At 41.8% G+C, this 144,179-nt stretch overlaps 18 long non-coding RNA genes across 18 annotated transcripts; all 18 read right to left on the bottom strand.

The window, feature by feature from the left end:
• Positions 1-55,252: 55,252 nt before the first annotated feature.
• On the bottom strand, positions 55,253-55,721 carry LOC119719515. The gene is made up of 3 exons (XR_005269965.1): positions 55,681-55,721; positions 55,480-55,521; positions 55,253-55,290 (listed from the first exon to the last, which is right to left on the bottom strand). It is a non-coding gene; the product is annotated as an uncharacterized LOC119719515 (long non-coding RNA).
• A 2,093-nt stretch (positions 55,722-57,814) lies between these two features.
• On the bottom strand, positions 57,815-58,288 carry LOC119719509. Its single transcript, XR_005269959.1, has 3 exons — positions 58,248-58,288; positions 58,047-58,088; positions 57,815-57,852 (listed from the first exon to the last, which is right to left on the bottom strand). It is a non-coding gene; the product is annotated as an uncharacterized LOC119719509 (long non-coding RNA).
• An 813-nt stretch (positions 58,289-59,101) lies between these two features.
• LOC119719525 lies at positions 59,102-59,578 on the bottom strand. The gene is made up of 3 exons (XR_005269975.1): positions 59,538-59,578; positions 59,337-59,378; positions 59,102-59,142 (listed from the first exon to the last, which is right to left on the bottom strand). It is a non-coding gene; the product is annotated as an uncharacterized LOC119719525 (long non-coding RNA).
• Positions 59,579-60,373: 795 nt separating this feature from the next.
• On the bottom strand, positions 60,374-60,871 carry LOC119719503. Its single transcript, XR_005269954.1, has 3 exons — positions 60,831-60,871; positions 60,630-60,671; positions 60,374-60,432 (listed from the first exon to the last, which is right to left on the bottom strand). It is a non-coding gene; the product is annotated as an uncharacterized LOC119719503 (long non-coding RNA).
• A 795-nt stretch (positions 60,872-61,666) lies between these two features.
• On the bottom strand, positions 61,667-62,165 carry LOC119719504. Its single transcript, XR_005269955.1, has 3 exons — positions 62,125-62,165; positions 61,924-61,965; positions 61,667-61,725 (listed from the first exon to the last, which is right to left on the bottom strand). It is a non-coding gene; the product is annotated as an uncharacterized LOC119719504 (long non-coding RNA).
• An 811-nt stretch (positions 62,166-62,976) lies between these two features.
• LOC119719526 lies at positions 62,977-63,454 on the bottom strand. Its single transcript, XR_005269976.1, has 3 exons — positions 63,414-63,454; positions 63,213-63,254; positions 62,977-63,017 (listed from the first exon to the last, which is right to left on the bottom strand). It is a non-coding gene; the product is annotated as an uncharacterized LOC119719526 (long non-coding RNA).
• Positions 63,455-65,861: 2,407 nt separating this feature from the next.
• On the bottom strand, positions 65,862-66,330 carry LOC119719512. Its single transcript, XR_005269962.1, has 3 exons — positions 66,290-66,330; positions 66,089-66,130; positions 65,862-65,899 (listed from the first exon to the last, which is right to left on the bottom strand). It is a non-coding gene; the product is annotated as an uncharacterized LOC119719512 (long non-coding RNA).
• An 812-nt stretch (positions 66,331-67,142) lies between these two features.
• Positions 67,143-67,844, bottom strand: LOC119719418. Its single transcript, XR_005269928.1, has 4 exons — positions 67,757-67,844; positions 67,582-67,620; positions 67,381-67,422; positions 67,143-67,183 (listed from the first exon to the last, which is right to left on the bottom strand). It is a non-coding gene; the product is annotated as an uncharacterized LOC119719418 (long non-coding RNA).
• Positions 67,845-68,419: 575 nt separating this feature from the next.
• On the bottom strand, positions 68,420-68,901 carry LOC119719528. The gene is made up of 3 exons (XR_005269978.1): positions 68,861-68,901; positions 68,660-68,701; positions 68,420-68,460 (listed from the first exon to the last, which is right to left on the bottom strand). It is a non-coding gene; the product is annotated as an uncharacterized LOC119719528 (long non-coding RNA).
• An 814-nt stretch (positions 68,902-69,715) lies between these two features.
• On the bottom strand, positions 69,716-70,194 carry LOC119719511. Its single transcript, XR_005269961.1, has 3 exons — positions 70,154-70,194; positions 69,953-69,994; positions 69,716-69,753 (listed from the first exon to the last, which is right to left on the bottom strand). It is a non-coding gene; the product is annotated as an uncharacterized LOC119719511 (long non-coding RNA).
• A 794-nt stretch (positions 70,195-70,988) lies between these two features.
• LOC119719498 lies at positions 70,989-71,482 on the bottom strand. Its single transcript, XR_005269950.1, has 3 exons — positions 71,442-71,482; positions 71,241-71,282; positions 70,989-71,047 (listed from the first exon to the last, which is right to left on the bottom strand). It is a non-coding gene; the product is annotated as an uncharacterized LOC119719498 (long non-coding RNA).
• Positions 71,483-72,295: 813 nt separating this feature from the next.
• LOC119719529 lies at positions 72,296-72,773 on the bottom strand. Its single transcript, XR_005269979.1, has 3 exons — positions 72,733-72,773; positions 72,532-72,573; positions 72,296-72,336 (listed from the first exon to the last, which is right to left on the bottom strand). It is a non-coding gene; the product is annotated as an uncharacterized LOC119719529 (long non-coding RNA).
• A 2,410-nt stretch (positions 72,774-75,183) lies between these two features.
• On the bottom strand, positions 75,184-75,652 carry LOC119719507. The gene is made up of 3 exons (XR_005269957.1): positions 75,612-75,652; positions 75,411-75,452; positions 75,184-75,221 (listed from the first exon to the last, which is right to left on the bottom strand). It is a non-coding gene; the product is annotated as an uncharacterized LOC119719507 (long non-coding RNA).
• Positions 75,653-76,464: 812 nt separating this feature from the next.
• Positions 76,465-77,161, bottom strand: LOC119719417. The gene is made up of 4 exons (XR_005269927.1): positions 77,074-77,161; positions 76,899-76,937; positions 76,704-76,745; positions 76,465-76,505 (listed from the first exon to the last, which is right to left on the bottom strand). It is a non-coding gene; the product is annotated as an uncharacterized LOC119719417 (long non-coding RNA).
• Positions 77,162-77,739: 578 nt separating this feature from the next.
• On the bottom strand, positions 77,740-78,215 carry LOC119719516. The gene is made up of 3 exons (XR_005269966.1): positions 78,175-78,215; positions 77,974-78,015; positions 77,740-77,777 (listed from the first exon to the last, which is right to left on the bottom strand). It is a non-coding gene; the product is annotated as an uncharacterized LOC119719516 (long non-coding RNA).
• Positions 78,216-79,010: 795 nt separating this feature from the next.
• LOC119719499 lies at positions 79,011-79,505 on the bottom strand. The gene is made up of 3 exons (XR_005269951.1): positions 79,465-79,505; positions 79,264-79,305; positions 79,011-79,069 (listed from the first exon to the last, which is right to left on the bottom strand). It is a non-coding gene; the product is annotated as an uncharacterized LOC119719499 (long non-coding RNA).
• A 795-nt stretch (positions 79,506-80,300) lies between these two features.
• LOC119719505 lies at positions 80,301-80,806 on the bottom strand. The gene is made up of 3 exons (XR_005269956.1): positions 80,766-80,806; positions 80,565-80,606; positions 80,301-80,359 (listed from the first exon to the last, which is right to left on the bottom strand). It is a non-coding gene; the product is annotated as an uncharacterized LOC119719505 (long non-coding RNA).
• Positions 80,807-82,917: 2,111 nt separating this feature from the next.
• On the bottom strand, positions 82,918-83,391 carry LOC119719527. Its single transcript, XR_005269977.1, has 3 exons — positions 83,351-83,391; positions 83,150-83,191; positions 82,918-82,958 (listed from the first exon to the last, which is right to left on the bottom strand). It is a non-coding gene; the product is annotated as an uncharacterized LOC119719527 (long non-coding RNA).
• Positions 83,392-144,179: the final 60,788 nt, after the last annotated feature.

Raw genomic sequence — 144,179 nt, 5'->3', positions numbered from 1 at the left:
AAGTACATAGTATTTCTCGAACCTATAATATTGAGAAGGGTTGGGAAGTCTTTTTAAATAAAATAGATCGTGATGAAAAATCGTTGAAGGGTTGAGAATCCTAATTAACACACCTTCCATGCAACCCAGGAAATCAACACGCAGACTTCCGGAGTCGTCCTTGTCAATTGACAAAATCTCCAGTCGAAGTTCTTCAATTCTAGTCACTGGAGTGGGCAAGATCGCAACCACGGGCCTTCTACCATTCAGGGTGGCCTCGACAATCTGGGAGAAGAGAAGCAAGTGCGTTATTTTTTGGCACGCCTTTCAGTTAGACGGGCTTGAGCGATTGAAGTACTTGGGGCACAGGGTGAGAGTTATAGCCACTTATATGTCATTCTAGTTGGACCGGTATGTTAAAGACGGATTTGATTTGACGAAGAGTATTGAATAACTTACGAGTGGTTTGCCCGAGGAATCCAGAACATCAGTGTAAGCATTGGTTGATGGATCCCGAACCGACGGAATAATTCGAACAGTTTGGGATTTGTCGGTATCTCCCTGGAGCTTCAAGGCTTGCACTTGAACCTCAGTGTTAAACTTGACGTCCAGTTTGGGGTTTTGGTCGCGGTTGTCCTCAGGATTGGACTGTAGCTGGAATGTCCAGGGTTTATCAGCGTTGATATCAGTTGACTGATCCTCCGAAGCTGGAGTTGTAGAACGGCTGCTCTCAAGTCCTTGCTCGCCGTCCATTGGCTCCATACAGTATCCTTGAAGGGAAGACATTCAGAATGTGAGAGTGTTGTCAGATTGACTATGGTTGGATTTTGAAACTTGTACTACTCTTGACTGACAAGTGCTGTTAAGTAGAGAATCTAAAAGCCACGTCAGACGCAAAATCAAAGCATCAATGCATACCTGCTGTTGTGGATGTGGAGGTCTGGGTGGTTGTTGTCACAACTGTTTAAAGAGAAAAAGACAAGAACGTGAGTGTATCTCAGGAGAGAATTTCATGCCAGGGACCCTTAGTAAGCACGGACGATGCTATTTAAAACGTCATTACATGCAGTGTCACGTGTGATTTCAACCAATCCTGTGTCGCACAAAGTCCAAATCAATGTTTACCTTTGGTAGTAGTTGCCGCTGGAGTTGTGGTGGTTATTTCTGTAAATGAGAAGAGGAATGGAAATATTTAAGTACATAGTATTTCTCGAACCTATAATATTGAGAAGGGTTGGGAAGTCTTTTTAAATAAAATAGATCGTGATGAAAAATCGTTGAAGGGTTGAGAATCCTAATTAACACACCTTCCATGCAACCCAGGAAATCAACACGCAGACTTCCGGAGTCGTCCTTGTCAATTGACAAAATCTCCAGTCGAAGTTCTTCAATTCTAGTCACTGGAGTGGGCAAGATCGCAACCACGGGCCTTCTACCATTCAGGGTGGCCTCGACAATCTGGGAGAAGAGAAGCAAGTGCGTTATTTTTTGGCACGCCTTTCAGTTAGACGGGCTTGAGCGATTGAAGTACTTGGGGCACAGGGTGAGAGTTATAGCCACTTATATGTCATTCTAGTTGGACCGGTATGTTAAAGACGGATTTGATTTGACGAAGAGTATTGAATAACTTACGAGTGGTTTGCCCGAGGAATCCAGAACATCAGTGTAAGCATTGGTTGATGGATCCCGAACCGACGGAATAATTCGAACAGTTTGGGATTTGTCGGTATCTCCCTGGAGCTTCAAGGCTTGCACTTGAACCTCAGTGTTAAACTTGACGTCCAGTTTGGGGTTTTGGTCGCGGTTGTCCTCAGGATTGGACTGTAGCTGGAATGTCCAGGGTTTATCAGCGTTGATATCAGTTGACTGATCCTCCGAAGCTGGAGTTGTAGAACGGCTGCTCTCAAGTCCTTGCTCGCCGTCCATTGGCTCCATACAGTATCCTTGAAGGGAAGACATTCAGAATGTGAGAGTGTTGTCAGATTGACTATGGTTGGATTTTGAAACTTGTACTACTCTTGACTGACAAGTGCTGTTAAGTAGAGAATCTAAAAGCCACGTCAGACGCAAAATCAAAGCATCAATGCATACCTGCTGTTGTGGATGTGGAGGTCTGGGTGGTTGTTGTCACAACTGTTTAAAGAGAAAAAGACAAGAACGTGAGTGTATCTCAGGAGAGAATTTCATGCCAGGGACCCTTAGTAAGCACGGACGATGCTATTTAAAACGTCATTACATGCAGTGTCACGTGTGATTTCAACCAATCCTGTGTCGCACAAAGTCCAAATCAATGTTTACCTTTGGTAGTAGTTGCCGCTGGAGTTGTGGTGGTTATTTCTGTAAATGAGAAGAGGAATGGAAATATTTAAGTACATAGTATTTCTCGAACCTATAATATTGAGAAGGGTTGGGAAGTCTTTTTAAATAAAATAGATCGTGATGAAAAATCGTTGAAGGGTTGAGAATCCTAATTAACACACCTTCCATGCAACCCAGGAAATCAACACGCAGACTTCCGGAGTCGTCCTTGTCAATTGACAAAATCTCCAGTCGAAGTTCTTCAATTCTAGTCACTGGAGTGGGCAAGATCGCAACCACGGGCCTTCTACCATTCAGGGTGGCCTCGACAATCTGGGAGAAGAGAAGCAAGTGCGTTATTTTTTGGCACGCCTTTCAGTTAGACGGGCTTGAGCGATTGAAGTACTTGGGGCACAGGGTGAGAGTTATAGCCACTTATATGTCATTCTAGTTGGACCGGTATGTTAAAGACGGATTTGATTTGACGAAGAGTATTGAATAACTTACGAGTGGTTTGCCCGAGGAATCCAGAACATCAGTGTAAGCATTGGTTGATGGATCCCGAACCGACGGAATAATTCGAACAGTTTGGGATTTGTCGGTATCTCCCTGGAGCTTCAAGGCTTGCACTTGAACCTCAGTGTTAAACTTGACGTCCAGTTTGGGGTTTTGGTCGCGGTTGTCCTCAGGATTGGACTGTAGCTGGAATGTCCAGGGTTTATCAGCGTTGATATCAGTTGACTGATCCTCCGAAGCTGGAGTTGTAGAACGGCTGCTCTCAAGTCCTTGCTCGCCGTCCATTGGCTCCATACAGTATCCTTGAAGGGAAGACATTCAGAATGTGAGAGTGTTGTCAGATTGACTATGGTTGGATTTTGAAACTTGTACTACTCTTGACTGACAAGTGCTGTTAAGTAGAGAATCTAAAAGCCACGTCAGACGCAAAATCAAAGCATCAATGCATACCTGCTGTTGTGGATGTGGAGGTCTGGGTGGTTGTTGTCACAACTGTTTAAAGAGAAAAAGACAAGAACGTGAGTGTATCTCAGGAGAGAATTTCATGCCAGGGACCCTTAGTAAGCACGGACGATGCTATTTAAAACGTCATTACATGCAGTGTCACGTGTGATTTCAACCAATCCTGTGTCGCACAAAGTCCAAATCAATGTTTACCTTTGGTAGTAGTTGCCGCTGGAGTTGTGGTGGTTATTTCTGTAAATGAGAAGAGGAATGGAAATATTTAAGTACATAGTATTTCTCGAACCTATAATATTGAGAAGGGTTGGGAAGTCTTTTTAAATAAAATAGATCGTGATGAAAAATCGTTGAAGGGTTGAGAATCCTAATTAACACACCTTCCATGCAACCCAGGAAATCAACACGCAGACTTCCGGAGTCGTCCTTGTCAATTGACAAAATCTCCAGTCGAAGTTCTTCAATTCTAGTCACTGGAGTGGGCAAGATCGCAACCACGGGCCTTCTACCATTCAGGGTGGCCTCGACAATCTGGGAGAAGAGAAGCAAGTGCGTTATTTTTTGGCACGCCTTTCAGTTAGACGGGCTTGAGCGATTGAAGTACTTGGGGCACAGGGTGAGAGTTATAGCCACTTATATGTCATTCTAGTTGGACCGGTATGTTAAAGACGGATTTGATTTGACGAAGAGTATTGAATAACTTACGAGTGGTTTGCCCGAGGAATCCAGAACATCAGTGTAAGCATTGGTTGATGGATCCCGAACCGACGGAATAATTCGAACAGTTTGGGATTGGTCGGTATCTCCCTGGAGCTTCAAGGCTTGCACTTGAACCTCAGTGTTAAACTTGACGTCCAGTTTGGGGTTTTGGTCGCGGTTGTCCTCAGGATTGGACTGTAGCTGGAATGTCCAGGGTTTATCAGCGTTGATATCAGTTGACTGATCCTCCGAAGCTGGAGTTGTAGAACGGCTGCTCTCAAGTCCTTGCTCGCCGTCCATTGGCTCCATACAGTATCCTTGAAGGGAAGACATTCAGAATGTGAGAGTGTTGTCAGATTGACTATGGTTGGATTTTGAAACTTGTACTACTCTTGACTGACAAGTGCTGTTAAGTAGAGAATCTAAAAGCCACGTCAGACGCAAAATCAAAGCATCAATGCATACCTGCTGTTGTGGATGTGGAGGTCTGGGTGGTTGTTGTCACAACTGTTTAAAGAGAAAAAGACAAGAACGTGAGTGTATCTCAGGAGAGAATTTCATGCCAGGGACCCTTAGTAAGCACGGACGATGCTATTTAAAACGTCATTACATGCAGTGTCACGTGTGATTTCAACCAATCCTGTGTCGCACAAAGTCCAAATCAATGTTTACCTTTGGTAGTAGTTGCCGCTGGAGTTGTGGTGGTTATTTCTGTAAATGAGAAGAGGAATGGAAATATTTAAGTACATAGTATTTCTCGAACCTATAATATTGAGAAGGGTTGGGAAGTCTTTTTAAATAAAATAGATCGTGATGAAAAATCGTTGAAGGGTTGAGAATCCTAATTAACACACCTTCCATGCAACCCAGGAAATCAACACGCAGACTTCCGGAGTCGTCCTTGTCAATTGACAAAATCTCCAGTCGAAGTTCTTCAATTCTAGTCACTGGAGTGGGCAAGATCGCAACCACGGGCCTTCTACCATTCAGGGTGGCCTCGACAATCTGGGAGAAGAGAAGCAAGTGCGTTATTTTTTGGCACGCCTTTCAGTTAGACGGGCTTGAGCGATTGAAGTACTTGGGGCACAGGGTGAGAGTTATAGCCACTTATATGTCATTCTAGTTGGACCGGTATGTTAAAGACGGATTTGATTTGACGAAGAGTATTGAATAACTTACGAGTGGTTTGCCCGAGGAATCCAGAACATCAGTGTAAGCATTGGTTGATGGATCCCGAACCGACGGAATAATTCGAACAGTTTGGGATTTGTCGGTATCTCCCTGGAGCTTCAAGGCTTGCACTTGAACCTCAGTGTTAAACTTGACGTCCAGTTTGGGGTTTTGGTCGCGGTTGTCCTCAGGATTGGACTGTAGCTGGAATGTCCAGGGTTTATCAGCGTTGATATCAGTTGACTGATCCTCCGAAGCTGGAGTTGTAGAACGGCTGCTCTCAAGTCCTTGCTCGCCGTCCATTGGCTCCATACAGTATCCTTGAAGGGAAGACATTCAGAATGTGAGAGTGTTGTCAGATTGACTATGGTTGGATTTTGAAACTTGTACTACTCTTGACTGACAAGTGCTGTTAAGTAGAGAATCTAAAAGCCACGTCAGACGCAAAATCAAAGCATCAATGCATACCTGCTGTTGTGGATGTGGAGGTCTGGGTGGTTGTTGTCACAACTGTTTAAAGAGAAAAAGACAAGAACGTGAGTGTATCTCAGGAGAGAATTTCATGCCAGGGACCCTTAGTAAGCACGGACGATGCTATTTAAAACGTCATTACATGCAGTGTCACGTGTGATTTCAACCAATCCTGTGTCGCACAAAGTCCAAATCAATGTTTACCTTTGGTAGTAGTTGCCGCTGGAGTTGTGGTGGTTATTTCTGTAAATGAGAAGAGGAATGGAAATATTTAAGTACATAGTATTTCTCGAACCTATAATATTGAGAAGGGTTGGGAAGTCTTTTTAAATAAAATAGATCGTGATGAAAAATCGTTGAAGGGTTGAGAATCCTAATTAACACACCTTCCATGCAACCCAGGAAATCAACACGCAGACTTCCGGAGTCGTCCTTGTCAATTGACAAAATCTCCAGTCGAAGTTCTTCAATTCTAGTCACTGGAGTGGGCAAGATCGCAACCACGGGCCTTCTACCATTCAGGGTGGCCTCGACAATCTGGGAGAAGAGAAGCAAGTGCGTTATTTTTTGGCACGCCTTTCAGTTAGACGGGCTTGAGCGATTGAAGTACTTGGGGCACAGGGTGAGAGTTATAGCCACTTATATGTCATTCTAGTTGGACCGGTATGTTAAAGACGGATTTGATTTGACGAAGAGTATTGAATAACTTACGAGTGGTTTGCCCGAGGAATCCAGAACATCAGTGTAAGCATTGGTTGATGGATCCCGAACCGACGGAATAATTCGAACAGTTTGGGATTTGTCGGTATCTCCCTGGAGCTTCAAGGCTTGCACTTGAACCTCAGTGTTAAACTTGACGTCCAGTTTGGGGTTTTGGTCGCGGTTGTCCTCAGGATTGGACTGTAGCTGGAATGTCCAGGGTTTATCAGCGTTGATATCAGTTGACTGATCCTCCGAAGCTGGAGTTGTAGAACGGCTGCTCTCAAGTCCTTGCTCGCCGTCCATTGGCTCCATACAGTATCCTTGAAGGGAAGACATTCAGAATGTGAGAGTGTTGTCAGATTGACTATGGTTGGATTTTGAAACTTGTACTACTCTTGACTGACAAGTGCTGTTAAGTAGAGAATCTAAAAGCCACGTCAGACGCAAAATCAAAGCATCAATGCATACCTGCTGTTGTGGATGTGGAGGTCTGGGTGGTTGTTGTCACAACTGTTTAAAGAGAAAAAGACAAGAACGTGAGTGTATCTCAGGAGAGAATTTCATGCCAGGGACCCTTAGTAAGCACGGACGATGCTATTTAAAACGTCATTACATGCAGTGTCACGTGTGATTTCAACCAATCCTGTGTCGCACAAAGTCCAAATCAATGTTTACCTTTGGTAGTAGTTGCCGCTGGAGTTGTGGTGGTTATTTCTGTAAATGAGAAGAGGAATGGAAATATTTAAGTACATAGTATTTCTCGAACCTATAATATTGAGAAGGGTTGGGAAGTCTTTTTAAATAAAATAGATCGTGATGAAAAATCGTTGAAGGGTTGAGAATCCTAATTAACACACCTTCCATGCAACCCAGGAAATCAACACGCAGACTTCCGGAGTCGTCCTTGTCAATTGACAAAATCTCCAGTCGAAGTTCTTCAATTCTAGTCACTGGAGTGGGCAAGATCGCAACCACGGGCCTTCTACCATTCAGGGTGGCCTCGACAATCTGGGAGAAGAGAAGCAAGTGCGTTATTTTTTGGCACGCCTTTCAGTTAGACGGGCTTGAGCGATTGAAGTACTTGGGGCACAGGGTGAGAGTTATAGCCACTTATATGTCATTCTAGTTGGACCGGTATGTTAAAGACGGATTTGATTTGACGAAGAGTATTGAATAACTTACGAGTGGTTTGCCCGAGGAATCCAGAACATCAGTGTAAGCATTGGTTGATGGATCCCGAACCGACGGAATAATTCGAACAGTTTGGGATTTGTCGGTATCTCCCTGGAGCTTCAAGGCTTGCACTTGAACCTCAGTGTTAAACTTGACGTCCAGTTTGGGGTTTTGGTCGCGGTTGTCCTCAGGATTGGACTGTAGCTGGAATGTCCAGGGTTTATCAGCGTTGATATCAGTTGACTGATCCTCCGAAGCTGGAGTTGTAGAACGGCTGCTCTCAAGTCCTTGCTCGCCGTCCATTGGCTCCATACAGTATCCTTGAAGGGAAGACATTCAGAATGTGAGAGTGTTGTCAGATTGACTATGGTTGGATTTTGAAACTTGTACTACTCTTGACTGACAAGTGCTGTTAAGTAGAGAATCTAAAAGCCACGTCAGACGCAAAATCAAAGCATCAATGCATACCTGCTGTTGTGGATGTGGAGGTCTGGGTGGTTGTTGTCACAACTGTTTAAAGAGAAAAAGACAAGAACGTGAGTGTATCTCAGGAGAGAATTTCATGCCAGGGACCCTTAGTAAGCACGGACGATGCTATTTAAAACGTCATTACATGCAGTGTCACGTGTGATTTCAACCAATCCTGTGTCGCACAAAGTCCAAATCAATGTTTACCTTTGGTAGTAGTTGCCGCTGGAGTTGTGGTGGTTATTTCTGTAAATGAGAAGAGGAATGGAAATATTTAAGTACATAGTATTTCTCGAACCTATAATATTGAGAAGGGTTGGGAAGTCTTTTTAAATAAAATAGATCGTGATGAAAAATCGTTGAAGGGTTGAGAATCCTAATTAACACACCTTCCATGCAACCCAGGAAATCAACACGCAGACTTCCGGAGTCGTCCTTGTCAATTGACAAAATCTCCAGTCGAAGTTCTTCAATTCTAGTCACTGGAGTGGGCAAGATCGCAACCACGGGCCTTCTACCATTCAGGGTGGCCTCGACAATCTGGGAGAAGAGAAGCAAGTGCGTTATTTTTTGGCACGCCTTTCAGTTAGACGGGCTTGAGCGATTGAAGTACTTGGGGCACAGGGTGAGAGTTATAGCCACTTATATGTCATTCTAGTTGGACCGGTATGTTAAAGACGGATTTGATTTGACGAAGAGTATTGAATAACTTACGAGTGGTTTGCCCGAGGAATCCAGAACATCAGTGTAAGCATTGGTTGATGGATCCCGAACCGACGGAATAATTCGAACAGTTTGGGATTTGTCGGTATCTCCCTGGAGCTTCAAGGCTTGCACTTGAACCTCAGTGTTAAACTTGACGTCCAGTTTGGGGTTTTGGTCGCGGTTGTCCTCAGGATTGGACTGTAGCTGGAATGTCCAGGGTTTATCAGCGTTGATATCAGTTGACTGATCCTCCGAAGCTGGAGTTGTAGAACGGCTGCTCTCAAGTCCTTGCTCGCCGTCCATTGGCTCCATACAGTATCCTTGAAGGGAAGACATTCAGAATGTGAGAGTGTTGTCAGATTGACTATGGTTGGATTTTGAAACTTGTACTACTCTTGACTGACAAGTGCTGTTAAGTAGAGAATCTAAAAGCCACGTCAGACGCAAAATCAAAGCATCAATGCATACCTGCTGTTGTGGATGTGGAGGTCTGGGTGGTTGTTGTCACAACTGTTTAAAGAGAAAAAGACAAGAACGTGAGTGTATCTCAGGAGAGAATTTCATGCCAGGGACCCTTAGTAAGCACGGACGATGCTATTTAAAACGTCATTACATGCAGTGTCACGTGTGATTTCAACCAATCCTGTGTCGCACAAAGTCCAAATCAATGTTTACCTTTGGTAGTAGTTGCCGCTGGAGTTGTGGTGGTTATTTCTGTAAATGAGAAGAGGAATGGAAATATTTAAGTACATAGTATTTCTCGAACCTATAATATTGAGAAGGGTTGGGAAGTCTTTTTAAATAAAATAGATCGTGATGAAAAATCGTTGAAGGGTTGAGAATCCTAATTAACACACCTTCCATGCAACCCAGGAAATCAACACGCAGACTTCCGGAGTCGTCCTTGTCAATTGACAAAATCTCCAGTCGAAGTTCTTCAATTCTAGTCACTGGAGTGGGCAAGATCGCAACCACGGGCCTTCTACCATTCAGGGTGGCCTCGACAATCTGGGAGAAGAGAAGCAAGTGCGTTATTTTTTGGCACGCCTTTCAGTTAGACGGGCTTGAGCGATTGAAGTACTTGGGGCACAGGGTGAGAGTTATAGCCACTTATATGTCATTCTAGTTGGACCGGTATGTTAAAGACGGATTTGATTTGACGAAGAGTATTGAATAACTTACGAGTGGTTTGCCCGAGGAATCCAGAACATCAGTGTAAGCATTGGTTGATGGATCCCGAACCGACGGAATAATTCGAACAGTTTGGGATTGGTCGGTATCTCCCTGGAGCTTCAAGGCTTGCACTTGAACCTCAGTGTTAAACTTGACGTCCAGTTTGGGGTTTTGGTCGCGGTTGTCCTCAGGATTGGACTGTAGCTGGAATGTCCAGGGTTTATCAGCGTTGATATCAGTTGACTGATCCTCCGAAGCTGGAGTTGTAGAACGGCTGCTCTCAAGTCCTTGCTCGCCGTCCATTGGCTCCATACAGTATCCTTGAAGGGAAGACATTCAGAATGTGAGAGTGTTGTCAGATTGACTATGGTTGGATTTTGAAACTTGTACTACTCTTGACTGACAAGTGCTGTTAAGTAGAGAATCTAAAAGCCACGTCAGACGCAAAATCAAAGCATCAATGCATACCTGCTGTTGTGGATGTGGAGGTCTGGGTGGTTGTTGTCACAACTGTTTAAAGAGAAAAAGACAAGAACGTGAGTGTATCTCAGGAGAGAATTTCATGCCAGGGACCCTTAGTAAGCACGGACGATGCTATTTAAAACGTCATTACATGCAGTGTCACGTGTGATTTCAACCAATCCTGTGTCGCACAAAGTCCAAATCAATGTTTACCTTTGGTAGTAGTTGCCGCTGGAGTTGTGGTGGTTATTTCTGTAAATGAGAAGAGGAATGGAAATATTTAAGTACATAGTATTTCTCGAACCTATAATATTGAGAAGGGTTGGGAAGTCTTTTTAAATAAAATAGATCGTGATGAAAAATCGTTGAAGGGTTGAGAATCCTAATTAACACACCTTCCATGCAACCCAGGAAATCAACACGCAGACTTCCGGAGTCGTCCTTGTCAATTGACAAAATCTCCAGTCGAAGTTCTTCAATTCTAGTCACTGGAGTGGGCAAGATCGCAACCACGGGCCTTCTACCATTCAGGGTGGCCTCGACAATCTGGGAGAAGAGAAGCAAGTGCGTTATTTTTTGGCACGCCTTTCAGTTAGACGGGCTTGAGCGATTGAAGTACTTGGGGCACAGGGTGAGAGTTATAGCCACTTATATGTCATTCTAGTTGGACCGGTATGTTAAAGACGGATTTGATTTGACGAAGAGTATTGAATAACTTACGAGTGGTTTGCCCGAGGAATCCAGAACATCAGTGTAAGCATTGGTTGATGGATCCCGAACCGACGGAATAATTCGAACAGTTTGGGATTTGTCGGTATCTCCCTGGAGCTTCAAGGCTTGCACTTGAACCTCAGTGTTAAACTTGACGTCCAGTTTGGGGTTTTGGTCGCGGTTGTCCTCAGGATTGGACTGTAGCTGGAATGTCCAGGGTTTATCAGCGTTGATATCAGTTGACTGATCCTCCGAAGCTGGAGTTGTAGAACGGCTGCTCTCAAGTCCTTGCTCGCCGTCCATTGGCTCCATACAGTATCCTTGAAGGGAAGACATTCAGAATGTGAGAGTGTTGTCAGATTGACTATGGTTGGATTTTGAAACTTGTACTACTCTTGACTGACAAGTGCTGTTAAGTAGAGAATCTAAAAGCCACGTCAGACGCAAAATCAAAGCATCAATGCATACCTGCTGTTGTGGATGTGGAGGTCTGGGTGGTTGTTGTCACAACTGTTTAAAGAGAAAAAGACAAGAACGTGAGTGTATCTCAGGAGAGAATTTCATGCCAGGGACCCTTAGTAAGCACGGACGATGCTATTTAAAACGTCATTACATGCAGTGTCACGTGTGATTTCAACCAATCCTGTGTCGCACAAAGTCCAAATCAATGTTTACCTTTGGTAGTAGTTGCCGCTGGAGTTGTGGTGGTTATTTCTGTAAATGAGAAGAGGAATGGAAATATTTAAGTACATAGTATTTCTCGAACCTATAATATTGAGAAGGGTTGGGAAGTCTTTTTAAATAAAATAGATCGTGATGAAAAATCGTTGAAGGGTTGAGAATCCTAATTAACACACCTTCCATGCAACCCAGGAAATCAACACGCAGACTTCCGGAGTCGTCCTTGTCAATTGACAAAATCTCCAGTCGAAGTTCTTCAATTCTAGTCACTGGAGTGGGCAAGATCGCAACCACGGGCCTTCTACCATTCAGGGTGGCCTCGACAATCTGGGAGAAGAGAAGCAAGTGCGTTATTTTTTGGCACGCCTTTCAGTTAGACGGGCTTGAGCGATTGAAGTACTTGGGGCACAGGGTGAGAGTTATAGCCACTTATATGTCATTCTAGTTGGACCGGTATGTTAAAGACGGATTTGATTTGACGAAGAGTATTGAATAACTTACGAGTGGTTTGCCCGAGGAATCCAGAACATCAGTGTAAGCATTGGTTGATGGATCCCGAACCGACGGAATAATTCGAACAGTTTGGGATTTGTCGGTATCTCCCTGGAGCTTCAAGGCTTGCACTTGAACCTCAGTGTTAAACTTGACGTCCAGTTTGGGGTTTTGGTCGCGGTTGTCCTCAGGATTGGACTGTAGCTGGAATGTCCAGGGTTTATCAGCGTTGATATCAGTTGACTGATCCTCCGAAGCTGGAGTTGTAGAACGGCTGCTCTCAAGTCCTTGCTCGCCGTCCATTGGCTCCATACAGTATCCTTGAAGGGAAGACATTCAGAATGTGAGAGTGTTGTCAGATTGACTATGGTTGGATTTTGAAACTTGTACTACTCTTGACTGACAAGTGCTGTTAAGTAGAGAATCTAAAAGCCACGTCAGACGCAAAATCAAAGCATCAATGCATACCTGCTGTTGTGGATGTGGAGGTCTGGGTGGTTGTTGTCACAACTGTTTAAAGAGAAAAAGACAAGAACGTGAGTGTATCTCAGGAGAGAATTTCATGCCAGGGACCCTTAGTAAGCACGGACGATGCTATTTAAAACGTCATTACATGCAGTGTCACGTGTGATTTCAACCAATCCTGTGTCGCACAAAGTCCAAATCAATGTTTACCTTTGGTAGTAGTTGCCGCTGGAGTTGTGGTGGTTATTTCTGTAAATGAGAAGAGGAATGGAAATATTTAAGTACATAGTATTTCTCGAACCTATAATATTGAGAAGGGTTGGGAAGTCTTTTTAAATAAAATAGATCGTGATGAAAAATCGTTGAAGGGTTGAGAATCCTAATTAACACACCTTCCATGCAACCCAGGAAATCAACACGCAGACTTCCGGAGTCGTCCTTGTCAATTGACAAAATCTCCAGTCGAAGTTCTTCAATTCTAGTCACTGGAGTGGGCAAGATCGCAACCACGGGCCTTCTACCATTCAGGGTGGCCTCGACAATCTGGGAGAAGAGAAGCAAGTGCGTTATTTTTTGGCACGCCTTTCAGTTAGACGGGCTTGAGCGATTGAAGTACTTGGGGCACAGGGTGAGAGTTATAGCCACTTATATGTCATTCTAGTTGGACCGGTATGTTAAAGACGGATTTGATTTGACGAAGAGTATTGAATAACTTACGAGTGGTTTGCCCGAGGAATCCAGAACATCAGTGTAAGCATTGGTTGATGGATCCCGAACCGACGGAATAATTCGAACAGTTTGGGATTGTCGGTATCTCCCTGGAGCTTCAAGGCTTGCACTTGAACCTCAGTGTTAAACTTGACGTCCAGTTTGGGGTTTTGGTCGCGGTTGTCCTCAGGATTGGACTGTAGCTGGAATGTCCAGGGTTTATCAGCGTTGATATCAGTTGACTGATCCTCCGAAGCTGGAGTTGTAGAACGGCTGCTCTCAAGTCCTTGCTCGCCGTCCATTGGCTCCATACAGTATCCTTGAAGGGAAGACATTCAGAATGTGAGAGTGTTGTCAGATTGACTATGGTTGGATTTTGAAACTTGTACTACTCTTGACTGACAAGTGCTGTTAAGTAGAGAATCTAAAAGCCACGTCAGACGCAAAATCAAAGCATCAATGCATACCTGCTGTTGTGGATGTGGAGGTCTGGGTGGTTGTTGTCACAACTGTTTAAAGAGAAAAAGACAAGAACGTGAGTGTATCTCAGGAGAGAATTTCATGCCAGGGACCCTTAGTAAGCACGGACGATGCTATTTAAAACGTCATTACATGCAGTGTCACGTGTGATTTCAACCAATCCTGTGTCGCACAAAGTCCAAATCAATGTTTACCTTTGGTAGTAGTTGCCGCTGGAGTTGTGGTGGTTATTTCTGTAAATGAGAAGAGGAATGGAAATATTTAAGTACATAGTATTTCTCGAACCTATAATATTGAGAAGGGTTGGGAAGTCTTTTTAAATAAAATAGATCGTGATGAAAAATCGTTGAAGGGTTGAGAATCCTAATTAACACACCTTCCATGCAACCCAGGAAATCAACACGCAGACTTCCGGAGTCGTCCTTGTCAATTGACAAAATCTCCAGTCGAAGTTCTTCAATTCTAGTCACTGGAGTGGGCAAGATCGCAACCACGGGCCTTCTACCATTCAGGGTGGCCTCGACAATCTGGGAGAAGAGAAGCAAGTGCGTTATTTTTTGGCACGCCTTTCAGTTAGACGGGCTTGAGCGATTGAAGTACTTGGGGCACAGGGTGAGAGTTATAGCCACTTATATGTCATTCTAGTTGGACCGGTATGTTAAAGACGGATTTGATTTGACGAAGAGTATTGAATAACTTACGAGTGGTTTGCCCGAGGAATCCAGAACATCAGTGTAAGCATTGGTTGATGGATCCCGAACCGACGGAATAATTCGAACAGTTTGGGATTTGTCGGTATCTCCCTGGAGCTTCAAGGCTTGCACTTGAACCTCAGTGTTAAACTTGACGTCCAGTTTGGGGTTTTGGTCGCGGTTGTCCTCAGGATTGGACTGTAGCTGGAATGTCCAGGGTTTATCAGCGTTGATATCAGTTGACTGATCCTCCGAAGCTGGAGTTGTAGAACGGCTGCTCTCAAGTCCTTGCTCGCCGTCCATTGGCTCCATACAGTATCCTTGAAGGGAAGACATTCAGAATGTGAGAGTGTTGTCAGATTGACTATGGTTGGATTTTGAAACTTGTACTACTCTTGACTGACAAGTGCTGTTAAGTAGAGAATCTAAAAGCCACGTCAGACGCAAAATCAAAGCATCAATGCATACCTGCTGTTGTGGATGTGGAGGTCTGGGTGGTTGTTGTCACAACTGTTTAAAGAGAAAAAGACAAGAACGTGAGTGTATCTCAGGAGAGAATTTCATGCCAGGGACCCTTAGTAAGCACGGACGATGCTATTTAAAACGTCATTACATGCAGTGTCACGTGTGATTTCAACCAATCCTGTGTCGCACAAAGTCCAAATCAATGTTTACCTTTGGTAGTAGTTGCCGCTGGAGTTGTGGTGGTTATTTCTGTAAATGAGAAGAGGAATGGAAATATTTAAGTACATAGTATTTCTCGAACCTATAATATTGAGAAGGGTTGGGAAGTCTTTTTAAATAAAATAGATCGTGATGAAAAATCGTTGAAGGGTTGAGAATCCTAATTAACACACCTTCCATGCAACCCAGGAAATCAACACGCAGACTTCCGGAGTCGTCCTTGTCAATTGACAAAATCTCCAGTCGAAGTTCTTCAATTCTAGTCACTGGAGTGGGCAAGATCGCAACCACGGGCCTTCTACCATTCAGGGTGGCCTCGACAATCTGGGAGAAGAGAAGCAAGTGCGTTATTTTTTGGCACGCCTTTCAGTTAGACGGGCTTGAGCGATTGAAGTACTTGGGGCACAGGGTGAGAGTTATAGCCACTTATATGTCATTCTAGTTGGACCGGTATGTTAAAGACGGATTTGATTTGACGAAGAGTATTGAATAACTTACGAGTGGTTTGCCCGAGGAATCCAGAACATCAGTGTAAGCATTGGTTGATGGATCCCGAACCGACGGAATAATTCGAACAGTTTGGGATTTGTCGGTATCTCCCTGGAGCTTCAAGGCTTGCACTTGAACCTCAGTGTTAAACTTGACGTCCAGTTTGGGGTTTTGGTCGCGGTTGTCCTCAGGATTGGACTGTAGCTGGAATGTCCAGGGTTTATCAGCGTTGATATCAGTTGACTGATCCTCCGAAGCTGGAGTTGTAGAACGGCTGCTCTCAAGTCCTTGCTCGCCGTCCATTGGCTCCATACAGTATCCTTGAAGGGAAGACATTCAGAATGTGAGAGTGTTGTCAGATTGACTATGGTTGGATTTTGAAACTTGTACTACTCTTGACTGACAAGTGCTGTTAAGTAGAGAATCTAAAAGCCACGTCAGACGCAAAATCAAAGCATCAATGCATACCTGCTGTTGTGGATGTGGAGGTCTGGGTGGTTGTTGTCACAACTGTTTAAAGAGAAAAAGACAAGAACGTGAGTGTATCTCAGGAGAGAATTTCATGCCAGGGACCCTTAGTAAGCACGGACGATGCTATTTAAAACGTCATTACATGCAGTGTCACGTGTGATTTCAACCAATCCTGTGTCGCACAAAGTCCAAATCAATGTTTACCTTTGGTAGTAGTTGCCGCTGGAGTTGTGGTGGTTATTTCTGTAAATGAGAAGAGGAATGGAAATATTTAAGTACATAGTATTTCTCGAACCTATAATATTGAGAAGGGTTGGGAAGTCTTTTTAAATAAAATAGATCGTGATGAAAAATCGTTGAAGGGTTGAGAATCCTAATTAACACACCTTCCATGCAACCCAGGAAATCAACACGCAGACTTCCGGAGTCGTCCTTGTCAATTGACAAAATCTCCAGTCGAAGTTCTTCAATTCTAGTCACTGGAGTGGGCAAGATCGCAACCACGGGCCTTCTACCATTCAGGGTGGCCTCGACAATCTGGGAGAAGAGAAGCAAGTGCGTTATTTTTTGGCACGCCTTTCAGTTAGACGGGCTTGAGCGATTGAAGTACTTGGGGCACAGGGTGAGAGTTATAGCCACTTATATGTCATTCTAGTTGGACCGGTATGTTAAAGACGGATTTGATTTGACGAAGAGTATTGAATAACTTACGAGTGGTTTGCCCGAGGAATCCAGAACATCAGTGTAAGCATTGGTTGATGGATCCCGAACCGACGGAATAATTCGAACAGTTTGGGATTTGTCGGTATCTCCCTGGAGCTTCAAGGCTTGCACTTGAACCTCAGTGTTAAACTTGACGTCCAGTTTGGGGTTTTGGTCGCGGTTGTCCTCAGGATTGGACTGTAGCTGGAATGTCCAGGGTTTATCAGCGTTGATATCAGTTGACTGATCCTCCGAAGCTGGAGTTGTAGAACGGCTGCTCTCAAGTCCTTGCTCGCCGTCCATTGGCTCCATACAGTATCCTTGAAGGGAAGACATTCAGAATGTGAGAGTGTTGTCAGATTGACTATGGTTGGATTTTGAAACTTGTACTACTCTTGACTGACAAGTGCTGTTAAGTAGAGAATCTAAAAGCCACGTCAGACGCAAAATCAAAGCATCAATGCATACCTGCTGTTGTGGATGTGGAGGTCTGGGTGGTTGTTGTCACAACTGTTTAAAGAGAAAAAGACAAGAACGTGAGTGTATCTCAGGAGAGAATTTCATGCCAGGGACCCTTAGTAAGCACGGACGATGCTATTTAAAACGTCATTACATGCAGTGTCACGTGTGATTTCAACCAATCCTGTGTCGCACAAAGTCCAAATCAATGTTTACCTTTGGTAGTAGTTGCCGCTGGAGTTGTGGTGGTTATTTCTGTAAATGAGAAGAGGAATGGAAATATTTAAGTACATAGTATTTCTCGAACCTATAATATTGAGAAGGGTTGGGAAGTCTTTTTAAATAAAATAGATCGTGATGAAAAATCGTTGAAGGGTTGAGAATCCTAATTAACACACCTTCCATGCAACCCAGGAAATCAACACGCAGACTTCCGGAGTCGTCCTTGTCAATTGACAAAATCTCCAGTCGAAGTTCTTCAATTCTAGTCACTGGAGTGGGCAAGATCGCAACCACGGGCCTTCTACCATTCAGGGTGGCCTCGACAATCTGGGAGAAGAGAAGCAAGTGCGTTATTTTTTGGCACGCCTTTCAGTTAGACGGGCTTGAGCGATTGAAGTACTTGGGGCACAGGGTGAGAGTTATAGCCACTTATATGTCATTCTAGTTGGACCGGTATGTTAAAGACGGATTTGATTTGACGAAGAGTATTGAATAACTTACGAGTGGTTTGCCCGAGGAATCCAGAACATCAGTGTAAGCATTGGTTGATGGATCCCGAACCGACGGAATAATTCGAACAGTTTGGGATTTGTCGGTATCTCCCTGGAGCTTCAAGGCTTGCACTTGAACCTCAGTGTTAAACTTGACGTCCAGTTTGGGGTTTTGGTCGCGGTTGTCCTCAGGATTGGACTGTAGCTGGAATGTCCAGGGTTTATCAGCGTTGATATCAGTTGACTGATCCTCCGAAGCTGGAGTTGTAGAACGGCTGCTCTCAAGTCCTTGCTCGCCGTCCATTGGCTCCATACAGTATCCTTGAAGGGAAGACATTCAGAATGTGAGAGTGTTGTCAGATTGACTATGGTTGGATTTTGAAACTTGTACTACTCTTGACTGACAAGTGCTGTTAAGTAGAGAATCTAAAAGCCACGTCAGACGCAAAATCAAAGCATCAATGCATACCTGCTGTTGTGGATGTGGAGGTCTGGGTGGTTGTTGTCACAACTGTTTAAAGAGAAAAAGACAAGAACGTGAGTGTATCTCAGGAGAGAATTTCATGCCAGGGACCCTTAGTAAGCACGGACGATGCTATTTAAAACGTCATTACATGCAGTGTCACGTGTGATTTCAACCAATCCTGTGTCGCACAAAGTCCAAATCAATGTTTACCTTTGGTAGTAGTTGCCGCTGGAGTTGTGGTGGTTATTTCTGTAAATGAGAAGAGGAATGGAAATATTTAAGTACATAGTATTTCTCGAACCTATAATATTGAGAAGGGTTGGGAAGTCTTTTTAAATAAAATAGATCGTGATGAAAAATCGTTGAAGGGTTGAGAATCCTAATTAACACACCTTCCATGCAACCCAGGAAATCAACACGCAGACTTCCGGAGTCGTCCTTGTCAATTGACAAAATCTCCAGTCGAAGTTCTTCAATTCTAGTCACTGGAGTGGGCAAGATCGCAACCACGGGCCTTCTACCATTCAGGGTGGCCTCGACAATCTGGGAGAAGAGAAGCAAGTGCGTTATTTTTTGGCACGCCTTTCAGTTAGACGGGCTTGAGCGATTGAAGTACTTGGGGCACAGGGTGAGAGTTATAGCCACTTATATGTCATTCTAGTTGGACCGGTATGTTAAAGACGGATTTGATTTGACGAAGAGTATTGAATAACTTACGAGTGGTTTGCCCGAGGAATCCAGAACATCAGTGTAAGCATTGGTTGATGGATCCCGAACCGACGGAATAATTCGAACAGTTTGGGATTTGTCGGTATCTCCCTGGAGCTTCAAGGCTTGCACTTGAACCTCAGTGTTAAACTTGACGTCCAGTTTGGGGTTTTGGTCGCGGTTGTCCTCAGGATTGGACTGTAGCTGGAATGTCCAGGGTTTATCAGCGTTGATATCAGTTGACTGATCCTCCGAAGCTGGAGTTGTAGAACGGCTGCTCTCAAGTCCTTGCTCGCCGTCCATTGGCTCCATACAGTATCCTTGAAGGAAGACATTCAGAATGTGAGAGTGTTGTCAGATTGACTATGGTTGGATTTTGAAACTTGTACTACTCTTGACTGACAAGTGCTGTTAAGTAGAGAATCTAAAAGCCACGTCAGACGCAAAATCAAAGCATCAATGCATACCTGCTGTTGTGGATGTGGAGGTCTGGGTGGTTGTTGTCACAACTGTTTAAAGAGAAAAAGACAAGAACGTGAGTGTATCTCAGGAGAGAATTTCATGCCAGGGACCCTTAGTAAGCACGGACGATGCTATTTAAAACGTCATTACATGCAGTGTCACGTGTGATTTCAACCAATCCTGTGTCGCACAAAGTCCAAATCAATGTTTACCTTTGGTAGTAGTTGCCGCTGGAGTTGTGGTGGTTATTTCTGTAAATGAGAAGAGGAATGGAAATATTTAAGTACATAGTATTTCTCGAACCTATAATATTGAGAAGGGTTGGGAAGTCTTTTTAAATAAAATAGATCGTGATGAAAAATCGTTGAAGGGTTGAGAATCCTAATTAACACACCTTCCATGCAACCCAGGAAATCAACACGCAGACTTCCGGAGTCGTCCTTGTCAATTGACAAAATCTCCAGTCGAAGTTCTTCAATTCTAGTCACTGGAGTGGGCAAGATCGCAACCACGGGCCTTCTACCATTCAGGGTGGCCTCGACAATCTGGGAGAAGAGAAGCAAGTGCGTTATTTTTTGGCACGCCTTTCAGTTAGACGGGCTTGAGCGATTGAAGTACTTGGGGCACAGGGTGAGAGTTATAGCCACTTATATGTCATTCTAGTTGGACCGGTATGTTAAAGACGGATTTGATTTGACGAAGAGTATTGAATAACTTACGAGTGGTTTGCCCGAGGAATCCAGAACATCAGTGTAAGCATTGGTTGATGGATCCCGAACCGACGGAATAATTCGAACAGTTTGGGATTTGTCGGTATCTCCCTGGAGCTTCAAGGCTTGCACTTGAACCTCAGTGTTAAACTTGACGTCCAGTTTGGGGTTTTGGTCGCGGTTGTCCTCAGGATTGGACTGTAGCTGGAATGTCCAGGGTTTATCAGCGTTGATATCAGTTGACTGATCCTCCGAAGCTGGAGTTGTAGAACGGCTGCTCTCAAGTCCTTGCTCGCCGTCCATTGGCTCCATACAGTATCCTTGAAGGGAAGACATTCAGAATGTGAGAGTGTTGTCAGATTGACTATGGTTGGATTTTGAAACTTGTACTACTCTTGACTGACAAGTGCTGTTAAGTAGAGAATCTAAAAGCCACGTCAGACGCAAAATCAAAGCATCAATGCATACCTGCTGTTGTGGATGTGGAGGTCTGGGTGGTTGTTGTCACAACTGTTTAAAGAGAAAAAGACAAGAACGTGAGTGTATCTCAGGAGAGAATTTCATGCCAGGGACCCTTAGTAAGCACGGACGATGCTATTTAAAACGTCATTACATGCAGTGTCACGTGTGATTTCAACCAATCCTGTGTCGCACAAAGTCCAAATCAATGTTTACCTTTGGTAGTAGTTGCCGCTGGAGTTGTGGTGGTTATTTCTGTAAATGAGAAGAGGAATGGAAATATTTAAGTACATAGTATTTCTCGAACCTATAATATTGAGAAGGGTTGGGAAGTCTTTTTAAATAAAATAGATCGTGATGAAAAATCGTTGAAGGGTTGAGAATCCTAATTAACACACCTTCCATGCAACCCAGGAAATCAACACGCAGACTTCCGGAGTCGTCCTTGTCAATTGACAAAATCTCCAGTCGAAGTTCTTCAATTCTAGTCACTGGAGTGGGCAAGATCGCAACCACGGGCCTTCTACCATTCAGGGTGGCCTCGACAATCTGGGAGAAGAGAAGCAAGTGCGTTATTTTTTGGCACGCCTTTCAGTTAGACGGGCTTGAGCGATTGAAGTACTTGGGGCACAGGGTGAGAGTTATAGCCACTTATATGTCATTCTAGTTGGACCGGTATGTTAAAGACGGATTTGATTTGACGAAGAGTATTGAATAACTTACGAGTGGTTTGCCCGAGGAATCCAGAACATCAGTGTAAGCATTGGTTGATGGATCCCGAACCGACGGAATAATTCGAACAGTTTGGGATTGGTCGGTATCTCCCTGGAGCTTCAAGGCTTGCACTTGAACCTCAGTGTTAAACTTGACGTCCAGTTTGGGGTTTTGGTCGCGGTTGTCCTCAGGATTGGACTGTAGCTGGAATGTCCAGGGTTTATCAGCGTTGATATCAGTTGACTGATCCTCCGAAGCTGGAGTTGTAGAACGGCTGCTCTCAAGTCCTTGCTCGCCGTCCATTGGCTCCATACAGTATCCTTGAAGGGAAGACATTCAGAATGTGAGAGTGTTGTCAGATTGACTATGGTTGGATTTTGAAACTTGTACTACTCTTGACTGACAAGTGCTGTTAAGTAGAGAATCTAAAAGCCACGTCAGACGCAAAATCAAAGCATCAATGCATACCTGCTGTTGTGGATGTGGAGGTCTGGGTGGTTGTTGTCACAACTGTTTAAAGAGAAAAAGACAAGAACGTGAGTGTATCTCAGGAGAGAATTTCATGCCAGGGACCCTTAGTAAGCACGGACGATGCTATTTAAAACGTCATTACATGCAGTGTCACGTGTGATTTCAACCAATCCTGTGTCGCACAAAGTCCAAATCAATGTTTACCTTTGGTAGTAGTTGCCGCTGGAGTTGTGGTGGTTATTTCTGTAAATGAGAAGAGGAATGGAAATATTTAAGTACATAGTATTTCTCGAACCTATAATATTGAGAAGGGTTGGGAAGTCTTTTTAAATAAAATAGATCGTGATGAAAAATCGTTGAAGGGTTGAGAATCCTAATTAACACACCTTCCATGCAACCCAGGAAATCAACACGCAGACTTCCGGAGTCGTCCTTGTCAATTGACAAAATCTCCAGTCGAAGTTCTTCAATTCTAGTCACTGGAGTGGGCAAGATCGCAACCACGGGCCTTCTACCATTCAGGGTGGCCTCGACAATCTGGGAGAAGAGAAGCAAGTGCGTTATTTTTTGGCACGCCTTTCAGTTAGACGGGCTTGAGCGATTGAAGTACTTGGGGCACAGGGTGAGAGTTATAGCCACTTATATGTCATTCTAGTTGGACCGGTATGTTAAAGACGGATTTGATTTGACGAAGAGTATTGAATAACTTACGAGTGGTTTGCCCGAGGAATCCAGAACATCAGTGTAAGCATTGGTTGATGGATCCCGAACCGACGGAATAATTCGAACAGTTTGGGATTGGTCGGTATCTCCCTGGAGCTTCAAGGCTTGCACTTGAACCTCAGTGTTAAACTTGACGTCCAGTTTGGGGTTTTGGTCGCGGTTGTCCTCAGGATTGGACTGTAGCTGGAATGTCCAGGGTTTATCAGCGTTGATATCAGTTGACTGATCCTCCGAAGCTGGAGTTGTAGAACGGCTGCTCTCAAGTCCTTGCTCGCCGTCCATTGGCTCCATACAGTATCCTTGAAGGAAAGACATTCAGAATGTGAGAGTGTTGTCAGATTGACTATGGTTGGATTTTGAAACTTGTACTACTCTTGACTGACAAGTGCTGTTAAGTAGAGAATCTAAAAGCCACGTCAGACGCAAAATCAAAGCATCAATGCATACCTGCTGTTGTGGATGTGGAGGTCTGGGTGGTTGTTGTCACAACTGTTTAAAGAGAAAAAGACAAGAACGTGAGTGTATCTCAGGAGAGAATTTCATGCCAGGGACCCTTAGTAAGCACGGACGATGCTATTTAAAACGTCATTACATGCAGTGTCACGTGTGATTTCAACCAATCCTGTGTCGCACAAAGTCCAAATCAATGTTTACCTTTGGTAGTAGTTGCCGCTGGAGTTGTGGTGGTTATTTCTGTAAATGAGAAGAGGAATGGAAATATTTAAGTACATAGTATTTCTCGAACCTATAATATTGAGAAGGGTTGGGAAGTCTTTTTAAATAAAATAGATCGTGATGAAAAATCGTTGAAGGGTTGAGAATCCTAATTAACACACCTTCCATGCAACCCAGGAAATCAACACGCAGACTTCCGGAGTCGTCCTTGTCAATTGACAAAATCTCCAGTCGAAGTTCTTCAATTCTAGTCACTGGAGTGGGCAAGATCGCAACCACGGGCCTTCTACCATTCAGGGTGGCCTCGACAATCTGGGAGAAGAGAAGCAAGTGCGTTATTTTTTGGCACGCCTTTCAGTTAGACGGGCTTGAGCGATTGAAGTACTTGGGGCACAGGGTGAGAGTTATAGCCACTTATATGTCATTCTAGTTGGACCGGTATGTTAAAGACGGATTTGATTTGACGAAGAGTATTGAATAACTTACGAGTGGTTTGCCCGAGGAATCCAGAACATCAGTGTAAGCATTGGTTGATGGATCCCGAACCGACGGAATAATTCGAACAGTTTGGGATTGGTCGGTATCTCCCTGGAGCTTCAAGGCTTGCACTTGAACCTCAGTGTTAAACTTGACGTCCAGTTTGGGGTTTTGGTCGCGGTTGTCCTCAGGATTGGACTGTAGCTGGAATGTCCAGGGTTTATCAGCGTTGATATCAGTTGACTGATCCTCCGAAGCTGGAGTTGTAGAACGGCTGCTCTCAAGTCCTTGCTCGCCGTCCATTGGCTCCATACAGTATCCTTGAAGGAAAGACATTCAGAATGTGAGAGTGTTGTCAGATTGACTATGGTTGGATTTTGAAACTTGTACTACTCTTGACTGACAAGTGCTGTTAAGTAGAGAATCTAAAAGCCACGTCAGACGCAAAATCAAAGCATCAATGCATACCTGCTGTTGTGGATGTGGAGGTCTGGGTGGTTGTTGTCACAACTGTTTAAAGAGAAAAAGACAAGAACGTGAGTGTATCTCAGGAGAGAATTTCATGCCAGGGACCCTTAGTAAGCACGGACGATGCTATTTAAAACGTCATTACATGCAGTGTCACGTGTGATTTCAACCAATCCTGTGTCGCACAAAGTCCAAATCAATGTTTACCTTTGGTAGTAGTTGCCGCTGGAGTTGTGGTGGTTATTTCTGTAAATGAGAAGAGGAATGGAAATATTTAAGTACATAGTATTTCTCGAACCTATAATATTGAGAAGGGTTGGGAAGTCTTTTTAAATAAAATAGATCGTGATGAAAAATCGTTGAAGGGTTGAGAATCCTAATTAACACACCTTCCATGCAACCCAGGAAATCAACACGCAGACTTCCGGAGTCGTCCTTGTCAATTGACAAAATCTCCAGTCGAAGTTCTTCAATTCTAGTCACTGGAGTGGGCAAGATCGCAACCACGGGCCTTCTACCATTCAGGGTGGCCTCGACAATCTGGGAGAAGAGAAGCAAGTGCGTTATTTTTTGGCACGCCTTTCAGTTAGACGGGCTTGAGCGATTGAAGTACTTGGGGCACAGGGTGAGAGTTATAGCCACTTATATGTCATTCTAGTTGGACCGGTATGTTAAAGACGGATTTGATTTGACGAAGAGTATTGAATAACTTACGAGTGGTTTGCCCGAGGAATCCAGAACATCAGTGTAAGCATTGGTTGATGGATCCCGAACCGACGGAATAATTCGAACAGTTTGGGATTGGTCGGTATCTCCCTGGAGCTTCAAGGCTTGCACTTGAACCTCAGTGTTAAACTTGACGTCCAGTTTGGGGTTTTGGTCGCGGTTGTCCTCAGGATTGGACTGTAGCTGGAATGTCCAGGGTTTATCAGCGTTGATATCAGTTGACTGATCCTCCGAAGCTGGAGTTGTAGAACGGCTGCTCTCAAGTCCTTGCTCGCCGTCCATTGGCTCCATACAGTATCCTTGAAGGAAAGACATTCAGAATGTGAGAGTGTTGTCAGATTGACTATGGTTGGATTTTGAAACTTGTACTACTCTTGACTGACAAGTGCTGTTAAGTAGAGAATCTAAAAGCCACGTCAGACGCAAAATCAAAGCATCAATGCATACCTGCTGTTGTGGATGTGGAGGTCTGGGTGGTTGTTGTCACAACTGTTTAAAGAGAAAAAGACAAGAACGTGAGTGTATCTCACAAGAACGTGAGTGTATCTCAGTTGAATAGAGGGCGCTGTTTTGCTGCTGCACACTTGGGGGGTTGCTCCACAAATGCTCAAGTATTGTGCTGTTTTCATGGTGATTATCATCTCAATCTGTCCATCAAAGTGAAGTGCATGGTGTAGCCCATCTAGTAGACAATTCTGGATAACGGATACTTACTCCAAAAAGAGACATTTACAGGATCTGTTTTTCTCCTTGGATATCCAGAACCCTAGTCCACAGTGCTTTATTGTCTGCTCCAGTGATTCAATACAATAGGGCCTGTGGCTAAGTCTATGGATCTACAGCCACTTGTACAGAAGAGACAACAATGCCTCTATTCACAGGGACCCACTATCAATAGAACAGACTATGCATGCACAAGCCAAATGCATGTACACTGTGTACATGCACATGTACTGTACTCAAGATTACAACTCATTGCTCTGAGATCCTGTGCAAGTAAAATATTGCCCCAGGCCAGTTTAATGCTGCAAGAAACTTGGCATCCTCCGGTCCAGAGTAGACGAGCGGGTTCCACTTTCAGAGATGTAAGGCTGTTGTGGAACAGAAAAGTAAGATCACACATTTTCCTTCCACAATAAATACCCAGGATCACGATAGTACATCTGCACGCAGTAATGGTGATCCTTCTACCGAAGTCCTTCCTTACCCTCTGCATCACTACTCTATCCTTGTGCAGGTGCAACCAGGAAGTGCTCGACCATCATCACGCCGTTGCATGTGACCATTGCAGTGCCTGGTTTCACTTGCTTGCATGGGAATATCAGTAAACGTTACAGGAACCTATTGAAGACAGTAATTGCCATGGCAATGCGGATGTGACTCCCAAAACGTTTCATCATCTGCGCCAACTTCTGTTTCCATTGTCAATTCTTCCAACTTGTTTGACACACTACAGACTCCAGATCGTTCTGGGACCGTCTACTCCACAAATTCACCTGTCCCTCATTGTAATGATAGACCAATTCATACTTCAACGCCATCTAAATCCAGCCAAGCAGAAACATGGAGAAGAAAAGTTACTTGGTCTGCAAATTAACTGCAATGGGCTCAAGTGGAAAACAGCAAACTAAAGTTCGGAGCTGCAGTAACACAACACCAGCCAGACATCATTTTTGGTTGGAATCCAAGCTGGATGATAGCATTCCTACCTACTCGGTGTTCTCTGGAAATACGAGGTATACAGAAAGGACCGTTCAGCTCATGGTGGGGGTGTCTTTCTAGCAGTCAGAAATGACATCATTGTTCTTGAAAGGCCGGAATTCGATTCCGACTCAGAAGTGATTTGGGCATCAGTACAATTTGCTAATGGTTGTGTTTACATCGGTAGCTTCTATCGTCCACCGAATGCCACAAATATTTTTGGGATCGTGTACAAGACAGCCTCAGTAAGATCCTCTCCAAGCACAAAACCTCCCAACATTATCTTGGCTGTGATTGGAATTTCCCAGATATTGACTGGAAAATATGGAGACAACAAAAACATGCAGACTCAAGCACAGCACAACAGGTTCCTCCCTTCCTCAACGAAATGGCCTAGTCCAACTAACAAGGGCATAACTAGGCCAAGATCAGGATCCATACTCGACCTTGTCCTAACTTCAAATCCTGAGATAGTTGACAATGTGGAGTGAAGCCTGGTATAAGTGACCATGACATTGTCCTCTTTGAATAAACATGACACCAAAGTCACAGAAAAGCCCCGGGCACAATCTATAAGTATGATAAAGCAGATCAACACTTAGTCAAGAAGAAACTGGCAGATGCATCAAGGGAATACTTCTCTGGGTCCCAGACGACTCACCAATAGAGGACAACTGAAATTCTTCATTCAAACCATCACCGATGCCATGACGCTTATTCCCCATTTTACGGACAAAGGGAAACCTAGCCCCCTACATCACCCAGAAAATCATCAAACAGATGAATAAACGAGACAGGTTGTACAAGAAACAAGAAAAAACATGACCCAGAAACATGGGCCAGGTACAAATCCAAGCGAAATGAAGTTCAGAGGATGCAGAAAAATGCACATAACATCTACATGAACAACGTCATAGGAAGCAGCCTCAAGACAGATGGAAAGAAGTTCTGGTCTTCATAAGGTCCAGAAGAGGGAATCCCTTGGAATCCCCACTCTCAGGGTGGCTGATAAAACCTATGCTACAGATATGGAGAAGGCTACAGGCCTTAACGATCAGTTCGCCTCTGTCTTCACCCATGAGAGTGACTCTGATGATCTCCCAGACAAAGTCCGTCATCCTATATCCCAATAGAGGATCTAACATTTAGGCAAAGTGGAGTGTTGAAACAGCTCAAACAGCTAAAACCAACAAGGCTAGTGTCCTGATGAATCCCGGCTCGTATGCTCCGGACTACTACGCTGATGAAATTGCACCCATTCTAACTCACATCTTCCAGCAGTCTTACTCTACTGTGAGCTACCATCTGATTGGCGTAAGGCTCGTGTTGTAGGTATCTACAAGAAGGGCAGCAGAGTGATCAGCAAATTATCGCCCTCTGTTTCCTTGACAGCATATGTTGTAAAATCATGGAGCACATAGTCCTGAGCACATGGCTAAGTACCTTGCTGCAAATAACTCATCATCGACAACCAACATGGTTTCCGGGAGAATTGTCGTGCGAACACAACTCATACAAGCCGTTGATGACTGGGCCTTTAATATCAACAACAAACATCAGACGGAGTCTTGTTTCTAGACTTTACAAGGCCTTTGACAGAGTGGCTCATCGCAAGTTGTTTGCACAAGCTTGAATACTACGGCATCATAGGCAGAACCAAAGCATGGATCCAAGGTTTCTTGAGTGGTAGGACGCAGCAGTTGCAGTCATGTTACCCTGTCTGCAACCTGCAGATGTCATATCTGGAGTCCCCCAAGGCTCTGTACTTGCCCAGCCCTGTTTCTTTTGTACATCAATGACATCAGTGAAGGTGTTCTGTCACAATGAGCCTTTTTGCTGATGATAGTGCATTACAGGTGCACAAGTCTCGTAGAGATCTTGAGACTCTCCAAGCGATCTCCAGGCGGTCTTTGAATGGGCTCAGAGATGGGACATGAGTTTCAACACATCACAAAATGTTGCCACCTCTGCATCACCCTGAAGAAGAAAAAGCTTGAACACACCTTTACAATCTCTGACCAGGCATCCCGCATGAGAGAAATGCAAATACCTTGGAGTCACCATCGCTGATAACCTTAGCTGGAACACTCAGCAGAAGCAGTCAGAGCCAAGGCTTCAAGATCGCTTGGGCTGATCAGACGCACCCTTGGAAATGCAGCAGGGAGGTCAAGGAGACAGCATATACCTCTAGTAAGACACAACTTGAATTTCACAAGTGCATGGAACCCATACACAATCCGCAACATCAGATGTTGAGAGTGTCCAAACGCCAATCGGCACGTTTTGTCAGGAAGACTACCACCGGGAACGATCGAGTGTGTCTGACATGCTGACATCACTGGGATGGGACACCCTACATGACAGACGTCCCTCCATCAGGTTGACTCCTCTACAAAATTCAACATGGCCAAGTAAATATAACTACTCCGCCGAACATTGTCCATAACACACGATCAAGCCGACACAGCCAGACCATCACATACCTCATCTACAGGCAACCACTCACCCTCACCAGAGTTGACTGCTACCTCTATAGCCCTTTCCCAAGAGCTGTTCGGATTTGGAACAGGCTACCAGAGGCTGCGGTTACTGCGACCACTTTGAAAGAGTTCCAGACAGAAGCTCTCCCAACTATAGAGGGATGGAGCTAAGTTGTATCTCTCAGGACAAATTGACAATACCACCATCCGATAAGCACCCTAATAGCACACACAAGAGCACACATGGAATTGTCCCACCCTCTCCAGACAGCAGCAATGCTTTTAGGAGAGTACTCTAATGCAAGATGCAAGAGAATTTCATGCCAGGGACCCTTAGTAAGCACGGACGATGCTATTTAAAACGTCATTACATGCAGTGTCACGTGTGACTTCAACCAATCCTGTGTCGCACAAAGTCCAAATCAATGTTTACCTTTGGTAGTAGTTGCCGCTGGAGTTGTGGTGGTTATTTCTGTAAATGAGAAGAGGAATGGAAATATTTAAGTACATAGTATTTCTCGAACCTATAATATTGAGAAGGGTTGGGAAGTCTTTTTAAATAAAATAGATCGTGATGAAAAATCGTTGAAGGGTTGAGAATCCTAATTAACACACCTTCCATGCAACCCAGGAAATCAACACGCAGACTTCCGGAGTCGTCCTTGTCAATTGACAAAATCTCCAGTCGAAGTTCTTCAATTCTAGTCACTGGAGTGGGCAAGATCGCAACCACGGGCCTTCTACCATTCAGGGTGGCCTCGACAATCTGGGAGAAGAGAAGCAAGTGCGTTATTTTTTGGCACGCCTTTCAGTTAGACGGGCTTGAGCGATTGAAGTACTTGGGGCACAGGGTGAGAGTTATAGCCACTTATATGTCATTCTAGTTGGACCGGTATGTTAAAGACGGATTTGATATGACGAAGAGTATTGAATAACTTACGAGTGGTTTGCCCGAGGAATCCAGAACATCAGTGTAAGCATTGGTTGATGGATCCCGAACCGACGGAATAATTCGAACAGTTTGGGATTTGTCGGTATCTCCCTGGAGCTTCAAGGCTTGCACTTGAACCTCAGTGTTAAACTTGACGTCCAGTTTGGGGTTTTGGTCGCGGTTGTCCTCAGGATTGGACTGTAGCTGGAATGTCCAGGGTTTATCAGCGTTGATATCAGTTGACTGATCCTCCGAAGCTGGAGTTGTAGAACGGCTGCTCTCAAGTCCTTGCTCGCCGTCCATTGGCTCCATACAGTATCCTTGAAGGGAAGACATTCAGAATGTGAGAGTGTTGTCAGATTGACTATGGTTGGATTTTGAAACTTGTACTACTCTTGACTGACAAGTGCTGTAAGTAGAGAATCTAAAAGCCACGTCAGACGCAAAATCAAAGCATCAATGCATACCTGCTGTTGTGGATGTGGAGGTCTGGGTGGTTGTTGTCACAACTGTTTAAAGAGAAAAAGACAAGAACGTGAGTGTATCTCAGGAGAGAATTTCATGCCAGGGACCCTTAGTAAGCACGGACGATGCTATTTAAAACGTCATTACATGCAGTGTCACGTGATTTCAACCAATCCTGTGTCGCACAAAGTCCAAATCAATGTTTACCTTTGGTAGTAGTTGCCGCTGGAGTTGTGGTGGTTATTTCTGTAAATGAGAAGAGGAATGGAAATATTTAAGTACATAGTATTTCTCGAACCTATAATATTGAGAAGGGTTGGGAAGTCTTTTTAAATAAAATAGATCGTGATGAAAAATCGTTGAAGGGTTGAGAATCCTAATTAACACACCTTCCATGCAACCCAGGAAATCAACACGCAGACTTCCGGAGTCGTCCTTGTCAATTGACAAAATCTCCAGTCGAAGTTCTTCAATTCTAGTCACTGGAGTGGGCAAGATCGCAACCACGGGCCTTCTACCATTCAGGGTGGCCTCGACAATCTGGGAGAAGAGAAGCAAGTGCGTTATTTTTTGGCACGCCTTTCAGTTAGACGGGCTTGAGCGATTGAAGTACTTGGGGCACAGGGTGAGAGTTATAGCCACTTATATGTCATTCTAGTTGGACCGGTATGTTAAAGACGGATTTGATTTGACGAAGAGTATTGAATAACTTACGAGTGGTTTGCCCGAGGAATCCAGAACATCAGTGTAAGCATTGGTTGATGGATCCCGAACCGACGGAATAATTCGAACAGTTTGGGATTGGTCGGTATCTCCCTGGAGCTTCAAGGCTTGCACTTGAACCTCAGTGTTAAACTTGACGTCCAGTTTGGGGTTTTGGTCGCGGTTGTCCTCAGGATTGGACTGTAGCTGGAATGTCCAGGGTTTATCAGCGTTGATATCAGTTGACTGATCCTCCGAAGCTGGAGTTGTAGAACGGCTGCTCTCAAGTCCTTGCTCGCCGTCCATTGGCTCCATACAGTATCCTTGAAGGGAAGACATTCAGAATGTGAGAGTGTTGTCAGATTGACTATGGTTGGATTTTGAAACTTGTACTACTCTTGACTGACAAGTGCTGTTAAGTAGAGAATCTAAAAGCCACGTCAGACGCAAAATCAAAGCATCAATGCATACCTGCTGTTGTGGATGTGGAGGTCTGGGTGTTGTTGTCACAACTGTTTAAAGAGAAAAAGACAAGAACGTGAGTGTATCTCAGGAGAGAATTTCATGCCAGGGACCCTTAGTAAGCACGGACGATGCTATTTAAAACGTCATTACATGCAGTGTCACGTGTGATTTCAACCAATCCTGTGTCGCACAAAGTCCAAATCAATGTTTACCTTTGGTAGTAGTTGCCGCTGGAGTTGTGGTGGTTATTTCTGTAAATGAGAAGAGGAATGGAAATATTTAAGTACATAGTATTTCTCGAACCTATAATATTGAGAAGGGTTGGGAAGTCTTTTTCAAATAAAATAGATCGTGATGAAAAATCGTTGAAGGGTTGAGAATCCTAATTAACACACCTTCCATGCAACCCAGGAAATCAACACGCAGACTTCCGGAGTCGTCCTTGTCAATTGACAAAATCTCCAGTCGAAGTTCTTCAATTCTAGTCACTGGAGTGGGCAAGATCGCAACCACGGGCCTTCTACCATTCAGGGTGGCCTCGACAATCTGGGAGAAGAGAAGCAAGTGCGTTATTTTTTTGGCACGCCTTTCAGTTAGACGGGCTTGAGCGATTGAAGTACTTGGGGCACAGGGTGAGAGTTATAGCCACTTATATGTCATTCTAGTTGGACCGGTATGTTAAAGACGGATTTGATTTGACGAAGAGTATTGAATAACTTACGAGTGGTTTGCCCGAGGAATCCAGAACATCAGTGTAAGCATTGGTTGATGGATCCCGAACCGACGGAATAATTCGAACAGTTTGGATTTGTCGGTATCTCCCTGGAGCTTCAAGGCTTGCACTTGAACCTCAGTGTTAAACTTGACGTCCAGTTTGGGTTTTGGTCGCGGTTGTCCTCAGGATTGGACTGTAGCTGGAATGTCCAGGGTTTATCAGCGTTGATATCAGTTGACTGATCCTCCGAAGCTGGAGTTGTAGAACGGCTGCTCTCAAGTCCTTGCTCGCCGTCCATTGGCTCCATACAGTATCCTTGAAGGGAAGACATTCAGAATGTGAGAGTGTTGTCAGATTGACTATGGTTGGATTTTGAAACTTGTACTACTCTTGACTGACAAGTGCTGTTAAGTAGAGAATCTAAAAGCCACGTCAGACGCAAAATCAAAGCATCAATGCATACCTGCTGTTGTGGATGTGGAGGTCTGGTGTGTTGTTGTCACAACTGTTTAAAGAGAAAAAGACAAGAACGTGAGTGTATCTCAGGAGAGAATTTCATGCCAGGGACCCTTAGTAAGCACGGACGATGCTATTTAAAACGTCATTACATGCAGTGTCACGTGTGATTTCAACCAATCCTGTGTCGCACAAAGTCCAAATCAATGTTTACCTTTGGTAGTAGTTGCCGCTGGAGTTGTGGTGGTTATTTCTGTAAATGAGAAGAGGAATGGAAATATTTAAGTACATAGTATTTCTCGAACCTATAATATTGAGAAGGGTTGGGAAGTCTTTTTAAATAAAATAGATCGTGATGAAAAATCGTTGAAGGGTTGAGAATCCTAATTAACACCCTTCCATGCAACCCAGGAAATCAACACGCAGACTTCCGGAGTCGTCCTTGTCAATTGACAAAATCTCCAGTCGAAGTTCTTCAATTCTAGTCACTGGAGTGGGCAAGATCGCAACCACGGGCGTTCTACCATTCAGGGTGGCCTCGACAATCTTGGAGAAGAGAAGCAAGTGCGTTATTTTTTGGCACGCCTTTCAGTTAGACGGGCTTGAGCGATTGAAGTACTTGGGGCACAGGGTGAGAGTTATAGCCACTTATATGTCATTCTAAATGGACCGGTATGTTAAAGACGGATTTGATTTGACGAAGAGTATTGAATAACTTACGAGTGGTTTGCCCGAGGAATCCAGAACATCAGTGTAAGCATTGGTTGATGGATCCCGAACCGACGGAATAATTCGAACAGTTTGGGATTTGTCGGTATCTCCCTGGAGCTTCAAGGCTTGCACTTGAACCTCAGTGTTAAACTTGACGTCCAGTTTGGGGTTTTGGTCGCGGTTGTCCTCAGGATTGGACTGTAGCTGGAATGTCCAGGGTTTATCAGCGTTGATATCAGTTGACTGATCCTCCGAAGCTGGAGTTGTAGAACGGCTGCTCTCAAGTCCTTGCTCGCCGTCCATTGGCTCCATACAGTATCCTTGAAGGAAAGACATTCAGAATGTGAGAGTGTTGTCAGATTGACTATGGTTGGATTTTGAAACTTGTACTACTCTTGACTGACAAGTGCTGTTAAGTAGAGAATCTAAAAGCCACGTCAGACGCAAAATCAAAGCATCAATGCATACCTGCTGTTGTGGATGTGGAGGTCTGGGTGGTTGTTGTCACAACTGTTTAAAGAGAAAAAGACAAGAACGTGAGTGTATCTCAGGAGAGAATTTCATGCCAGGGACCCTTAGTAAGCACGGACGATGCTATTTAAAACGTCATTACATGCAGTGTCACGTGTGATTTCAACCAATCCTGTGTCGCACAAAGTCCAAATCAATGTTTACCTTTGGTAGTAGTTGCCGCTGGAGTTGTGGTGGTTATTTCTGTAAATGAGAAGAGGAATGGAAATATTTAAGTACATAGTATTTCTCGAACCTATAATATTGAGAAGGGTTGGGAAGTCTTTTTAAATAAAATAGATCGTGATGAAAAATCGTTGAAGGGTTGAGAATCCTAATTAACACACCTTCCATGCAACCCAGGAAATCAACACGCAGACTTCCGGAGTCGTCCTTGTCAATTGACAAAATCTCCAGTCGAAGTTCTTCAATTCTAGTCACTGGAGTGGGCAAGATCGCAACCACGGGCCTTCTACCATTCAGGGTGGCCTCGACAATCTGGGAGAAGAGAAGCAAGTGCGTTATTTTTTGGCACGCCTTTCAGTTAGACGGGCTTGAGCGATTGAAGTACTTGGGGCACAGGGGTGAGAGTTATAGCCACTTATATGTCATTCTAGTTGGACCGGTATGTTAAAGACGGATTTGATTTGACGAAGAGTATTGAATAACTTACGAGTGGTTTGCCCGAGGAATCCAGAACATCAGTGAAGCATTGGTTGATGGATCCCGAACCGACGGAATAATTCGAACAGTTTGGGATTGGTCGGTATCTCCCTGGAGCTTCAAGGCTTGCACTTGAACCTCAGTGTTAAACTTGACGTCCAGTTTGGGGTTTTGGTCGCGGTTGTCCTCAGGATTGGACTGTAGCTGGAATGTCCAGGGTTTATCAGCGTTGATATCAGTTGACTGATCCTCCGAAGCTGGAGTTGTAGAACGACTGCTCTCAAGTCCTTGCTCGCCGTCCATTGGCTCCATACAGTATCCTTGAAGGGAAGACATTCAGAATGTGAGAGTGTTGTCAGATTGACTATGGTTGGATTTTGAAACTTGTACTACTCTTGACTGACAAGTGCTGTTAAGTAGAGAATCTAAAAGCCACGTCAGACGCAAAATCAAAGCATCAATGCATACCTGCTGTTGTGGATGTGGAGATCTGGGTGGTTGTTGTCACAACTGTTTAAAGAGAAAAAGACAAGAACGTGAGTGTATCTCAGGAGAGAATTTCATGCCAGGGACCCTTAGTAAGCACGGACGATGCTATTTAAAACGTCATTACATGCAGTGTCACGTGTGATTTCAACCAATCCTGTGTCGCACAAAGTCCAAATCAATGTTTACCTTTGGTAGTAGTTGCCGCTGGAGTTGTGGTGGTTATTTCTGTAAATGAGAAGAGGAATGGAAATATTTAAGTACATAGTATTTCTCGAACCTATAATATTGAGAAGGGTTGGGAAGTCTTTTTAAATAAAATAGATCGTGATGAAAAATCGTTGAAGGGTTGAGAATCCTAATTAACACACCTTCCATGCAACCCAGGAAATCAACACGCAGACTTCCGGAGTCGTCCTTGTCAATTGACAAAATCTCCAGTCGAAGTTCTTCAATTCTAGTCACTGGAGTGGGCAAGATCGCAACCACGGGCCTTCTACCATTCAGGGTGGCCTCGACAATCTGGGAGAAGAGAAGCAAGTGCGTTATTTTTTGGCACGCCTTACAGTTAGACGGGCTTGAGCGATTGAAGTACTTGGGGCACAGGGTGAGAGTTATAGCCACTTATATGTCATTCTAGTTGGACCGGTATGTTAAAGACGGATTTGATTTGACGAAGAGTATTGAATAACTTACGAGTGGTTTGCCCGAGGAATCCAGAACATCAGTGTAAGCATTGGTTGATGGATCCCGAACCGACGGAATAATTCGAACAGTTTGGGATTTGTCGGTATCTCCCTGGAGCTTCAAGGCTTGCACTTGAACCTCAGTGTTAAACTTGACGTCCAGTTTGGGGTTTTGGTCGCGGTTGTCCTCAGGATTGGACTGTAGCTGGAATGTCCAGGGTTTATCAGCGTTGATATCAGTTGACTGATCCTCCGAAGCTGGAGTTGTAGAACGGCTGCTCTCAAGTCCTTGCTCGCCGTCCATTGGCTCCATACAGTATCCTTGAAGGAAAGACATTCAGAATGTGAGAGTGTTGTCAGATTGACTATGGTTGGATTTTGAAACTTGTACTACTCTTGACTGACAAATGCTGTTAAGTAGAGAATCTAAAAGCCACGTCAGACGCAAAGTCAAAGCATCAATGCATACCTGCTGTTGTGGATGTGGAGGTTGGGTGGTTGTTGTCACAACTGTTTAAAGAGAAAAAGACAAGAACGTGAGTGTATCTCAGGAGAGAATTTCATGCCATGGGACCCTTAGTAAGCACGGACGATGCTATTTAAAACGTCATTACATGCAGTGTCACGTGTGATTTCAACCAATCCTGTGTCGCACAAAGTCCAAATCAATGTTTACCTTTGGTAGTAGTTGCCGCTGGAGTTGTGGTGGTTATTTCTGTAAATGAGAAGAGGAATGGAAATATTTAAGTACATAGTATTTCTCGAACCTATAATATTGAGAAGGGTTGGGAAGTCTTTTTAAATAAAATAGATCGTGATGAAAAATCGTTGAAGGGTTGAGAATCCTAATTAACACACCTTCCATGCAACCCAGGAAATCAACACGCAGACTTCCGGAGTCGTCCTTGTCAATTGACAAAATCTCCAGTCGAAGTTCTTCAATTCTAGTCACTGGAGTGGGCAAGATCGCAACCACGGGCCTTCTACCATTCAGGGTGGCCTCGACAATCTGGGAGAAGAGAAGCAAGTGCGTTATTTTTTGGCACGCCTTTCAGTTAGACGGGCTTGAGCGATTGAAGTACTTGGGGCACAGGGTGAGAGTTATAGCCACTTATATGTCATTCTAATGGACCGGTATGTTAAAGACGGATTTGATTTGACGAAGAGTATTGAATAACTTACGAGTGGTTTGCCCGAGGAATCCAGAACATCAGTGTAAGCATTGGTTGATGGATCCCGAACCGACGGAATAATTCGAACAGTTTGGGATTTGTCGGTATCTCCCTGGAGCTTCAAGGCTTGCACTTGAACCTCAGTGTTAAACTTGACGTCCAGTTTGGGGTTTTGGTCGCGGTTGTCCTCAGGATTGGACTGTAGCTGGAATGTCCAGGGTTTATCAGCGTTGATATCAGTTGACTGATCCTCCGAAGCTGGAGTTGTAGAACGGCTGCTCTCAAGTCCTTGCTCGCCGTCCATTGGCTCCATACAGTATCCTTGAAGGAAAGACATTCAGAATGTGAGAGTGTTGTCAGATTGACTATGGTTGGATTTTGAAACTTGTACTACTCTTGACTGACAAATGCTGTTAAGTAGAGAATCTAAAAGCCACGTCAGACGCAAAGTCAAAGCATCAATGCATACCTGCTGTTGTGGATGTGGAGGTCTGGGTGGTTGTTGTCACAACTGTTTAAAGAGAAAAAGACAAGAACGTGAGTGTATCTCAGGAGAGAATTTCATGCCAGGGACCCTTAGTAAGCACGGACGATGCTATTTAAAACGTCATTACATGCAGTGTCACGTGTGATTTCAACCAATCCTGTGTCGCACAAAGTCCAAATCAATGTTTACCTTTGGTAGTAGTTGCCGCTGGAGTTGTGGTGGTTATTTCTGTAAATGAGAAGAGGAATGGAAATATTTAAGTACATAGTATTTCTCGAACCTATAATATTGAGAAGGGTTGGGAAGTCTTTTTAAATAAAATAGATCGTGATGAAAAATCGTTGAAGGGTTGAGAATCCTAATTAACACACCTTCCATGCAACCCAGGAAATCAACACGCAGACTTCCGGAGTCGTCCTTGTCAATTGACAAAATCTCCAGTCGAAGTTCTTCAATTCTAGTCACTGGAGTGGGCAAGATCGCAACCACGGGCCTTCTACCATTCAGGGTGGCCTCGACAATCTGGGAGAAGAGAAGCAAGTGCGTTATTTTTTGGCACGCCTTTCAGTTAGACGGGCTTGAGCGATTGAAGTACTTGGGGCACTGGGTGAGAGTTATAGCCACTTATATGTCATTCTAGTTGGACCGGTATGTTAAAGACGGATTTGATTTGACGAAGAGTATTGAATAACTTACGAGTGGTTTGCCCGAGGAATCCAGAACATCAGTGTAAGCATTGGTTGATGGATCCCGAACCGACGGAATAATTCGAACAGTTTGGGATTGGTCGGTATCTCCCTGGAGCTTCAAGGCTTGCACTTGAACCTCAGTGTTAAACTTGACGTCCAGTTTGGGGTTTTGGTCGCGGTTGTCCTCAGGATTGGACTGTAGCTGGAATGTCCAGGGTTTATCAGCGTTGATATCAGTTGACTGATCCTCCGAAGCTGGAGTTGTAGAACGACTGCTCTCAAGTCCTTGCTCGCCGTCCATTGGCTCCATACAGTATCCTTGAAGGGAAGACATTCAGAATGTGAGAGTGTTGTCAGATTGACTATGGTTGGATTTTGAAACTTGTACTACTCTTGACTGACAAGTGCTGTTAAGTAGAGAATTAAAAGCCACGTCAGACGCAAAATCAAAGCATCAATGCATACCTGCTGTTGTGGATGTGGAGGTCTGGGTGGTTGTTGTCACAACTGTTTAAAGAGAAAAAGACAAGAACGTGAGTGTATCTCAGGAGAGAATTTCATGCCAGGGACCCTTAGTAAGCACGGACGATGCTATTTAAAACGTCATTACATGCAGTGTCACGTGTGATTTCAACCAATCCTGTGTCGCACAAAGTCCAAATCAATGTTTACCTTTGGTAGTAGTTGCCGCTGGAGTTGTGGTGGTTATTTCTGTAAATGAGAAGAGGAATGGAAATATTTAAGTACATAGTATTTCTCGAACCTATAATATTGAGAAGGGTTGGGAAGTCTTTTTAAATAAAATAGATCGTGATGAAAAATCGTTCAAGGGTTGAGAATCCTAATTAACACACCTTCCATGCAACCCAGGAAATCAACACGCAGACTTCCGGAGTCGTCCTTGTCAATTGACAAAATCTCCAGTCGAAGTTCTTCAATTCTAGTCACTGGAGTGGGCAAGATCGCAACCACGGGCGTTCTACCATTCAGGGTGGCCTCGACAATCTTGGAGAAGAGAAGCAAGTGCGTTATTTTTTGGCACGCCTTTCAGTTAGACGGGCTTGAGCGATTGAAGTACTTGGGGCACAGGGTGAGAGTTAAAGCCACTTATATGTCATTCTAAATGGACCGGTATGTTAAAGACGGATTTGATTTGACGAAGAGTATTGAATAACTTACGAGTGGTTTGCCCGAGGAATCCAGAACATCAGTGTAAGCATTGGTTGATGGATCCCGAACCGACGGAATAATTCGAACAGTTTGGGATTTGTCGGTATCTCCCTGGAGCTTCAAGGCTTGCACTTGAACCTCAGTGTTAAACTTGACGTCCAGTTTGGGGTTTTGGTCGCGGTTGTCCTCAGGATTGGACTGTAGCTGGAATGTCCAGGGTTTATCAGCGTTGATATCAGTTGACTGATCCTCCGAAGCTGGAGTTGTAGAACGGCTGCTCTCAAGTCCTTGCTCGCCGTCCATTGGCTCCATACAGTATCCTTGAAGGGAAGACATTCAGAATGTGAGAGTGTTGTCAGATTGACTATGGTTGGATTTTGAAACTTGTACTACTCTTGACTGACAAGTGCTGTTAAGTAGAGAATCTAAAAGCCACGTCAGACGCAAAATCAAAGCATCAATGCATACCTGCTGTTGTGGATGTGGAGGTCTGGGTGGTTGTTGTCACAACTGTTTAAAGAGAAAAAGACAAGAACGTGAGTGTATCTCAGGAGAGAATTTCATGCCAGGGACCCTTAGTAAGCACGGACGATGCTATTTAAAACGTCATTACATGCAGTGTCACGTGTGATTTCAACCAATCCTGTGTCGCACAAAGTCCAAATCAATGTTTACCTTTGGTAGTAGTTGCCGCTGGAGTTGTGGTGGTTATTTCTGTAAATGAGAAGAGGAATGGAAATATTTAAGTACATAGTATTTCTCGAACCTATAATATTGAGAAGGGTTGGGAAGTCTTTTTAAATAAAATAGATCGTGATGAAAATCGTTCAAGGGTTGAGAATCCTAATTAACACACCTTCCATGCAACCCAGGAAATCAACACGCAGACTTCCTGAGTCGTCCTTGTCAATTGACAAAATCTCCAGTCGAAGTTCTTCAATTCTAGTCACTGGAGTGGGCAAGATCGCAACCACGGGCGTTCTACCATTCAGGGTGGCCTCGACAATCTTGGAGAAGAGAAGCAAGTGCGTTATTTTTTGGCACGCCTTTCAGTTAGACGGGCTTGAGCGATTGAAGTACTTGGGGCACAGGGTGAGAGTTAAAGCCACTTATATGTCATTCTAAATGGACCGGTATGTTAAAGACGGATTTGATTTGACGAAGAGTATTGAATAACTTACGAGTGGTTTGCCCGAGGAATCCAGAACATCAGTGTAAGCATTGGTTGATGGATCCCGAACCGACGGAATAATTCGAACAGTTTGGGATTTGTCGGTATCTCCCTGGAGCTTCAAGGCTTGCACTTGAACCTCAGTGTTAAACTTGACGTCCAGTTTGGGGTTTTGGTCGCGGTTGTCCTCAGGATTGGACTGTAGCTGGAATGTCCAGGGTTTATCAGCGTTGATATCAGTTGACTGATCCTCCGAAGCTGGAGTTGTAGAACGGCTGCTCTCAAGTCCTTGCTCGCCGTCCATTGGCTCCATACAGTATCCTTGAAGGGAAGACATTCAGAATGTGAGAGTGTTGTCAGATTGACTATGGTTGGATTTTGAAACTTGTACTACTCTTGACTGACAAGTGCTGTTAAGTAGAGAATCTAAAAGCCACGTCAGACGCAAAATCAAAGCATCAATGCATACCTGCTGTTGTGGATGTGGAGGTCTGGGTGGTTGTTGTCACAACTGTTTAAAGAGAAAAAGACAAGAACGTGAGTGTATCTCAGGAGAGAATTTCATGCCAGGGACCCTTAGTAAGCACGGACGATGCTATTTAAAACGTCATTACATGCAGTGTCACGTGTGATTTCAACCAATCCTGTGTCGCACAAAGTCCAAATCAATGTTTACCTTTGGTAGTAGTTGCCGCTGGAGTTGTGGTGGTTATTTCTGTAAATGAGAAGAGGAATGGAAATATTTAAGTACATAGTATTTCTCGAACCTATAATATTGAGAAGGGTTGGGAAGTCTTTTTAAATAAAATAGATCGTGATGAAAAATCGTTGAAGGGTTGAGAATCCTAATTAACACACCTTCCATGCAACCCAGGAAATCAACACGCAGACTTCCGGAGTCGTCCTTGTCAATTGACAAAATCTCCAGTCGAAGTTCTTCAATTCTAGTCACTGGAGTGGGCAAGATCGCAACCACGGGCCTTCTACCATTCAGGGTGGCCTCGACAATCTGGGAGAAGAGAAGCAAGTGCGTTATTTTTTGGCACGCCTTTCAGTTAGACGGGCTTGAGCGATTGAAGTACTTGGGGCACAGGGTGAGAGTTATAGCCACTTATATGTCATTCTAGTTGGACCGGTATGTTAAAGACGGATTTGATTTGACGAAGAGTATTGAATAACTTACGAGTGGTTTGCCCGAGGAATCCAGAACATCAGTGTAAGCATTGGTTGATGGATCCCGAACCGACGGAATAATTCGAACAGTTTGGGATTTGTCGGTATCTCCCTGGAGCTTCAAGGCTTGCACTTGAACCTCAGTGTTAAACTTGACGTCCAGTTTGGGGTTTTGGTCGCGGTTGTCCTCAGGATTGGACTGTAGCTGGAATGTCCAGGGTTTATCAGCGTTGATATCAGTTGACTGATCCTCCGAAGCTGGAGTTGTAGAACGGCTGCTCTCAAGTCCTTGCTCGCCGTCCATTGGCTCCATACAGTATCCTTGAAGGAAAGACATTCAGAATGTGAGAGTGTTGTCAGATTGACTATGGTTGGATTTTGAAACTTGTACTACTCTTGACTGACAAGTGCTGTTAAGTAGAGAATCTAAAAGCCACGTCAGACGCAAAGTTAAAGCATCAATGCATACCTGCTGTTGTGGATGTGGAGGTCTGGGTGGTTGTTGTCACAACTGTTTAAAGAGAAAAAGACAAGAACGTGAGTGTATCTCAGGAGAGAATTTCATGCCAGGGACCCTTAGTAAGCACGGACGATGCTATTTAAAACGTCATTACATGCAGTGTCACGTGTGATTTCAACCAATCCTGTGTCGCACAAAGTCCAAATCAATGTTTACCTTTGGTAGTAGTTGCCGCTGGAGTTGTGGTGGTTATTTCTGTAAATGAGAAGAGGAATGGAAATATTTAAGTACATAGTATTTCTCGAACCTATAATATTGAGAAGGGTTGGGAAGTCTTTTTAAATAAAATAGATCGTGATGAAAAATCGTTGAAGGGTTGAGAATCCTAATTAACACACCTTCCATGCAACCCAGGAAATCAACACGCAGACTTCCGGAGTCGTCCTTGTCAATTGACAAAATCTCCAGTCGAAGTTCTTCAATTCTAGTCACTGGAGTGGGCAAGATCGCAACCACGGGCCTTCTACCATTCAGGGTGGCCTCGACAATCTGGGAGAAGAGAAGCAAGTGCGTTATTTTTTGGCACGCCTTTCAGTTAGACGGGCTTGAGCGATTGAAGTACTTGGGGCACAGGGTGAGAGTTATAGCCACTTATATGTCATTCTAGTTGGACCGGTATGTTAAAGACGGATTTGATTTGACGAAGAGTATTGAATAACTTACGAGTGGTTTGCCCGAGGAATCCAGAACATCAGTGTAAGCATTGGTTGATGGATCCCGAACCGACGGAATAATTCGAACAGTTTGGGATTGGTCGGTATCTCCCTGGAGCTTCAAGGCTTGCACTTGAACCTCAGTGTTAAACTTGACGTCCAGTTTGGGGTTTTGGTCGCGGTTGTCCTCAGGATTGGACTGTAGCTGGAATGTCCAGGGTTTATCAGCGTTGATATCAGTTGACTGATCCTCCGAAGCTGGAGTTGTAGAACGGCTGCTCTCAAGTCCTTGCTCGCCGTCCATTGGCTCCATACAGTATCCTTGAAGGAAAGACATTCAGAATGTGAGAGTGTTGTCAGATTGACTATGGTTGGATTTTGAAACTTGTACTACTCTTGACTGACAAGTGCTGTTAAGTAGAGAATCTAAAAGCCACGTCAGACGCAAAGTCAAAGCATCAATGCATACCTGCTGTTGTGGATGTGGAGGTCTGGGTGGTTGTTGTCACAACTGTTTAAAGAGAAAAAGACAAGAACGTGAGTGTATCTCAGGAGAGAATTTCATGCCAGGGACCCTTAGTAAGCACGGACGATGCTATTTAAAACGTCATTACATGCAGTGTCACGTGTGATTTCAACCAATCCTGTGTCGCACAAAGTCCAAATCAATGTTTACCTTTGGTAGTAGTTGCCGCTGGGGTTGTGGTGGTTATTTCTGTAAATGAGAAGAGGAATGGAAATATTTAAGTACATAGTATTTCATAGTATAGGAGGTCTGGGTGGTTGTTGGCACAACTGTTTAGAGAGTAAATCATAAGGAGGTCAGCTCAAGTGTTTGTTGGAAGTAGAATTGTCGGATGCAATATATTATTGTTAAGTATTAATGCGTATTTTATGTTCTCCTCATTCCACGGGCTATTTTTATTATTCAAGATTTAAATAACGGAAAAGCTTAATTGTTTACATTGAGTTGTTGTTGTTTCACCGCCAGGACGACCTGAGTTAACGACGACAATACACATATATATATATAAACATTTTACGATATGATACAAAAGATGTATTGAGGGTAATGAATAAATTATTTTGCGATCATCAATGGTTATCTTTTTTCTTTCTTTCTAACTGGTAAAAAATAGAATGACTGAACATTTTGTTTATTGTTGCTGCTGCTGTAACCAAGGAATTGATACGATCGTAGTTAAATGTTCATTAAAAGAGATACCAAAAGTACAGAAACAAAAGCATTGAAGCAAACCTGTAAGTAACGTGAGGTTACTTATGGAATTTTCTTTTCATCTTACTACCAGCATCGATGTATCTGATTGAAGTTAACGACCACTGTGCACCGAGTAGATGCCAAAGTTATAGAATCGAATAACGCTTTTGGACTATTTAGAGGTTATTTTAGGGAGCATCCAATTTCAAATATTATCGAAACATATAAATGATAAAATTAAAACAGTGCTCACCAGTTAGTAATACCCGAGCTTTCCATGCGTTCAACCTTCATCAGGGGATACGCCACGAAAACTCGGGTTTTACTATACAAGGACATTTCATTATTTCTCACCAGGGGTATTATATAATATATACATATGTATAATATGAAACATACATCTCATGACTGATAATACACCAGCAGAAATGTCTTCAATCCTCAAAATGTAATACATACCGGGTCGCGTTGGCCGTGTTGTTGTTTCAATATCAGACCCTCCAGGACGACCTGAGTTAACGAGGAAAATACATTTATATCAACCTTTAGGTTTATCACATTATGACACAACACATATATTAAGTAAAATACATCAATTAATCTGTAATGCATTATTCATTATTCTTCATTCATCAACTGTTATTGGATTCTTCGTTTCACACGAGGTTAATAATGGAATGACTGAAAATTTACGTGTAGTTGTTGCTGCTGGAGTAGTGGTTGAAGCTTCTGCTTGGATAGAAAAAAGAAAAACAGATTCAAAATGGGAATATGAATCTGTTTGCACATCTCAAGTCGAAATATACATGCAGTAAATCTAGTAATAATATCATAAATCAGTAAAGAAAGTAGCCCATCTTCACGTACCTTCTCTGCAACCCAGGAAATCAACGCGCAAACTTCCCTCGTCACTGTCTCCAATGGACAAGATCTCAAGTCGCAGTTGTTTGATCCCGGTCACCGGAGAGGGCAAGATAAGAGTTACAGGTCTTTGAACATTAAGAGTAACCTCTTGAATCTGTGAGTTAAAAAACAAGAATCTCTGAATTCCAATGACTTTCGAACAATTTTATTTCCACTTCAGCTTGAATTCAAATTTACCGATTCATTTCGAGAAATCCCTACCAAAAAGAAATTGCTGCACTAACCAATGGCTTGCCAGAGGAGTCCAGTACATCACTGAAAGATTGAGTGTTGCTATCAAATACCGTCAGGATGATTCTAACTTCTGGACTTTCATTTGTATTTCCCTGCAGCTTCAAGGCATGTACTTCAACCTTTGTGTTGAATTGGACGTTCAATTTGGGGTTTTGGTCGCGGTTGTCCTCAGGATTGGACTGTAGCTCGAATGTCCAAGGTTTGTCAGCGTTGATATCAGTTGACTGATCTTTAGATGCTGGAGTTGTAGAACGGCTACTCTCAAGTCCTTGCTCGCCGTCCAATGGCTCCATACAGTATCCTTGAAAAAAAATTCAGAATATCAAAATGTTGTTAAATTTAAAATGGGTTGGATTTTGAAAATGAAACCTGATCAATGAAATGCTATTCTAATGGACAATGTAAAAACCATCTAACCAAATGTATCGGGGAAACACAAATAAAACTCCAAAACAAACAACTCATACCTGCTGTGGTGGATGTGGAGGTCTGGGTAGTTGTTGTCACAACTGTTTAAAGAGAGAAAGACAACATAATGAGTGTTTTCAGCAGACAGTGCCGTACATAGACTGTTTATCAGCATAGAGAATGCAATCTACAAATCACTACTCTTTTTCTTGCAATATTTTGCGACAACGAAAATGGTTACCTTTAGTCGTCGTTGCGGCCGGAGTTGTGGTCGTTATTTCTGTAAAAGATAAAATAAAAAACCGAATTGGAAAAAGAAATCATTCAATTTTGTTTAAAATGCGGATAGAGAATTGATCTAATCTTTAGTATCAGGACGTACCTTCCATGCAACCCAGGAAATCAACACGCAAACTTCCGGAGTCCTCTGTGTCAATTGACAAAATCTCCAGTCGAAGTTCTTCGATTCTAGTCACTGGAGTAGGCAAGATTGCAGTCACAGGCCTTTTACCATTCAGGGTGGCCTCGACAATCTGGGCAAGAAAACACACATTTCATTTAGTTACAGAGGTTTGCAAGATTTGGGTATTTAGGACATGAATCGAGAGGTATATACCCATTTTTTTTTTAAATTCTAGGTTATCGTAGTGCAAAAAGGAGCCAGACTATTTTTCCTTCCAGCCCCGCTTTGGTTACATTGATTTTAATGGAAGCAATGAAATGGGTGCAACATGATAATGGTCTTTTGATTGATGAAGCTTATGGAAAAACTTACGAGTGGTTTGCCCGAGGAATCCAGCACATCAGTGTAAATTTGGGTTGATCGATCCCGGACCAACGGAATTATTCGGACCGTTTGGGATTGGTCGCTGTCTCCCTGGAGCTTCAAGGCGTGCACTTGGACTTCGGTGTTAAACTTGACGTCCAGTTTGGGGTTTTGGTCAGGGTTGTCCTCAGGATTGGACTGTAGCTCGAATGTCCAAGGTTTATCAGCGTTGATATCAGTTGACTGATCTTCAGACGCTGGAGTTGTAGAACGGCTACTCTCAAGTCCTTGCTCGCCGTCCATTGGTTCCATACAGTATCCTTGAAAGAAAGACATTCAGAATATCAGAATGTTGTTGGAATTGAAATGAGTTAGAGTTGGGAAATAAACCGCGGTCAATCAAGTACTTTGAATAGAGAATGCAAAAGCCATCTCACCAAAAGTATCGGGAAAATGCAAATTACCCCCCCCCCCCCGAAACCCCCCCCCCCCAACAACAACAACAACGCATACCTGCTGTGGTGGATGTAGAGGTCTGGGTAGTTGTTGTCACAACTGTTTAAGGAGAGAAAAATACAACATTGTGAGTGTTTTCAGGGTACAATTTCGCGCCAGTGACTGTTGATCTGTACAGAGAATGCCATCTAAAAATCTTGACATGCACTACTCTTTTTCGCGCAAGATTTGTTTTGCCGGAAAACGAAAGATGTTTACCTTTAGTCGTCGTTGCAGCCGGAGTTGTGGTCGTTATTTCTGTAAAAGACAAGAAGAGGAACGGATTAGAAAATGATATTATTCAATTGTCTTTAAAATATCCTAGCTAGAATATTTCATTGAGAAGCCTTGCGGTTACAGAAAAAATGCCAATGGAGAATCGATCTGAGCTTGAGTATCAAGACGTACCTTCCATGCAACCCAGGAAATCAACACGCAAACTTCCGGAGTCCTCTGTGTCAAGTGACACAATCTCCAGTCGAAGTTCTTCGATTCCAGTCACTGGAGTAGGCAAGATTGCAGTCATAGGCCTTCTACCATTCAGGGTGGCCTCGACAATCTGGGCAAGAAAACACAAATTTCATTTAGTTATAGAGGTTTGCAAGATTTGGGTATTTAGGACATGAATCGAGAGGTATATATCCATTTTTTTTTAAATTCTAGGTTGTCCTTGTGCAAAAGGAACCAGACTATTTTTCCTTCCAGCCCCGCTTTGGTTACATTGATTTTAATGGAAGCAATGAAATGGGTGCAACATGATAATGGTCTTTTGATTGATGAAGCTTATGGAAAAACTTACGAGTGGTTTGCCCGAGGAATCCAGTACATCAGTGTAAATTTGGGTTGATCGATCCCGGACCAACGGAACTATTCGGACCGTTTGGGATTGGTCGCTGTCTCCCTGGAGCTTCAAGGCGTGCACTTGGACTTCGGTGTTAAACTTGACGTCCAGTTTGGGGTTTTGGTCGCGGTTGTCCTCAGGATTGGACTGTAGCTCGAATGTCCAAGGTTTATCAGCGTTGATATCAGTTGACTGATCTTCAGACGCTGGAGTTGTAGAACGGCTACTCTCAAGTCCTTGCTCGCCGTCCATTGGTTCCATACAGTATCCTTGAAAGAAGGACATTCAGAATATCAGAATGTTGTTGGAATTGAAATGAGTTGGAGTTTGGAAATAAACCGCGGTCAATCAAGTACTTTGAATAGAGAATGCAAAAGCCATCTCACCAAAAGTATCGGGAAAATGCAAATCATCCCCCCCCCCGAAAAAAACACCACCAACAACAACAACAACAACGCATACCTGCTGTGGTGGATGTAGAGGTCTGGGTAGTTGTTGTCACAACTGTTTAAGGAGAGAAAAAAAACAACATTGTGAGTATTTTCAGGGTACAATTTCGCGCCAGTGACTGTTGATCTGTACAGAGAATGCCATCTAAAAATCTTGACATGCACTACTCTTTTTCGTGGAATATTTGTTTTGCCGGAAAACGAAGGATGTTTACCTTTAGTCGTCGTTGCAGCCGGAGTTGTGGTCGTTATTTCTGTAAAAGACAAGAAGAAGAACGGATTAGAAAATGATATTATTTAATTGTCTTTAAAATATCCCACCTAGAATATTTCATTGAGACGCCTTTGCGGTAACAGAAAAAATGCCGATGGAGAATCGATCTGAGCTTGAGTATCAAGACGTACCTTCCATGCAACCCAGGAAATCAACACGCAAACTTCCGGAGTCCTCTGTGTCAATTGACAAAATCTCCAGTCGAAGTTCTTCGATTCTAGTCACTGGAGTAGGCAAGATTGCAGTCACAGGCCTTCTACCATTCAGGGTGGCCTCGACAATCTGGGCAAGAAAACACAAATTTCATTTAGTTACAGAGGTTTGCAAGATTTGGATATTGAGGATAGAATCGAGAGATATATACCCATTTTTTTTTAAATTCTAGGTTGTCCTAGTGCAAAAAGGAACCAGACTATTTTTCCTTCCAGGCCCGCTTTGGTTACATTGATTTTAATGGAAGCAATGAAATGGGTGCAACATGATAATGGTCTTTTGATTGATGAAGCTTATGGAAAAACTTACGAGTGGTTTGCCCGAGGAATCCAGCACATCAGTGTAAATTTGGGTTGATCGATCCCGGACCAACGGAATTATTCGGACCGTTTGGGATTGGTCGCTGTCTCCCTGGAGCTTCAAGGCGTGCACTTGAACTTCGGTGTTAAACTTGACTTCCAGTTTGGGGTTTTGGTCGCGGTTGTCCTCAGGATTGGACTGTAGCTCGAATGTCCAAGGTTTATCAGCGTTGATATCAGTTGACTGATCTTCAGACGCTGGAGTTGTAGAACGGCTACTCTCAAGTCCTTGCTCGCCGTCCATTGGTTCCATACAGTATCCTTGAAAGAAGGACATTCAGAATATCAGAATGTTGTTGGAATTGAAATGAGTTGGAGTTTGGAAATAAACCGCGGTCAATCAAGTACTTTGAATAGAGAATGCAAAAGCCATCTCACCAAAAGTATCGGGAAAATGCAAATCATCCCCCCCCCCCGAAAAAAACACCACCAACAACAACAACAACAACGCATACCTGCTGTGGTGGATGTAGAGGTCTGGGTAGTTGTTGTCACAACTGTTTAAGGAGAGAAAAAAAACAACATTGTGAGTATTTTCAGGGTACAATTTCGCGCCAGTGACTGTTGATCTGTACAGAGAATGCCATCTAAAAATCTTGACATGCACTACTCTTTTTCGTGGAATATTTGTTTTGCCGGAAAACGAAGGATGTTTACCTTTAGTCGTCGTTGCAGCCGGAGTTGTGGTCGTTATTTCTGTAAAAGACAAGAAGAAGAACGGATTAGAAAATGATATTATTTAATTGTCTTTAAAATATCCCACCTAGAATATTTCATTGAGACGCCTTTGCGGTAACAGAAAAAATGCCGATGGAGAATCGATCTGAGCTTGAGTATCAAGACGTACCTTCCATGCAACCCAGGAAATCAACACGCAAACTTCCGGAGTCCTCTGTGTCAATTGACAAAATCTCCAGTCGAAGTTCTTCGATTCTAGTCACTGGAGTAGGCAAGATTGCAGTCACAGGCCTTCTACCATTCAGGGTGGCCTCGACAATCTGGGCAAGAAAACACAAATTTCATTTAGTTACAGAGGTTTGCAAGATTTGGATATTGAGGATAGAATCGAGAGATATATACCCATTTTTTTTTTAAATTCTAGGTTGTCCTAGTGCAAAAAGGAACCAGACTATTTTTCCTTCCAGGCCCGCTTTGGTTACATTGATTTTAATGGAAGCAATGAAATGGGTGCAACATGATAATGGTCTTTTGATTGATGAAGCTTATGGAAAAACTTACGAGTGGTTTGCCCGAGGAATCCAGCACATCAGTGTAAATTTGGGTTGATCGATCCCGGACCAACGGAATTATTCGGACCGTTTGGGATTGGTCGCTGTCTCCCTGGAGCTTCAAGGCGTGCACTTGAACTTCGGTGTTAAACTTGACTTCCAGTTTGGGGTTTTGGTCGCGGTTGTCCTCAGGATTGGACTGTAGCTCGAATATCCAAGGTTTATCAGCGTTGATATCAGTTGACTGATCTTCAGACGCTGGAGTTGTAGAACGGCTACTCTCAAGTCCTTGCTCGCCGTCCATTGCCTCCATACAGTATCCTTGAAAGAAAGACATTCAGAATATCAGAATGTTGTTGGAATTGAAATGAGTTGGAGTTTGGAAATAAACCGCGGTCAATCAAGTACTTTGAGCAGAGAATACAAAAGCCATCTCACCAAAAGTATCGGGAAATGCAAATACCCCCCACCCGAAAAAGAACCCCAACCCCAACAACAACAACAACAACGCATACCTGCTGTGGTGGATGTAGAGGTCTGGGTAGTTGTTGTCACAACTGTTTAAGGAGAGAAAAATACAACATTGTGAGTGTTTTGCCAAAGTTATAGAATCGAATAACGCTTTTGGACTATTTAGAGGTTATTTTAGGGAGCATCCAATTTCTAATATTATCTAAACATATAAATGATAAAATTAAAACAGTGCTCACCAGTTAGTAATACCTGAGCTTTCCATGCGTTCACCTTCATCAGGGGATACGCCACGAAAACTCGGGTTTTACTATACAAGGACATTTCATTATTTCTCACCAGGGGTATTATATAATATATACATATGTATAATATGAAACATACATCTCATGACTGATAATACACCAGCAGAAATGTCTTAAATCCTCAAAATTTAATACATACCTGGTCGCGTTGGCCGTGTTGTTGTTTTAATATCAGACCCTCCAGGACGACCTGAGTTAACGAAGAAAATACATTTATATCAACCTTTAGGTTTATCACATTATGACACGACACATATATTAAGTAAAATCCATAAATTAATCTGTAATGCATTATTCATTATTCTTCATTCATCAACTGTTATTGGATTCTTCGCTTCACACGAGGTTAATAATGGAATGACTGAACATTTGCGTGTAGTTGTTGCTGCTGGAGTAGTGGTTGAAGCTTCTGCTTGGATAGAAAAAAGAAAAGCAGATTCAAAATGGGAATATGAATCTGTTTGCACATCTCAAGTCGAAATATACATGCAGTAAATCTAGTAATAATATCATAAATCAGTAAAAAATGTAGCCCATCTTCACATACCTTCTCTGCAACCCAGGAAATCAACGCGCAAACTTCCCTCGTCACTGTCTCCAATGGACAAGATCTCAAGTCGCAGTTGTTTGATCCCGGTCACCGGAGAGGGCAAGATAAGAGTTACAGGCCTTTGACCATTAAGAGTCACCTCTTGAATCTGTCAGTTAAAAAAACAAGAATCTCTGAATTCCAATGACTTTCGAACAATTTTTTTCCACTTCAGCTTGAATTCAAATTTACCAATTCATTTCGAGAAATCTCTACCAAAAAAGAAATTGCTGCACTAACCAATGGCTTGCCAGAGGAGTCCAGTACATCACTGAAAGATTGAGTGTTGCTATAAAATACCGTCAGGATGATTCTAACTTCTGGACTTTCATTTGTATTTCCCTGCAGCTTCAAGGCATGTACTTCAACCTTTGTGTTGAATTGGACGTTCAATTTGGGGTTTTGGTCGCGGTTGTCCTCAGGATTGGACTGTAGCTCGAATGTCCAAGGTTTGTCAGCGTTGATATCAGTTGACTGATCTTCAGACGCTGGAGTTGTAGAACGGCTACTCTCAAGTCCTTGCTCGCCGTCCATTGCCTCCATACAGTATCCTTGAAAGAAAGACATTCAGAATATCAGAATGGTGTTGGAATTGAAATTAGTTGGAGTTGGGAAATAAACCGCGGTCAATCAAGTACTTTGAATAGAGAATGCAAAAGCCATCTCACCAAAAGTATCGGGAAAATGCAAATTACCCCCCACCCGAAAAAAACCCCAACAACAACAACAACAACGCATACCTGCTGTGGTGGATGTAGAGGTCTGGGTAGTTGTTGTCACAACTGTTTAAGGAGAGAAAAATACAACATTGTGAGTGTTTTCAGGGTACAATTTCGCGCCAGTGACTGTTGATCTGTACAGAGAATGCCATCTAAAAATCTTGACATGCACTACTCTTTTTTGTGCAATATTTGTTTTGCCGGAAAACGAAGGATGTTTACCTTTAGTCGTCGTTGCAGCCGGAGTTGTGGTCGTTATTTCTGTAAAAGACAAGAAGAGGAACGGATTAGAAAATGATATTATTCAATTGTCTTTAAAATATGCTAGCTAGAATATTTCATTGAGACGCCTTTGCGGTTACAGAAAAAATGCCGATGGAGAATCGATCTGAGCTTGAGTATCAAGACGTACCTTCCATGCAACCCAGGAAATCAACACGCAAACTTCCGGAGTCCTCTGTGTCAATTGACAGAATCTCCAGTCGAAGTTCTTCGATTCTAGTCACTGGAGTAGGCAAGATTGCAGTCACAGGCCTTCTACCATTCAGGGTGGCCTCGACAATCTGGGCAAGAAAACACAAATTTCATTTAGTTACAGAGGTTTGCAAGATTTGGATATTGAGGACAGAATCGAGAGATATATACCCATTTTTTTTTTAAATTCTAGGTTGTCCTAGTGCAAAAAGGAACCAGACTATTTTTCCTTCCAGGCCCGCTTTGGTTACATTGATTTTAATGGAAGCAATGAAATGGGTGCAACATGATAATGGTCTTTTGATTGATGAAGCTTATGGAAAAACTTACGAGTGGTTTGCCCGAGGAATCCAGCACATCAGTGTAAATTTGGGTTGATCGATCCCGGACCAACGGAATTATTCGGACCGTTTGGGATTGGTCGCTGTCTCCCTGGAGCTTCAAGGCGTGCACTTGAACTTCGGTGTTAAACTTGACGTCCAGTTTGGGGTTTTGGTCGCGGTTGTCCTCAGGATTGGACTGTAGCTCGAATATCCAAGGTTTATCAGCGTTGATATCAGTTGACTGATCTTCAGACGCTGGAGTTGTAGAACGGCTACTCTCAAGTCCTTGCTCGCCGTCCATTGCCTCCATACAGTATCCTTGAAAGAAAGACATTCAGAATATCAGAATGTTGTTGGAATTGAAATGAGTTGGAGTTTGGAAATAAACCGCGGTCAATCAAGTACTTTGAGCAGAGAATACAAAAGCCATCTCACCAAAAGTATCGGGAAATGCAAATACCCCCCACCCGAAAAAGAACCCCAACCCCAACAACAACAACAACAACGCATACCTGCTGTGGTGGATGTAGAGGTCTGGGTAGTTGTTGTCACAACTGTTTAAGGAGAGAAAAATACAACATTGTGAGTGTTTTGCCAAAGTTATAGAATCGAATAACGCTTTTGGACTATTTAGAGGTTATTTTAGGGAGCATCCAATTTCTAATATTATCTAAACATATAAATGATAAAATTAAAACAGTGCTCACCAGTTAGTAATACCTGAGCTTTCCATGCGTTCACCTTCATCAGGGGATACGCCACGAAAACTCGGGTTTTACTATACAAGGACATTTCATTATTTCTCACCAGGGTATTATATAATATATACATATGTATAATATGAAACATACATCTCATGACTGATAATACACCAGCAGAAATGTCTTAAATCCTCAAAATTTAATACATACCTGGTCGCGTTGGCCGTGTTGTTGTTTTAATATCAGACCCTCCAGGACGACCTGAGTTAACGAAGAAAATACATTTATATCAACCTTTAGGTTTATCACATTATGACACGACACATATATTAAGTAAAATCCATAAATTAATCTGTAATGCATTATTCATTATTCTTCATTCATCAACTGTTATTGGATTCTTCGCTTCACACGAGGTTAATAATGGAATGACTGAACATTTGCGTGTAGTTGTTGCTGCTGGAGTAGTGGTTGAAGCTTCTGCTTGGATAGAAAAAAGAAAAGCAGATTCAAAATGGGAATATGAATCTGTTTGCACATCTCAAGTCGAAATATACATGCAGTAAATCTAGTAATAATATCATAAATCAGTAAAAAATGTAGCCCATCTTCACATACCTTCTCTGCAACCCAGGAAATCAACGCGCAAACTTCCCTCGTCACTGTCTCCAATGGACAAGATCTCAAGTCGCAGTTGTTTGATCCCGGTCACCGGAGAGGGCAAGATAAGAGTTACAGGCCTTTGACCATTAAGAGTCACCTCTTGAATCTGTCAGTTAAAAAACAAGAATCTCTGAATTCCAATGACTTTCGAACAATTTTTTTCCACTTCAGCTTGAATTCAAATTTACCAATTCATTTCGAGAAATCTCTACCAAAAAAGAAATTGCTGCACTAACCAATGGCTTGCCAGAGGAGTCCAGTACATCACTGAAAGATTGAGAGTTGCTATAAAATACCGTCAGGATGATTCTAACTTCTGGACTTTCATTTGTATTTCCCTGCAGCTTCAAGGCATGTACTTCAACCTTTGTGTTGAATTGGACGTTCAATTTGGGGTTTTGGTCGCGGTTGTCCTCAGGATTGGACTGTAGCTCGAATGTCCAAGGTTTGTCAGCGTTGATATCAGTTGACTGATCTTCAGACGCTGGAGTTGTAGAACGGCTACTCTCAAGTCCTTGCTCGCCGTCCATTGCCTCCATACAGTATCCTTGAAAGAAAGACATTCAGAATATCAGAATGGTGTTGGAATTGAAATTAGTTGGAGTTGGGAAATAAACCGCGGTCAATCAAGTACTTTGAATAGAGAATGCAAAAGCCATCTCACCAAAAGTATCGGGAAAATGCAAATTACCCCCCACCCGAAAAAAACCCCAACAACAACAACAACAACGCATACCTGCTGTGGTGGATGTAGAGGTCTGGGTAGTTGTTGTCACAACTGTTTAAGGAGAGAAAAATACAACATTGTGAGTGTTTTCAGGGTACAATTTCGCGCCAGTGACTGTTGATCTGTACAGAGAATGCCATCTAAAAATCTTGACATGCACTACTCTTTTTTGTGCAATATTTGTTTTGCCGGAAAACGAAGGATGTTTACCTTTAGTCGTCGTTGCAGCCGGAGTTGTGGTCGTTATTTCTGTAAAAGACAAGAAGAGGAACGGATTAGAAAATGATATTATTCAATTGTCTTTAAAATATGCTAGCTAGAATATTTCATTGAGACGCCTTTGCGGTTACAGAAAAAATGCCGATGGAGAATCGATCTGAGCTTGAGTATCAAGACGTACCTTCCATGCAACCCAGGAAATCAACACGCAAACTTCCGGAGTCCTCTGTGTCAATTGATAGAATCTCCAGTCGAAGTTCTTCGATTCTAGTCACTGGAGTAGGCAAGATTGCAGTCACAGGCCTTCTACCATTCAGGGTGGCCTCGACAATCTGGGCAAGAAAACACAAATTTCATTTAGTTACAGAGGTTTGCAAGATTTGGGTATTTAGGACATGAATCGAGAGGTATATACCCAATTTTTTTTTAAATTCTAGGTTATCGTAGTGCAAAAAGGAACCAGACTATTTTTCCTTCCAGCCCCGCTTTGGTTACATTGATTTTAACCGAAGCAATGAAATGGGTGCAACATGATAATGGTCTTTTGATTGATGAAGCTTATGGAAGAACTTACGAGTGGTTTGCCCGAGGAATCCAGCACATCAGTGTAAATTTGGGTTGATCGATCCCGGACCAACGGAATTATTCGGACCGTTTGGGATTGGTCGCTGTCTTCCTGGAGCTTCAAGGCGTGCACTTGGACTTCGGTGTTAAACTTGACGTCCAGTTTGGGGTTTTGGTCGCGGTTGTCCTCAGGATTGGACTGTAGCTCGAATGTCCAAGGTTTATCAGCGTTGATATCAGTTGACTGATCTTCAGACGCTGGAGTTGTAGAACGGCTACTCTCAAGTCCTTGCTCGCCGTCCATTGGCTCCATACAGTATCCTTGAAAGAAAGACATTCAGAATATCAGAATGTTGTTGGAATTGAAATGAGTTGGAGTTTGGAAATAAACCGCGGTCAATCAAGTACTTTGAACAGAGAATGCAAAAGCCATCTCACCAAAAGTATCTGGAAAATGCAAATACCCCCAACCCGAAAAAAACCCCAACAACAACAACAACAACAACAACAACAACGCATACCTGCTGTGGTGGATGTAGAGGTCTGGGTAGTTGTTGTCACAACTGTTTAAGGAGAGAAAAAACAACATTGTGAGTGTTTTCAGGGTACAATTTCGCGCCAGTGACTGTTGATCTGTAAGAGAATGCCATCTAAAAATCTTGACATGCACTACTCTTTTTCGTGCAATATTTGTTTTGCCGGAAAATGAAAGATGTTTACCTTTAGTCGTCGTTGCAGCCGGAGTTGTGGTCGTTATTTCTGTAAAAGACAAGAAGAAGAACGGATTAGAAAATGATATTATTCAATTGTCTTTTAAAATTTCATTTAGAACCCTTTGCGGTTACAGAAAAAATGCCAATGGAGAATCGATCTGAGCTTGAGTATCAAGACGTACCTTCCATGCAACCCAGGAAATCAACACGCAAACTTCCGGAGTCCTCTGTGTCAATTGACAGAATCTCCAGTCGAAGTTCTTCGATTCTAGTCACTGGAGTAGGCAAGATTGCAGTCACAGGCCTTCTACCATTCAGGGTGGCCTCGACAATCTGGGCAAGAAAACACAAATTTCATTTAGTTACAGAGGTTTGCAAGATTTGGGTATTTAGGACATGAATCGAGAGGTATATACCCAATTTTTTTTTAAATTCTAGGTTATCGTAGTGCAAAAAGGAACCAGACTATTTTTCCTTCCAGCCCCGCTTTGGTTACATTGATTTTAATGGAAGCAATGAAATGGGTGCAACATGATAATGGTCTTTTGATTGATGAAGCTTATGGAAAAACTTACGAGTGGTTTGCCCGAGGAATCCAGCACATCAGTGTAAATTTGGGTTGATCGATCCCGGACCAACGAAATTATTCGGACCGTTTGGGATTGGTCGCTGTCTCCCTGGAGCTTCAAGGCGTGCACTTGGACTTCGGTGTTAAACTTGACGTCCAGTTTGGGGTTTTGGTCGCGGTTGTCCTCAGGATTGGACTGTAGCTCGAATGTCCAAGGTTTATCAGCGTTGATATCAGTTGACTGATCTTCAGACGCTGGAGTTGTAGAACGGCTACTCTCAAGTCCTTGCTCGCCGTCCATTGCCTCCATACAGTATCCTTGAAAGAAAGACATTCAGAATATCAGAATGTTGTTGGAATTGAAATTAGTTGGAGTTGGGAAATAAACCGCGGTCAATCAAGTACTTTGAATAGAGAATGCAAAAGCCATCTCACCAAAAGTATCGGGAAAATGCAAATTACCCCCCCCCCCCGAAAAAAAACCCAACAACAACAACAACAACAACGCATACCTGCTGTGGTGGATGTAGAGGTCTGGGTAGTTGTTGTCACAACTGTTTAAGGAGAGAAAAATACAACATTGTGAGTGTTTTCAGGGTACAATTTCGCGCCAGTGACTGTTGATCTGTACAGAGAATGCCATCTAAAAATCTTGACATGCACTACTCTTTTTCGTGCAATATTTGTTTTGCCGGAAAACGAAGGATGTTTACCTTTAGTCGTCGTTGCAGCCGGAGTTGTGGTCGTTATTTCTGTAAAAGACAAGAAGAGGAACGGATTAGAAAATGATATTATTCAATTGTCGTTAAAATATCCTAGCTAGAATATTTCATTGAGACGCCTTTGCGGTTACAGAAAAAATGCCGATGGAGAATCGATCTGAGCTTGAGTATCAAGACGTACCTTCCATGCAACCCAGGAAATCAACACGCAAACTTCCGGAGTCCTCTGTGTCAATTGACAAAATCTCCAGTCGAAGTTCTTCGATTCTAGTCACTGGAGTAGGCAAGATTGCAGTCACAGGCCTTCTACCATTCAGGGTGGCCTCGACAATCTGGGCAAGAAAACACAAATTTCATTTAGTTACAGAGGTTTGCAAGATTTGGGTATTTAGGACATGAATCGAGAGGTATATACCCAATTTTTTTTTTTAAATTCTAGGTTGTCCTAGTGCAAAAAGGAACCAGACTATTTTTCCTTCCAGCCCCGCTTTGGTTACATTGATTTTAATGGAAGCAATGAAATGGGTGCAACATGATAATGGTCTTTTGATTGATGAAGCTTATGGAAAAACTTACGAGTGGTTTGCCCGAGGAATCCAGCACATCAGTGTAAATTTGGGTTGATCGATCCCGGACCAACGAATTATTCGGACCGTTTGGGATTGGTCGCTGTCTCCCTGGAGCTTCAAGGCGTGCACTTGGACTTCGGTGTTAAACTTGACGTCCAGTTTGGGGTTTTGGTCGCGGTTGTCCTCAGGATTGGACTGTAGCTCGAATGTCCAAGGTTTATCAGCGTTGATATCAGTTGACTGATCTTCAGACGCTGGAGTTGTAGAACGGCTACTCTCAAGTCCTTGCTCGCCGTCCATTGGCTCCATACAGTATCCTTGAAAGAAAGACATTTAGAATATCAGAATGTTGCTGGAATTGAAATTAGTTGGAGTTGGGAAATAAACCGCGGTCAATCAAGTACTTTGAATAGAGAATGCAAAAGCCATCTCACCAAAAGTATCGGAAAAATGCAAATTCCCCCCCCCCGAAAAAAACCCCAACAACAACAACAACAACAACAACGCATACCTGCTGTGGTGGATGTAGAGGTCTGGGTAGTTGTTGTCACAACTGTTTAAGGAGAGAAAAATACAACATTGTGAGTGTTTTCAGGGTACAATTTCGCGCCAGTGACTGTTGATCTGTACAGAGAATGCCATCTAAAAATCTTGACATGCACTACTCTTTTTCGTGTAATATTTGTTTTGCCGGAAAACGAAGGATGTTTACCTTTAGTCGTCGTTGCAGCCGGAGTTGTGGTCGTTATTTCTGTAAAAGACAAGAAGAGGAACGGATTAGAAAATGATATTATTCAATTGTCTTTTAAATATCCTAGCTAGAAAATTTCATTTAAAAGCCTTTGCGGTTACAGAAAAAAATGCCAATGGAGAATCGATCTGAGCTTGAGTATCAAGACGTACCTTCCATGCAACCCAGGAAATCAACACGCAAACTTCCGGAGTCCTCTGTGTCAATTGACAAAATCTCCAGTCGAAGTTCTTCGATTCTAGTCACTGGAGTAGGCAAGATTGCAGTCACAGGCCTTCTACCATTCAGGGTGGCCTCGACAATCTGGGCAAGAAAACACAAATTTCATTTAGTTACAGAGGTTTGCAAGATTTGGGTATTTAGGACATGAATCGAGAGGTATTTACCCAATTTATTTTTAAATTCTAGGTGATCCTAGTGCAAAAAGGAACCAGACTATTTTTCCTTCCAGCCCCGCTTTGGTTACATTGATTTTAATGGAAGCAATGAAATGGGTGCAACATGATAATGGTCTTTTGATTGATGAAGCTTATGGAAGAACTTACGAGTGGTTTGCCCGAGGAATCCAGCACATCAGTGTAAATTTGGGTTGATCGATCCCGGACCAACGGAATTATTCGGACCGTTTGGGATTGGTCGCTGTCTCCCTGGAGCTTCAAGGCGTGCACTTGGACTTCGGTGTTAAACTTGACGTCCAGTTTGGGGTTTTGGTCGCGGTTGTCCTCAGGATTGGACTGTAGCTCGAATGTCCAAGGTTTATCAGCGTTGATATCAGTTGACTGATCTTCAGACGCTGGAGTTGAAGAACGGATACTCTCAAGTCCTTGCTCGCCGTCCATTGGCTCCATACAGTATCCTTGAAAGAAAGACATTTAGAATATCAGAATGTTGCTGGAATTGAAATTAGTTGGAGTTGGGAAATAAACCGCGGTCAATCAAGTACTTTGAATAGAGAATGCAAAAGCCATCTCACCAAAAGTATCGGAAAAATGCAAATTCCCCCCCCCCGAAAAAAACCCCAACAACAACAACAACAACAACAACAACGCATACCTGCTGTGGTGGATGTAGAGGTCTGGGTAGTTGTTGTCACAACTGTTTAAGGAGAGAAAAATACAACATTGTGAGTGTTTTCAGGGTACAATTTCACGCCAGTGACTGTTGATCTGTACAGCGAATGCCATCTAAAAATCTTGACATGCACTACTCTTTTTCGTGTAATATTTGTTTTGCCGGAAAACGAAGGATGTTTACCTTTAGTCGTCGTTGCAGCCGGAGTTGTGGTCGTTATTTCTGTAAAAGACAAGAAGAGGAACGGATTAGAAAATGATATTATTCAATTGTCTTTTAAATATCCTAGCTAGAAAATTTCATTTAAAAGCCTTTGCGGTTACAGAAAAAAATGCCAATGGAGAATCGATCTGAGCTTGAGTATCAAGACGTACCTTCCATGCAACCCAGGAAATCAACACGCAAACTTCCGGAGTCCTCTGTGTCAATTGACAAAATCTCCAGTCGAAGTTCTTCGATTCTAGTCACTGGAGTAGGCAAGATTGCAGTCACAGGCCTTCTACCATTCAGGGTGGCCTCGACAATCTGGGCAAGAAAACACAAATTTCATTTAGTTACAGAGGTTTGCAAGATTTGGGTATTTAGGACATGAATCGAGAGGTATATACCCAATTTATTTTTAAATTCTAGGTGATCCTAGTGCAAAAAGGAACCAGACTATTTTTCCTTCCAGCCCCGCTTTGGTTACATTGATTTTAATGGAAGCAATGAAATGGGTGCAACATGATAATGGTCTTTTGATTGATGAAGCTTATGGAAGAACTTACGAGTGGTTTGCCCGAGGAATCCAGCACATCAGTGTAAATTTGGGTTGATCGATCCCGGACCAACGGAATTATTCGGGCCGTTTGGGATTGGTCGCTGTCTCCCTGGAGCTTCAAGGCGTGCACTTGGACTTCGGTGTTAAACTTGACGTCCAGTTTGGGGTTTTGGTCGCGGTTGTCCTCAGGATTGGACTGTAGCTCGAATGTCCAAGGTTTATCAGCGTTGATATCAGTTGACTGATCTTCAGACGCTGGAGTTGAAGAACGGATACTCTCAAGTCCTTGCTCGCCGTCCATTGGCTCCATACAGTATCCTTGAAAGAAAGACATTTAGAATATCAGAATGTTGCTGGAATTGAAATTAGTTGGAGTTGGGAAATAAACCGCGGTCAATCAAGTACTTTGAATAGAGAATGCAAAAGCCATCTCACCAAAAGTATCGGAAAAATGCAAATTCCCCCCCCCCCGAAAAAAAACCCAACAACAACAACAACAACAACAACAACGCATACCTGCTGTGGTGGATGTAGAGGTCTGGGTAGTTGTTGTCACAACTGTTTAAGGAGAGAAAAATACAACATTGTGAGTGTTTTCAGGGTACAATTTCGCGCCAGTGACTGTTGATCTGTACAGCGAATGCCATCTAAAAATCTTGACATGCACTACTCTTTTTCGTGTAATATTTGTTTTGCCGGAAAACGAAGGATGTTTACCTTTAGTCGTCGTTGCAGCCGGAGTTGTGGTCGTTATTTCTGTAAAAGACAAGAAGAGGAACGGATTAGAAAATGATATTATTCAATTGTCTTTTAAATATCCTAGCTAGAAAATTTCATTTAAAAGCCTTTGCGGTTACAGAAAAAATGCCAATGGAGAATCGATCTGAGCTTGAGTATCAAGACGTACCTTCCATGCAACCCAGGAAATCAACACGCAAACTTCCGGAGTCCTCTGTGTCAATTGACAAAATCTCCAGTCGAAGTTCTTCGATTCTAGTCACTGGAGTAGGCAAGATTGCAGTCACAGGCCTTCTACCATTCAGGGTGGCCTCGACAATCTGGGCAAGAAAACACAAATTTCATTTAGTTACAGAGGTTTGCAAGATTTGGGTATTTAGGACATGAATCGAGAGGTATATACCCAATTTTTTTTTAAATTCTAGGTGATCCTAGTGCAAAAAGGAACCAGACTATTTTTCCTTCCAGCCCCGCTTTGGTTACATTGATTTTAATGGAAGCAATGAAATGGGTGCAACATGATAATGGTCTTTTGATTGATGAAGCTTATGGAAAAACTTACGAGTGGTTTGCCCGAGGAATCCAGCACATCAGTGTAAATTTGGGTTGATCGATCCCGGACCAACGGAATTATTCGGACCGTTTGGATTGGTCGCTGTCTCCCTGGAGCTTCAAGGCGTGCACTTGGACTTCGGTGTTAAACTTGACGTCCAGTTTGGGGTTTTGGTCGCGGTTGTCCTCAGGATTGGACTGTAGCTCGAATATCCAAGGTTTATCAGCGTTGATATCAGTTGACTGATCTTCAGACGCTGGAGTTGTAGAACGGCTACTCTCAAGTCCTTGCTCGCCGTCCATTGGCTCCATACAGTATCCTTGAAAGAAAGACATTCAGAATATCAGAATGTTGCTGGAATTGAAATGAGTTGGAGTTTGGAAATAAACCGCGGTCAATCAAGTACTTTGAACAGAGAATGCAAAAGCCATCTCTCCAAAAGTATCGGGAAAATGCAAATACCCCCCACCCGAAAAAGAACCCCAACAACAACAACAACAACAACAACGCATACCTGCTGTGGTGGATGTAGAGGTCTGGGTAGTTGTTGTCACAACTGTTTAAGGAGAGAAAAATACAACATTGTGAGTGTTTTCAGGGTACAATTTCGCGCCAGTGACTGTTGATCTGTACAGAGAATGCCATCTAAAAATCTTGACATGCACTACTCTTTTTCGTGCAATATTTGTTTTGCCGGAAAACGAAAGATGTTTACCTTTAGTCGTCGTTGCAGCCGGAGTTGTGGTCGTTATTTCTGTAAAAGACAAGAAGAAAAACGGATTAGAAAATGATATTATTTAATTGTCTTTAAAATATCCCACCTAGAATATTTCATTGAGACGCCTTTGCGGTAACAGAAAAAATGCCGATGGAGAATCGATCTGAGCTTGAGTATCAAGACGTACCTTCCATGCAACCCAGGAAATCAACACGCAAACTTCCAGAGTCCTCTGTGTCAATTGACAAAATCTCCAGTCGAAGTTCTTCGATTCTAGTCACTGGAGTAGGCAAGATTGCAGTCACAGGCCTTCTACCATTCAGGGTGGCCTCGACAATCTGGGCAAGAAAACACAAATTTCATTTAGTTACAGAGGTTTGCAAGATTTGGATATTTAGGACATGAATCGAGAGATATATACCCATTTTTTTTTTAAATTCTAGGTTGTCCTAGTGCAAAAAGGAACCAGACTATTTTTCCTTCCAGGCCCGCTTTGGTTACATTGATTTTAATGGAAGCAATGAAATGGGTGCAACATGATAATGGTCTTTTGATTGATGAAGCTTATGGAAAAACTTACGAGTGGTTTGCCCGAGGAATCCAGCACATCAGTGTAAATTTGGGTTGATCGATCCCGGACCAACGGAATTATTCGGACCGTTTGGGATTGGTCGCTGTCTCCCTGGAGCTTCAAGGCGTGCACTTGAACTTCGGTGTTAAACTTGACGTCCAGTTTGGGTTTTGGTCGCGGTTGTCCTCAGGATTGGACTGTAGCTCGAATATCCAAGGTTTATCAGCGTTGATATCAGTTGACTGATCTTCAGACGCTGGAGTTGTAGAACGGCTACTCTCAAGTCCTTGCTCGCCGTCCATTGCCTCCATACAGTATCCTTGAAAGAAAGACATTCAGAATATCAGAATGTTGTTGGAATTGAAATGAGTTGGAGTTTGGAAATAAACCGCGGTCAATCAAGTACTTTGAGCAGAGAATACAAAAGCCATCTCACCAAAAGTATCGGGAAATGCAAATTCCCCCCCCCCCGAAAAAACCCCAACAACAACAACAACAACAACAACGCATACCTGCTGTGGTGGATGTAGAGGTCTGGGTAGTTGTTGTCACAACTGTTTAAGGAGAGAAAAATACAACATTGTGAGTGTTTTGCCAAAGTTATAGAATCGAATAACGCTTTTGGACTATTTAGAGGTTATTTTAGGGAGCATCCAATTTCTAATATTATCTAAACATATAAATGATAAAATTAAAACAGTGCTCACCAGTTAGTAATACCCGAGCTTTCCATGCGTTCACCTTCATCAGGGGATACGCCACGAAAACTCGGGTTTTACTATACAAGGACATTTCATTATTTCTCACCAGGGGTATTATATAATATATACATATGTATAATATGAAACATACATCTCATGACTGATAATACACCAGCAGAAATGTCTTCAATCCTCAAAATTTAATACATACCTGGTCGCGTTGGCCGTGTTGTTGTTTTAATATCAGACCCTCCAGGACGACCTGAGTTAACGAAGAAAATACATTTATATCAACCTTTAGGTTTATCACATTATGACACGACACATATATTAAGTAAAATCCATAAATTAATCTGTAATGCATTATTCATTATTCTTCATTCATCAACTGTTATTGGATTCTTCGCTTCACACGAGGTTAAAAATGGAATGACTGAACATTTGCGTGTAGTTGTTGCTGCTGGAGTAGTGGTTGAAGCTTCTGCTTGGATAGAAAAAAGAAAAGCAGATTCAAAATGGGAATATGAATCTGTTTGCACATCTCAAGTCGAAATATACATGCAGTAAATCTAGTAATAATATCATAAATCAGTAAAAAATGTAGCCCATCTTCACATACCTTCTCTGCAACCCAGGAAATCAACGCGCAAACTTCCCTCGTCACTGTCTCCAATGGACAAGATCTCAAGTCGCAGTTGTTTGATCCCGGTCACCGGAGAGGGCAATATAAGAGTTACAGGCCTTTGACCATTAAGAGTCACCTCTTGAATCTGTCAGTTAAAAAACAAGAATCTCTGAATTCCAATGACTTTCGAACAATTTTTTTCCACTTCAGCTTGAATTCAAATTTACCAATTCATTTCGAGAAATAACTACCAAAAAAGAAATTGCTGCACTAACCAATGGCTTGCCAGAGGAGTCCAGTACATCACTGAAAGATTGAGTGTTGCTATCAAATACCGTCAGGATGATTCTAACTTCTGGACTTTCATTTGTATTTCCCTGCAGCTTCAAGGCATGTACTTCAACCTTTGTGTTGAATTGGACGTTCAATTTGGGGTTTTGGTCGCGGTTGTCCTCAGGATTGGACTGTAGCTCGAATGTCCAAGGTTTGTCAGCGTTGATATCAGTTGACTGATCTTCAGACGCTGGAGTTGTAGAACGGCTACTCTCAAGTCCTTGCTCGCCGTCCATTGCCTCCATACAGTATCCTTGAAAGAAAGACATTCAGAATATCAGAATGGTGTTGGAATTGAAATTAGTTGGAGTTGGGAAATAAACCGCGGTCAATCAAGTACTTTGAATAGAGAATGCAAAAGCCATCTCACCAAAAGTATCGGGAAAATGCAAATTACCCCCCACCCGAAAAAAACCCCAACAACAACAACAACAACGCATACCTGCTGTGGTGGATGTAGAGGTCTGGGTAGTTGTTGTCACAACTGTTTAAGGAGAGAAAAATACAACATTGTGAGTGTTTTCAGGGTACAATTTCGCGCCAGTGACTGTTGATCTGTACAGAGAATGCCATCTAAAAATCTTGACATGCACTACTCTTTTTCGTGCAATATTTGTTTTGCCGGAAAACGAAGGATGTTTACCTTTAGTCGTCGTTGCAGCCGGAGTTGTGGTCGTTATTTCTGTAAAAGACAAGAAGAGGAACGGATTAGAAAATGATATTATTCAATTGTCTTTAAAATATGCTAGCTAGAATATTTCATTGAGACGCCTTTGCGGTTACAGAAAAAATGCCGATGGAGAATCGATCTGAGGTTGAGTATCAAGACGTACCTTCCATGCAACCCAGGAAATCAACACGCAAACTTCCGGAGTCCTCTGTGTCAAATGACAGAATCTCCAGTCGAAGTTCTTCGATTCTAGTCACTGGAGTAGGCAAGATTGCAGTCACAGGCCTTCTACCATTCAGGGTGGCCTCGACAATCTGGGCAAGAAAACACAAATTTCATTTAGTTACAGAGGTTTGCAAGATTTGGGTATTTAGGACATGAATCGAGAGGTATATACCCAATTTTTTTTTAAATTCTAGGTTATCGTAGTGCAAAAAGGAACCAGACTATTTTTCCTTCCAGCCCCGCTTTGGTTACATTGATTTTAATGGAAGCAATGAAATGGGTGCAACATGATAATGGTCTTTTGATTGATGAAGCTTATGGAAAAACTTACGAGTGGTTTGCCCGAGGAATCCAGCACATCAGTGTAAATTTGGGTTGATCGATCCCGGACCAACGGAATTATTCGGACCGTTTGGGATTGGTCGCTGTCTCCCTGGAGCTTCAAGGCGTGCACTTGAACTTCGGTGTTAAACTTGACGTCCAGTTTAGGGTTTTGGTCGCGGTTGTCCTCAGGATTGGACTGTAGCTCGAATGTCCAAGGTTTATCAGCGTTGATATCAGTTGACTGAGCTTCAGACGCTGGAGTTGTAGAACGGCTACTCTCAAGTCCTTGCTCGCCGTCCATTGGCTCCATACAGTATCCTTGAAAGAAAGACATTCAGAATATCAGAATGTTGTTGGAATTGAAATGAGTTGGAGTTTGGAAATAAACCGCGGTCAATCAAGTACTTTGAACAGAGAATGCAAAAGCCATCTCTCCAAAAGTATCTGGAAAATGCAAATACCCCCAACCCGAAAAAAACCCCAACAACAACAACAACAACAACAACAACGCATACCTGCTGTGGTGGATGTAGAGGTCTGGGTAGTTGTTGTCACAACTGTTTAAGGAGAGAAAAAAACAACATTGTGAGTAATTCAGGGTACAATTTCGCGCCAGTGACTGTTGATCTGTTTAAGAGAATGCCATCTAAAAATCTTGACATGCACTACTCTTTTTCGTGCAATATTTGTTTTGCCGGAAAATGAAAGATGTTTACCTTTAGTCGTCGTTGCAGCCGGAGTTGTGGTCGTTATTTCTGTAAAAGACAAGAAGAAGAACGGATTAGAAAATGATATTATTCAATTGTCTTTTAAAATTTCATTTAGAACCCTTTGCGGTTACAGAAAAAATGCCAATGGAGAATCGATCTGAGCTTGAGTATCAAGACGTACCTTCCATGCAACCCAGGAAATCAACACGCAAACTTCCAGAGTCCTCTGTGTCAATTGACAGAATCTCCAGTCGAAGTTCTTCGATTCTAGTCACTGGAGTAGGCAAGATTGCAGTCACAGGCCTTCTACCATTCAGGGTGGCCTCGACAATCTGGGCAAGAAAACACAAATTTCATTTAGTTACAGAGGTTTGCAAGATTTGGGTATTTAGGACATGAATCGAGAGGTATATACCCAATTTTTTTTTAAATTCTAGGTTATCGTAGTGCAAAAAGGAACCAGACTATTTTTCCTTCCAGCCCCGCTTTGGTTACATTGATTTTAATGGAAGCAATGAAATGGGTGCAACATGATAATGGTCTTTTGATTGATGAAGCTTATGGAAAAACTTACGAGTGGTTTGCCCGAGGAATCCAGCACATCAGTGTAAATTTGGGTTGATCGATCCCGGACCAACGGAATTATTCGGACCGTTTGGGATTGGTCGCTGTCTCCCTGGAGCTTCAAGGCGTGCACTTGAACTTCGGTGTTAAACTTGACGTCCAGTTTAGGGTTTTGGTCGCGGTTGTCCTCAGGATTGGACTGTAGCTCGAATGTCCAAGGTTTATCAGCGTTGATATCAGTTGACTGATCTTCAGACGCTGGAGTTGTAGAACGGCTACTCTCAAGTCCTTGCTCGCCGTCCATTGGCTCCATACAGTATCCTTGAAAGAAAGACATTTAGAATATCAGAATGTTGCTGGAATTGAAATTAGTTGGAGTTGGGAAATAAACCGCGGTCAATCAAGTACTTTGAATAGAGAATGCAAAAGCCATCTCACCAAAAGTATCGGGAAAATGCAAATTACCCCCCCCCCCGAAAAAAACCCCAACAACAACAACAACAACAACAACAACGCATACCTGCTGTGGTGGATGTAGAGGTCTGGGTAGTTGTTGTCACAACTGTTTAAGGAGAGAAAAATACAACATTGTGAGTGTTTTCAGGGTACAATTTCGCGCCAGTGACTGTTGATCTGTACAGAGAATGCCATCTAAAAATCTTGACATGCACTACTCTTTTTCGTGCAATATTTGTTTTGCCGGAAAACGAAGGATGTTTACCTTTAGTCGTCGTTGCAGCCGGAGTTGTGGTCGTTATTTCTGTAAAAGACAAGAAGAGGAACGGATTAGAAAATGATATTATTCAATTGTCTTTTAAATATCCTAGCTAGAAAATTTCATTTAAAAGCCTTTGCGGTTACAGAAAAAATGCCAATGGAGAATCGATCTGAGCTTGAGTATCAAGACGTACCTTCCATGCAACCCAGGAAATCAACACGCAAACTTCCGGAGTCCTCTGTGTCAATTGACAAAATCTCCAGTCGAAGTTCTTCGATTCTAGTCACTGGAGTAGGCAAGATTGCAGTCACAGGCCTTCTACCATTCAGGGTGGCCTCGACAATCTGGGCAAGAAAACACAAATTTCATTTAGTTACAGAGGTTTGCAAGATTTGGGTATTTAGGACATGAATCGAGAGGTATATACCCAATTTTTTTTAAATTCTAGGTGATCCTAGTGCAAAAAGGAACCAGACTATTTTTCCTTCCAGCCCCGCTTTGGTTACATTGATTTTAATGGAAGCAATGAAATGGGTGCAACATGATAATGGTCTTTTGATTGATGAAGCTTATGGAAGAACTTACGAGTGGTTTGCCCGAGGAATCCAGCACATCAGTGTAAATTTGGGTTGATCGATCCCGGACCAACGGAATTATTCGGACCGTTTGGGATTGGTCGCTGTCTCCCTGGAGCTTCAAGGCGTGCACTTGGACTTCGGTGTTAAACTTGACGTCCAGTTTGGGGTTTTGGTCGCGGTTGTCCTCAGGATTGGACTGTAGCTCGAATGTCCAAGGTTTATCAGCGTTGATATCAGTTGACTGATCTTCAGACGCTGGAGTTGTAGAACGGCTACTCTCAAGTCCTTGCTCGCCGTCCATTGCCTCCATACAGTATCCTTGAAAGAAAGACATTTAGAATATCAGAATGTTGCTGGAATTGAAATTAGTTGGAGTTGGGAAATAAACCGCGGTCAATCAAGTACTTTGAATAGAGAATGCAAAAGCCATCTCACCAAAAGTATCGGGAAAATGCAAATTACTCCCCCCCCCCCCGAAAAAACCCCCAACAACAACAACAACAACAACAACGCATACCTGCTGTGGTGGATGTAGAGGTCTGGGTAGTTGTTGTCACAACTGTTTAAGGAGAGAAAAATACAACATTGTGAGTGTTTTCAGGGTACAATTTCGCGCCAGTGACTGTTGATCTGTACAGCGAATGCCATCTAAAAATCTTGACATGCACTACTCTTTTTCGTGTAATATTTGTTTTGCCGGAAAACGAAGGATGTTTACCTTTAGTCGTCGTTGCAGCCGGAGTTGTGGTCGTTATTTCTGTAAAAGACAAGAAGAGGAACGGATTAGAAAATGATATTATTCAATTGTCTTTTAAATATCCTAGCTAGAAAATTTCATTTAAAAGCCTTTGCGGTTACAGAAAAAAATGCCAATGGAGAATCGATCTGAGCTTGAGTATCAAGACGTACCTTCCATGCAACCCAGGAAATCAACACGCAAACTTCCGGAGTCCTCTGTGTCAATTGACAAAATCTCCAGTCGAAGTTCTTCGATTCTAGTCACTGGAGTAGGCAAGATTGCAGTCACAGGCCTTCTACCATTCAGGGTGGCCTCGACAATCTGGGCAAGAAAACACAAATTTCATTTAGTTACAGAGGTTTGCAAGATTTGGGTATTTAGGACATGAATCGAGAGGTATATACCCAATTTATTTTTAAATTCTAGGTGATCCTAGTGCAAAAAGGAACCAGACTATTTTCCTTCCAGCCCCGCTTTGGTTACATTGATTTTAATGGAAGCAATGAAATGGGTGCAACATGATAATGGTCTTTTGATTGATGAAGCTTATGGAAGAACTTACGAGTGGTTTGCCCGAGGAATCCAGCACATCAGTGTAAATTTGGGTTGATCGATCCCGGACCAACGGAATTATTCGGGCCGTTTGGGATTGGTCGCTGTCTCCCTGGAGCTTCAAGGCGTGCACTTGGACTTCGGTGTTAAACTTGACGTCCAGTTTGGGGTTTTGGTCGCGGTTGTCCTCAGGATTGGACTGTAGCTCGAATGTCCAAGGTTTATCAGCGTTGATATCAGTTGACTGATCTTCAGACGCTGGAGTTGAAGAACGGATACTCTCAAGTCCTTGCTCGCCGTCCATTGGCTCCATACAGTATCCTTGAAAGAAAGACATTTAGAATATCAGAATGTTGCTGGAATTGAAATTAGTTGGAGTTGGGAAATAAACCGCGGTCAATCAAGTACTTTGAATAGAGAATGCAAAAGCCATCTCACCAAAAGTATCGGAAAAATGCAAATTCCCCCCCCCCCCGAAAAAAAACCCGACAACAACAACAACAACAACGCATACCTGCTGTGGTGGATGTAGAGGTCTGGGTAGTTGTTGTCACAACTGTTTAAGGAGAGAAAAATACAACATTGTGAGTGTTTTCAGGGTACAATTTCGCGCCAGTGACTGTTGATCTGTACAGCGAATGCCATCTAAAAATCTTGACATGCACTACTCTTTTTCGTGTAATATTTGTTTTGCCGGAAAACGAAGGATGTTTACCTTTAGTCGTCGTTGCAGCCGGAGTTGTGGTCGTTATTTCTGTAAAAGACAAGAAGAGGAACGGATTAGAAAATGATATTATTCAATTGTCTTTTAAATATCCTAGCTAGAAAATTTCATTTAAAAGCCTTTGCGGTTACAGAAAAAAATGCCAATGGAGAATCGATCTGAGCTTGAGTATCAAGACGTACCTTCCATGCAACCCAGGAAATCAACACGCAAACTTCCGGAGTCCTCTGTGTCAATTGACAAAATCTCCAGTCGAAGTTCTTCGATTCTAGTCACTGGAGTAGGCAAGATTGCAGTCACAGGCCTTCTACCATTCAGGGTGGCCTCGACAATCTGGGCAAGAAAACACAAATTTCATTTAGTTACAGAGGTTTGCAAGATTTGGGTATTTAGGACATGAATCGAGAGGTATATACCCAATTTTTTTTTAAATTCTAGGTGATCCTAGTGCAAAAAGGAACCAGACTATTTTTCCTTCCAGCCCCGCTTTGGTTACATTGATTTTAATGGAAGCAATGAAATGGGTGCAACATGATAATGGTCTTTTGATTGATGAAGCTTATGGAAAAACTTACGAGTGGTTTGCCCGAGGAATCCAGCACATCAGTGTAAATTTGGGTTGATCGATCCCGGACCAACGGAATTATTCGGACCGTTTGGGATTGGTCGCTGTCTCCCTGGAGCTTCAAGGCGTGCACTTGGACTTCGGTGTTAAACTTGACGTCCAGTTTGGGGTTTTGGTCGCGGTTGTCCTCAGGATTGGACTGTAGCTCGAATATCCAAGGTTTATCAGCGTTGATATCAGTTGACTGATCTTCAGACGCTGGAGTTGTAGAACGGCTACTCTCAAGTCCTTGCTCGCCGTCCATTGGCTCCATACAGTATCCTTGAAAGAAAGACATTCAGAATATCAGAATGTTGCTGGAATTGAAATGAGTTGGAGTTTGGAAATAAACCGCGGTCAATCAAGTACTTTGAACAGAGAATGCAAAAGCCATCTCTCCAAAAGTATCGGGAAAATGCAAATACCCCCCACCCGAAAAAGAACCCCAACAACAACAACAACAACAACAACGCATACCTGCTGTGGTGGATGTAGAGGTCTGGGTAGTTGTTGTCACAACTGTTTAAGGAGAGAAAAATACAACATTGTGAGTGTTTTCAGGGTACAATTTCGCGCCAGTGACTGTTGATCTGTACAGAGAATGCCATCTAAAAATCTTGACATGCACTACTCTTTTTCGTGCAATATTTGTTTTGCCGGAAAACGAAAGATGTTTACCTTTAGTCGTCGTTGCAGCCGGAGTTGTGGTCGTTATTTCTGTAAAAGACAAGAAGAAAAACGGATTAGAAAATGATATTATTTAATTGTCTTTAAAATATCCCAGCTAGAATATTTCATTGAGACGCCTTTGCGGTAACAGAAAAAATGCCGATGGAGAATCGATCTGAGCTTGAGTATCAAGACGTACCTTCCATGCAACCCAGGAAATCAACACGCAAACTTCCAGAGTCCTCTGTGTCAATTGACAAAATCTCCAGTCGAAGTTCTTCGATTCTAGTCACTGGAGTAGGCAAGATTGCAGTCACAGGCCTTCTACCATTCAGGGTGGCCTCGACAATCTGGGCAAGAAAACACAAATTTCATTTAGTTACAGAGGTTTGCAAGATTTGGATATTTAGGACATGAATCGAGAGATATATACCCATTTTTTTTTTAAATTCTAGGTTGTCCTAGTGCAAAAAGGAACCAGACTATTTTTCCTTCCAGGCCCGCTTTGGTTACATTGATTTTAATGGAAGCAATGAAATGGGTGCAACATGATAATGGTCTTTTGATTGATGAAGCTTATGGAAAAACTTACGAGTGGTTTGCCCGAGGAATCCAGCACATCAGTGTAAATTTGGGTTGATCGATCCCGGACCAACGGAATTATTCGGACCGTTTGGGATTGGTCGCTGTCTCCCTGGAGCTTCAAGGCGTGCACTTGAACTTCGGTGTTAAACTTGACGTCCAGTTTGGGGTTTTGGTCGCGGTTGTCCTCAGGATTGGACTGTAGCTCGAATATCCAAGGTTTATCAGCGTTGATATCAGTTGACTGATCTTCAGACGCTGGAGTTGTAGAACGGCTACTCTCAAGTCCTTGCTCGCCGTCCATTGCCTCCATACAGTATCCTTGAAAGAAAGACATTCAGAATATCAGAATGTTGTTGGAATTGAAATGAGTTGGAGTTTGGAAATAAACCGCGGTCAATCAAGTACTTTGAGCAGAGAATACAAAAGCCATCTCACCAAAAGTATCGGGAAATGCAAATTCCCCCCCCCCCCGAAAAAAACCCCAACAACAACAACAACAACAACAACGCATACCTGCTGTGGTGGATGTAGAGGTCTGGGTAGTTGTTGTCACAACTGTTTAAGGAGAGAAAAATACAACATTGTGAGTGTTTTGCCAAAGTTATAGAATCGAATAACGCTTTTGGACTATTTAGAGGTTATTTTAGGGAGCATCCAATTTCTAATATTATCTAAACATATAAATGATAAAATTAAAACAGTGCTCACCAGTTAGTAATACCCGAGCTTTCCATGCGTTCACCTTCATCAGGGGATACGCCACGAAAACTCGGGTTTTACTATACAAGGACATTTCATTATTTCTCACCAGGGGTATTATATAATATATACATATGTATAATATGAAACATACATCTCATGACTGATAATACACCAGCAGAAATGTCTTCAATCCTCAAAATTTAATACATACCTGGTCGCGTTGGCCGTGTTGTTGTTTTAATATCAGACCCTCCAGGACGACCTGAGTTAACGAAGAAAATACATTTATATTAACCTTTAGGTTTATCACATTATGACACGACACATATATTAAGTAAAATCCATAAATTAATCTGTAATGCATTATTCATTATTCTTCATTCATCAACTGTTATTGGATTCTTCGCTTCACACGAGGTTAAAAATGGAATGACTGAACATTTGCGTGTAGTTGTTGCTGCTGGAGTAGTGGTTGAAGCTTCTGCTTGGATAGAAAAAAGAAAAGCAGATTCAAAATGGGAATATGAATCTGTTTGCACATCTCAAGTCGAAATATACATGCAGTAAATCTAGTAATAATATCATAAATCAGTAAAAAATGTAGCCCATCTTCACATACCTTCTCTGCAACCCAGGAAATCAACGCGCAAACTTCCCTCGTCACTGTCTCCAATGGACAAGATCTCAAGTCGCAGTTGTTTGATCCCGGTCACCGGAGAGGGCAATATAAGAGTTACAGGCCTTTGACCATTAAGAGTCACCTCTTGAATCTGTCAGTTAAAAAACAAGAATCTCTGAATTCCAATGACTTTCGAACAATTTTTTTCCACTTCAGCTTGAATTCAAATTTACCAATTCATTTCGAGAAATAACTACCAAAAAAGAAATTGCTGCACTAACCAATGGCTTGCCAGAGGAGTCCAGTACATCACTGAAAGATTGAGTGTTGCTATCAAATACCGTCAGGATGATTCTAACTTCTGGACTTTCATTTGTATTTCCCTGCAGCTTCAAGGCATGTACTTCAACCTTTGTGTTGAATTGGACGTTCAATTTGGGGTTTTGGTCGCGGTTGTCCTCAGGATTGGACTGTAGCTCGAATGTCCAAGGTTTGTCAGCGTTGATATCAGTTGACTGATCTTCAGACGCTGGAGTTGTAGAACGGCTACTCTCAAGTCCTTGCTCGCCGTCCATTGCCTCCATACAGTATCCTTGAAAGAAAGACATTCAGAATATCAGAATGGTGTTGGAATTGAAATTAGTTGGAGTTGGGAAATAAACCGCGGTCAATCAAGTACTTTGAATAGAGAATGCAAAAGCCATCTCACCAAAAGTATCGGGAAAATGCAAATTACCCCCCACCCGAAAAAAACCCCAACAACAACAACAACAACGCATACCTGCTGTGGTGGATGTAGAGGTCTGGGTAGTTGTTGTCACAACTGTTTAAGGAGAGAAAAATACAACATTGTGAGTGTTTTCAGGGTACAATTTCGCGCCAGTGACTGTTGATCTGTACAGAGAATGCCATCTAAAAATCTTGACATGCACTACTCTTTTTCGTGCAATATTTGTTTTGCCGGAAAACGAAGGATGTTTACCTTTAGTCGTCGTTGCAGCCGGAGTTGTGGTCGTTATTTCTGTAAAAGACAAGAAGAGGAACGGATTAGAAAATGATATTATTCAATTGTCTTTAAAATATGCTAGCTAGAATATTTCATTGAGACGCCTTTGCGGTTACAGAAAAAATGCCGATGGAGAATCGATCTGAGGTTGAGTATCAAGACGTACCTTCCATGCAACCCAGGAAATCAACACGCAAACTTCCGGAGTCCTCTGTGTCAAATGACAGAATCTCCAGTCGAAGTTCTTCGATTCTAGTCACTGGAGTAGGCAAGATTGCAGTCACAGGCCTTCTACCATTCAGGGTGGCCTCGACAATCTGGGCAAGAAAACACAAATTTCATTTAGTTACAGAGGTTTGCAAGATTTGGGTATTTAGGACATGAATCGAGAGGTATATACCCAATTTTTTTTTAAATTCTAGGTTATCGTAGTGCAAAAAGGAACCAGACTATTTTTCCTTCCAGCCCCGCTTTGGTTACATTGATTTTAATGGAAGCAATGAAATGGGTGCAACATGATAATGGTCTTTTGATTGATGAAGCTTATGGAAAAACTTACGAGTGGTTTGCCCGAGGAATCCAGCACATCAGTGTAAATTTGGGTTGATCGATCCCGGACCAACGGAATTATTCGGACCGTTTGGGATTGGTCGCTGTCTCCCTGGAGCTTCAAGGCGTGCACTTGGACTTCGGTGTTAAACTTGACGTCCAGTTTAGGGTTTTGGTCGCGGTTGTCCTCAGGATTGGACTGTAGCTCGAATGTCCAAGGTTTATCAGCGTTGATATCAGTTGACTGAGCTTCAGACGCTGGAGTTGTAGAACGGCTACTCTCAAGTCCTTGCTCGCCGTCCATTGGCTCCATACAGTATCCTTGAAAGAAAGACATTCAGAATATCAGAATGTTGTTGGAATTGAAATGAGTTGGAGTTTGGAAATAAACCGCGGTCAATCAAGTACTTTGAACAGAGAATGCAAAAGCCATCTCACCAAAAGTATCTGGAAAATGCAAATACCCCCAACCCGAAAAAGAACCCCAACAACAACAACAACAACAACAACAACGCATACCTGCTGTGGTGGATGTAGAGGTCTGGGTAGTTGTTGTCACAACTGTTTAAGGAGAGAAAAATACAACATTGTGAGTGTTTTCAGGGTACAATTTCGCGCCTGTTGATCTGTACAGAGAATGCCATCTAAAAATCTTGACATGCACTACTCTTTTTCGTGCAATATTTGTTTTGCCGGAAAATGAAAGATGTTTACCTTTAGTCGTCGTTGCAGCCGGAGTTGTGGTCGTTATTTCTGTAAAAGACAAGAAGAAGAACGGATTAGAAAATGATATTATTCAATTGTCTTTTAAAATTTCATTTAGAACCCTTTGCGGTTACAGAAAAAATGCCAATGGAGAATCGATCTGAGCTTGAGTATCAAGACGTACCTTCCATGCAACCCAGGAAATCAACACGCAAACTTCCAGAGTCCTCTGTGTCAATTGACAGAATCTCCAGTCGAAGTTCTTCGATTCTAGTCACTGGAGTAGGCAAGATTGCAGTCACAGGCCTTCTACCATTCAGGGTGGCCTCGACAATCTGGGCAAGAAAACACAAATTTCATTTAGTTACAGAGGTTTGCAAGATTTGGGTATTTAGGACATGAATCGAGAGGTATATACCCAATTTTTTTTTAAATTCTAGGTTATCGTAGTGCAAAAAGGAACCAGACTATTTTTCCTTCCAGCCCCGCTTTGGTTACGTTGATTTTAATGGAAGCAATGAAATGGGTGCAACATGATAATGGTCTTTTGATTGATGAAGCTTATGGAAAAACTTACGAGTGGTTTGCCCGAGGAATCCAGCACATCAGTGTAAATTTGGGTTGATCGATCCCGGACCAACGAAATTATTCGGACCGTTTGGGATTGGTCGCTGTCTCCCTGGAGCTTCAAGGCGTGCACTTGGACTTCGGTGTTAAACTTGACGTCCAGTTTGGGGTTTTGGTCGCGGTTGTCCTCAGGATTGGACTGTAGCTCGAATGTCCAAGGTTTATCAGCGTTGATATCAGTTGACTGATCTTCATACGCTGGAGTTGTAGAACGGCTACTCTCAAGTCCTTGCTCGCCGTCCATTGCCTCCATACAGTATCCTTGAAAGAAAGACATTTAGAATATCAGAATGTTGCTGGAATTGAAATTAGTTGGAGTTGGGAAATAAACCGCGGTCAATCAAGTACTTTGAATAGAGAATGCAAAAGCCATCTCACCAAAAGTATCGGGAAAATGCAAATTACTCCCCCCCCCGAAAAAAACCCCAACAACAACAACAACAACAACAACGCATACCTGCTGTGGTGGATGTAGAGGTCTGGGTAGTTGTTGTCACAACTGTTTAAGGAGAGAAAAATACAATATTGTGAGTGTTTTCAGGGTACAATTTCGCGCCAGTGACTGTTGATCTGTACAGAGAATGCCATCTAAAAATCTTGACATGCACTACTCTTTTTCGTGCAATATTTGTTTTGCCGGAAAACGAAGGATGTTTACCTTTAGTCGTCGTTGCAGCCGGAGTTGTGGTCGTTATTTCTGTAAAAGACAAGAAGAGGAACGGATTAGAAAATGATATTATTCAATTGTCTTTTAAATATCCTAGCTAGAAAATTTCATTTAAAAGCCTTTGCGGTTACAGAAAAAAATGCCAATGGAGAATCGATCTGAGCTTGAGTATCAAGACGTACCTTCCATGCAACCCAGGAAATCAACACGCAAACTTCCGGAGTCCTCTGTGTCAATTGACAAAATCTCCAGTCGAAGTTCTTCGATTCTAGTCACTGGAGTAGGCAAGATTGCAGTCACAGGCCTTCTACCATTCAGGGTGGCCTCGACAATCTGGGCAAGAAAACACAAATTTCATTTAGTTACAGAGGTTTGCAAGATTTGGGTATTTAGGACATGAATCGAGAGGTATATACCCAATTTATTTTTAAATTCTAGGTGATCCTAGTGCAAAAAGGAACCAGACTATTTTTCCTTCCAGCCCCGCTTTGGTTACATTGATTTGAATGGAAGCAATGAAATGGGTGCAACATGATAATGGTCTTTTGATTGATGAAGCTTATGGAAGAACTTACGAGTGGTTTGCCCGAGGAATCCAGCACATCAGTGTAAATTTGGGTTGATCGATCCCGGACCAACGGAATTATTCGGACCGTTTGGGATTGGTCGCTGTCTCCCTGGAGCTTCAAGGCGTGCACTTGGACTTCGGTGTTAAACTTGACGTCCAGTTTGGGGTTTTGGTCGCGGTTGTCCTCAGGATTGGACTGTAGCTCGAATGTCCAAGGTTTATCAGCGTTGATATCAGTTGACTGATCTTCAGACGCTGGAGTTGAAGAACGGATACTCTCAAGTCCTTGCTCGCCGTCCATTGGCTCCATACAGTATCCTTGAAAGAAAGACATTTAGAATATCAGAATGTTGCTGGAATTGAAATTAGTTGGAGTTGGGAAATAAACCGCGGTCAATCAAGTACTTTGAATAGAGAATGCAAAAGCCATCTCACCAAAAGTATCGGAAAAATGCAAATCCCCCCCCCCCGAAAAAAACCCCAACAACAACAACAACAACAACAACGCATACCTGCTGTGGTGGATGTAGAGGTCTGGGTAGTTGTTGTCACAACTGTTTAAGGAGAGAAAAATACAACATTGTGAGTGTTTTCAGGGTACAATTTCGCGCCAGTGACTGTTGATCTGTACAGCGAATGCCATCTAAAAATCTTGACATGCACTACTCTTTTTCGTGTAATATTTGTTTTGCCGGAAAACGAAGGATGTTTACCTTTAGTCGTCGTTGCAGCCGGAGTTGTGGTCGTTATTTCTGTAAAAGACAAGAAGAGGAACGGATTAGAAAATGATATTATTCAATTGTCTTTTAAATATCCTAGCTAGAAAATTTCATTTAAAAGCCTTTGCGGTTACAGAAAAAAATGCCAATGGAGAATCGATCTGAGCTTGAGTATCAAGACGTACCTTCCATGCAACCCAGGAAATCAACACGCAAACTTCCGGAGTCCTCTGTGTCAATTGACAAAATCTCCAGTCGAAGTTCTTCGATTCTAGTCACTGGAGTAGGCAAGATTGCAGTCACAGGCCTTCTACCATTCAGGGTGGCCTCGACAATCTGGGCAAGAAAACACAAATTTCATTTAGTTACAGAGGTTTGCAAGATTTGGGTATTTAGGACATGAATCGAGAGGTATATACCCAATTTATTTTTAAATTCTAGGTGATCCTAGTGCAAAAAGGAACCAGACTATTTTTCCTTCCAGCCCCGCTTTGGTTACATTGATTTGAATGGAAGCAATGAAATGGGTGCAACATGATAATGGTCTTTTGATTGATGAAGCTTATGGAAGAACTTACGAGTGGTTTGCCCGAGGAATCCAGCACATCAGTGTAAATTTGGGTTGATCGATCCCGGACCAACGGAATTATTCGGACCGTTTGGGATTGGTCGCTGTCTCCCTGGAGCTTCAAGGCGTGCACTTGGACTTCGGTGTTAAACTTGACGTCCAGTTTGGGGTTTTGGTCGCGGTTGTCCTCAGGATTGGACTGTAGCTCGAATGTCCAAGGTTTATCAGCGTTGATATCAGTTGACTGATCTTCAGACGCTGGAGTTGAAGAACGGATACTCTCAAGTCCTTGCTCGCCGTCCATTGGCTCCATACAGTATCCTTGAAAGAAAGACATTTAGAATATCAGAATGTTGCTGGAATTGAAATTAGTTGGAGTTGGGAAATAAACCGCGGTCAATCAAGTACTTTGAATAGAGAATGCAAAAGCTATCTCACCAAAAGTATCGGAAAAATGCAAATTCCCCCCCCCGAAAAAAACCCCAACAACAACAACAACAACAACAACAACAACAACAACGCATACCTGCTGTGGTGGATGTAGAGGTCTGGGTAGTTGTTGTCACAACTGTTTAAGGAGAGAAAAATACAACATTGTGAGTGTTTTCAGGGTACAATTTCGCGCCAGTGACTGTTGATCTGTACAGCGAATGCCATCTAAAAATCTTGACATGCACCACTCTTTTTCGTGTAATATTTGTTTTGCCGGAAAACGAAGGATGTTTACCTTTAGTCGTCGTTGCAGCCGGAGTTGTGGTCGTTATTTCTGTAAAAGACAAGAAGAGGAACGGATTAGAAAATGATATTATTCAATTGTCTTTTAAATATCCTAGCTAGAAAATTTCATTTAAAAGCCTTTGCGGTTACAGAAAAAAATGCCAATGGAGAATCGATCTGAGCTTGAGTATCAAGACGTACCTTCCATGCAACCCAGGAAATCAACACGCAAACTTCCGGAGTCCTCTGTGTCAATTGACAAAATCTCCAGTCGAAGTTCTTCGATTCTAGTCACTGGAGTAGGCAAGATTGCAGTCACAGGCCTTCTACCATTCAGGGTGGCCTCGACAATCTGGGCAAGAAAACACAAATTTCATTTAGTTACAGAGGTTTGCAAGATTTGGGTATTTAGGACATGAATCGAGAGGTATATACCCAATTCATTTTTAAATTCTAGGTGATCCTAGTGCAAAAAGGAACCAGACTATTTTTCCTTCCAGCCCCGCTTTGGTTACATTGATTTTAATGGAAGCAATGAAAGGGGTGCAACATGATAATGGTCTTTTGATTGATGAAGCTGATGGAAAAACTTACGAGTGGTTTGCCCGAGGAATCCAGCACATCAGTGTAAATTTGGGTTGATCGATCCCGGACCAACGGAATTATTCGGACCGTTTGGGATTGGTCGCTGTCTCCCTGGAGCTTCAAGGCGTGCACTTGGACTTCGGTGTTAAACTTGACGTCCAGTTTGGGGTTTTGGTCGCGGTTGTCCTCAGGATTGGACTGTAGCTCGAATATCCAAGGTTTATCAGCGTTGATATCAGTTGACTGATCTTCAGACGCTGGAGTTGTAGAACGGCTACTCTCAAGTCCTTGCTCGCCGTCCATTGGCTCCATACAGTATCCTTGAAAGAAAGACATTCAGAATATCAGAATGTTGTTGGAATTGAAATTAGTTGGAGTTGGGAAATCAACCGCGGTCAATCCAGTACTTTGAACAGAGAATGCAAAAGCCATCTCTCCAAAAGTATCGGGAAAATGCAAATACCCCCCACCCGAAAAAGAACAACCCAACAACAACAACAACAACAACAACAACAACGCATACCTGCTGTGGTGGATGTAGAGGTCTGGGTAGTTGTTGTCACAACTGTTTAAGGAGAGAAAAATACAACATTGTGAGTGTTTTCTGGGTACAATTTCGCGCCAGTGACTGTTGATCTGTACAGAGAATGCCATCTAAAAATCTTGACATGCACTACTCTTTTTCGTGCAATATTTGTTTTGCCGGAAAACGAAGGATGTTTACCTTTAGTCGTCGTTGTAGCCGGAGTTGTGGTCGTTATTTCTGTAAACGACAAGAAGAGGAACGGATTAGAAAATGATATTATTCAATTGTCTTTTAAATATCCTAGCTAGAATATTTCATTGAGACGCCTTTGCGGTTACAGAAAAAATGCCGATGGAGAATCGATCTGAGCTTGAGTATCACGACGTACCTTCCATGCAACCCAGGAAATCAACACGCAAACTTCCGGAGTCCTCTGTGTCAATTGACAAAATCTCCAGTCGAAGTTCTTCGATTCTAGTCACTGGAGTAGGCAAGATTGCAGTCACAGGCCTTCTACCATTCAGGGTGGCCTCGACAATCTGGGAAAGAAAACACAAATTTCATTTAGTTACAGAGGTTTGCAAGATTTGGGTATGTAGTACATGAATCGAGAGATATATACCCAATTTTTTTGTAAATTCTAGGTTGTCCTAGTGCAAAAAGGAACCAGACTATTTTTCCTTCCAGCCCCGCTTTGGTTACATTGATTTTAATGGAGGCAATGAAATGGGTGCAACATGATAATGGTCTTTTGATTGATGAAGCTTATGGAAAAACTTACGAGTGGTTTGCCCGAGGAATCCAGCACATCAGTGTAAATTTGGGTTGATCGATCCCGGACCAACGGAATTATTCGGACCGTTTGGGATTGGTCGCTGTCTCCCTGGAGCTTCAAGGCGTGCACTTGGACTTCGGTGTTAAACTTGACGTCCAGTTTGGGGTTTTGGTCGCGGTTGTCCTCAGGATTGGACTGTAGCTCGAATGTCCAAGGTTTATCAGCGTTGATATCAGTTGACCGATCTTCAGACGCTGGAGTTGTAGAACGGCTACTCTCAAGTCCTTGCTCGCCGTCCATTGGCTCCATACAGTATCCTTGAAAGAAAGACATTGAGAATATCAGAATGTTGCTGGAATTGAAATTAGTTGGAGTTGGGAAATAAACCGCGGTCAATCAAGTACTTTGAATAGAGAATGCAAAAGCCATCTCACCAAAAGTATCGGAAAAATGCAAATCCCCCCCCCGAAAAAACCCCAACAACAACAACAACAACAACAACGCATACCTGCTGTGGTGGATGTAGAGGTCTGGGTAGTTGTTGTCACAACTGTTTAAGGAGAGAAAAATACAACATTGTGAGTGTTTTCAGGGTACAATTTCGCGCCAGTGACTGTTGATCTGTACAGTGAATGCCATCTAAAAATCTTGACATGCACTACTCTTTTTCGTGTAATATTTGTTTTGCCGGAAAACGAAGGATGTTTACCTTTAGTCGTCGTTGCAGCCGGAGTTGTGGTCGTTATTTCTGTAAAAGACAAGAAGAGGAACGGATTAGAAAATGATATTATTCAATTGTCTTTTAAATATCCTAGCTAGAAAATTTCATTTAAAAGCCTTTGCGGTTACAGAAAAAAATGCCAATGGAGAATCGATCTGAGCTTGAGTATCAAGACGTACCTTCCATGCAACCCAGGAAATCAACACGCAAACTTCCGGAGTCCTCTGTGTCAATTGACAAAATCTCCAGTCGAAGTTCTTCGATTCTAGTCACTGGAGTAGGCAAGATTGCAGTCACAGGCCTTCTACCATTCAGGGTGGCCTCGACAATCTGGGCAAGAAAACACAAATTTCATTTAGTTACAGAGGTTTGCAAGATTTGGGTATTTAGGACATGAATCGAGAGGTATATACCCAATTTATTTTTAAATTCTAGGTGATCCTAGTGCAAAAAGGAACCAGACTATTTTTCCTCCCAGCCCCGCTTTGGTTACATTGATTTTAATGGAAGCAATGAAATGGGTGCAACATGATAATGGTCTTTTGATTGATGAAGCTTATGGAAGAACTTACGAGTGGTACGCCCGAGGAATCCAGCACATCACTGTAAGCTTGGGTTGATCGATCCCGGACCGACGGAATTATTCGGACCGTTTGGGATTGGTCGCTGTCTCCCTGGAGCTTCAAGGCGTGCACTTGGACTTCGGTGTTAAACTTGACGTCCAGTTTGGGGTTTTGGTCGCGGTAGTCCTCTGGATTGGACTGTAGCTCGAATGTCCAAGGTTTATCAGCGTTGATATCAGTTGACTGATCTTCAGATGCTGGAGTTGTAGAACGGCTGCTCTCAAGTCCTTGCTCACCGTCCAATGGTTTCATACAGTATCCTTGAAAGAATGACATTCGGAAAGTGAGAATGCTGTCAGATTTGGAAGTGGGCTGGATCACCAAATAATAAAGTCGGACAGACGTTGATGGTGCAGCTGGGTTCGTAGGAATATGCCAATGTGTAGTGGCGGATGTAGACCGGGGTGATGGTGGAGGCGGGGGGATGCTGGCTTGCAACCCCATGTTCAGCCGCTGATGCATGCAAGTTTAGTCATTGGGTTCTTTTCTACAATTGATTTTTTTTTTTTATAAATTACCCTTTTTTTAAAACAAACTAAAACTAAAATGTACTTAATATCAGTTTCGTAGCCGTGGTGGTGATGGGGGGTGTTGCAGAATGTGAGATTGCAACGGGATGGATATGTTATAAGCCAAAATGGGACCCTGATGGAAACAAAATTAGGACAGTGATTGCAACGCCGTGTTTTGTAATTGATTGCCCCTTTTTGTTTACGAGTGCCCTCGTTTCCGTCGCGAGAATAAGTGTAGATGTAATTGTGTCGCCATGCAGATCGCCACCAAATTGTCCGAAAGTTTCTGATAGGATTTGCTTTTATTCCACGTCCTCGTTCCCTTGTTTTCACTTCCCTTTTTTGCAACAGCTCTCATTGGTTTTGTACACGTTTTCTAATCGAGGTCGTCCTCGATTTGACTGCTGTTCTCAATTACGCAATGAAGCTCCACAAGTGTGCCCCCGATTTACACCATAAACAAACCCGGGCGTAAAGAAATTCTTGTGGGATAAAGACCTTTGTTTATCTTCTTTTGTTTTCGTTTGTTCTGTATTGAAATATCAAATTTCATAGCGTTTCCGTTATGGGCTAGTTAGATTATGTGATCTATTGTTTTATTGTGTTTCCTACCCCCATAAGGAACCATGTACATGTGGGCAATTCCACCGTCACTCACGTTACATTTGTATGCCATGGGGCTACTTTGATTCACTGCTTCTAAAGTATTTGATCAAATTGAATCAAACTAGCCAGACAACAGCCTTGAGTAAGGGGTACTCAAAACTGGAAAGAAAAATTCAATTCATTCATTAAGTTTTTAAAAACATGCGTTTTGTTGGTCGTCACTCACATTACAAAAAAAAGCACATGGAAAATTGTCCTGCAATTTGGTTGTTACAATCTCCTCAAACTGTAGTCTACAACGCACAAGTAACATATGTTACCTTTCATTCAACCCATAGTTGTAATTAAAATCCCATTTGAATCCTATTTTAGATGCAAGGGACATTAGATTACATGGAGGTACCTTCACTCACGGTACGTCTCTCACGTTACTTTCTCTTCATGGTTTCTAACACGGCACAAAAACTGAGATTGATGAACTGCAACATAATGAAACTCTTCAAAAAAAATATGAACCTTTCTCTCTGCCTTAAACACAAAAACTCTCAATAACAGTCACATTTTGTATGGTAAAACAAAATGCCAAAATGACTACTAAAAATCCATGATTGTAGCAAAAATACCCCATTGTTTTACCCAAAATCACACTTAACTACATTACATCTCAGTGGCACACCACTCAAATGAAGGATCGTGTTATCCCCTTTAATTTGACACCACGTTTGATGTTGTGATGCTTCTAGTTTGGAAGATTTCATACGGTTTCCTCTTTCCTGCCGTGTCCACTTTTGCGTGGAAGTGCCCAAGTATACTCTTTTTCATTTCACGGAGGCCGGGTGTCTGCTGAAAGACACCAAACATGTCCATCGAGTGCCCTTTTCTCCTCTACCCCGAATCAAATGTCCTTGCTGTGCGACACTGCAACGTGCAAGCAAACCCGCATCAGCGCCTGCTTACAAATAATAGGTATGCAGTCTCCAGGGCCGAGCGGCCTTCCACAATTCGGGTGGTTCACAATCCAGTGCGCCACGAAGAGTTTGCTACGGAGAGTTTTCCCCCGAATGTATTGTGGGAAATGGTCGACAAGCAGTGCGGGACATTTGAAATTGTTAGTTGTCCGGTCAGTAGTTTCGTAAGCGTATGATTCAAGTATCTTTTTAACCTTTTTCTTTTCTACTTATCAATATGGTGTTTTTGTAAGGCGGCGAATGCTTTGCTCCAATCTATAACAAACTAGCTGAAATTGTCTACCGACACTAATTCAAATGGGCAGTGTTTTTTCTACCTTAAACTTAAAAACGGACTCTCCACGCAAACTCTTTGTGGCGCACTGCATTGTGAATCGCCCAACCACATTTCGGGGCCCTAACTACTGTGCTGTCTTGCATGCCGTCAACTTCATCATTCAAGATACAGTTGGAGTGTGGGGCAGAGAACAATGGACGACAACGACTGTTCAAAGCCACTGTAGGGTTATTTTGGATACACCTTTGATGGACATTCCTTACCGACTGTAGTAGTACTTTTCTCGCATTCCTCTGGTGTTGGTCGAAGCACACACGATCTCCCTGTTATCTTGTCCTTCTCTGTCCCCGGTCCGCACATACACGTGTCGTTGCACTCGTTTGGAACAACAAACGAGCACTTTTCATCTATGAACTCATCGTCACAGTCAAGCTGACAAAGGCACGTCTCATCGCAGTAATCTGGTATTTTGTGGGAAGGTAATAAGCTGGTATCATCCAAAAATGGTAGGTAATATAAACTGGTAAAGGCATCCAAAATGATGGGTAACCGTCTATTTCTATGTGCCTCGATCCAACACATTGTATAAAATGTACGACAAACAATAATATTTTCCTGATGAGTCGTTTGGTATTGCAGGGCATTTCCTTTTTTTGTTATACCTTGAATAGGTCTACTTTAACTTATGCAAAAATGTCTTGATCAAGCATGCAGACATTTTGAGGCAAGTGAATCCAGTTCACAAATGGAAAATTTTAACTCAGGGATCAAAGTTAAGCTTTGGGCGGTATGTCGACTTTTCTGGCACGGATCTGTAACCTACTTGTCATATACAGTACAGGCATTTCTTTTTGAAGTGTTTCTTATAATTGGCAGAGTTGCAATCGTGTTGGTCGCAAGACATCAAAAGTCATCATATGTTAATTATGTTCATCCAGTCACAGGTCGTCATTGGCTGTTTTCAATTAGCTGTATTGTTTATCCCTTTTATTCCTGACACGAATTGTGAACTGACTTGTGACTTGCGATTGACACACCACACACATTGTATAATTGTTTTTTTCTCTTTCGACAAGCATAGTAGTTCTAATTACAGTAGATGCGTGTTCATCTATTTCCAATTTCAACTTACGAGGTTTAGGAGGCACAGTTCTTGGCTGGGGTGTCGTTGTTTGACAGATAGCAGCTGGGTAGCATGTAATTCTGTTGAACTGGCATTTGCACTCTTCACATTCTTCAGTTTCCCAAGTGTCAAATGGCTAAAAAAAAACAACGATTAATTTATAAATGCCATTCTTTCAAATAATATCTAAAGGTTCTTTACAGACAGATTCAGTATATTTAGGAAATTAGTGTTTCATGTAGATATTTTCCTATCAAAATATGGAGTCTGTCACAAAATTGAACTTCTGACGACTTCCATAGCCCAAGTATATTAACACAATATTATAGCACTCACATGGAGGCCATTTGAAATCTAAGATGGCCGCCATGTGGCACATAGGATGCAGTCGTTTAGCCCACCCAGGTCGACACGAGTCAGCCCCGTGCCGTTCAGTTAGCTTTGACGTCATTCTCGGGGCTCACCCAGGGGCCAATTTCATAGAGCTTCTTAAGCACAAAATTTGCTTAAGCACAAAAACGTTTTGCTTAATAAAATCAGGTTACCGGTCAAAACTCCATGCGATTGTAATGCTAAGTAAACAACAGCTTAATACCAGTCACAAGCAATGTACATCACATGGAGTTTTGGCCGGTAACCTAATTTTGCTAAGCAATGTTTTTTCGTGCTTAAGCAAATTTTCTGCTTAAGCAGCTCTATGAAATTGGGCCCAGGTCAGGCACCACAAACCCTGCTCATGAGCAGAGTCACTGGTGGAAATACGTTGTTTATCTCTAAAATCAGAGAAATATCGCAGCGAGACAACGGAAATGTCAAGTGGACCCATAAATCAACCTTATTTGAAGTTGAAAGTAATTGATCATTAAATCCATTGCGACATTAGAGGCTATATTTCCAGCCCAACTTAATTTCAGTTATGCAATTGATTGAAAAGCATTCAATCTCAAACAAAGACCCAGCACGAAACGGGCGTTTTGTCATTGGCTATGGCCGCGGCTACGGGCATCACGTAAGGATCGTGATGGCCCGTGGTTGATCGTTCGATTAGCCCGGCTGTCGTGGCTAATCCGTCTGTCTTTACCCGAGTTGATCCGGGTGAGCTGCCTGAAACCACTAATCTTAACATTACTAAAATTCTCTGTTTAGCCCCGAAATGTCAATTGCCCTTCCTACGCAATGAGATATACATCTGTATTTTATTAAGTCATTTCGTTGCAGTTTCATAAAGTTGGGGCCTGCTGAATGTGACCAATCTGGAAAAGACGTACGAGAGCTAGGATAGAAGAAAAGCAACTACCAGTTTTCTTACCAAGCGAATATTGCCATTGTCGTCAAGGCAGCGACACTCTTTTGGTTTAACGCATTTCGTGCCATTGTACACTGTGCCCTGTTTGCATTCACAACACAGTTCTTGTGGCATCTCGTAGCATGCGAAGTCTTGACATGCTCTTTCCCGACAGTCTTTGCACACTGTCGCTTCCTCTGACGTAGCACAAGCTAGAAAATGAACAGATAATTTTGTAACTGTTTAGTTTGTGCACTATATGAAGGAATTGTACCTGTTAAATTGATTCGGTTGACCCTAGCACCAGATTTGGTAATTAAAAGAGGGGATATATAGTTTTAAATATTTATGACTTATTGTTTGTATATCATGCTTAAGTGCACATAATAAGAGCTGTGGCAGGTCACGTGTGAGTCCATTTAAAGTAAAAAAAGACCAAATTTTGTAGACGTCTACATTTCACACGACATCTGTTCATACTCCATGCAAATTTAAGTGAGAAGCAAATGAGACTAAACTGGTAAAATTCATCAGGAGAGAAGAGTATATCATGCCCTAAACCGTTGCATATTCATATTGGGAATAATTGAGGTGGCGTCAAAAAATTTGCGTGAGCTTTCGCTATGAGTATTAACCGGTTTTCGACAAACATTCCTGAGAAGATACTTACATGGAGGAGGTGGAGGTGGCGTCGTGGGTAAAGCTGTAATTGATAATTGAACACCAATAGATGTCAGTGTGTTACAAATTGTTGTAGTAAATCAGAAGTCCACATAGACCCTTCGTTAAACCTTAAAATGTACTCATCAAATCAGTTTAGCCGTAAAATGTTGGGATTTAAAGTTATGTTCAATCATGTGTTTAATTTGGGAACACATTTGAAATGATTGTAAGTAATTAAGTCTACATGTTTGGAAGTTTATTCTTGTAACGTGGTCGATATAAATTGTAATGATAAACTTACGACAATCTTCTTCGTCATATCCATTAGCACAATCCATTGACCCATCGCAGTGCCACGTATTCGGGATGCAGTAGGTGGAGTTGCAGTTGAAATCACCAACGCAAATGTCGGGAACGCAGTGGTAGCAACAATCGCCATCGTCTTTGATTAAGACATGCCCCTTGGAAGTAACAAATCAGAAAAATGCAATGTCATGGCCCGAAGAGAGAAACAAATTACAAGCATACCCCCACCAAACCAAAAAAAAGAAAGAAAGCAGTTAAAGCGTCCTTGAAATTGTTTTTGTCTGAAGAACACATTTTGTGCAACTTTCAACTCCTCTTAAAATGTGTAAAAACTATTTGACATCCTTTTGTCATTTTCATTGTGAACGCAGAAATTTGCTCCTTGGCTTATATTGTCATGCACTGGCTTACTGCATCACAACAACGAATCACCACAGAAAGCAGAATGTCAACTTTTGTTGCTGAAATAATTGTAACGTTGAGGTTTCTGCCTGAAATAACATGACACTTTGGCTAATGAATTTAGCATAAAAACCAGAAAGTCACCAACATGCCCTCGAAAATGGCAACAAAAATTGAAAACACCCTAAAAGGTTAGGCCTAACTGGGCTCATTGCATGGGACTTTAGAGCTTTAAAAAGCTCTAATTTGGTTGCCGTTGTGCTTCACCTGATATAAAATGTCTTTAGCTGTTTTTTTTTCCGGCGATCTCGATTATGTCCTAAACAAACTATAGAGCAGGTAATGAAACACTCATTTTGTGTTAGTATGAAAGATCGTTCTGCATAGTGACAGGAATGATAAGTCCGATATGTTTGACAATTTTTGCAACGTGAAAACTTACCTCTTTACATTCTAGGTCTTCACCACACTGGGTTTCCTTGCAAGTCAATGCAAACTCATTCTTGTACTGGCATTCACAGGTGGTGCAGGGGTCATCCCGCCAAGATGTTTCAGGCTATTTAGAAAATAAAATTAATACAGATGTTAACACAAATCTACGGAAACGTTTGAATATTACACACAAAATGGAGTGTGCAATGATGTGGCCTCGTGATTAAGGGCATTGGATTCGTGGTCTGCGGGTAAGGCTGCAGGTTGTGGGTTCGAGTCAGGCCTGGGGTCATAGTGCGTGTGCCCTTGGGAAAGGCACTTTGTCACTCATTGCTTCTCTCCACCCAGGAGTAAATGGGTACCTGTGAGGGCAGAGATAGTTACAGTGATTGAATTAGTTTCCTTGCGCCTAACAGGCTGCATCGAGCTGTATACTCCCCAGGGAGCTCAGATGGTATTTGGAATGTTTCATGGGCCAATTGAGCAGGGGTAATAATGATGTAGTGCCATGAGGCACTGTCCTGGTAGATACGTGCGCTATATAAATGCCCACTATTATCATAATGATTACTATTACAAAGGTCATGTGGGTTGGCTCTGGGAACATGCCCAACATAAGTCTGCGTCAAGATAGTTCGATTGAATGTGCAGATTCTTAAGTATATAAAGGGAAAGATTGCAGTGGTTAGGAAACAACTGGGAAAAACTGGAAACTAAAGAACCTCGTGACACGTCTCAGATATCTCGTCAAAGCAACCATAGCACTCGCTTGGTGAAGCAGTACTGGTGCTTGGAAGGATCACAGTCGTTGTGAATACAGCAGTTGTTGGAACTGCAACATAAAACAGACGAAAACTCATGTGTTTTATAATCATTGTTTGGGGAAATTTTACATCATCAACAAAAATAAACAACTGCTGAAAGATGTATGACGTATGTTTATTAAATTTACAAATTACAGGGTGTGCTTACATGAGGTATTTAAATTTAAAGCCCATATGAACATTTCGTATTTTTATTCTATTTACGTCTGAAGCAGCAAAACTGCTCAGAAAATTAAAAAGGGTGCATAACAACTAACTTGTTAAAGTTTCAGCTGAGTGGATAATATACATTTTGTTGAAAACAGAATAGGTTTGGTACAACTAGTACCATTTCAGGTTGAATAATTTTACATAGTACCAATCCTTACTTCACTTTGAGCAAGGTTTTGTCCTTAATCGGTACGATAAGTTTCCGGGTAAATGCAGATGTCTCTACGTGCCTTTAATGAGAATAGTACTAAAATGTATCTTTTGCCTTCTTTACTCTGCAAATTACAGGAGAATTAAGCTTTATTTTCTGCAGTTAATCGCTTACTTTGCTCACAGTAGCAACACATGCTTCCGTCTGGCTCGATCAGGACTTCATCCTTCAACAAAGAAAAATACTCCACGCATAAAATTCACAGAATATAAAAATATATCGCCATTGTAAAGACCTTAATAAATGCAAATGTTTTCTTTCACATATTAATTTCTTTGAAGTGTTGGCAACGATGAACTGAGTTTCATACATCACCAACGCCTTTTAGAAATGGCTATGAAATACCCTTCTTAAATTGTATGTACTTAAATTGTACTCTATTTAAATCGTATCTTACCTCTTCGCAGTCCAGGGTACAAATCTTCGTGCAGTTGACTTTCATGTCTTCTCTGCAAATACATTTCTCACAGTCGCTTTGGAACCACATTTCGTCAAACTATGGATTGACGAGAGAGAATAGCTCATAAGGGTTTAGGCGCCTTTGATGGTTTCAAAGTCCATGTGTTGGGATCTAAGCCATTGTAATGTTAGTATTTAACCTTAACCTGTCTTGGTATGGCAAAATAGACCTGAACTCGGGGGCACTTTACATGACACCTGCAACTCTCGCATCAAACTATGGATTACAGGATTTGAACGCATTTGTGATGTTGGTATTAATTTGAGTGCACATCACATGACACTTGCAACTCTCCCGTCAAACTATGGATCAAAGATTGAGAAAACTTGTCTGGATGTAAGCGATTGTATTTTTGGTGTGTAACATGTCCTGGCAAACCGAAATAAATGTCGAATCCGTCGTACAAATTACGGGTTAAATTTTTAGAATCAAGTAAAATTTACCTGTCTTTTGATTCCTAGTATATCCGTACAAGGACACTGGTGCTCAGGAATGCAGTCCTTTTCATTCATCAGCATGCCTTCGGGACAGAAGCAACCTTCTTCGCACTTGACATCCGTGCAGTCCTCTCCCAATGTGGTGCACATTACATGACACTCGCAACTCTCGCGATACACGTAGGGAGCAGTGCAAGCTTGGTAAAATATTTATGAAAAAAACAGAATAAATACAGGCGTGATTGAAATAACAAAGCTCAGTGGTTGAAATAGACCATAGTCTGTGCATTGAAGTCTTTCCTGAAGTTAGTACCCGACCCGAAATAATCACGATGTTTTCCTTGTTTCAGCCAATAAACTTGCACACTAACCTGGCAAAGTTGTAGTTGGAATAACTGTGGTTGTTTGCATTGGTCTGCATTCGCAGCACATGTCTTCGGTGTCCATCACGATTTCACCCTATGCAGAGATCACAAACACATGAAATGTGCAGCTTAAATGTAATTCTTTTTTAGTAATTCTTTTTTATAAGAGACTGGAAAACAGTAAGGTCAGACAATGTAGGTCTAGAAATTGCTTGATTTAAAATGACAACTGTAAGAATAAACTTTGTTCTCACGATCGAAAATAGTGAGAAGTAAACGACTTTGAATTCACAGAATGTTCCCAAACACAAAACTGAAAGACATATATGATGCAATCGATTACATAACATGTTTCAGCGGTCACCCCTCCTGTTTTTGGATAACCTTCTATCAAGGAATGCTTTATAAACTCAAGAGGTCCATTTAGCTACTGTATTAAGATGAAGAGCTACGCATTAAAATATAAAATGACGTGACTTATAAATGCTAGATGTCAACGCCTGTACTCACTTCGGCACAATCGTCTTCTGTAAGGTGACATTGGCTCTGTGTGCAGATAATCTCGTCCAGACATATACATTCTTCGCATGCCCCCTGGACGAAATACTCTCCTCGCTACAAATAAGAAATCCAAAAGATGAATATAATCAAAACGAATATATTGTCACATCACATACTCAAATGAGCGTTATTCAAAACCAACAGTAGCCAACACAATTAACATCGATTTTGAATTGGAAACAAATCTTTTCTACTCACATTATACCACTTCCCGGAATACTCATGATAGCACGGCCGCTCTGGTGACCAAAAATACAACATTCAAAATTAGGCATCAAATTTAGAAATGTTGCTGTCTGAATTTAAAAGGAATGTACAACATCTGCTTTTGCTGCAACGGAGCAATTTATAGACTTTGGGAAATTGTAAGGTCAGAGAATCAGTCTAGCAGGCTAGTACCCCTTTTGAGGCGTGCAATTAATTGCAAAGAAAACCCGGAATAATTAGGAGCACTTTTTGAAGAAAAAAAAACAGTTTTCTCCAAAGCTGGTCGGCCGACCAGCGCTGTAAAAATACAAATTTTTTTGAAAATGACAGCACACCAGGAGCCACTATTTTAGACTGTCATCCCTTACAATCCAGTAAGGTTTTTCGTGATAATTTGATCATTTCGTTTTGTGATATTTGCAACATTTTGTATCTTCCCTTTAAAAGAAAGGTTGCTTTTACTGGTTACACTGATTGTTGTTACTATGATAACAAAGTTACTATGATAAAAAAGGTGCTCCTATTAACAATTTCAAAAAAATGTACTCAAGCTTCATAAAGTTGATATTCCTTTGTTTGTAAAATTTATAGAAGGCACTTTACTACTATAATCATGATATAATACAAACCTTCTCTGTCGGTGACCTAAATATTTAAAAAAACCATCAAAACAGAGATAAATTTCACTTGGCGCTGCAGCAAAATTACCTGACTGTTATCCACATCATGTAAATCTTCCGTTAATATAAAGCAGCCAAACAAATCCTTACTTACCCTGAGGCTTCTTAGTAGTTGTTATTTTCTTTTCACCTATTTAAAATAAACATAAAGTATAACTTTTGAGATATTGTCAGAAACTAAAACTGAGGTATTTTTGTGTGTGTCTTCTAGTTATTTCCTAACCCGTTCAAGCAAGATATGTGACAAAGCCGACCCGCTAGATATCTGGGGGATGGGTTAGGTAATAATAGTCAGAATGTGATCACTGAAAGTTGACTGGGTTAGTTTTAGCCTACCTATTAAGCAAGGGTTAAAACTGCAACTATCCAAAATTGGGTTGTCCTTTACCCAATTGTTCAGGTTAGAATTTGTGTTAAACATAACCAAAACATGTGGTCATACAGGACCAAATTGTATTTAGACTGGTAGTGACCCTACGTTTTGGTTGAATTTAACAGAAATTCTAAACCAAACAATTGGGTAAAGGACAACCCAATTTAGGGTAGTTGCAGTTTCCACCCTTGTAGAAAAACAGTCTATGGTTTCCCCAAAGTTTGTAAGAGATAGATGGTACATTGAAACACGAATAACTGTGAATAATTCATCAAAGTAGATGTTATACTTTTCAATCCAAAAGGTTAGGGGTAATTACCTTTGCACGTTGCGCAGCAATCTCCGGGGAGATAAATGTAGTCATCCTATAAAAAAAGGAAAAAAAATGGTTGTAATGGTAAGTCACTTGGTTGCATCTCTGGTAAGAAATTGTGTAATCATAAATTTACGCGTAACCTGAAATCCAAAGACGACAATGTATCATTCAAAACAAAATCGAGAAATTTATGAACACCTTACATAGTATTATTGTAAACAGCCTTATAAAGTTAATGCTTTCTTTTTGTGTTGACTGAATACCGAGAGAGTTATTAGTTGCCACAAAAATAAATATCTCACCTCCGAACAGTCGAGGTTCTTATCACATATTGTCTCGTGACAGTCGATCCGATTGCGGAAGCAGGTGCAATAGCTGCAATTTTTGCTTGGTTCCTCCCAAATGTCTCCAGGCTGAAATGTCACATGGCACAATATCATTAACAAAAAACATAGATTCTCCATAGTGTGAGAACGTCTTCTAATAATTGTGTAGCCGTCAATGTAGTACACCAAAGCATATCCGTCTCATTCCCATTATGCTAGTCACATTCGGACCTTAGTGTTAACGCTATGACAGCCCACCATCCTAAAACTCTCGGGTCAGACTCGACCAGAGTTCACGCCAAATTTGACCTAACTGACACTTTCCGGGTCAAATTCAAAATGTCCCTGAGTCACTGTCATTTGCACCGAGAAAAATGTCACATTTGTAACACAAAATTGACCCAAAGAGTGTCAGCTTAACCCTAAAGGGGCCAGGTTATTTTGACTATCTCTCAGCCGGGGGGGGGGCGGATTCCGCCCCCCCTAAGATCTCGGCCATCGAGTGACGAAAAATTTTGAAACTCAGCACATGCATAGAGCAACTCTTCCTAAACATGCCCAAGAAATTTCATGACTATAGGTCAAAGGGTTTTGGAATTATGGCTAATTAATTATTCAGACTGTGCTTTCCAAAACCTTAAAACCCATTAGCCCTCTCAGTAGTCTTACGGCCAAAATGTCAAACTAAAAATGCCAAGCCATTACCCTTTGTAATTCTCACCTTATGGAAGCCCTCGAAATCTTTGCATACACATTCATTCGGGAATACGCAGTCGGTGCCGTTAAACACGAGAGGTGTTCTACAGGCGTTGCAGTTTTGTGATCCAGAAAACACTGGATCAATCTCACATTTGTCCATGTACTGACAACACGTAGGCTCACCAACCACAAACGGATCCAGACACTCTGCTTTGAGAAATCACAGCAAAATTACAGGTATAGTAAGGTTTATTTTACTTTTTACTTTCTCTACATAAAAAAAAACAGTTAAGAGGGAAAGGAACCGAAGAAGACTCGACGCATGGGGTACATGGTTACGAAGATTTAGGCCAACACCGGTCGTCATTCATTAGATATCCTTTCCAACAATGCATAAGATATATCATCCGAAATAACACAATGTGAAATAATAAAAAAAACAATATAAAACAATGTCTTTGATCAATCTCGGCATTCTGAATTTAACATTCACTTACCAAGTGTAGTTAACATCGATGTGAGAGTTGCTGCATGTGAAAAACAAAAACACACGTTGGAAATTGCTGTGACCATATTTAAAGTTTGAACGGTATTGCAACAAGTTATCTTTATTTATCTTGGTAATTAGTCAATAGTTTAATCCTTAAAGCGGGAACACGATAGGCCCCTTACAAAACTTCCTACATAGAATTTCCATTTCTTATGTCAGTTGACACATACATTCTATTGGAAAAGAATTATATTTGTATTTTATGAAATGGATGCAAACTATATGCCTATTAGGCTTTGGGTGCTAAAATGTATGGGTTATAAATGCATTTTAGCTTTTGTGACGAAATTATACTCACTTGTGACAGAGACGCATTCGCAACACTTGTTTTGGAAGGACACTAATTGCTCACCCTTAACAGAGAAAAAAAAACATGGAAGAAAAGTGATAATAAATACATGTTGAACACCGTTGAAATATTTGTCGTATGATCTGTTCAGTCAATTAACGACTTTTCATTTTTATCTAAATAAACTAGTAGCATTTTAGTCAAGAAATGTATTCTAAAAGAACATTAACACATTTAAGTCAAAGGTCATACAGAAATACATTTCTTGCAAAGTTGAAAGCCAAAAAAAAAAAAAAAATAGAGCATTTTTATTCATTGAAAAGTTGGAATAAAATGAAAAGGAAAAACGGGTTATAAAATCATGCCACTTATTAGACAAATCCGGCGGCAGCCATTTTCTGCGTTGGCGCATAGCTCGCGCGAGTCGCGCTCGGGAGTACGAGGGCGTTCGGGCTCCTTGGACCAATAGGAATATCAAAATGTGCGCGCGCCTTATCTTTGACACCACCGCAGTAGAAACTTCTTATTCTGGTCGCCGGATTCCACTTTAGCTTCATAAAGCCCGAGCCTTATTATTGCGTAACACAATTCGATTTTGCCGTTTGTACGTTAATGTGTTAGGAAAATCCTACCTCTGCACAGCTATCAGGTCGCTTATGACAATCATAATAGCAAGAGTATGTCCCATTCACGCAATCACAAGACCGGCATTCATCGGGCTGAATCGTCCCTTCCTACAAGACGTCCAAGAAGTATATAAAACACCCTGTTAATAAGTATATACAATACTAATAACTCTATAAGATATAATTTGAACACATTGGTTTCGGACGGCCATTCAAATCAAGTTTGGCATATATTTAAAGTAAGGTAAAATTACCTGGCATTGTGGAGTTGTTGTACTGGGCGCCGGTGTAGGCCCTAATATGGACAAAAAGTAATGAATGTTAATTCAGCAGACAACGAAGTTTTGCACTTTGTCATTGTCATTTCACCTCAACTGAAAGCCAGGTCAGTTAAGCGATTGTTGATTGCGAAATACATAAGTTTGGATCATTAATTACCATGGACCATAACAGGTTAGAAATAAGTCACTTAACAGGATTATTGCTTAAATTAATCGTAAACGACGTCATAATTTTCTGTACTACACTTGTAACAGGGAAAAACGTTGGTCTAAAGTAACAATGGAGTTCATATGATCATAGTTGCCATGTACGTTGAAAGAGATATCAAAAGCACAGATAGCAACAATAATGACACTTCAGAAACAAATCTTCCACCAAACGAATGGCAACTGAAAATTAATAATCATCTTACTACCGAATTAGATATAACTGATTGAAGTTAACTACCACTTATTTAACCAGTGGATGCAAAAATAATGAAATCGAATGACGCTTTTGGACTATTGAGTGGTGATTTTTAAGGAGCATCCAATTTTAACATGTATGATAACAGACATGTAATGAAATAAAACATGAATCAGTAAAACAAATTCAATCATCAATTTGTTTCTAACAAAAATTGTATACATACGAGGGCGGGTGGGCCGTGTAGTTGTTTCAGTATCAGAGCCTCCAGGCCGACCTGAGTTAAAGTAGCATATACACATTAACCTTTCGATTGATCATATTTCATGATATGCAAATTGTATTTAAGATAATAAATAACTTAATCAGTAAATTATTTTTCAATCCCACGTGGTAAATAATGGTTTGACTCAAACCGTTACGCTTAGTTGTTGCTGCTGTAACAAGGGAGTCCATATGAATTTATTAAAATATAACCTTGAAAGAGATACCAAAAAATACGGAAACAACAGCGCCAACACACCAGAAACAAACCCATGTTGGGTGATCGATTATTTGTTTTTCACGTGATGAATAATGGAATGACTCACACTTGTACGTTTGTTGATTTTGCCTCTATAACATGGGAGTTTGATTGAGGATAGTTCGATGTACCATTCAAGCGATACAACAAGTTCAAAAGCAAAATAACAAAAGTATAGAAGCAAATATATAACTAACGTGTGGTAACTGAGGGAATTCAATTGTTGTCTATCCTCTTATTATCGGCTGCAACGTTAAAGCTTTTGGAATTAAGCTTTTGGAATTTTGAATGTTGATTGAAGAGAGCCTCCAATTGCAAACATGTGAGATATAAAAGCTACATGAAACGACTCGAAATTAATCATTAAATAAACTGCAATCATCAATATCTTTAACACATATAATTTTGTTAACATCAATACATACCAGGACGCGTTGGCCGTGTTGTTGTTTCAATATCAGACCCTCCTGGAAGACCTGAGTTAACGAGGAAAATATGTTTTAACTTTAAGGTTTATGATTACAAATATAAATTTAAGATAACGAAAACATAAATCAGTAAATTATTTTTCCAATCACCAAGTTTTTCTAATTAATTTTTTCATACAAAAATTAAAATTACTGGCATTTTGTTTGTGAAGAGTCAAATAATTGAAAGGCTTAATAGTTACCTTTAGTTGTTGTTGCTGCTGGAGTAGTGGTTGAAACTTCTGTTTAGGTAGAAAAAAAATAACATTCAAAGTGGGAACACAAATCAGTGTGCACATCTCGTATCAAATTTCCAAACAATAAATTAAGTAACACATATAATAGAAAAGAGGAAAAAACTGATCGTCACATACCTTCTCTGCAACCCAGGAGATCAACACGCAAACTTCCCTCGTCACTGTCTCCAATGGACAAGATCTCAAGTCGCAGTTGTTTGATCCCGGTCACCGGAGAGGGCAAGATAAGAGTTACAGGCCTTTGACCATTCAGGGTCGTCTCTTGAATCTGTCAGTTAAAAAACAAGAATCTCTGAATTCTAATGAGCAAATTTAAACTGGAATTTCGACAGTACATTTTAGTACGTTTGGTGACCTCTGTCGACCGAGTTTCTCCACCTTAGCTTCGGTTCACATTCACCAATTCATTTAAAGAAAGCAATACCAACATTTTGGAGCACTTACCAGTGGCTTGTCAGAGGAGTCCAGCACATCACTGAAAGATTGAGTGTTGCTATCCCATACCGATAGGATGATTCTAACTTCTGGACTTTCATCGGTATTTCCCTGCAGCTTCAAGGCATGTACTTCAACCTTTTCGTTGAACAGAACGTCCAATGTGGGGTTTGCCTGGCGGTTTTGCTCGGGATTGGACTGTAGTTCGAATGTCCAGGGCTCTTCGGCGTTGATATCAGTTGATTGACCTGCAGAGTCTGGACTTGTAGAACGGCTGCTCTCAAGACCTTGGTCTCCGTCCATTGGCTCCATGCAGTATCCTTGAAAAAAAAACAACCCAGGGAAATGGTCCGATAAATTTGCAAACGAGTTTGGTATCAAACAAACATCGGGAAAAAAGGTAAAGGAAAAGCGTCAATTCACTGTAACTGATTAAATCGAAATACAATGCATACCTGCCGTTGTCGACGTGGAGGTCTGAGTCGTTGTTGTCACAACTGTAAAGAAAATAAAATGTACGGAGGTGAGCTGATTTGCTTGTTGAAAGTAGAATGGTTATATGCAAGTGATTCTTGTGAAGAAGAAATGGTTAATTCATATTCTCCTCTTGTCACCGGTATTGTGTTGGTGAAAAGTCCAATAATGGAAAGGCTTAATAGTTACCTTTAGTTGTTGTTGCTGCTGGAGTAGTGGTTGAAACTTCTGTTTAGGTAGAAAAAGAAAAACAACATTCAAAGTGGGAACACAAATCAGTGTGCACATCTCGTATCAAATTTCCAAACAATAAATTAAGTAACACATATAATAGAAAAGAGGAAAAAACTGATCGTCACATACCTTCTCTGCAACCCAGGAGATCAACACGCAAACTTCCCTCGTCACTGTCTCCAATGGACAAGATCTCAAGTCGCAGTTGTTTGATCCCGGTCACCGGAGAGGGCAAGATAAGAGTTACAGGCCTTTGACCATTCAGGGTCGTCTCTTGAATCTGTCAGTTAAAAAACAAGAATCTCTGAATTCTAATGAGCAAATTTAAACTGGAATTTCGACAGTACATTTTAGTACGTTTGGTGACCTCTGTCGACCGAGTTTCTCCACCTTAGCTTCGGTTCACATTCACCAATTCATTTAAAGAAAGCAATACCAACATTTTGGAGCACTTACCAGTGGCTTGTCAGAGGAGTCCAGCACATCACTGAAAGATTGAGTGTTGCTATCCCATACCGATAGGATGATTCTAACTTCTGGACTTTCATCGGTATTTCCCTGCAGCTTCAAGGCATGTACTTCAACCTTTTCGTTGAACAGAACGTCCAATGTGGGGTTTGCCTGGCGGTTTTGCTCGGGATTGGACTGTAGTTCGAATGTCCAGGGCTCTTCGGCGTTGATATCAGTTGATTGACCTGCAGAGTCTGGACTTGTAGAACGGCTGCTCTCAAGACCTTGGTCTCCGTCCATTGGCTCCATGCAGTATCCTTGAAAAAAAAAAAAACCCAGGGAAATGGTCCGATAAATTTGCAAACGAGTTTGGTATCAAACAAACATCGGGAAAAAAGGTAAAGGAAAAGCGTCAATTCACTGTAACTGATTAAATCGAAATACAATGCATACCTGCCGTTGTCGACGTGGAGGTCTGAGTCGTTGTTGTCACAACTGTAAAGAAAATAAAATGTACGGAGGTGAGCTGATTTGCTTGTTGAAAGTAGAATGGTTATATGCAAGTGATTCTTGTGAAGAAGAAATGGTTAATTCATATTCTCCTCTTGTCACCGGTATTGTGTTGGTGAAAAGTCCAATAATGGAAAGGCTTAATAGTTACCTTTAGTTGTTGTTGCTGCTGGAGTAGTGGTTGAAACTTCTGTTTAGGTAGAAAAAGAAAAACGACATTCAAAGTGGGAACACAAATCAGTGTGCATATTTCGTATCAAATTTCCAAGCAGTAAATTAAGTAATACATATAATAGAAAAGAGGAAAAAACTGATCGTCACATACCTTCTCTGCAACCCAGGAGATCAACACGCAAACTTTCCTCGTCACCGTCTCCAATGGACAAGATCTCAAGTCGCAGTTGTTTGATCCCGGTCACCGGAGAGGGCAAGATAAGAGTTACAGGCCTTTGACCATTCAGGGTCGTCTCTTGAATCTGTCAGTTAAAAAACAAGAATCTCTGAATTCTAATGAGCAAATTTAAACTGGAATTTCGACAGTACATTTTAGTACGTTTGGTGACCTCTGTCGACCGAGTTTCTCCACCTTAGCTTCGGTTCACATTCACCAATTCATTTAAAGAAAGCAATACCAACATTTTGGAGCACTTACCAGTGGCTTGTCAGAGGAGTCCAGCACATCACTGAAAGATTGAGTGTTGCTATCCCATACCGATAGGATGATTCTAACTTCTGGACTTTCATCGGTATTTCCCTGCAGCTTCAAGGCATGTACTTCAACCTTTTCGTTGAACAGAACGTCCAATGTGGGGTTTGCCTGGCGGTTTTGCTCGGGATTGGACTGTAGTTCGAATGTCCAGGGCTCTTCGGCGTTGATATCAGTTGATTGACCTGCAGAGTCTGGACTTGTAGAACGGCTGCTCTCAAGACCTTGGTCTCCGTCCATTGGCTCCATGCAGTATCCTTGAAAAAAAAAAAACCCAGGGAAATGGTCCGATAAATTTGCAAACGAGTTTGGTATCAAACAAACATCGGGAAAAAAGGTAAAGGAAAAGCGTCAATTCACTGTAACTGATTAAATCGAAATACAATGCATACCTGCCGTTGTCGACGTGGAGGTCTGAGTCGTTGTTGTCACAACTGTAAAGAAAATAAAATGTACGGAGGTGAGCTGATTTGCTTGTTGAAAGTATAATGGTTATATGCAAGTGATTCTTGTGAAGAAGAAATGGTTATTTCATATTCTCCTCTTGTCACCGGTATTGTGTTGGTGAAAAGTCCAATAATGGAAAGGCTTAATAGTTACCTTTAGTTGTTGTTGCTGCTGGAGTAGTGGTTGAAACTTCTGTTTAGGTAGAAAAAGAAAAACAACATTCAAAGTGGGAACACAAATCAGTGTGCATATTTCGTATCAAATTTCCAAGCAGTAAATTAAGTAATACATATAATAGAAAAGAGGAAAAAACTGATCGTCACATACCTTCTCTGCAACCCAGGAGATCAACACGCAAACTTTCCTCGTCACTGTCTCCGATGGACAAGATCTCAAGTCGCAGTTGTTTGATCCCGGTCACCGGAGAGGGCAAGATAAGAGTTACAGGCCTTTGACCATTCAGGGTCGTCTCTTGAATCTGTCAGTTAAAAAACAAGAATCTCTGAATTCTAATGAGCAAATTTAAACTGGAATTTCGACAGTACATTTTAGTACGTTTGGTGACCTCTGTCGACCGAGTTTCTCCACCTTAGCTTCGGTTCACATTCACCAATTCATTTAAAGAAAGCAATACCAACATTTTGGAGCACTTACCAGTGGCTTGTCAGAGGAGTCCAGCACATCACTGAAAGATTGAGTGTTGCTATCCCATACCGATAGGATGATTCTAACTTCTGGACTTTCATCGGTATTTCCCTGCAGCTTCAAGGCATGTACTTCAACCTTTTCGTTGAACAGAACGTCCAATGTGGGGTTTGCCTGGCGGTTTTGCTCGGGATTGGACTGTAGTTCGAATGTCCAGGGCTCTTCGGCGTTGATATCAGTTGATTGACCTGCAGAGTCTGGACTTGTAGAACGGCTACTCTCAAGACCTTGGTCTCCGTCCATTGGCTCCATGCAGTATCCTTGAAAAAAAAAAAACCCAGGGAAATGGTCCGATACATTTGCAAACGAGTTTGGTATCAAACAAACATCGGGAAAAAAGGTAAAGGAAAAGCGTCAATTCACTGTAACTGATTAAATCGAAATACAATGCATACCTGCCGTTGTCGACGTGGAGGTCTGAGTCGTTGTTGTCACAACTGTAAAGAAAATAAAATGTACGGAGGTGAGCTGATTTGCTTGTTGAAAGTAGAATGGTTATATGCAAGTGATTCTTGTGAAGAAGAAATGGTTATTTCATATTCTCCTCTTGTCACCGGTATTGTGTTGGTGAAAAGTCCAATAATGGAAAGGCTTAATAGTTACCTTTAGTTGTTGTTGCTGCTGGAGTAGTGGTTGAAACTTCTGTTTAGGTAGAAAAAGAAAAACAACATTCAAAGTGGGAACACAAATCAGTGTGCATATTTCGTATCAAATTTCCAAGCAGTAAATTAAGTAATACGTATAATAGAAAAGAGGAAAAAACTGATCGTCACATACCTTCTCTGCAACCCAGGAGATCAACACGCAAACTTTCCTCGTCACTGTCTCCGATGGACAAGATCTCAAGTCGCAGTTGTTTGATCCCGGTCACCGGAGAGGGCAAGATAAGAGTTACAGGCCTTTGACCATTCAGGGTCGTCTCTTGAATCTGTCAGTTAAAAAACAAGAATCTCTGAATTCTAATGAGCAAATTTAAACTGGAATTTCGACAGTACATTTTAGTACGTTTGGTGACCTCTGTCGACCGAGTTTCTCCACCTTAGCTTCGGTTCACATTCACCAATTCATTTAAAGAAAGCAATACCAACATTTTGGAGCACTTACCAGTGGCTTGTCAGAGGAGTCCAGCACATCACTGAAAGATTGAGTGTTGCTATCCCATACCGATAGGATGATTCTAACTTCTGGACTTTCATCGGTATTTCCCTGCAGCTTCAAGGCATGTACTTCAACCTTTTCGTTGAACAGAACGTCCAATGTGGGGTTTGCCTGGCGGTTTTGCTCGGGATTGGACTGTAGTTCGAATGTCCAGGGCTCTTCGGCGTTGATATCAGTTGATTGACCTGCAGAGTCTGGACTTGTAGAACGGCTGCTCTCAAGACCTTGGTCTCCGTCCATTGGCTCCATGCAGTATCCTTGAAAAAAAAAAAACCCAGGGAAATGGTCCGATAAATTTGCAAACGAGTTTGGTATCAAACAAACATCGGGAAAAAAGGTAAAGGAAAAGCGTCAATTCACTGTAACTGATTAAATCGAAATACAATGCATACCTGCCGTTGTCGACGTGGAGGTCTGAGTCGTTGTTGTCACAACTGTAAAGAAAATAAAATGTACGGAGGTGAGCTGATTTGCTTGTTGAAAGTATAATGGTTATATGCAAGTGATTCTTGTGAAGAAGAAATGGTTATTTCATATTCTCCTCTTGTCACCGGTATTGTGTTGGTGAAAAGTCCAATAATGGAAAGGCTTAATAGTTACCTTTAGTTGTTGTTGCTGCTGGAGTAGTGGTTGAAACTTCTGTTTAGGTAGAAAAAGAAAAACAACATTCAAAGTGGGAACACAAATCAGTGTGCATATTTCGTATCAAATTTCCAAGCAGTAAATTAAGTAATACATATAATAGAAAAGAGGAAAAAACTGATCGTCACATACCTTCTCTGCAACCCAGGAGATCAACACGCAAACTTTCCTCGTCACTGTCTCCGATGGACAAGATCTCAAGTCGCAGTTGTTTGATCCCGGTCACCGGAGAGGGCAAGATAAGAGTTACAGGCCTTTGACCATTCAGGGTCGTCTCTTGAATCTGTCAGTTAAAAAACAAGAATCTCTGAATTCTAATGAGCAAATTTAAACTGGAATTTCGACAGTACATTTTAGTACGTTTGGTGACCTCTGTCGACCGAGTTTCTCCACCTTAGCTTCGGTTCACATTCACCAATTCATTTAAAGAAAGCAATACCAACATTTTGGAGCACTTACCAGTGGCTTGTCAGAGGAGTCCAGCACATCACTGAAAGATTGAGTGTTGCTATCCCATACCGATAGGATGATTCTAACTTCTGGACTTTCATCGGTATTTCCCTGCAGCTTCAAGGCATGTACTTCAACCTTTTCGTTGAACAGAACGTCCAATGTGGGGTTTGCCTGGCGGTTTTGCTCGGGATTGGACTGTAGTTCGAATGTCCAGGGCTCTTCGGCGTTGATATCAGTTGATTGACCTGCAGAGTCTGGACTTGTAGAACGGCTGCTCTCAAGACCTTGGTCTCCGTCCATTGGCTCCATGCAGTATCCTTGAAAAAAAAAAAACCCAGGGAAATGGTCCGATAAATTTGCAAACGAGTTTGGTATCAAACAAACATCGGGAAAAAAGGTAAAGGAAAAGCGTCAATTCACTGTAACTGATTAAATCGAAATACAATGCATACCTGCCGTTGTCGACGTGGAGGTCTGAGTCGTTGTTGTCACAACTGTAAAGAAAATAAAATGTACGGAGGTGAGCTGATTTGCTTGTTGAAAGTAGAATGGTTATATGCAAGTGATTCTTGTGAAGAAGAAATGGTTATTTCATATTCTCCTCTTGTCACCGGTATTGTGTTGGTGAAAAGTCCAATAATGGAAAGGCTTAATAGTTACCTTTAGTTGTTGTTGCTGCTGGAGTAGTGGTTGAAACTTCTGTTTAGGTAGAAAAAGAAAAACAACATTCAAAGTGGGAACACAAATCAGTGTGCATATTTCGTATCAAATTTCCAAGCAGTAAATTAAGTAATACATATAATAGAAAAGAGGAAAAAACTGATCGTCACATACCTTCTCTGCAACCCAGGAGATCAACACGCAAACTTCCCTCGTCACTGTCTCCAATGGACAAGATCTCAAGTCGCAGTTGTTTGATCCCGGTCACCGGAGAGGGCAAGATAAGAGTTACAGGCCTTTGACCATTCAGGGTCGTCTCTTGAATCTGTCAGTTAAAAAACAAGAATCTCTGAATTGTAATGAGCAAATTTAAACTGGAATTTCGACAGTACATTTTAGTACGTTTGGTGACCTCTGTCGACCGAGTTTCTCCACCTTAGCTTCGGTTCACATTCACCAATTCATTTAAAGAAAGTAATACCAACATTTTGGAGCACTTACCAGTGGCTTGTCAGAGGAGTCCAGCACATCACTGAAAGATTGAGTGTTGCTATCCCATACCGATAGGATGATTCTAACTTCTGGACTTTCATCGGTATTTCCCTGCAGCTTCAAGGCATGTACTTCAACCTTTTCGTTGAACAGAACGTCCAATGTGGGGTTTGCCTGGCGGTTTTGCTCGGGATTGGACTGTAGTTCGAATGTCCAGGGCTCTTCGGCGTTGATATCAGTTGATTGACCTGCAGAGTCTGGACTTGTAGAACGGCTGCTCTCAAGACCTTGGTCTCCGTCCATTGGCTCCATGCAGTATCCTTGAAAAAAAAAACAACCCAGGGAAATGGTCCGATAAATTTGCAAACGAGTTTTGTATCAAACAAACATCGGGAAAAAAGGTAAAGGAAAAGCGTCAATTCACTGTAACTGATTAAATCGAAATACAATGCATACCTGCCGTTGTCGACGTGGAGGTCTGAGTCGTTGTTGTCACAACTGTAAAGAAAATAAAATGTACGGAGGTGAGCTGATTTGCTTGTTGAAAGTAGAATGGTTATATGCAAGTGATTCTTGTGAAGAAGAAATGGTTATTTCATATTCTCCTCTTGTCACCGGTATTGTGTTGGTGAAAAGTCCAATAATGGAAAGGCTTAATAGTTACCTTTAGTTGTTGTTGCTGCTGGAGTAGTGGTTGAAACTTCTGTTTAGGTAGAAAAAGAAAAACAACATTCAAAGTGGGAACACAAATCAGTGTGCATATTTCGTATCAAATTTCCAAGCAGTAAATTAAGTAATACATAATAGAAAAGAGGAAAAAACTGATCGTCACATACCTTCTCTGCAACCCAGGAGATCAACACGCAAACTTCCCTCGTCACTGTCTCCAATGGACAAGATCTCAAGTCGCAGTTGTTTGATCCCGGTCACGGAGAGGGCAAGATAAGAGTTACAGGCCTTTGACCATTCAGGGTCGTCTCTTGAATCTGTCAGTTAAAAAACAAGAATCTCTGAATTCTAATGAGCAAATTTAAACTGGAATTTCGACAGTACATTTTAGTACGTTTGGTGACCTCTGTCGACCGAGTTTCTCCACCTTAGCTTCGGTTCACATTCACCAATTCATTTAAAGAAAGCAATACCAACATTTTGGAGCACTTACCAGTGGCTTGTCAGAGGAGTCCAGCACATCACTGAAAGATTGAGTGTTGCTATCCCATACCGATAGGATGATTCTAACTTCTGGACTTTCATCGGTATTTCCCTGCAGCTTCAAGGCATGTACTTCAACCTTTTCGTTGAACAGAACGTCCAATGTGGGGTTTGCCTGGCGGTTTTGCTCGGGATTGGACTGTAGTTCGAATGTCCAGGGCTCTTCGGCGTTGATATCAGTTGATTGACCTGCAGAGTCTGGACTTGTAGAACGGCTACTCTCAAGACCTTGGTCTCCGTCCATTGGCTCCATGCAGTATCCTAGGAGGAAAAAACCCAAAAGGAAATGGTCCGATAAAATTGCAAACGAGTTTGGTATCAAACAAACATCGGGAAAAAAGGTAAAGGAAAAGCGTCAATTCACTGTAAATGATTAAATCGAAACACAATGCATACCTGCCGTTGTCGACGTGGAGGTCTGAGTTGTTGTTGTCACAACTGTCAAGAAAATAAAATGTACGGAGGTGAGCTGAGTTGCTTGTTGAAAGTAGAATGGTTATATGCAAGTGATTCTTGTGAAGAAGAAATGGTTATTTCATATTCTCCTCTTGTCACCGGTATTGTGTTGGTGAAAAGTCCAATAATGGAAAGGCTTAATAGTTACCTTTAGTTGTTGTTGCTGCTGGAGTAGTGGTTGAAACTTCTGTTTAGGTAGAAAAAGAAAAACAACATTCAAAGTGGGAACACAAATCAGTGTGCATATTTCGTATCAAATTTCCAAGCAGTAAATTAAGTAATACATATAATAGAAAAGAGGAAAAACTGATCGTCACATACCTTCTCTGCAACCCAGGAGATCAACACGCAAACTTCCCTCGTCACTGTCTCCAATGGACAAGATCTCAAGTCGCAGTTGTTTGATCCCGGTCACCGGAGAGGGCAAGATAAGAGTTACAGGCCTTTGACCATTCAGGGTCGTCTCTTGAATCTGTCAGTTAAAAAACAAGAATCTCTGAATTCTAATGAGCAAAATTAAACTGGAATTTCGACAGTACATTTTAGTACGTTTGGTGACCTCTGTCGACCGAGTTTCTCCACCTTAGCTTTGGTTCACATTCACCAATTCATTTAAAGAAAGCAATACCAACAATTTGCAGCACTTACCAGTGGCTTGTCAGAGGAGTCCAGCACATCACTGAAAGATTGAGTGTTGCTATACCATACCGATAAGATGATTCTAACTTCTGGACTTTCATCGGTATTTCCCTGCAGCTTCAAGGCATGTACTTCAACCTTTTCGTTGAACAGAACGTCCAATGTGGGGTTTGCCTGGCGGTTTTGCTCGGGATTGGACTGTAGTTCGAATGTCCAGGGCTCTTCGGCGTTGATATCAGTTGATTGACCTGCAGAGTCTGGACTTGTAGAACGGCTGCTCTCAAGACCTTGGTCTCCGTCCATTGGCTCCATGCAGTATCCTTGAAAAAAAAACCCACATGGAAAAGGTTCGATAAAATTGCAAACGAGTTTGGTATCAAACAAACATCGGTAAAAAAGGTAAAGGAAAAGCGTCAATTCACTGTAAATGACTAAATCGAAACACAATGCATACCTGCCGTTGTCGACGTGGAGGTCTGAGTCGTTGTTGTCACAACTGTCAAGAAAATAAAATGTACGGAGGTCAGCTTAGTTGCTTGTTGAAAGTAGAATGGTTATATGCAAGTGATTCTTGTGAAGAAGAAATGATTATTTCATATTCTCCTCTTGTCACCGGTATTGTGTTGGTGAAAAGTCCAATAATGGAAAGGCTTAATAGTTACCTTTAGTTGTTGTTGCTGCTGGAGTAGTGGTTGAAACTTCTGTTTAGGTAGAAAAAGAAAAACAACATTCAAAGTGGGAACACAAATCAGTGTGCACATTTCGTATCAAATTGCCAAGCAGTAAATTAAGTAATACATATAATAGAAAAGAGGAAAAAACTGATCGTCACATACCTTCTCTGCAACCCAGGAAATCAACACGCAAACTTTCCTCGTCACTGTCTCCAATGGACAAGATCTCAAGTCGCAGTTGTTTGATCCCGGTCACCGGAAAGGGCAAGATAAGAGTTACAGGCCTTTGACCATTCAGGGTCGTCTCTTGAATCTGTCAGTTAAAAAACAAGAATCTCTGAATTCTAATGAGCAAATTTAAACTGGAATTTCGACAGTACATTTTAGTACGTTTGGTGACCTCTGTCGACCGAGTTTCTCCACCTTAGCTTCGGTTCACATTCACCAATTCATTTAAAGAAAGCAATACCAACATTTTGGAGCACTTACCAGTGGCTTGTCAGAGGAGTCCAGCACATCACTGAAAGATTGAGTGTTGCTATCCCATACCGATAGGATGATTCTAACTTCTGGACTTTCATCGGTATTTCCCTGCAGCTTCAAGGCATGTACTTCAACCTTTTCGTTGAACAGAACGTCCAATGTGGGGTTTGCCTGGCGGTTTTGCTCGGGATTGGACTGTAGTTCGAATGTCCAGGGCTCTTCGGCGTTGATATCAGTTGATTGACCTGCAGAGTCTGGACTTGTAGAACGGCTACTCTCAAGACCTTGGTCTCCGTCCATTGGCTCCATGCAGTATCCTAGAAGAAAAAAAATCCCACAAGGAAATGGTCCGATAAAATTGCAAACGAGTTTGGTATCAAACAAACATCGGGAAAAAAGGTAAAGGAAAAGCGTCAATTCACTGTAAATGATTAAATCGAAACACAATGCATACCTGCCGTTGTCGACGTGGAGGTCTGAGTCGTTGTTGTCACAACTGTCAAGGAAATAAAATGTACGGAGGTGAGCTGAGTTGCTTGTTGAAAGTAGAATGGTTATATGCAAGAGATTCTTGTGAAGAAGAAATGGTTATTTCATATTCTCCTCTTGTCACCGGTATTGTGTTGGTGAAAAGTCCAATAATGGAAAGGCTTAATAGTTACCTTTAGTTGTTGTTGCTGCTGGAGTAGTGGTTGAAACTTCTGTTTAGGTAGAAAAAGAAAAACAACATTCAAAGTGGGAACACAAATCAGTGTGCATATTTCGTATCAAATTTCCAAGCAGTAAATTAAGTAATACATATAATAGAAAAGAGGAAAAAACTGATCGTCACATACCTTCTCTGCAACCCAGGAGATCAACACGCAAACTTCCCTCGTCACTGTCTCCAATGGACAAGATCTCAAGTCGCAGTTGTTTGATCCCGGTCACCGGAGAGGGCAAGATAAGAGTTACAGGCCTTTGACCATTCAGGGTCGTCTCTTGAATCTGTCAGTTAAAAAACAAGAATCTCTGAATTCTAATGAGCAAAATTAAACTGGAATTTCGACAGTACATTTTAGTACGTTTGGTGACCTCTGTCGACCGAGTTTCTCCACCTTAGCTTCGGTTCACATTCACCAATTCATTTAAAGAAAGCAATACCAACAATTTGCAGCACTTACCAGTGGCTTGTCAGAGGAGTCCAGCACATCGCTGAAAGATTGAGTGTTGCTATCCCATACCGATAAGATGATTCTAACTTCTGGACTTTCATCGGTATTTCCCTGCAGCTTCAAGGCATGTACTTCAACCTTTTCGTTGAACAGAACGTCCAATGTGGGGTTTGCCTGGCGGTTTTGCTCGGGATTGGACTGTAGTTCGAATGTCCAGGGCTCTTCGGCGTTGATATCAGTTGATTGACCTACAGAGTCTGGACTTGTAGAACGGCTGCTCTCAAGACCTTGGTCTCCGTCCATTGGCTCCATGCAGTATCCTTGAAAAAAAAAACCCAGGGAAATGGTCCGATAAATTTGCAAACGAGTTTGGTATCAAACAAACATCGGGAAAAAGGTAAAGGAAAAGCGTCAATTCACTGTAACTGATTAACTCGAAATACAATGCATACCTGCCGTTGTCGACGTGGAGGTCTGAGTCGTTGTTGTCACAACTGTCAAGAAAATAAAATGTACGGAGGTGAGCTGAGTTGCTTGTTGAAAGTAGAATGGTTATATGCAAGTGATTCTTGTGAAGAAGAAATGGTTATTTCATATTCTCCTCTTGTCACCGGTATTGTGTTGGTGAAAAGTCCAATAATGGAAAGGCTTAATAGTTACCTTTAGTTGTTGTTGCTGCTGGAGTAGTGGTTGAAACTTCTGTTTAGGTAGAAAAAGAAAAACAACATTCAAAGTGGGAACACAAATCAGTGTGCACATTTCGTATCAAATTTCCAAGCAGTAAATTAAGTAATACATATAATAGAAAAGAGAAAAAAACTGATCGTCACATACCTTCTCTGCAACCCAGGAGATCAACACGCAAACTTCCCTCGTCACTGTCTCCAATGGACAAGATCTCAAGTCGCAGTTGTTTGATCCCGGTCACCGGAGAGGGCAAGATAAGAGTTACAGGCCTTTGACCATTCAGGGTCGTCTCTTGAATCTGTCAGTTAAAAAACAAGAATCTCTGAATTCTAATGAGCAAAATTAAACTGGAATTTCGACAGTACATTTTAGTACGTTTGGTGACCTCTGTCGACCGAGTTTCTCCATCTTAGCTTTGGTTCACATTCACCAATTCATTTAAAGAAAGCAATACCAACAATTTGGAGCACTTACCAGTGGCTTGTCAGAGGAGTCCAGCACATCACTGAAAGATTGAGTGTTGCTATCCCATACCGATAAGATGATTCTAACTTCTGGACTTTCATCGGTATTTCCCTGCAGCTTCAAGGCATGTACTTCAACCTTTTCGTTGAACAGAACGTCCAATGTGGGGTTTGCCTGGCGGTTTTGCTCGGGATTGGACTGTAGTTCGAATGTCCAGGGCTCTTCGGCGTTGATATCAGTTGATTGACCTGCAGAGTCTGGACTTGTAGAACGGCTGCTCTCAAGACCTTGGTCTCCGTCCATTGGCTCCATGCAGTATCCTTGAAAAAAAAACCCACAAGGAAAAGGTTCGATAAAATTGCAAACGAGTTTGGTATCAAACAAACATCGGGAAAACAGGTAAAGGAAAAGCGTCAATTCACTGTAACTGATTAAATCGAAACACAATGCATACCTGCCGTTGTCGACGTGGAGGTCTGAGTCGTTGTTGTCACAACTGTCAAGAAAATAAAATGTACGGAGGTCAGCTTAGTTGCTTGTTGAAAGTAGAATGGTTATATGCAAGTGACTCTTGTGAAGAAGAAATGATTATTTCATATTCTCCTCTTGTCACCGGTATTGTGTTGGTGAAAAGTCCAATAATGGAAAGGCTTAATAGTTACCTTTAGTTGTTGTTGCTGCTGGAGTAGTGGTTGAAACTTCTGTTTAGGTAGAAAAAGAAAAACAACATTCAAAGTGGGAACACAAATCAGTGTGCATATTTCGTATCAAATTTCCAAGCAGTAAATTAAGTAATACATATAATAGAAAAGAGAAAAAAACTGATCGTCACATACCTTCTCTGCAACCCAGGAGATCAACACGCAAACTTCCCTCGTCACTGTCTCCAATGGACAAGATCTCAAGTCGCAGTTGTTTGATCCCGGTCACCGGAGAGGGCAAGATAAGAGTTACAGGCCTTTGACCATTCAGGGTCGTCTCTTGAATCTGTCAGTTAAAAAACAAGAATCTCTGAATTCTAATGAGCAAAATTAAACTGGAATTTCGACAGTACATTTTAGTACGTTTGGTGACCTCTGTCGACCGAGTTTCTCCATCTTAGCTTTGGTTCACATTCACCAATTCATTTAAAGAAAGCAATACCAACAATTTGGAGCACTTACCAGTGGCTTGTCAGAGGAGTCCAGCACATCACTGAAAGATTGAGTGTTGCTATCCCATACCGATAAGATGATTCTAACTTCTGGACTTTCATCGGTATTTCCCTGCAGCTTCAAGGCATGTACTTCAACCTTTTCGTTGAACAGAACGTCCAATGTGGGGTTTGCCTGGCGGTTTTGCTCGGGATTGGACTGTAGTTCGAATGTCCAGGGCTCTTCGGCGTTGATATCAGTTGATTGACCTGCAGAGTCTGGACTTGTAGAACGGCTGCTCTCAAGACCTTGGTCTCCGTCCATTGGCTCCATGCAGTATCCTTGAAAAAAAAACCCACAAGGAAAAGGTTCGATAAAATTGCAAACGAGTTTGGTATCAAACAAACATCGGGAAAACAGGTAAAGGAAAAGCGTCAATTCACTGTAACTGATTAAATCGAAACACAATGCATACCTGCCGTTGTCGACGTGGAGGTCTGAGTCGTTGTTGTCACAACTGTCAAGAAAATAAAATGTACGGAGGTCAGCTTAGTTGCTTGTTGAAAGTAGAATGGTTATATGCAAGTGATTCTTGTGAAGAAGAAATGATTATTTCATATTCTCCTCTTGTCACCGGTATTGTGTTGGTGAAAAGTCCAATAATGGAAAGGCTTAATAGTTACCTTTAGTTGTTGTTGCTGCTGGAGTAGTGGTTGAAACTTCTGTTTAGGTAGAAAAAGAAAAACAACATTCAAAGTGGGAACACAAATCAGTGTGCACATTTCGTATCAAATTGCCAAGCAGTAAATTAAGTAATACATATAATAGAAAAGAGGAAAAAACTGATCGTCACAAACCTTCTCTGCAACCCAGGAAATCAACACGCAAACTTTCCTCGTCACTGTCTCCAATGGACAAGATCTCAAGTCGCAGTTGTTTGATCCCGGTCACCGGAGAGGGCAAGATAAGAGTTACAGGCCTTTGACCGTTCAGGGTCGCCTCTTGAATCTGTCAGTTAAAGGGAATATACATCATTTGCTTTTGCTGTAATTTTCAGAAATGGATGGAATTGGGGGGTTGGAAATATAAAGCAAATATAGTTACACTGACTTTTTGGAGGTTTTTGGTTCGAAAATGCTATAAAAACCAAGAAAAACGATCATTTTCCTGTAGTCTGGTTCCCTGACTCCATATAAGAAGAAACAGAGCAGTTTACATACATTGGGGAATTGTAAGGTCAGGGAACCAGTCTAGCTGGCTCGTACCCGTTCATAGGTTTGTAATCGATTGCAAACAAGTGCAATGGTCAATTGGGGCCAGTATTTGAAAAAAAGCCAGTTGTTTCCAACGCTGATCGGCCGATCAGCGTTGGAAATTGACACAAAAATACAATTTTTCTTGAAAATGACAGTATACCAGGTGCCATAATTTTACAGGATGCTTTAGACTGTCATTTACCAACAACCTATTAAGGTATTTCGCAAAAACTTGGTAGTTTTATTTTTCGATGTTTGCAAATGTTGTATATTCCCTTTAATAAACAAGAATCTCTGAATTCTAATGAGAAAATTTAAACTGGAATTTCCACAGTACATTTTAGTACGTTTGGTGACCTCTGTCGACCGAGTTTTTCCACCTTAGCTTTGGTTCACACTCACCAATTCATTTAAAGAAAGCAATACCAACATTTTGCAGCACTTACCAGTGGCTTGCCAGAGGAGTCCAGCACATCACTGAAAGATTGAGTGTTGCTATCCCATACCGATAGGATGATTTTAACTTCTGGACTTTCATCGGTATTTCCCTGCAGCTTCAAGGCATGTACTTCAACCTTTTCCTTGAACAGAACTTCCAATGTGGGGTTTGCCTGGCGGTTTTGCTTGGGATTGGACTGTAGTTCGAATGTCCAGGGCTCTTCGGCGTTGATATCAGTTGATTGACCTGCAGAGTCTGGACTTTTAGAACGGCTGCTCTCAAGACCTTGGTCTCCGTCCATTGGCTCCATGCAGTATCCTGGAAAAAAAACCCAGGGAAATGGTCCGATAAAATTGCAAACGAGTTTGGTATCAAACAAACATCGGGAAAAAAGGTAAAGGAAAAGCGTCAATTCACTGTAACTGATTAAATCGAAACACAATGCATACCTGCCGTTGTCGACGTGGAGGTCTGAGTCGTTGTTGTCACAACTGTCAAGAAAATAAAATGTACGCTTGTTGGAAGCAGAATGGTTATATGCAAGTGATTCTTGTGAAGAAGAAATGATTATTTCATATTCTCCTCTTGTCACCGGTATTGTGTTGGTGAAAAGTCCAATAATGGAAAGGCTTAATAGTTACCTTTAGTTGTTGTTGCTGCTGGAGTAGTGGTTGAAACTTCTGTTTAGGTAGAAGAAGAAAAACAACATTCAAAGTGGGAACACAAATCAGTGTGCATATTTCGTATCAAATTTCCAAGCAGTAAATTAAGTAACACATATAATAGAAATGAGGAAAAAACTGATCGTCACATACCTTCTCTGCAACCCAGGAGATCAACACGCAAACTTTCCTCGTCACTGTCTCCAATGGACAAGATCTCAAGTCGCAGTTGTTTGATCCCGGTCACCGGAGAGGGCAAGATAAGAGTTACAGGCCTTTGACCATTCAGGGTCGCCTCTTGAATCTGTCAGTTAAAAAACAAGAATCTCTGAATTCTAATGAGCGAAATTTAAACTGGAATTTCGACAGTACATTTTAGTACGTTTGGTGACCTCTGTCGACCGAGTTTCTCCACCTTAGCTTCGGTTCACATTCACCAATTCATTTAAAGAAAGCAATACCAACATTTTGGAGCACTTACCAGTGGCTTGTCAGAGGAGTCCAGCACATCACTGAAAGATTGAGTGTTGCTATCCCATACCGATAGGATGATTCTAACTTCTGGACTTTCATCGGTATTTCCCTGCAGCTTCAAGGCATGTACTTCAACCTTTTCCTTGAACAGAACTTCCAATGTGGGGTTTGCCTGGCGGTTTTGCTCGGGATTGGACTGTAGTTCGAATGTCCAGGGCTCTTCGGCGTTGATATCAGTTGATTGACCTGCAGAGTCTGGACTTTTAGAACGGCTGCTCTCAAGACCTTGGTGTCCGTCCATTGGCTCCATGCAGTATCCTGGAAAAAAAACCAGGGAAATGGTCCGATAAATTTGCAAACGAGTTTGGTATCAAACAAACATCGGGAAAAAAGGTAAAGGAAAAGCGTCAATTCACTGTAACTGATTAAATCGAAACACAATGCATACCTGCCGTTGTCGACGTGGAGGTCTGAGTCGTTGTTGTCACAACTGTCAAGAAAATAAAATGTACGGAGGTCAGCTTAGTTGCTTGTTGAAAGTAGAATGGTTATATGCAAGTGATTCTTGTGAAGAAGAAATGATTATTTCATATTCTCCTCTTGTCACCGGTATTGTGTTGGTGAAAAGTCCAATAATGGAAAGGCTTAATAGTTACCTTTAGTTGTTGTGGCTGCTGGAGTAGTGGTTGAAACTTCTGTTTAGGTAGAAAAAGAAAAACAACATTCAAAGTGGGAACACAAATCAGTGTGCACATTTCGTATCAAATTGCCAAGCAGTAAATTAAGTAACACATGTAATAGAAAAGAGGAAAAACTAATCGTCACATACCTTCTCTGCAACCAAGGAAATCAACACGCAAACTTCCCTCGTCACTGTCTCCAATGGACAAGATCTCAAGTCGCAGTTGTTTGATCCCGGTCACCGGAGAGGGCAAGATAAGAGTTACAGGCCTTTGACCGTTCAGGGTCGCCTCTTGAATCTGTCAGTTAAAAAACAAGAATCTCTGAATTCTAATGAGAAAATTTAAACTGGAATTTCCACAGTACATTTTAGTACGTTTGGTGACCTCTGTCGACCGAGTTTTCCCACCTTAGCTTTGGTTTACATTCAACAATTCATTTAAAGAAAGCAATACCAACATTTTGCAGTACTTACCAGTGGCTTGCCAGAGGAGTCCAGCACATCACTGAAAGATTGAGTGTTGCTATCCCATACCGATAGGATGATTCTAACGTCTGGACTTTCATCGGTATTTCCCTGCAGCTTCAAGGCATGTACTTCAACCTTTTCGTTGAACAGAACTTCCAATGTGGGGTTTGCCTGGCGGTTTTCCTCGGGATTTGACTGTAGTTCGAATGTCCAGGGCTCTTCGGCGTTGATATCAGTTGATTGACCTGCAGAGTCTGGACTTGTAGAACGGGTACTCTCAAGACCTTGGTCTCCGTCCAGTGGCTCCATGCAGTATCCTTGAAAGAAATGGCAAATGGTCCGATTAAATTGGAAACGAGTTTGGTCTCAAACAAACATCGGGAAGAAAGGTGAAGGAAAAGCGTCAATTTACTGTAAATGATTGAATCGAAATACCATGCATACCTGCCGTTGTCGACGTGGAGGTCTGAGTCGTTGTCACAACTGTGAAGAAAATAAAAGGTAAGGATGTCAGCTTAGTTGTTTGTTGAAAGTAGAATGGTTATATGCAAGTGATTCTTGTGAAGAATGAATGATTATTTGATATTATCCACATGTCAGTGGTTTTTTGTTTGTCCTGAGTTCAATGGCTTAATATTTTACCTTTAGTTGTTGTTTTTTCACCTCCAGGACGACCTGAGTTAACGATAAATATAAATATTCATTAACTTTCAGGGTGTTCACATTTTATTATGTCGTACAAAACATGTATTGATGATAATGAATAACTAAATCCGGGTATGATTTTGCAACCATCAATAGTTACTTTCTTGTTTTTGTTGTTGAATAATTAAATCATACAAAATGGTATCTTTAATCGTTGTTGCTGCTGTAACGAGGGAGTCTATGTGGTCATGGTTTAATGTAATCTTTAAATAGATTAAAAAAGCATACGGAAACAAAAGTACCAATAGCATAGCAATATACCTTGAAGAACGTACGGATACCGATGGAATTTGATCATCCACTTACTCTTGACATGGATGTATCTGATTGACGTTAACGACCACATGTTTAACAAGTGGGTACCAAACTAATGGATTCCAATGACTCTTTTGGACTATTGAGTGGTGATTTGAGGGAACATCAATTTCAAACTTATAAACATAATATAAAACATACATCCCACGAACAAAAATTTATCAATAAATATTTCTTCATTAGTGCTTTTTAATCAAAATTTAATACATACCAGGTCGCGTTGGCCGTGTTGTTGTTTCAATATCAGACCATCCAGGCCGACCTGAGTTAACGTGGAAAATACACTTATATCAACTTTTAGGTTGATCAAATTTCATGATATGATACAAAACATATATTTAGGAAAGTGCATAAATTAATCAGTAAGTCTTCAGTCAATATTCTTTATTCGTAAATACCTAAGACAGTTTACTCATTCCTATTGGTTATGCGCCCGTCACATTTTCGGTTTTAAACGGTTGATAAAGACTGTTCTGGCTGGTCTGAAACACTTTTCCAGTGACACATGCAATTCGGACTCCTATGGAATCAAGTGCCTTTTACCGTTTGATAGGTGGAACGTCCACAATCCTCACTTAGGTATGCACAACACTACCAGTTAAGTAGTATGCACAAAACTACTAGTCAGTAGGTATGCACAAAACTACTAGTCAGTATTTCTTAGTCCGAAATTGACACTACACCGGCACAGCCGAGTGCTGCGATACATCGCGCAGTACACACGACGCACGCGCCAATCCCATATCAGGATTTTTACAAGCTTATCGCAATATGGACATTGCACACAAACGCTAGAGGAATTTTGAAAAAAATTGAAGCAAAATGGTTGAACAAATCTTTGAACATTTCGAATTGTTGACTTGTTTTGACGTTTGGACCTGAAACTATTTTTCTTTTTACCGAAAAGGTATTGATGAATGGGAGTACATGTGTGTTTGGACTGTATTAAACACTGTGTTAAAGACCGGTTAGAGTCTGGAGGCTGATGATTATCCTTGCCTTCGGCTCTGGCAAATATCAACATCAAGACTCTAACCAGTTTTAATTATGTTGTTAAAACAGGCCAAGCACACATTTATTCCGTTTATAGTCAACTAATATCTGATTCTTTTTTATTTCAAACGAGTTAAGTAATGGAGAGGCTTAATAGTTACCTTTAGTTGTTGTTGCTGCTGGAGTAGTGGTTGAAACTTCTGTTTAGGTAAAAAAAAGAAAAACAACATTCAAAGTGGAAACGCAATCAGTGTGCACATCCCGTATCAATCTTCCAGGAAGTAGATCTAGCAATCAATATAATAAGTCAGTGGAAAAAGACAGATCACATACCTTCTCTGCAACCCAGGAAATCAACACGCAAACTTCCCTCGTCACTGTCTCCAATGGACAAGATCTCAAGTCGCAGTTGTTTGATCCCGGTCACCGGAGAGGGCAAGATAAGAGTTACAGGCCTTTGACCATTCAGGGTCGCCTCTTGAATCTGTCAGTTAAAAAAACAAGAGTCTCTGAATTCTAATGAGAACATTTAAACTGGAATTTCGACAGTACATTTGAGTACGTTTGGTGACCTCTGTCGACCGAGTTTTTCCACCTTAGCTTTGGTTCACATTCACCAATTCATTTAAAGAAAGCAATACCAACATTTTGCAGCACTTACCAGTGGCTTGCCAGAGGAGTCCAGCACATCACTGAAAGATTGAGTGTTGCTATCCCATACCGATAGGATGATTCTAACTTCTGGACTTTCATCGGTATCTCCCTGCAGCTTCAAGGCATGTACTTCAACCTTTTCGTTGAACAGAACGTCCAATGTGGGGTTTGCCTGGCGGTTTTGCTCGGGATTGGACTGTAGTTCGAATGTCCAGGGCTCTTCGGCGTTGATATCAGTTGATTGACCTGCAGAGTCTGGACTTGTAGAACGGCTACTCTCAAGACCTTGGTCTCCGTCCATTGGCTCCATGCAGTATCCTAGAAGAAAAAAAAACCCACAAGGAAATGGTCCGATAAAATTGCAAACGAGTTTGGTATCAAACAAACATCGGGAAAAAAGGTAAAGGAAAAGCGTCAATTCACTGTAAATGATTAAATCGAAACACAATGCATACCTGCCGTTGTCGACGTGGAGGTCTGAGTCGTTGTTGTCACAACTGTCAAGAAAATAAAATGTACGGAGGTCAGCTTAGTTGCTTGTTGAAAGTAGAATGGTTATATGCAAGTGATTCTTGTGAAGAAGAAATGATTATTTCATATTCTCCTCTTGTCACCGGTATTGTGTTGGTGAAAAGTCCAATAATGGAAAGGCTTAATAGTTACCTTTAGTTGTTGTTGCTGCTGGAGTAGTGGTTGAAACTTCTGTTTAGGTAGAAAAAGAAAAACAACATTCAAAGTGGGAACACAAATCAGTGTGCACATTTCGTATCAAATTGCCAAGCAGTAAATTAAGTAATACATATAATAGAAAAGAGGACAAAACTGATCGTCACATACCTTCTCTGCAACCCAGGAGATCAACACGCAAACTTCCCTCGTCACTGTCTCCAATGGACAAGATCTCAAGTCGCAGTTGTTTGATCCCGGTCACCGGAGAGGGCAAGATAAGAGTTACAGGCCTTTGACCATTCAGGGTCGCCTCTTGAATCTGTCAGTTAAAAAGCAAGAATCTCTGAATTCTAATGAGCAAATTTAAACTGGAATTTCGACAGTACATTTTAGTACGTTTGGTGACCTCTGTCGACCGAGTTTCTCCACCTTAGCTTTGGTTCACATTCACCAATTCATTTAAAGAAAGCAATACCAACATTTTGCAGCACTTACCAGTGGCTTGTCAGAGGAGTCCAGCACATCACTGAAAGATTGAGTGTTGCTATCCCATACCGATAGGATGATTCTAACTTCTGGACTTTCATCGGTATTTCCCTGCAGCTTCAAGGCATGTACTTCAACCTTTTCGTTGAACAGAACGTCCAATGTGGGGTTTGCCTGGCGGTTTTGCTCGGGATTGGACTGTAGTTCGAATGTCCAGGGCTCTTCGGCGTTGATATCAGTTGATTGACCTGCAGAGTCTGGACTTGTAGAACGGCTACTCTCAAGACCTTGGTCTCCGTCCATTGGCTCCATGCAGTATCCTTGAAAAACAAACCCCAGGGAAATGGTTCGATAAAGTTGCAAACGAGTTTGGTATCAAACAAACATGGGGAAAAAAGGTAAAGGGAAAGCGTCAATTTACTGTAACTGATTAAATCGAAATACAATGCATACCTGCCGTTGTCGACGTGGAGGTCTGAGTCGTTGTTGTCACAACTGTCAAGAAAAAAAATGTACGGAGGTCAGCTTAGTTGCTTGTTGATAGAATGGTTATATGCAAGTGATTCTTGTGAAGAATAAATGATTATTTCATATTCTCCTCATGTCACCGGTATTGTGTTGGTGAAAAGTCCAATAATGGAAAGGCTTAATAGTTACCTTTAGTTGTTTTTGCTGCTGGAGTAGTGGTTGAAACTTCTTTTAAGGTAGAAAAAGAAAAACAACATTCAAAGTGGGAACACAAATCAGTGTGCACATTTCGTATCAATTTGTCAAGCAGTAAATTAAGTAACACATATAATAGAAAAGAGGAAAAAACTAATCGTCACATACCTTCTCTGCAACCCAGGAAATCAACACGCAAACTTCCCTCGTCACTGTCTCCAATGGACAAGATCTCAAGTCGCAGTTGTTTGATCCCGGTCACCGGAGAGGGCAAGATAAGAGTTACAGGCCTTTGACCATTCAGGGTCGCCTCTTGAATCTGTCAGTTAAAAAACAAGAATCTCTGAATTCTAATCAGAAAATTTAAACTGGAATTTCGATAGTACATTTTAGTACACTTGGTGACCTCTGTCGACCGAGTTTTCCGATTCATTTAAAGAAAGCAATATCAACATTTTGCAGCACTTACCAGTGGCTTGCCAGAGGAGTCCAGCACATCACTGAAAGATTGAGTGTTGCTATCCCATACCGATAGGATGATTCTAACTTCTGGACCTTCATCGGTATTTCCCTGCAGCTTCAAGGCATGTACTTCAACCTTTTCGTTGAACAGAACGTCCAATGTGGGGTTTGCCTGGCGGTTTTCCTCGGGATTGGACTGTAGTTCGAATGTCCAGGGCTCTTCGGCGTTGATATCAGTTGATTGACCTGCAGAGTCTGGACTTGTAGAACGGCTACTCTCAAGACCTTGGTCTCCGTCCATTGGCTCCATGCAGTATCCTTGAAAAAAAAAACACCAGGGAAATGGTCCGATAAAATTGCAAACGAGTTTGGTATCAAACAAACATCGGGAAAAAAGGTAAAGGAAAAGCGTCAATTCACTGTAACTGATTAAATCGAAATACAATGCATACCTGCCGTTGTCGACGTGGAGGTCTGAGTCGTTGTTGTCACAACTGTCAAGAAAATAAAATGTGCGGAGGTCAGCTAAGTTGCTGTTGATAGAATGGTTTTATGCAAGTGATTCTTGTGAAGAATAAATGATTATTTCATATTCTCCTCATGTCACCGGTATTGTGTTGGTGAAAAGTGCAATAATGGAAAGGCTTAATAGTTACCTTTAGTTGTTGTTGCTGCTGGAGTAGTGGTTGAAACTTCTTTTAGGTAGAAAAAGAAAACAACATTCAAAGTGGGAACACAAATCAGTGTGCACATTTCGTATCAAATTGTCAAGCAGTAAATTAAGTAACACATATAATAGAAAAGAGGAAAAAACTAATCGTCACATACCTTCTCTGCAACCCAGGAAATCAACACGCAAACTTCCCTCGTCACTGTCTCCAATGGACAAGATCTCAAGTCGCAGTTGTTTGATCCCAGTCACCGGAGAGGGCAAGATAAGAGTTACAGGCCTTTTACCATTCAGGGTCGCCTCTTGAATCTGTCAGTTAAAAAACAAGAATCTCTGAATTCCAATGAGAAAATCTAAACTGGAATTTCGAGAGTACATTTTAGTACGTTTGGTGAACTCTGTCAACTGAGTTTCTCAACTTTAGCTTCTGTTCACTTTCACCAATTCATTTAAAGAAAGCAATACCAACATTTTAGAGCACTTACCAGTGGCTTGCCAGAGGAGTCCAGCACATCACTGAAAGATTGAGTGTTGCTATCCCATACCGATAGGATGATTCTAACTTCTGGACTTTCATCGGTATTTCCCTGCAGCTTCAAGGCATGTACTTCAACCTTTTCGTTGAACAGAACGTCCAATGTGGGGTTTGCCTGGCGGTTTTGCTCGGGATTGGACTGAAGTTCGAATGTCCAGGGCTCTTCGGCGTTGATATCAGTTGATTGACCTGCAGAGTCTGGACTTGTAGAACGGCTGCTCTCAAGACCTTGGTCTCCGTCCATTGGCTCCATGCAGTATCCTTGGAAAAAAACCCAGGGAAATGGTCCGATAAAATTGCAAACGAGTTTTGTATCAAACAAACATCGTTAAAAAAGGTAAAGGAAAAGCGTCAATTCACTGTAACTGATTAAATCGAAATACAATGCATACCTGCCGTTGTCGACGTGGAGGTCTGAGTCGTTGTTGTCACAACTGTCAAGAAAATAAAATGTACGGAGGTCAGCTTAGTTGCTTGTTGATAGAATGGTTATATGCAAGTGATTCTTGTGAAGAATAAATGATTATTTGATATTCTCCTCATGTCACTGGTATTGTGTTGGTGAAAAGTCCAATAATGGAAAGGCTTAAGTTACCTTTAGTTGTTGTTGCTGCTGGAGTAGTGGTTGAAACTTCTGTTTGTGTAGAAAAAGAAAAACAACATTCAAAGTGGGAACACAAAACAGTGTGCACATTTCGTATCGAATTGCCAAGCAGTAAATTAAGTAATACATATAATAGAAAAGAGGAAAAACTAATCGTCACATACCTTCTCTGCAACCCAGGAGATCAACACGCAAACTTCCCTCGTCACTGTCTCCAATGGACAAGATCTCAAGTCGCAGTTGTTTGATCCCGGTCACCGGAGAGGGCAAGATAAGAGTTACAGGCCTTTGACCATTCAGGGTCGCCTCTTGAATCTGTCAGTTAAAAAAAAAGAATCTCTGAATTCTAATGAGAAAATTTAAACTGGAATTTCGACAGTACATTTTAGTACGTTTGGTGACCTCTGTCGACGAGTTTCTCCAACTTAGCTTTGGTTCACATTCACCAATTCATTTAAAGAAAGCAATACCAACATTTTGCAGCACTTACCAGTGGCTTGCCAGAGGAGTCCAGCACATCACTGAAAGATTGAGTGTTGCTATCCCATACCGATATGATGATTCTAACTTCTGGACTTTCATCGGTATTTCCCTGCAGCTTCAAGGCATGTACTTCAACCTTTTCGTTGAACAGAACGTCCAATGTGGGGTTTGCCTGGCGGTTTTGCTCGGGATTGGACTGTAGTTCGAATGTCCAGGGCTCTGCGGCGTTGATATCAGTTGATTGACCTGCAGAGTCTGGACTTGTAGAACGGCTACTCTCAAGACCTTGCTCTCCGTCCATTGGCTCCATGCAGTATCCTTGAAAAACAAACACACAGGAAAATGGTCCGATAAAATTGCAAACGAGTTTGGTATCAAACAAACATCAGGAAAAAAGGTAAAGGAAAAGCGTCAATTCACTGTAACTGATTAAATCGAAATACCATGCATACCTGCCGTTGTCGACGTGGAGGTCTGAGTCGTTGTTGTCACAACTGTCAAGAAAATAAAATGTACGGAGGTTAGCTGAGCTGCTTGTTGAAAGTAGAATGGTTATATGCAAGTGATTCTTGTGAAGAATGAATGATTATTTGATATTCTCCTCATGCCATTGGTATTGTGTTGGTGAAAAGTCCAATATGGAAAGGCTTAATAGTTACCTTTAGTTGTTGTTGCTGCTGGAGTAGTGGTTGAAACTTCTGTTTAGGTAGAAAAAGAAAAACAACATTCAAAGTGGGAACACAAATCAGTGTGCACATTTCGTATCAAATTGTCAAGCAGTAAATTAAGTAACACATATAATAGAAAAGAGAAAAAAACGATCGTCACATACCTTCTCTGCAACCCAGGAGATCAACACGCAAACTTCCCTCGTCACTGTCTCCAATGGACAAGATCTCAAGTCGCAGTTGTTTGATCCCGGTCACCGGAGAGGGCAAGATAAGAGTTACAAGCCTTTGACCATTCAGGGTCGCCTCTTGAATCTGTCAGTTAAAAAACAAGAATCTCTGAATTCTAATGAGAAAATTTAAACTGGAATTTCGACAGTACATTTTAGTACGTTTGGTGACCTCTGTCGACCGAGTTTCTCCACTTTGGCTTTGGTTCACATTCACCAATTCATTTAAAGAAAGCAATACCAACATTTTGCAGCACTTACCAGTGGCTTGCCAGAGGAGTCCAGCACATCACTGAAAGATTGAGTGTTGCTATCCCATACCGATAGGATGATTCTAACTTCTGGACTTTCATCGGTATTTCCCTGCAGCTTCAAGGCATGTACTTCAACCTTTTCGTTGAACAGAACTTCCAATGTGGGGTTTGCCTGGCGGTTTTCCTCGGGATTGGACTGTAGTTCGAATGTCCAGGGCTCTTCGGCGTTGATATCAGTTGATTGACCTGCAGAGTCTGGACTTGTAGAACGGCTGCTCTCAAGACCTTGGTCTCCGTCCAGTGGCTCCATGCAGTATCCTTGAAAGAAATGGCAAATGGTCCGATTAAATTGGAAACGAGTTTGGTCTCAAACAAACAGCGGGAAGAAAGGTGAAGGAAAAGCGTCAATTTACTGTAAATGATTGAATCGAAATACCATGCATACCTGCCGTTGTCGACGTGGAGGTCTGAGTCGTTGTTGTCACAACTGTGAAGAAAATAAAAGGTAAGGATGTCAGCTTAGTTGTTTGTTGAAAGTAGAATGGTTATATGCAAGTGATTCTTGTGAAGAATGAATGATTATTTGATATTATCCATAGGTCAGTGTTTGTTTGTTTGTCCTGAGTTCAATGGCTTAATATTTTACCTTTAGTTGTTGTTTTTTCACCTCCAGGACGACCTGAGTTAACGATAAATATAAATATACATTAACTTTCAGGGTGTTCACATTTTATTGTCGTACAAAACATATATTGATGATAATGAATAACTAAATCCGGGAATGATTTTGCAATCATCAATAGTTATTTTTTTGTTTTTTGTTGTTGAATAATTAAATCATACAAAATGGTATCTTTAAACGTTGTTGCTGCTGTAACAAGAGAGTCTATGTGGTCATGGTTTAATGTAATCTTTAAATGGATTAAAAAAACATACGGAAACAAAAGTACCAATAGCATAGCAATATACCTTGAAGAACGTACGGATACCGATGGAATTTGATCATCCACTTACTCTTGACATGGATGTATCTGATTGACGTTAACGACCACATGTTTAACAAGTGGGTACCAAACTAATGGATTCCAATGACTCTTTTGGACTATTGAGTGGTGATTTGAGGGAGCATCCAATTCAGAACTTATAAACATAATATGAAACATACATCCCACAAGCAAAATTTATCAGAAGAAATTTCTTCTTCAGTGCTTTTTAATCAAAATTTAATACATACCAGGTCGCGTTGGCCGTGTTGTTGTTTCAATATCAGACCATCCAGGCCGACCTGAGTTAACGTGGAAAATACACTTATATCAACTTTTAGGTTGTTCAAATTTCATGATATGATACAAAACATATATTTAGGAAAGTGCATAAATTAATCAGTAAGTCTTCGGTCAATATTCTTTATTCGTAAATACCTAAGACAGTTTACTCATTCCTATTGGTTAAGCACCCGTCACATTTTCGGTTTTAAACGGTTGATAAAGACTGTTCTGGCTGGTCTGAAACACTTTTCCAGTGACACATGCAATTCGGACTCCTACGGAATCAAGTGCCTTTTACCGTTTGATAGGTGGAACGTCCACAATCCTCACTTAGGTATGCACAACACTACCAGTTAAGTAGTATGCACAAAACTACTAGTCAGTAGGTATGCACAAAACTACTAGTCAGTATTCCTTAGTCCGAAATTGACACTACACCGGCACAGCCGAGTGCTGCGCCACATCGCGCAGTACACACAACGCACGCGCCAATCCCATATCAGGATTTTTTACAAGCTTATCGCAAGATGGACATTGCACACAAACGCTAGAGGAATTTTGAAAAAATTTGAAGCAAAATGGTTGAACAAATCTTTGAAAATTTCGAATTGTTGACTTGTTTTGACGTTTGGACCTGAAACTATTTTTCTTTTTACCGAAAAGGTATTGATGAATGGGAGTACATATGTGTTTGGACTGTATAAAACACTTTGTTAAAGACTGGTTAGAGTCTGGAGGCTGATGATTATCCTTGCCTTCGGCTCTGGCAAATATCAACATCAAGACTCTAACCAGTCTTAATTATGTTTTTAAAACAGGCCAAGCACACATTTATTCCGTTTATAGTCAACTAATATCTGATTCGTTTTATTTCAAACGTGTTAAGTAATGGAGAGGCTTAATAGTTACCTTTAGTTGTTGTTGCTGCTGGAGTAGTGGTTGAAACTTCTGTTTAGGTAAAAAGAAAAGAAAAACAACATTCAAAGTGGAAACGCAATCAGTGTGCACATCCCGTATCAATCTTCCAAGAAGTAGATCTTGTAATCAATATAATAAGTTAGTGAAAAAAGACAGATCACATACCTTCTCTGCAACCCAGGAAATCAACACGCAAACTTCCCTCGTCACTGTCTCCAATGGACAAGATCTCAAGTCGCAGTTGTTTGATCCCGGTCACCGGAGAGGGCAAGATAAGAGTTACAGGCCTTTGACCATTCAGGGTCGCCTCTTGAATCTGTCAGTTAAAAAACAAGAATCTCTGAATTCTAATGAGAAAATTTAAACTGGAATTTCGACAGTACATTTTAGTACGTTTGGTGACCTCTGTCGACCGAGTTTCTCCACCTTAGCTTTGGTTCACATTCACCAATTCATTTAAAGAAAGCAATACCAACATTTTGCAGCACTTACCAGTGGCTTGCCAGAGGAGTCCAGCACATCACTGAAAGATTGAGTGTTGCTATCCCATACCGATAGGATGATTCTAACTTCTGGACTTTCATCGGTATTTCCCTGCAGCTTCAAGGCATGTACTTCAACCTTTTCGTTGAACAGAACGTCCAATGTGGGGTTTGCCTGGCGGTTTTCCTCGGGATTGGACTGTAGTTCGAATGTCCAGGGCTCTTCGGCGTTGATATCAGTTGATTGACCTGCAGAGTCTGGACTTGTAGAACGGCTGCTCTCAAGACCTTGATCTCCGTCCATTGGCTCCATGCAGTATCCTTGAAAAACAAACCCCAGGGAAATGGTTCGATAAAGTTGCAAACGAGTTTGGTATCAAACAAACATGGGGAAAAAAGGTAAAGGAAAAGCGTCAATTCACTGTAACTGATTAAATCGAAATACAATGCATACCTGCCGTTGTCGACGTGGAGGTCTGAGTCGTTGTTGTCACAACTGTAAGAAAAAAATGTGCGGAGGTCAGCTTAGTTGCTTGTTGAAAGTAGAATGGTTATATGCAAGTGATTCTTGTGAAGAATAAATGATTATTTCATATTTTCCTCATGTCACCGGTATTGTGTTGGTGAAAAGTCCAATAATGGAAAGGCTTAATAGTTACCTTTAGTTGTTGTTGCTGCTGGAGTAGTGGTTGAAACTTCTGTTTAGGTAGAAAAAGAAAAACAACATTCAAAGTGGGAACACAAATCAGTGTGCACATTTCGTATCAAATTTCCAAGCAGTAAATTAAGTAATACATATAATAGAAAAGAGGAAAAAACTAATCGTCACATACCTTCTCTGCAACCCAGGAAATCAACACGCAAACTTCCCTCGTCACTGTCTCCAATGGACAAGATCTCAAGTCGCAGTTGTTTGATCCCGGTCACCGGAGAGGGCAAGATAAGAGTTACAGGCCTTTGACCATTCAGGGTCGCCTCTTGAATCTGTCAGTTAAAAAAAAAGAATCTCTGAATTCTAATGAGAAAATTTAAACTGGAATTTCGACAGTACATTTTGTACGTTTGGTGACCTCTGTCGACCGAGTTTCCCCACCTTAGCTTTGGTTCACATTCACCAATTCAATTAAAGAAAGCAATACCAAATTTTGCAGCACTTACCAGTGGCTTGCCAGAGGAGTCCAGCACATCACTGAAAGATTGAGTGTTGCTATCCCATACCGATAGGATGATTCTAACTTCTGGACTTTCATCGGTATTTCCCTGCAGCTTCAAGGCATGTACTTCAACCTTTTCGTTGAACAGAACGTCCAATGTGGGGTTTGCCTGGCGGTTTTCCTCGGGATTGGACTGTAGTTCGAATGTCCAGGGCTCTTCGGCGTTGATATCAGTTGATTGACCTGCAGAGTCTGGTCTTGTAGAACGGCTGCTCTCAAGACCTTGGTCTCCGTCCATTGGCTCCATGCAGTATCCTTGAAAAACAAACCCCAGGGAAATGGTTCGATAAAGTTGCAAACGAGTTTGGTATCAAACAAACATGGGGAAAAAAGGTAAAGGAAAAGCGTCAATTCACTGTAACTGATTAAATCGAAATACAATGCATACCTGCCGTTGTCGACGTGGAGGTCTGAGTCGTTGTTGTCACAACTGTAAGAAAAAAAATGTACGGAGGTCAGCTTAGTTGCTTGTTGAAAGTAGAATGTGATTCTTGTGAAGAATAAATGATTATTTCATATTTTCCTCATGTCACCGGTATTGTGTTGGTGAAAAGTCCAATAATGGAAAGGCTTAATAGTTACCTTTAGTTGTTGTTGCTGCTGGAGTAGTGGTTGAAACTTCTTTTAAGGTAGAAAAAGAAAAACAACATTCAAAGTGGGAACACAAATCAGTGTGCACATTTCGTATCAAATTTCCAAGCAGTAAATTAAGTAACACATATTATAGAAAAGAGGAAAAACTAATCGTCACATACCTTCTCTGCAACCCAGGAAATCAACACGCAAACTTCCCTCGTCACTGTCTCCAATGGACAAGATCTCAAGTCGCAGTTGTTTGATCCCGGTCACCGGAGAGGGCAAGATAAGAGTTACAGGCCTTTGACCATTCAGGGTCGCCTCTTGAATCTGTCAGTTAAAAAACAAGAATCTCTGAATTCTAACGAGCAAATTAAACTGGAATTTCGACAGTACATTTTAGTACGTTTGGTGACCTCTGTGGACCGATTTTCCCCAGCTTAGCTTTTGTTCACATTCACCAATTCATTTAAAGAAAGCAATACCAACATTTTGCAGCACTTACCAGTGGCTTGCCAGAGGAGTCCAGCACATCACTGAAAGATTGAGTGTTGCTATCCCATACCGATAGGATGATTCTAACTTCTGGACTTTCATCGGTATTTCCCTGCAGCTTCAAGGCATGTACTTCAACCTTTTCGTTGAACAGAACGTCCAATGTGGGGTTTGCCTGGCGGTTTTCCTCGGGATTGGACTGTAGTTCGAATGTCCAGGGCTCTTCGGCGTTGATATCAGTTGATTGACCTGCAGAGTCTGGACTTGTAGAACGGCTACTCTCAAGACCTTGGTCTCCGTCCATTGGCTCCATGCAGTATCCTTGAAAAAAAAAACCCAGGGAAATGGTTCGATAAAGTTGCAAACGAGTTTGGTATCAAACAAACATCAGGAAAAAAGGTAAAGGAAAAGCGTCAATTCACTGTAACTGATTAAATCGAAATACAATGCATACCTGCCGTTGTCGACGTGGAGGTCTGAGTCGTTGTTGTCACAACTGTCAAGAAAATAAAATGTACGGAGGTCAGCTTAGTTGCTTGTTGATAGAATGGTTTTATGCAAGTGATTCTTGTGAAGAATAAATGATTATTTCATATTCTCCTCATGTCATCGGTATTGTGTTGGTGAAAGGTCCAATAATGGAAAGGCTTAATAGTTACCTTTAGTTGTTGTTGCTGCTGGAGTAGTGGTTGAAACTTCTTTTAAGGTAGAAAAAGAAAAACAACATTCAAAGTGGCAACACAAATCAGTGTGCACATTTCGTATCAAATTGTCAAGCAGTAAATTAAGTAATACATATTATAGAAAAGAGGAAAAAACTAATCGTCACATACCTTCTCTGCAACCCAGGAAATCAACACGCAAACTTCCCTCGTCACTGTCTCCAATGGACAAGATCTCAAGTCGCAGTTGTTTGATCCCGGTCACCGGAGAGGGCAAGATAAGAGTTACAGGCCTTTTACCATTCAGGGTCGCCTCTTGAATCTGTCAGTTAAAAAACAAGAATCTCTGAATTCTAATGAGCAAATTTAAACTGGAATTTCGACAGTACATTTTAGTACGTTTGGTGACCTCTGTGGACCGAGTTTCCCCAGCTTAGCTTTTGTTCACATTCACCAATTCATTTAAAGAAAGCAATACCAACATTTTGCAGCACTTACCAGTGGCTTGCCAGAGGAGTCCAGCACATCACTGAAAGATTGAGTGTTACTTTCCCATACCGATAGGATGATTCTAACTTTTGAACTTTCATCGGTATTTCCCTGCAGCTTGAAGGCATGTACTTCAACCTTTTCGTTGAACAGAACGTCCAATGTGGGGTTTGCCTGGCGGTTTTGCTCGGGATTGGACTGTAATTCGAATGTCCAGGGCTCTTCGGCGTTGATATCAGTTGATTGACCTGCAGAGTCTGGACTTGTAGAACGGCTACTCTCAAGACCTTGGTCTCCGTCCATTGGCTCCATGCAGTATCCTTGAAAAACAAACCCCAGGGAAATGGTTCGATAAAGTTGCAAACGAGTTTGGTATCAAACAAACAACAGGAAAAAAGGTAAAGGAAAAGCGTCAATTCACTGTAACTGATTAAATCGAAATACAATGCATACCTGCCGTTGTCGACGTGGAGGTCTGAGTTGTTGTTGTCACAACTGTCAAGAAAATAAAATGTACGGAGGTCAGCTGAGTTGCTTGTTGATAGAATGGTTTTATGCAAGTGATTCTTGTGAAGAATAAATGATTATTTCATATTCTCCTCATGTCACCGGTATTGTGTTGGTGAAAAGTCCAATAATGGAAAGGCTTAATAGTTACCTTTAGTTGTTGTTGCTGCTGGAGTAGTGGTTGAAACTTCTTTTAGGTAGAAAAAGAAAAACAACATTCAAAGTGGGAACACAAATCAGTGTGCACATTTCGTATCAAATTGTCAAGCAGTAAATTAAGTAATACATATTATAGAAAAGAGGAAAAAACTGATCGTCACATACCTTCTCTGCAACCCAGGAGATCAACACGCAAACTTCCCTCGTCACTGTCTCCAATGGACAAGATCTCAAGTCGCAGTTGTTTGATCCCGGTCACCGGAGAGGGCAAGATAAGAGTTACAGGCCTTTGACCATTCAGGGTCGCCTCTTGAATCTGTCAGTTAAAAAACAAGAATCTCTGAATTCTAATGAGAAAATTTAAACTGGAATTTCGACAGTACATTTTAGTACGTTTGGTGACCTCTGTCGACCGAGTTTCTCCACCTTAGCTTTGGTTCACATTCACCAATTCAATTAAAGAAAGCAATACCAACATTTTGCAGCACTTACCAGTGGCTTGCCAGAGGAGTCCAGCACATCACTGAAAGATTGAGTGTTGCTATCCCATACCGATAGGATGATTCTAACTTCTGGACTTTCATCGGTATTTCCCTGCAGCTTCAAGGCATGTACTTCAACCTTTTCGTTGAACAGAACGTCCAATGTGGGGTTTGCCTGGCGGTTTTGCTCGGGATTGGACTGTAGTTCGAATGTCCAGGGCTCTTCGGCGTTGATATCAGTTGATTGACCTGCAGAGTCTGGACTTGTAGAACGGCTGCTCTCAAGACCTTGGTCTCCGTCCATTGGCTCCATGCAGTATCCTTGAAAAACAAACCCCAGGGAAATGGTCCGATCAATTTGCAAACGAGTTTGGTATCAAACAAACATCAGGAAAAAAGGTAAAGGAAAAGCGTCAATTCACTGTAACTGATTAAATCGAAATACAATGCATACCTGCCGTTGTCGACGTGGAGGTCTGAGTCGTTGTTGTCACAACTGTCAAGAAAATAAAATGTACGGAGGTCAGCTTAGTTGCTTGTTGAAAGTAGAATGTGATTCTTTTGAAGAATAAATGATTATTTCATATTTTCCTCATGTCACCGGTATTGTGTTGGTGAAAAGTCCAATAATGGAAAGGCTTAATAGTTACCTTTAGTTGTTGTTGCTGCTGGAGTAGTGGTTGAAACTTCTTTTAAGGTAGAAAAAGAAAAACAACATTCAAAGTGGGAACACAAATCAGTGTGCACATTTCGTATCAAATTTCCAAGCAGTAAATTAAGTAACACATATAATAGAAAAGAGGAAAAAACTAATCGTCACATACCTTCTCTGCAACCCAGGAAATCAACACGCAAACTTCCCTCGTCACTGTCTCCAATGGACAAGATCTCAAGTCGCAGTTGTTTGATCCCGGTCACCGGAGAGGGCAAGATAAGAGTTACAGGCCTTTGACCATTCAGGGTCGCCTCTTGAATCTGTCAGTTAAAAAACAAGAATCTCTGAATTCTAATGAGCAAATTTAAACTGGAATTTCGACAGTACATTTTAGTACGTTTGGTGACCTCTGTCGACCGAGTTTCCCCAGCTTAGCTTTTGTTCACATTCACCAATTCATTTAAAGAAAGCAATACCAACATTTTGCAGCACTTACCAGTGGCTTGCCAGAGGAGTCCAGCACATCACTGAAAGATTGAGTGTTGCTATCCCATACCGATAGGATGATTCTAACTTCTGGACTTTCATCGGTATTTCCCTGCAGCTTCAAGGCATGTACTTCAACCTTTTCGTTGAACAGAACGTCCAATGTGGGGTTTGCCTGGCGGTTTTGCTCGGGATTGGACTGTAGTTCGAATGTCCAGGGCTCTTCGGCGTTGATATCAGTTGATTGACCTGCAGAGTCTGGACTTGTAGAACGGCTACTCTCAAGACCTTGGTCTCCGTCCATTGGCTCCATGCAGTATCCTTGAAAAAAAACCCCAGGGAAATGGTTCGATAAAGTTGCAAACGAGTTTGGTATCAAACAAACATGGGGAAAAAAGGTAAAGGAAAAGCGTCAGTTCACTGTAACTGATTAAATCGAAATACAATGCATACCTGCCGTTGTCGACGTGGAGGTCTGAGTCGTTGTTGTCACAACTGTCAAGAAAATAAAATGTACGGAGGTCAGCTTAGTTGCTTGTTGATAGAATGGTTTTATGCAAGTGATTCTTGTGAAGAATAAATGATTATTTCATATTCTCCTCATGTCACCGGTATTGTGTTGGTGAAAAGTCCAATAATGGAAAGGCTTAATAGTTACCTTTAGTTGTTGTTGCTGCTGGAGTAGTGGTTGAAACTTCTTTTAGGTAGAAAAAGAAAAACAACATTCAAAGTGGCAACACAAATCAGTGTGCACATTTCGTATCAAATTGTCAAGCAGTAAATTAAGTAATACATATAATAGAAAAGAGGAAAAAACTGATCGTCACATACCTTCTCTGCAACCCAGGAGATCAACACGCAAACTTCCCTCGTCACTGTCTCCAATGGACAAGATCTCAAGTCGCAGTTGTTTGATCCCGGTCACCGGAGAGGGCAAGATAAGAGTTACAGGCCTTTGACCATTCAGGGTCGCCTCTTGAATCTGTCAGTTAAAAAACAAGAATCTCTGAATTCTAATGAGAAAATTTAAACTGGAATTTCGACAGTACATTTTAGTACGTTTGGTGACCTCTGTCGGCCGAGTTTCTCCACCTTAGCTTTGGTTCACATTCACCAATTCAATTAAAGAAAGCAATACCAAAATTTTGCAGCACTTACCAGTGGCTTGCCAGAGGAGTCCAGCACATCACTGAAAGATTGAGTGTTGCTATCCCATACCGATAGGATGATTCTAACTTCTGGACTTTCATCGGTATTTCCCTGCAGCTTCAAGGCATGTACTTCAACCTTTTCGTTGAACAGAACGTCCAATGTGGGGTTTGCCTGGCGTTTTCCGGGATTGGACTGTAGTTCGAATGTCCAGGGCTCTTCGGCGTTGATATCAGTTGATTGACCTGCAGAGTCTGGTCTTGTAGAACGGCTACTCTCAAGACCTTGCTCTCCGTCCATTGGCTCCATGCAGTATCCTAGAAGAAAAAAACAGGGAAATGGTCCGACAAAATTGCAAACGAGATTGGTATCAAACAAACATCGGGAAAAAATGTAAAGGAAAAGCGTCAGTTCACTGTAACTGATTAAATCGAAATACAATGCATACCTGCCGTTGTCGACGTGGAGGTCTGAGTCGTTGTTGTCACAACTGTCAAGAAAATGAAATGTACGGAGGTCAGCTTAGTTGCTTGTTGAAAGTAGAATGGTTATATGCAAGTTATTCTTGTGAAGAATAAATGATTATTTGATATTATCCTCATGTCACCGGTATTGTGTTGGTGAAAAGTCCAATAATGGAAAGGCTTCATAGTTACCTTTAGTTGTTGTTGCTGCTGGAGTAGTGGTTGAAACTTCTGTTTAGGTAGAAAAAGAAAAACAACATTCTAAGTGGGAACACAAATCAGTGTGCACATCTCGTATCGAATTTCCAAACAATAAATTAAGTAACACATATAATAGAAAAGAGGAAAAACTGATCGTCACATACCTTCTCTGCAACCCAGGAAATCAACACACAAACTTCCCTCGTTACTGTCTCCAATGGACAAGATCTCAAGTCGCAGTTGTTTGATCACGGTCACCGGAGAGGGCAAGATAAGAGTTACAGGCCTTTGACCATTCAGGGTCGCCTCTTGAATCTGTCAGTTAAAAAACAAGAATCTCTGAATTCTAATGAGAAAAATCTAAACTGGAATTTCGAGAGTACATTTTAGTACGCTTGGTGACCTCTGTCAGCTGAGTTCTCCACTTTAGCTTTGGTTCACATTCACCAATTCATTTAAAGAAAGCAATACCAACATTTTGCAGCACTTACCAGTGGCTTGCCAGAGGAGTCCAGCACATCACTGAAAGATTGAGTGTTGCTATCCCATACCGATAGGATGATTCTAACTTCTGGACTTTCATCGGTATTTCCCTGCAGCTTCAAGGCATGTACTTCAACCTTTTCGTTGAACAGAACTTCCAATGAGGGGTTTGCCTGGCGGTTTTCCTCGGGATTGGACTGTAGTTCGAATGTCCAGGGCTCTTCGGCGTTGATATCAGTTGATTGACCTGCAGAGTCTGGTCTTGTAGAACGGCTACTCTCAAGACCTTGCTCTCCGTCCATTGGCTCCATGCAGTATCCTAGAAGAAAAAAACAGGGAAATGGTCCGACAAAATTGCAAACGAGATTGGTATCAAACAAACATCGGGAAAAAATGTAAAGGAAAAGCGTCAGTTCACTGTAACTGATTAAATCGAAATACAATGCATACCTGCCGTTGTCGACGTGGAGGTCTGAGTCGTTGTTGTCACAACTGTCAAGAAAATGAAATGTACGGAGGTCAGCTTAGTTGCTTGTTGAAAGTAGAATGGTTATATGCAAGTTATTCTTGTGAAGAATAAATGATTATTTGATATTATCCTCATGTCACCGGTATTGTGTTGGTGAAAAGTCCAATAATGGAAAGGCTTCATAGTTACCTTTAGTTGTTGTTGCTGCTGGAGTAGTGGTTGAAACTTCTGTTTAGGTAGAAAAAGAAAAACAACATTCTAAGTGGGAACACAAATCAGTGTGCACATCTCGTATCGAATTTCCAAACAATAAATTAAGTAACACATATAATAGAAAAGAGGAAAAACTGATCGTCACATACCTTCTCTGCAACCCAGGAAATCAACACACAAACTTCCCTCGTTACTGTCTCCAATGGACAAGATCTCAAGTCGCAGTTGTCTGATCACGGTCACCGGAGAGGGCAAGATAAGAGTTACAGGCCTTTGACCATTCAGGGTCGCCTCTTGAATCTGTCAGTTAACAAACAAGAATCTCTGAATTCTAATGAGAAAAATCTAAACTGGAATTTCGAGAGTACATTTTAGTACGCTTGGTGACCTCTGTCAGCTGAGTTCTCCACTTTAGCTTTGGTTCACATTCACCAATTCATTTAAAGAAAGCAATACCAACATTTTGCAGCACTTACCAGTGGCTTGCCAGAGGAGTCCAGCACATCACTGAAAGATTGAGTGTTGCTATCCCATACCGATAGGATGATTCTAACTTCTGGACTTTCATCGGTATTTCCCTGCAGCTTCAAGGCATGTACTTCAACCTTTTCGTTGAACAGAACTTCCAATGAGGGGTTTGCCTGGCGGTTTTCCTCGGGATTGGACTGTAGTTCGAATGTCCAGGGCTCTTCGGCGTTGATATCAGTTGATTGACCTGCAGAGTCTGGTCTTGTAGAACGGCTACTCTCAAGACCTTGCTCTCCGTCCATTGGCTCCATGCAGTATCCTAGAAGAAAAAAACAGGGAAATGGTCCGACAAAATTGCAAACGAGATTGGTATCAAACAAACATCGGGAAAAAATGTAAAGGAAAAGCGTCAGTTCACTGTAACTGATTAAATCGAAATACAATGCATACCTGCCGTTGTCGACGTGGAGGTCTGAGTCGTTGTTGTCACAACTGTCAAGAAAATGAAATGTACGGAGGTCAGCTTAGTTGCTTGTTGAAAGTAGAATGGTTGATATGCAAGTTATTCTTGTGAAGAATAAATGATTATTTGATATTATCCTCATGTCACCGGTATTGTGTTGGTGAAAAGTCCAATAATGGAAAAGCTTCATAGTTACCTTTAGTTGTTGTTGCTGCTGGAGTAGTGGTTGAAACTTCTGTTTAGGTAGAAAAAGAAAAACAACATTCTAAGTGGGAACACAAATCAGTGTGCACATCTCGTATCGAATTTCCAAACAATAAATTAAGTAACACATATAATAGAAAAGAGGAAAAACTGATCGTCACATACCTTCTCTGCAACCCAGGAAATCAACACACAAACTTCCCTCGTTACTGTCTCCAATGGACAAGATCTCAAGTCGCAGTTGTCTGATCACGGTCACCGGAGAGGGCAAGATAAGAGTTACAGGCCTTTGACCATTCAGGGTCGCCTCTTGAATCTGTCAGTTAACAAACAAGAATCTCTGAATTCTAATGAGAAAAATCTAAACTGGAATTTCGAGAGTACATTTTAGTACGCTTGGTACCTCTGTCAGCTGAGATCTCCACTTTAGCTTTGGTTCACATTCACCAATTCATTTAAAGAAAGCAATACCAACATTTTGCAGCACTTACCAGTGGCTTGCCAGAGGAGTCCAGCACATCACTGAAAGATTGAGTGTTGCTATCCCATACCGATAGGATGATTCTAACTTCTGGACTTTCATCGGTATTTCCCTGCAGCTTCAAGGCATGTACTTCAACCTTTTCGTTGAACAGAACTTCCAATGAGGGGTTTGCCTGGCGGTTTTCCTCGGGATTGGACTGTAGTTCGAATGTCCAGGGCTCTTCGGCGTTGATATCAGTTGATTGACCTGCAGAGTCTGGTCTTGTAGAACGGCTACTCTCAAGACCTTGCTCTCCGTCCATTGGCTCCATGCAGTATCCTAGAAGAAAAAAACAGGGAAATGGTCCGACAAAATTGCAAACGAGATTGGTATCAAACAAACATCGGGAAAAAATGTAAAGGAAAAGCGTCAGTTCACTGTAACTGATTAAATCGAAATACAATGCATACCTGCCGTTGTCGACGTGGAGGTCTGAGTCGTTGTTGTCACAACTGTCAAGAAAATGAAATGTACGGAGGTCAGCTTAGTTGCTTGTTGAAAGTAGAATGGTTATATGCAAGTTATTCTTGTGAAGAATAAATGATTATTTGATATTATCCTCATGTCACCGGTATTGTGTTGGTGAAAAGTCCAATAATGGAAAGGCTTCATAGTTACCTTTAGTTGTTGTTGCTGCTGGAGTAGTGGTTGAAACTTCTGTTTAGGTAGAAAAAGAAAAACAACATTCTAAGTGGGAACACAAATCAGTGTGCACATCTCGTATCGAATTTCCAAACAATAAATTAAGTAACACATATAATAGAAAAGAGGAAAAACTGATCGTCACATACCTTCTCTGCAACCCAGGAAATCAACACACAAACTTCCCTCGTTACTGTCTCCAATGGACAAGATCTCAAGTCGCAGTTGTCTGATCACGGTCACCGGAGAGGGCAAGATAAGAGTTACAGGCCTTTGACCATTCAGGGTCGCCTCTTGAATCTGTCAGTTAACAAACAAGAATCTCTGAATTCTAATGAGAAAAATCTAAACTGGAATTTCGAGAGTACATTTTAGTACGCTTGGTGACCTCTGTCAGCTGAGTTCTCCACTTTAGCTTTGGTTCACATTCACCAATTCATTTAAAGAAAGCAATACCAACATTTTGCAGCACTTACCAGTGGCTTGCCAGAGGAGTCCAGCACATCACTGAAAGATTGAGTGTTGCTATCCCATACCGATAGGATGATTCTAACTTCTGGACTTTCATCGGTATTTCCCTGCAGCTTCAAGGCATGTACTTCAACCTTTTCGTTGAACAGAACTTCCAATGAGGGGTTTGCCTGGCGGTTTTCCTCGGGATTGGACTGTAGTTCGAATGTCCAGGGCTCTTCGGCGTTGATATCAGTTGATTGACCTGCAGAGTCTGGTCTTGTAGAACGGCTACTCTCAAGACCTTGCTCTCCGTCCATTGGCTCCATGCAGTATCCTAGAAGAAAAAAACAGGGAAATGGTCCGACAAAATTGCAAACGAGATTGGTATCAAACAAACATCGGGAAAAAATGTAAAGGAAAAGCGTCAGTTCACTGTAACTGATTAAATCGAAATACAATGCATACCTGCCGTTGTCGACGTGGAGGTCTGAGTCGTTGTTGTCACAACTGTCAAGAAAATGAAATGTACGGAGGTCAGCTTAGTTGCTTGTTGAAAGTAGAATGGTTATATGCAAGTTATTCTTGTGAAGAATAAATGATTATTTGATATTATCCTCATGTCACCGGTATTGTGTTGGTGAAAAGTCCAATAATGGAAAAGCTTCATAGTTACCTTTAGTTGTTGTTGCTGCTGGAGTAGTGGTTGAAACTTCTGTTTAGGTAGAAAAAGAAAAACAACATTCTAAGTGGGAACACAAATCAGTGTGCACATCTCGTATCGAATTTCCAAACAATAAATTAAGTAACACATATAATAGAAAAGAGGAAAAACTGATCGTCACATACCTTCTCTGCAACCCAGGAAATCAACACACAAACTTCCCTCGTTACTGTCTCCAATGGACAAGATCTCAAGTCGCAGTTGTCTGATCACGGTCACCGGAGAGGGCAAGATAAGAGTTACAGGCCTTTGACCATTCAGGGTCGCCTCTTGAATCTGTCAGTTAACAAACAAGAATCTCTGAATTCTAATGAGAAAAATCTAAACTGGAATTTCGAGAGTACATTTTAGTACGCTTGGTGACCTCTGTCAGCTGAGTTCTCCACTTTAGCTTTGGTTCACATTCACCAATTCATTTAAAGAAAGCAATACCAACATTTTGCAGCACTTACCAGTGGCTTGCCAGAGGAGTCCAGCACATCACTGAAAGATTGAGTGTTGCTATCCCATACCGATAGGATGATTCTAACTTCTGGACTTTCATCGGTATTTCCCTGCAGCTTCAAGGCATGTACTTCAACCTTTTCGTTGAACAGAACTTCCAATGAGGGGTTTGCCTGGCGGTTTTCCTCGGGATTGGACTGTAGTTCGAATGTCCAGGGCTCTTCGGCGTTGATATCAGTTGATTGACCTGCAGAGTCTGGTCTTGTAGAACGGCTACTCTCAAGACCTTGCTCTCCGTCCATTGGCTCCATGCAGTATCCTAGAAGAAAAAAACAGGGAAATGGTCCGACAAAATTGCAAACGAGATTGGTATCAAACAAACATCGGGAAAAATGTAAAGGAAAAGCGTCAGTTCACTGTAACTGATTAAATCGAAATACAATGCATACCTGCCGTTGTCGACGTGGAGGTCTGAGTCGTTGTTGTCACAACTGTCAAGAAAATGAAATGTACGGAGGTCAGCTTAGTTGCTTGTTGAAAGTAGAATGGTTGTATGCAAGTTATTCTTGTGAAGAATAAATGATTATTTGATATTATCCTCATGTCACCGGTATTGTGTTGGTGAAAAGTCCAATAATGGAAAGGCTTCATAGTTACCTTTAGTTGTTGTTGCTGCTGGAGTAGTGGTTGAAACTTCTGTTTAGGTAGAAAAAGAAAAACAACATTCTAAGTGGGAACACAAATCAGTGTGCACATCTCGTATCGAATTTCCAAACAATAAATTAAGTAACACATATAATAGAAAAGAGGAAAAACTGATCGTCACATACCTTCTCTGCAACCCAGGAAATCAACACACAAACTTCCCTCGTTACTGTCTCCAATGGACAAGATCTCAAGTCGCAGTTGTCTGATCACGGTCACCGGAGAGGGCAAGATAAGAGTTACAGGCCTTTGACCATTCAGGGTCGCCTCTTGAATCTGTCAGTTAACAAACAAGAATCTCTGAATTCTAATGAGAAAAATCTAAACTGGAATTTCGAGAGTACATTTTAGTACGCTTGGTGACCTCTGTCAGCTGAGTTCTCCACTTTAGCTTTGGTTCACATTCACCAATTCATTTAAAGAAAGCAATACCAACATTTTGCAGCACTTACCAGTGGCTTGCCAGAGGAGTCCAGCACATCACTGAAAGATTGAGTGTTGCTATCCCATACCGATAGGATGATTCTAACTTCTGGACTTTCATCGGTATTTCCCTGCAGCTTCAAGGCATGTACTTCAACCTTTTCGTTGAACAGAACTTCCAATGAGGGGTTTGCCTGGCGGTTTTCCTCGGGATTGGACTGTAGTTCGAATGTCCAGGGCTCTTCGGCGTTGATATCAGTTGATTGACCTGCAGAGTCTGGTCTTGTAGAACGGCTACTCTCAAGACCTTGCTCTCCGTCCATTGGCTCCATGCAGTATCCTAGAAGAAAAAAACAGGGAAATGGTCCGACAAAATTGCAAACGAGATTGGTATCAAACAAACATCGGGAAAAAATGTAAAGGAAAAGCGTCAGTTCACTGTAACTGATTAAATCGAAATACAATGCATACCTGCCGTTGTCGACGTGGAGGTCTGAGTCGTTGTTGTCACAACTGTCAAGAAAATGAAATGTACGGAGGTCAGCTTAGTTGCTTGTTGAAAGTAGAATGGTTGTATGCAAGTTATTCTTGTGAAGAATAAATGATTATTTGATATTATCCTCATGTCACCGGTATTGTGTTGGTGAAAAGTCCAATAATGGAAAGGCTTCATAGTTACCTTTAGTTGTTGTTGCTGCTGGAGTAGTGGTTGAAACTTCTGTTTAGGTAGAAAAAGAAAAACAACATTCTAAGTGGGAACACAAATCAGTGTGCACATCTCGTATCGAATTTCCAAACAATAAATTAAGTAACACATATAATAGAAAAGAGGAAAAACTGATCGTCACATACCTTCTCTGCAACCCAGGAAATCAACACACAAACTTCCCTCGTTACTGTCTCCAATGGACAAGATCTCAAGTCGCAGTTGTCTGATCACGGTCACCGGAGAGGGCAAGATAAGAGTTACAGGCCTTTGACCATTCAGGGTCGCCTCTTGAATCTGTCAGTTAACAAACAAGAATCTCTGAATTCTAATGAGAAAAATCTAAACTGGAATTTCGAGAGTACATTTTAGTACGCTTGGTGACCTCTGTCAGCTGAGTTCTCCACTTTAGCTTTGGTTCACATTCACCAATTCATTTAAAGAAAGCAATACCAACATTTTGCAGCACTTACCAGTGGCTTGCCAGAGGAGTCCAGCACATCACTGAAAGATTGAGTGTTGCTATCCCATACCGATAGGATGATTCTAACTTCTGGACTTTCATCGGTATTTCCCTGCAGCTTCAAGGCATGTACTTCAACCTTTTCGTTGAACAGAACTTCCAATGAGGGGTTTGCCTGGCGGTTTTCCTCGGGATTGGACTGTAGTTCGAATGTCCAGGGCTCTTCGGCGTTGATATCAGTTGATTGACCTGCAGAGTCTGGTCTTGTAGAACGGCTACTCTCAAGACCTTGCTCTCCGTCCATTGGCTCCATGCAGTATCCTA

The sequence above is a fragment of the Patiria miniata genome, unplaced genomic scaffold (genome assembly GCF_015706575.1).
Source record: "Patiria miniata isolate m_02_andy unplaced genomic scaffold, ASM1570657v1 HiC_scaffold_8, whole genome shotgun sequence".
Classification (NCBI taxonomy): Eukaryota; Metazoa; Echinodermata; class Asteroidea; order Valvatida; family Asterinidae; genus Patiria; species Patiria miniata.
This window is presented reverse-complemented; position numbering and strand designations above follow the sequence as displayed.